The sequence below is a fragment of the Bufo bufo genome, chromosome 6 (genome assembly GCF_905171765.1).
Source record: "Bufo bufo chromosome 6, aBufBuf1.1, whole genome shotgun sequence".
In the NCBI taxonomy this organism is placed as follows: Eukaryota; Metazoa; Chordata; class Amphibia; order Anura; family Bufonidae; genus Bufo; species Bufo bufo.
Genome location: NC_053394.1, coordinates 233,616,907 through 233,761,085, shown reverse-complemented (window position 1 = coordinate 233,761,085; position 144,179 = coordinate 233,616,907). Strand labels below are relative to the sequence as shown.

Sequence of the window (144,179 nt, the reverse complement as noted above, 5' to 3'; positions counted from 1 at the left end):
TAGGCAGGACTCTCAGATTAAGGGCTTTAAATACGCAGAGTCTGAGGAAAAGCTGGCATTATATGCCGACGACATGCTATTATTTTTGGATGATGTGAGAACCTCTGTGGGTCGGGTTATGGAGATTATAGATCTGTTTGGCAGCTACTCAGGGTTATCTATTAACTAGACCAAATTGGCGATTATGTTGATGTCTCCGCAAGAAGATAAGAGGTGGGTAGAGAAGATCCCAATCCCGAGTGTAGATACCTTTAAATATTTTTAGGCATTTAGGTAACCCGTAATGCACAAGATTACTGTGTTTCTAATATTCTTCAGATACTGGGGAAAATGAAACAAAAGATACAGTCTTGGCTCAAACTGCCTCTTTCAATGATTGGACAGGCTAATCTGGCCAAAATGATTTTAATGCCACAATTATTATATGTATTACATAATGCACCAGTATGGGTTCCGGGGTACCTATTCCGCAGAATAGAGTGTATATTTAGAGATTTAATATGGAAAAAGAAGACCGCCATAATAGCACTAACCAAACTACAACTACCTAAGACAGAGGGAGGTATAGCCTTGCCCAACCCATGGGTGTACTATATATCTGCACAATTGCAGCATATGCAAGGATGGGAGATAGAGGATGGCAGTATTGTATTGGACTCTAGGGGGTTAATTATACAGTCCCTATTGTCTTACAAATCTTTGATGGAGGCACTAGAGGCACATAAATTTCGACTGAGATCACTGGGCCTACCTACCATGCTCCTGATACATAAAATTTAGGAGAAAGCAAAGGAGTTAATAGGAGTTACTGGCTGTACAAAATATACCCCTATTTGGAGGAATGAAAGGTTGGGGGAACTATTCCAGCTGGAAGGTTTTGACAGTTGGGAAAAAGCTGGGGTAACAAGAATAGCACATCTGTATTTAGAGAATAATCTTAAATGCTTTCAACAACTACAGACAGAATTTCAATTGTCGAACCGTGTATTTTACCAATACTTACAATTGAGACATGCCATGCAGACTCAGGAACGGAAGACTCCTCCTTTGACTGTGCACTCCATGCCGGTGATTGATTCAGTGGTGCAGGCCAGATTATCGCGCACGATTATCTCCATGGCTTATGCCAGTCTACTAGATAAAGTAGTATGTGATCCATTAACCAGTCTTAAGACTAAATGGGAGAGGGATGTGGGAGAATTGTCGGAGGAAAAATGGAGGGATGTTTTGGGGGCAGTACCCACAATATCTATGATTGTGGCACATAGGCGATCGCAATTATTCCTAATTCATAGGGTATACAAGACGCCAAGACTCCTGTTTAAGATGGGTCTACGTGCGAACTCTAACTGTCCTAGGTGTGCTGCCCCGGATGCAGACTTGGCTCATATGTTTTGGTCCTGCACAGAGCTGGAGCGTTTCTGGTGTGGAGTGTATAGACAAATAGAAAACAGCTATGGAGTTATTTTACCAAAGACTCCACTGGTGGGTTATCTTGGGTATGTAGAGGACCTAACAACCACTAATGATTATAAATTAGCAATTGCTAAATTATTGTACATTGCACGTAAATCCATTGCAAAACACTGGATACAGCCGATCTCTCCAACTAAATTAGAGTGGATAAATATGGTCAATCATATGATATCCATGGAGAGTGGCATCTATATTAAAAGAGGCACTGTACAGAAATGTAAGAAGCAATGGCAGGTGTGGCTGGCTGGACCTGGGGGGAAGTCTCAGAGATTGATGCATATTTGGAATGGAATGGTCCTAAGGGGATTTGGAAGTTAAGATGTAAGAGAATTGGAGCATTTTTTGTCCATGTCGAGGGAGATGACCACACAGAGAGGGGGAGGGAGTTGGGGGGGAAGGGGACTGGGAGATTTAATAAAGGTTTATTTGATGCAGTGTTATTGATGTGCTGATTTGGATAAAGTATGATTGATTTAACTGTATTGATATCCTATTGTCATATAATGTACGGATAATCTGAATAATTGGCTGTATGTAAAACCTTTAATAAAAATGTACAGTACTTTTAGACAGTCTGTCAACTCTGACCTGTCCCAAGCACCGAAAAACACCTCCACAGCATGATGCTGCCACCACCTGCTTCGCTGTAGGGATGGTATTAGGCAGTTACTAGTTTTCCTTCCTTAGAGTTGAGGCCAAAAAGTTCTTGGCTTAATCAGACCTACAAATCTTTGTTCCCACAGTCTGAGAGTCCTTAAGGTGTTTTTTTGCAAACTTTTATGTGTCTTTTACTTAGAAGTGGCTTTCTGGACCCTTGGGTTCTTGGCATATCTCTTACCAAGGCCCTTCTCCCCCAATTACTTAGTTTGATAGGATGCTGGCTCTAGTAAGTGTCCTGCTTGTTTCAAACTTCTTCCGTTGGGCTCATGCACACAAACGTATTTTCTTCCGTGTCCGTTCAATTTTTTTTTTTTTGTGGACCATATGTGGAGACTGTCATTTCAATGGGTCCACAAAAAAAAGTTACTTCATGTGCGTTCGATTTCCGTATGTCCGTTCCTCGAAAAAACATGTCCTATTATTGTCCGCATTACAGACAAGAATAGGACTGTTCTATTAGAGGCCAGCTATTCCGTTCCGCAAAAATATGAAATGCACATGGACGTCATCCATATTTTTGGGGGATCCATGTTTTGTGGACTACAAAATACATACGGTTGTGTGCATGAGCCCTAAGAATTATGGAGGCCATTGTGCTCCTGGGAACTTTCAGTTAAGAAGAAATGTTTTATATACTTCTCCAGATCTGTGCCTGCACAAAATTGTATCTCTTAGCTCTACAGGCAGTTCTTTCCTCCCCATGACTTGGTTTTTGCTCTGATATGCATTGTCAGCTGTGAGACCTTATATAGACGAGGTGTGTTTTTACAAATCATGTCCAATCGAATTTACCTCAGGTGGACTCCAATCAAGGTGTAGAAATATCTCAAAGATGATCAAGAGAAATGGGAGGTCCCCAGGGCTCAATTTCAAGTGTCATAGCAAAGGGTTTAATACTTATGTCTAGGCAAAATTTTTGTTTTTCCTTTTTTATAACTTTGCAAAAATGGCTTAATTTTTGTTTCACTTTCTCATTATGGGGTATTAAGTGCAGAATGATGCGAGAAACTAGTTGTTTTTTTTTTTCTTCATTTCAGCACAAGGCCACAGCATAAGAAAAAAAGTGAAAGGGTATAAAGACTTCCTAAATACATGGTAAAACTGCAAAAATACAGCAGGGTTAGGAATGTGCTATACATTTATCACTGGTTTTATATATTTCATTTATTTTTAGCACTAAGACATTTTTACATACTGTATTTTGAGGTAACCAATGTATTCAGCTTCTTTCCGTTCACAGGTGTCATTTTGTCTATCATTTTATTAACACTGTAAAATTGGATTGTAAAGGAAATAACAAAATGTAAACTTTTTTTTGAGTTTAGAAAAAAGGGTTGCTTTCTGAACAAACAGTGCCACTCTTGTCTACGGGTTGTGTCTAGTATTGTAGCTCAGCCCAATCAAGTGATTGTGTCTGAATTAGAAACTAGAATGCCACAGACCCTTTTTTTCTTAGGCTACTTTCACACTAGCGTTCGGGTGTCCGCTCGTGCGCACCGTTTGAAGGGGCTCACGAGCGGCCCCGAACGCATCCGTCTGGCCCCAATGCATTCTCAGTGGAGGTGGATCCACTGAGAATGCATCCGCCTGCCAGCGATTAGCCTCCGCTCCGCTCAGTGAGCGGACACCTGAACGCTGCTTGCAGCGTTCGGGTGTCCGCCTGGCCGTGCGGAGGCGAGCGGATCCGTCCACACTTACAATGTAAGTCAATGGGGACGGATCCGCTTGAAGATGACACTATATGGCTCAATCTTCAAGCGGATCCGTTCCCCATTGACTTTCAATGTAAAGTCTGAACGGATCCGCTCAGGCTACTTTCAGACTTAGAAAATTTGCTAAGTAATAATGCAGACGGATCCGTTCTGAACGGATGCAAACGTCTGCATTATCGGAGCGGATCCGTCTGATGAAACATCAGACGGATCCGCTCCGAACGCTAGTGTGAAAGTAGCCTTAAAGGGGTTGTGCAGCCAGTACATATTTATTACCCATCTTCAGGATCGGTCATCAGTATCTGATTGGTGGAGGTTTGACTCTAGGCACTCTCACCAGTCAGCTGTTTTGAAGAAGAGGCAGCACTTGTACCAGAGCTACTTCCTCTTCTAGATTACACTGCGTATCTTCTTGGAATTCTTGGCTGCGCAGTGTAATTGCAAGTGCTAGTTGCACTTACTTGAATGATTACACTGCCCCGCTGCTGCAGGCAAGGCAAAGCTCAGTGTAATTTTGAAGAGAAAGTAACTCTGTACGAGCGCCGCCTCCTCTTCAAACAGTTGATAGGAGGATGACCTCCACCGATCAGATACTGAAGACCTATCCTGAGGTTAGGTCATCAATGTGTACTGACTGCACAATTCCTTTAACCCCTTAAGGACCCTCACCGTACATGTACTGCACTGGTGGAGGTAACTTAACAACTTCAGCTCCCCTACCTTAAACACCCTTAATGACCAGGCCACTTTTTACACTTCTGACCTACACTACTTTCACCGTTTATTGCTCTGTCATGCAACTTACCACCCAAATGAATTTTACCTCCTTTTCTTCTCACTAATAGAGCTTTCATTTGGTGGTATTTCATTGCTGCTGACATTTTTACTTTTTTTGTTATTAATCGAAATTTAACGATTTTTTTGCAGAAAAAATGTCATTTTTCACTTTCAGTTGTAAAATTTTGCAAAAAAAACAACATCCATATATAAGTTAGCGGAAAATGATGATTTATATATTTTTTTCTTACAAAGTCTCATATTCCACTAACTTGTGACAAAAAATAAAAACTTCCATGAACTCACTATGCCCATAACGAAATACCTTGGGGTGTCTTCTTTCCAAAATGGGGTCACTTGTGGGGTAGTTTTACTGCCCTGGCATTTTAGGGACTCAAATGCGTGCGAAGTAGTTTGAAATCAAAATCTGTAAAAAATGGGCGGTGAAATCCGAAAGGTGCTCTTTGGAATGTGGGCCCCTTTGCCCACCTAGGCTGCAAAAAAGTGTCACATATGTGGTATTGCCGTACTCAGGAGAAGTTGGGCAATGTTTTTTGGGGTGTCATTTTACATATACCCATGCTGGGTGAGAGAAATATCTTGGCAAAAGACAACTTTTCCCATTTTTTTACACAAAGTTGGCATTTGACCAAGATATTTATCTCACCCAGCATGGGTATATGTAAAATGACACACCAAAACACATTGCCCAACTTCTCCTGAGTACGGCAATACCAGATGTGTGACACTTTTTTGCAGCCTAGATGCGCAAAGGGGCCCACATTCCTTTTATGAGGGCATTTTTAGACATTTGGATCCCAGACTTCTTCTCACGCTTAGGGCCCCTAAAATGCCAGGGCAGTATAAATACCCCACATGTGACCCCATTTTGGAAAGAAGACACCCCAAGGTATTCAATGAGGCGCATGGCGAGTTCATAGAATTTTTATTTTTTGGCACAAGTTAGCGGAAATTTCTCCCTTTCCGCTAACTTGGGACAAAAATTTCAATCTTTCATGGACTCAATATGCCCCTCAGTGAATACCTTGGGGTGTTTTCTTTCCGAAATGGGGTCACATGTGGGGTATTTATACTGCCCTGGCATTCTAGGGGCCCTAAAGCGTGAGAAGAAGTCTGGAATATAAATGTCTAAAAATTTTTACGCATTTGGATTCCGTGAGGGGTATGGGGAGTTCATGTGAGATTTTATTTTTTGACACAAGTTAGTGGAATATGAGACTTTGTAAGAAAAATAATAATAATTTCCGCTAACTTGGGCCAAAAAAATGTCTGAATGGGGCCTTACAGGGGGGTGATCAATGACAGGGGGGTGATCAATGACAGGGGGGTGATCAGGGAGTCTATATGGGGTGATCACCCCCCTGTCATTGATCACCCCCCTATAAGGCTCCATTTAGATGTCCGTATGTGTTTTGCGGATCCGATCCATGTATCCGTGGATCCGTAAAAAACATACGGACATCTGAATGCAGCCTTACAGGGGGGTGATCAATGACAGGGGGGTGATCAATGACAGGGGGGTGATCAGGGAGTCTATATGGGGTGATCACCCCCTTGTCATTGATCACCCCCCTATAAGGCTCCATTCAGATGTCCGTATGTGTTTTGCGGATCCGATCCATGTATCCGTGGATCCGTAAAAAAACATACGGACATCTGAATGCAGCCTTACAGGGGGGTGATCAATGACAGGGGGTTATCAGGGAGTTTATATGGGGTGATCACCCCCCTGTAAGGCTCCATTCAGACGTCTGTATGTGTTTTGCGGATCCGATCCATGTATCCGTAAAACCATACGGACATCTGAATGCAGCCTTACAGGGGGGGTGATCAATGACAGGGGGGTGATCAGGGACTCTATATGGGGTGATCACCCCCCTGTCATTGATCACCCCCCATTAAGGCTCCATTCAGATGTCCGTATGTGTTTTGCGGATCCGATCCATGTATCCGTGGATCCGTAAAAAAACATACGGACATCTGAATGCAGCCTGACAGGGGGGTGATCAATGACAGGGGGGTGATCAGGGAGTCTATATGGGGTGATCACCCCCCTGTAAGGCTCCATTCAGACGTCTGTATGTGTTTTGCGGATCCGATCCATGTATCCGAAAAAAACATACGGACATCTGAATGCAGCCTTACAGGGGGGGTGATCAATGACAGGGGGGTGATCAGGGAGTCTATATGGGGTGATCACCCCCGTCATTGATCACCCCCCTGTAAGGCTCCATTCAGACGTCCGTATGTGTTTTGCGGATCCGATCCATGTATCAGTGGATCCGTAAAAATCATACGGACGTCTGAATGGAGCCTTACAGGGGGGTGATCAATGACAGGGGGGTGATCAGGGAGTCTATATGGGGTGATCAGGGGTTAATAAGTGACGGGGGGGGGTGTAGTGTAGTGGTGCTTGGTGCTACTTATTACTGAGCTACCTGTGTCCTCTGGTGGTCGATCCAAACAAAAGGGACCACCAGAGGACCAGGTAGCAGGTATATTAGACGCTGTTATCAAAACAGCGTCTAATATACCTGTTAGGGGTTAAAAAAATCGCATCTCCAGCCTGCCAGCGAACGATCGCCGCTGGCAGGCTGGAGATCCACTCGCTTACCTTCCGATCCTGTGTGCGCGCGTTCACAGGAAATCTCGCGTCTCGCGAGATGACGCATATATGCGTGACTCTGCGCAGGGCTGCCGCCTCCGGAACGCGATCCTGCGTTAGGCGGTCCGGAGGCGGTTAAGGACCAGCGCCGCGGTCAAAGCTGAGGGTACGGGTGCTCTCCGCTTCCCCATCGGGTCCCCGAGCTGCAGTGGCAGGGACCCGATGGCAGAGAAGGCAAGCCCGATGCCTTCCATAGGCATTGGAGCTTGCATTCCACAGAAGCCTGTGAAATCCAGCCCTTAGGCTAGGTCTTACAGGCAGGCTGTCAGCATAAAAGCTGACAGCCAATGCATTACAATACCGGTTGTATTGTAATGCATTGCAGAGGGGATCAGACCCCAGAAGTTGAAGTCCCAGAGTGGGACAAAAATAAAAAGTAAAAAAAAGTGTTTTTCATAATAAAAAAATAATAAAGTTTCAAGTAAGAAATAAAATAAAAATACATTTCCCAAAATAAAACACATAAAATTGTAAAAAAAAAAAAAAGAAAACCAGACATACTGGGTGTTGCAACATTTGTAACGACCGTCTCTACAAAAATATCACATGATCTGCCCCCTCACCTGAACGCCATAGAAAAAATAAAATAAAAACTGTGCTAAAACAATCATTTTTTTTGTCACCTTACATTTCAAAAAGTACAACACCAAGCGATCGAAAAGGCGTATGCCCCCCAAAATAGTACCAATCAAAGCGTCACCTCATCCCGCAAAAAATTATCCCCTACATAAAACAATCAGGAAAAAAAAAATAACTATAGTACCTATTAAACTGTCATCTCATCCCGCAAAAAATGAGACCCTACCTAAGACAGTCGCCTCAAAAATAAAAAAAACTATGGCTTTTAAAATATGGAGACACTAAAAAATTATAGAAAAAAAATGCTTTATTAGGTAAAACTGAAAAAATAAAATAAAAAAGTAGTCATATTTGGTATTATCGTGTCTGAAACAACCTGCTCTATAAAAATAACACATGTCAGTTGAACATTGTAAAAATAAAAACAGTGCCAAAACAGCTCTTTTTTGTTAACTTGCCTCACAAAAAGTGTAATATAGAGCAACCAAAAATCATTACCCTAAAATAGTACCAACAAAACTGACACCTTAACCCGTAGTTTCCAAAATGGGGTCACTTTTTTGGAGTTTCTACTCTAGAGGTCCATCAGGGGGTCCTCAAATGTGACAAGTGGCAACTTAAAATTATCCCAGTGAAATCTGCCTTCCAAAAACCATATGGCGTTCCTTTCCTTCTGCGCCCTGCCGTGTGCCCATACAGCAGTTTACAATCACATTTGGGGTGTTTCTGTAAACTAGAGAATCAGGGTAATAAATATTGAGTTTTGTTTGGCTGTTAACCCTTGCTTTATTAGCGGAAAAAATTGATAAAAATGGAAAATCTGCCAAAAAAGTGAAATTCTGACATTTCATCTACATTTTCTTTTAATTCTTGTGAAACGCCTAAAGGGTTAACAAAGTTTGTAAAATCAGTTTTGAAGGGGTGTAGTTTGAGGGGTGTAGTTTCTAAAATGGGGCCATTTTTGGGTGGTTTCTATTATGTAAGCCCCACTTCAGACCTGAACTGGTCCTTAAAAATTGGGTTTTGGAAATTTTCATAAAAATTTTAAGATTTCTAACGTCCCAAAAAAAGAAATATGTCATTCCCAAAATTATCCAAACATGAAGTAGACATATGGGGAATGTAAAGTAATAACTATTTTAGGAGGTATTTGTCACGGGGTTCCGAAGGTGCACTCGGTCCCCCATCGCCCGCAGACCTGTTGCTTAGCTTTGGGAATGAGGATCTGTGTTTGACCTCATTCCCAGGGCGGCTTTACTAGCTGGGTGGCTCCCTGCTCCTAAGTCTGCCTTGAGCGCCGAGCTGATCACTCGGTGCTCGACTGGTTGGTCTGTCGGTCATGTGACGCTGGCCACGTCACATGACCCTCACTCCCCACTATAAATACAGGCAGCCTGCTGGCTACAGGTTGCCTGTTAATTTCTAGGTTCCTGGCTATTTGTTGGACTGCTGAATACTTACCTGATCCTGTTCCTTGACCATCCTTTTGCCTGATCCTCCTGTACTGCGCATCTGTCCTGGTATTGTGACCTCTGCTCCCACCTGACTACTCTCTTAGGACTCCTCTTGTACTTCTCTGCTCTCCTGGTATTTGACCCCGGCTTCTCCTGACCATTCTTTGCTTAATCCTTTGTACTTTGTAGCTTTCCTGGTATTGACTCGGTCCGTTCACGTCCTGTTGTTTGTCATCCCTGCACTTATTCCAAGTTAGGGATTGCCGTCCAGTTGTCCCCTGTCATTAGGACTCGCGAGGCAAGTAGGCAGGGCCAGGGGTAAGGGTGGAGCGACCGTTACAGATTAACAGGCCCAATAACCACTGTATTATGAATCCTCTGGTGACCCTGACTGACTATGTCTCTAATCTGACGCAGATGGTGCAGGAGTTAGGGGAAAAACTCATCTCTGTTGAGTTAGGGCAAGGCTCTTCCACTCCTCAGGCCTCCAGTCCGCATTTTGAGCCCCAGATTAAGCTCCCAGAAACCTTTTCTGGAGACCGGAAGAAGTTTCTCTCTTTTAAGGAGAGTTGCAAACTTTACTTCCGTTTGCGCCCCGTGTCCTCTGGGCCCGAGAGTCAACGCGTGGGCATTATCATTTCCCGATTACAGGGTGATCCCCAGGACTGGGCGTTCTCTTTACCTGCTGGCGCCAGTTGTTTATATTCTGTGGAGGGGTTCTTTCAGGCCCTAGGTACCCTCTATGATGAACCAGACAGGGCTCTAGTAGCCGAGACGGCTCTAAAGGCACTGGTTCAGGGCAATTTACCAGCGGAGGATTATTGCACCCAATTCAGAAGGTGGTGTGTCCCCTCAGGATGGAACGAACCAGCCCTGAAGAGTCAGTTCAGGTCAGGTCTGTCTGATAAATTAAAGGATCTTCTGGTCAGTTATCAACTTCCAGAGACCTTAGAGGAGATGATGACCCTTGTTGTCCGACTTGACCGACGGGTTAGAGAGAGACGACAGGAACAACAGTCTCTTCCCAGATGGTGGTCCAGCCAGAGGCCTATCCCAGAGACAATGCTGAGGTCTCCACCGAGGAACCCATGCAGGTTGGCATGACCCGAGGGAATCTTCGCCGCAGATGTGGAGAATGCTTTTACTGTGGAGATTCTGACCATTGGATCAACCAGTGTCCTAAGAAGGTCCTCTCTGTCAAGTCTCCTAAGGCAAGGCAACCTAAAGACCAGGTACACCCTGAATTTTCTAAATGTAAGCTTTCGGTACCCATTACGATTTCTCTGGGAGTAGATAAATGGCCGGGTAAGGCCTTTATTGATTCTGGCTCAGCGGCTAGCTTTATTGACTCTGAGTATGCTGTAAGATTGGGTATTCCTATGTTTGCCTTACCAACCCCTATCCATGTCATGGCTATTGATGCTACTCCTCTTATTGGTGGTACGGTGAGCTTATGTACCTCAGAGATTTCTCTAACCGTGGGTGTGTGCCACTCAGAGAGATGTTCGCTTCTAGTCCTGGAGAACCTACCTGCTGAGGTGGTACTAGGGTTGCCTTGGCTCCGACTACATAACCCCACTATAGATTGGTCCAATGGGGAGTTGGTGAGATGGGGGCCTAAGTGTGACTCGTGCCTGGGGTCTCAGTAAAGTCTGATACTTTACCCTCTGTTGTTAGAGAATATTCTGATTTATTCTCATCACCAACCCCGGAGGTTCTACCCCCCCATAGACCTTATGATTGTACCATAGAGCTAGTAGAGGGGGCCAAGTTTCCTAAAGGACGAATTTATAATCTTTCTATGCCCGAACGCAAGGCCATGGAAGATTATATTAAGGAGAGCCTTGGTAAAGGGCATATTAGACCTTCTGTCTCTCCTATGGGGGCAGGGTTTTTCTTCGTTAAGAAAAAAGATGGTGGTCTTAGGCCATGTATCGATTACCGGAGATTAAATAAAATCACTGTCCAGAATAGATACTCCCTCCCATTGATTCCGGATTTATTTAACCAGGTCCTGGGGGCAACCTGGTTTTCCAAAATTGACCTGAAAGGGGCATACAATCCTAATCCGAATCAAGGAGGGAGATGAATGGAAGACGGCGTTCAATACTCCGGTAGGACACTTTGAATATCAGGTGATGCCTTTTGGACTCAGCAATGCCCCAGCTGTGTTCCAAAACTTCATGAATGACATTCTTAGGGAGTTCTTAGGTAAATTTGTTATTGTCTATCTTGACGACATTTTGATATTCTCTCCTGACTTCGAATCCCATGTGTCTCATGTTAGACAAGTATTAGAGGTGTTGAGGGAGAATCAGCTATCCGCTAAACAAGAGAAATGTGTCTTTGGTGTGCAGGAGATTCTGTTTCTAGGGCATGTTCTGACTCCTCACGCCTTCAAGATGGATCCTGGTAAGGTACTAGCAATTAAGGAATGGGTAGGACCTTCATCCTTAACCTCTTAACCCCTTAAGGACCGGGCTCATTTTCACCTTAAGGACCAGGCCATTTTTTGGAAATCTGACCAGTGTCACTTTAAGTGCTCATAACTTTAAAACGCTTTGACTTACCCAGGCCGTTCTGAGATTGTTTTTTCGTCACATATTGTACTTCATGTCACTGCTAAAATTGGGTCAAAAAATTTAATTTTTTTGCATAAAAAAATACAATTTTTACCAAAAATTTTGAAAAATTAGCAAATTTCAAACTTTCAGTTTCTCTACTTCTGTAATACATAGTAATACCCCCAAAAATTATGATGATTTTACATTCCCCATATGTCTACTTCATGTTTGAATTGTTTTGGGAATGATATTTTATTTTTTGGGGATGTTACAAGGCTTAGAAGTTTAGAAGCAAATTTTGAAATTTTCAGAAATCTTCAAAATCCCACTTTTTATGGACCAGTTCAGGTTTGAAGTCACTTTGTGAGGCTTAGATAATAGAAACCTCCCAAAAATGACCCCATTCTAGAAACTACACCCCTCAAGGTATTCAAAACTGTTTTTTCAAACTTTATTAACCCTTTAGGTCTTCCACAAGAGTTAATGGCAGATGGAGAAACAATTTTGAAATTTCTATTTTTTGGAAAATTTTCCAATATAATCAATTTTTTCCAGGAGTAAAACAAGGGTTAACTGCCAAACAACACTCAAAATGGGTTGCCCTGATTCTGTAGTTTGCAAAAACACCCCATATGTGGTCGTAAACTACTGTTTGGCCGAACGGTAGCACATAGAAGGAGGGGAACACCATATGGGTTTTGGAAGGCAGATTTGGCAGGACTGGTTTTGTTTATACCATGTCCCATTTGAAGCCCCCTGTTGCACCCCTAGAATAGAAATTTCAAAAAAGTGACTCCATCTAAGAAAGTACACCCCTCAAGGTATTCAAAACTGGGTTTACAAACTTTGTTAACCCTTTAGGTGTTCCACAAGAGTTAATGGCAGATGGAGAAACAATTTTGAAATTTCTATTTTTTTGGAAAAGTTTCCAATATAATACATTTTTTCCAAGAGTAAAACAAGGGTTAACTGCCAAACAACACTCAAAATGGGTTGCCCTGAATCTGTAGTTTGCAAAAACACCCCATATGTGGTCGTAAACTACTGTTTGGCCGAACGGTAGCACATAGAAGGAGGGGAACGCCATATGGGTTTTGGAAGGCAGATTTGGCAGGACTGGTTTTGTTTATACCATGTCCCATTTGAAGCCCCCTGTTGCACCCCTAGAATAGAAATTTCAAAAAAGTGACTCCATCTAAGAAAGTACACCCCTCAAGGTATTCAAAACTGGGTTTACAAACTTTGTTAACCCTTTAGGTGTTCCACAAGAGTTAATGGCAGATGGAGAAACAATTTTGAAATTTCTATTTTTTGGAAAAGTTTCCAATATAATCAATTTTTTCCAGGAGTAAAACAAGGGTTAACTGCCAAACAACACTCAAAATGGGTTGCCCTGAATCTGTAGTTTGCAAAAACACCCCATATGTGGTCGTAAACTACTGTTTGGCCGAACGGTAGCACATAGAAGGAGGGGAACGCCATATGGGTTTTGGAAGGCAGATTTGGCAGGACTGGTTTTGTTTATACCATGTCCCATTTGAAGCCCCCTGTTGCACCCCTAGAATAGAAATTTCAAAAAAGTGACTCCATCTAAGAAAGTACACCCCTCAAGGTATTCAAAACCGGGTTTACAAACTTTGTTAACCCTTTAGGTGTTCCACAAGAGTTAATGGCAGATGGAGAAACAATTTTGAAATTTCTATTTTTTGGAAAAGTTTCCAATATAATCAATTTTTTCCAGGAGTAAAACAAGGGTTAACTGCCAAACAACACTCAAAATGGGTTGCCCTGATTCTGTAGTTTGCAAAAACACCCCATATGTGGTCGTAAACTACTGTTTGGCCGAACGGTAGCACATAGAAGGAGGGGAACGCCATATGGGTTTTGGAAGGCAGATTTGGCAGGACTGGTTTTGTTTATACCATGTCCCATTTGAAGCCCCCTGTTGCACCCCTAGAATAGAAATTTCAAAAAAGTGACTCCATCTAAGAAAGTACACCCCTCAAGGTATTCAAAACTGGGTTTACAAACTTTGTTAACCCTTTAGGTGTTCCACAAGAGTTAATGGCAGATGGAGAAACAATTTTGAAATTTCTATTTTTTGGAAAAGTTTCCAATATAATACATTTTTTCCAGGAGTAAAACAAGGGTTAACTGCCAAACAACACTCAAAATGGGTTGCCCTGATTCTGTAGTTTGCAAAAACACCCCATATGTGGTCGTAAACTACTGTTTGGCTAAACGGCAGGACATAGAAGAAGGGGAATGTCATATGGTTTTTGGAAGGCAGATTTTGCTGGACTGGTTTATTGACACCATGTACCCTTTCAAGCCCCATGATGCACCCCTAGAGTAGAAACTCCATAAAAGTGACCCCATCTAGGAAACTATGGGATAAGGTGGTTGTTGTTTTGGGACTATTTTAGGGGTAAATTAGATTTTTGGTTGCTCTATATTACTCTTTTTGAGGCAATGTAACAAAAAAATTAAATTCTAAAATTGTTTCTACATTCGCTATTTAGTTTTGTGGAACACCTAAAGGGTTAACGTAGTTTGTAAAGTAACTTTTGAATACCTTGAGGGGTGTAGTTTCTTAGATGGGGTCACTTTTTTGGAGTTTCTAGTCTAGGCTACATCAGGGGGGCTTCTAATGGGACATGGTGTCAAAAAAAAAACTGTCCATCAAAATCTGCCTTCCAGAAACCATATGGAGTTCCCTTCGTTCTATGCCCTGCCGTGCGGCTATATAGCCATTTACGACCACATATGGGGTGTTTCTGCAAACTACAGAATCAGGGCCATAAATATTGAGTTTTGTTTGGCTGTTAACCCTAGCTTTATTACCGGCAAAAAGGATTCAAATGGAAATTTTGCCCAAAAATGGGTGTTTTGGCACCGTTTTTATTTTATATTTTTAACACCGTTCATCCGAGGCGTTTGGGCAAAAGTTATTTTTATAGCGACGACTTTTACGCACGCGACGATGCCCAATATGTATGGCTCTCAGACTTTGGAGACACTAAGCAGGCATCCTAAAAACTGCGGCCCTCCAGATGTTGTAAAACTACAATTCCCACCATGCCCTGCTGATGGCTGTAGGTTGTCTGGGCATGCTGGGAGTTATAGTTTTACAACATCTGGAGGGCCGCAGTTTGAGGATGCCTGCACTAAAACTAATATTTTTTTGGGAAAAAAAAAATGTTTCCGTGTCTCCAAAGTCTGAGAGCCATAGTTTTTTATGTTCTCTAGTGGACTGTTGGGGATTATAAAAATTTAGTACTCCATGGAAGTGTGATACTCCCTGAAGCAATCGATAATGCAGAGGCCCGGATGATCGGGGCACGTGTCACACTGAGTGGTGGTGTCCTTCCGTATCCCCCTCTTGTGACACACTCTGCACTTTTTTTGGGTTCGTCCCTTCTTTCCAGTATGGGGGACCACACCTGGAAAGTGTTGGCCAGGGACGATCCGGGCGCCTCCAATTCCCGAGGTACTCCGGCCTGCTCTTTCCCGGTCCGAAAAGATCAGGGCCTTGAGGACTGCCTCATAGAATTGGAGGAATGTCCCTGTGCTGCCAGCGCTTCGGGATAGTACAAAAGAGTTGTACATGGCAACCTGTACCAAGTAGACCGCAACTTTTTTGTACCATGCCCGGGTTTTGCGCATGGCGTTATATGGCTTGAGGACTTGATCAGAGAGATCAACTCCTCCCATATACCGATTGTAGTCGACGATACAATCGGGCTTGAGGACCGTTGCCGCGGTACCTCGCACAGGGACTGGGGTGGTGCTGTTACTGTGGATTGTGGACAGCATAAGGACATCCCTCTTGTCCTTATACCTGACCAGCAACAGGTTTCCACTGGTAAGGGCACAGGTCTCACCCCTGGGGATAGGTACCTGGAGGGGGTAGGCAGGGAGGCCGCGTTGATTTTTCCGCACGGTCCCACAAGCGAACGTGGATCTGGCGGCAAGGGACCTGAACAAGGGGATACTGGTATAAAAGTTGTCCACGTACAAGTGGTAACCGTTATCCAGCAGTGGGTACATAAGGTCCCACACGAGTTTCCCGGTAACACCCAGAGTGGGGGGACATTCTGGGGGTTGAATACGGGAATCTCGCCCCTCGTACACACGAAATTTGTAAGTGTACCCTGAGGTACTCTCACAAATTTTGTATAGCTTCACGCCATACCTCGCCCGCTTTGTGGGAATGTATTGGCGGAAACTGAGTCTCCCCTTGAACGCAACGAGAGACTCATCAACCGCGACCTCCCTTCCAGGTACGTAGGCCTCCATGAATTTGGCCCCAAAGTGATCGATGACCGGCCGTATCTTATACAGCCGGTCATAGGCAGGATCACCTCGGGGTGGACATGCTGCATTATCGGAATAATGCAGACATTTCCGGACGGCCTCAAACCGGGAGCGTGTCATGACCATACTGTACAGTGGGGTCTGGTATAGGACGTCCCCACTCCAGTATTGCCTGACACTGGGTTTTTGGACTAGACCCATATGCAGCACGAGGCCCCAAAATGTCCTCATCTCGGCTGCACTGACCGGCGTCCAGCCACCGGGTCTAGCCAAAAATGAGCCTGGGTTTTGAGCGACGAACTGTTGGGCGTACAGATTCGTCTGCTCCACCATCAGATTCACCAGTGGGTTACTGAAAAAAAAACTAAAATAGTCAATTTCAGTAAACCCCACTGTGGGAATCTGGATTCCAGGATTGCCAGCAAAATCCGGAATCTCAGGCTCAAAGTCCACTGGGGGACACCAACTAAGTTCATCGGCAGGGGGCTCCGGTGGACTTATTTGGTGGGCCGGGAAACCAGTACGAACCCCAGGGCGGCTCGTACTAGGGTGGGCCACAGGATCCCTAGCATGTGGGGCCCCTGGCTCCGCCTGGCGGCGTCTCCGCCGCCTCGGTGGCTCATCATCATCCGATGATGATGAGGAGGATGCGGATGACAAAAGGAACGTGGGGTCATCCTCATCCTCACTGGGGCTCTCAGAGTCGGAGGCAATCTGGGCGTATGCCTCCTCGGCCGAGAACATCCGGCGGGCCATGGGTGTGTGTGCGTGTAAGTGTGCGTGTGTGGAAACCTTTATTATATGTGCGTGTGTGTGGGGGCAACGGGTGTTCACGTACTAAAAAAGGCAAAAAAAGAAAGGGCAAGTGTTAGGAAAAAAAAGTTCAAATTTGCTGATCAGCGGTACAACGCTGATCAGCGGTCGGTGGGGTGGTGCGGTGGTGGGGTGGGCGATGCGCTAACAGTGGACGGACGCTAAAAAGTGCCGGCCAGTCAGCGCACGCAGAAAAAAAAAAAAAAAGTGGTGGTGAGGGGAAGGGGGGCTGGTGGGGGGTGGGGGGGCTGGTGGGGGAAGGGGGGCTGGTGGGGGGTGGGGGGGCTGGTGGGGGAAGGGGGGCTGGTGGGGGGTGGGGGGGGGTGCGGGGCTGGTGGGGGGGTCTGGGGTCTGATGGATCAAAAAAAGTTTTGAAATAAAAGAACTTTTTTTTTTCTTCTAACTTTTCCCTTCTTTCCCTGCCTAACGGTGCCTCTCCCTCACTGACCCTAACCTACCTGGGTGGCGATGGGTGCAGGAGGGTGATGGATGGCGATTAGGGGGACGCAGGAGCTGGTGCCGAACGGTGCTGCACGGTCAGGGTGCTGGACAGGAAGAGGAGGGGAGAGAGGAGCGCAGGAAGTTTGAATCTCGCGCCTCTCTCCCCTGCTCCAATCAGCACCCTGGACAGCGGCGTTCAGCACCAGGGCCAGCAACGCCTCTCCAAATCCTCGGACTGCGATAGGTGGTGTATAATTACGCCACCGATCGCAGTCTTTTTCCGGTTCATCGGGTCACAGGACACCCGAATGGACCGGAAACGCAGAAAACCGCAGGTCTGAATTGACCTGCGGTTTTCTGCGATCGTCGATACGGGGGGGTCAAATGACCCCCCCCTGCATTGTTACGGGATGCCGGCTGAATGATTTCAGCCGGCATCCCGTTCCGATTAACCCCCGCGGCGCCGGAATGCCGATTTTAAGTCAGGACGTACCGGTACGTCCTGTGTCCTTAAGGACTCGGGAAATAGGGCGTACCGGTACGTCCTATGTCCTTAAGGGGTTAAGGACACATGACGTACCGGTACGTCATGATGTCCTGGTACTTAAGGACACATGACGTACCGGTACGTCATGTGTTGTTCCGATCACTGCCGCCCGGCCGGCAGTGATCGGAACCCGGTGCCTGCTCAAATCATCGAGCAGGCACCTAGGCTAAATGCGCGGGGGGGTCCCGTGACCCCCCCATGTCGGCGATCGCGGCAAACCGCAGGTCAATTCAGACCTGCGGTTTGCTGCGATTTCTGCAGTTTCTGATCCCTGCGGTCCCTGACCGCGGGGATCAGAAACTTTAGTATTCCTAAAATAGATCTGTATCCCTCCCCCTGCACCCCCCGAGTGATTTTAGCCCGGTGGGAGGTGCAGGGGGAGGGTTGCGGGCAGTGTGGGCGGTGCGGGAGGCGGGCGGTGCGGCAGGCGGGATCGCGATCCCCCGCCCGCCTCCCCTTGTATAATCGTTCTGCGATGCGATGTCAGCCGTTAACCCTTTCCATACAGCGGTCCGTACGGACCGCTGTATGGAAAAGGTTAACAGCGCAGGGAGCTCCCTCCCTCTCCCATCGGGGGGCTGCTGTGCCTTTGCAGCCCCCCGATGGGAGAGGGAGAGAGCCCCCAGAGAGCCCCCCTCAGCCCTGTGCTTACCCTTCCCCGTCTGCGCAGTTCTGAGCAGACGGGGAAGGTTCCCATGGCAACAGGACGCCTCTCAGGCGTCCTGCTGTCCATGGTGCTGAACAGATCGTGCTAAAAGCATAGATCTGTTCAGTGTAAGTAAAATACAGTACAGAACAATATATATTGTACTGTACTGTATTACACAGACATCAGACCCACTGGATCTTCAAGAACCAAGTGGGTCTGGGTGAAAAAAAAAGTTAAAAAAAGTGAAAAAAAAGTAAAAATCAAAAAACACATTTATCACTGATTAAAAATGAAAAAAATAAAATTCCCTACACATGTTTGGTATCGCCGCGTCCGTAACGACCTGATCTATAAAACGGTTATGTTACTTTACCCGAACGGTGAACGCCATAAAAATAAAAAATAAAAAACTAGGATGAAATTGAAATTTTGCCCACCTTACTTCCCAAAAAAGGTAATAAAAGTGATCAAAAAAGTCGCATGTACGCCAAAATAGTACCAATCAAACCGTCATCTCATCCCGCAAAAATCATACCCTACCCAAGATAATCGCCCAAAAACTGAAAAAACTATGGCTCTTAGACTATGGAAACACTAAAACATGATTTTTTTTGTTTCAAAAATGAAATCATTGTGTAAAACTTACATAAATAAAAAGTATACATATTAGGTATCGCCGCGTCCGTATCGACCGGCTCTATAAAAATATCACATGATCTAACCCCTCAGATGACCACCGTAAAAAAATTAAAATAAAAACGGTGTAAAAAAAGCCATTTTTTGTCATCTTACGTCACAAAAAGTGTAATAGCAAGCAATCAAAAAGTCATATGCACCCCAAAATAGATGCCAATCAAACCGTCATTTCATCCCGCAAAAAATGAGACCCTACTTAAGATAATCGCCCAAAAACTGAAAAAACTATGGCTCTTAGACTATGGAGACACTAAAACATTTTTTTTGTTTTAAAAATGAAATCATTGTGTAAAACTTACATAAATAAAAAAAATTGTATACATATTAGGTATCGCCGCGTCCGTGACAACCTGCTCTATAAAATTACCACATGATCTAACCTGTCAGATGAATGTTGTCAATAACAAAAAATAAAAACGTGCCAAAAAATCTATTTCTTGTTACCTTGCCGCACAAAAAGTGTAATATAGAGCAACCAAAAATCATATGTACCCTAAACTAGTACCAACAAAACTGCCACACTATCCCGTAGTTTCTAAAATGGGGTCACTTTTTTGGAGTTTCTACTCTAGGGGTGCATCAGGGGGGCTTCAAATGGGACATGGTGTAAAAAAAAACTGTCCAGCAAAATCTGCCTTCCAAAAACCGTATGGCGTTCCTTTCCTTCTGCACCCTGCCGTGTGCCCGTACAGCAGTTTACGACCACATATGGGGTGTTTCTGTAAACTACAGAATCAGGGCCATAAATAATGAGTTTTGTTTGGCTGTTAACCCTTGCTTTGTAATTGGAAAAAAAATATTAAAATGGAAAATCTGCCAAAAAAGTGAAATTTTGAAATTGTATCTCTATTTTCCATTAAATCTTGTGCAACACCTAAAGGGTTAACAAAGTTTGTAAAATCAGTTTTGAATACCTTGAGGGGTGTAGTTTCTTAGATGGGGTCACTTTTATGGAGTTTCTACTCCAGGGGTGCATCAGGGGGGCTTCAAATGGGACATGGTGCCAAAAAAACAGTCCAGCAAAATCAGCCCTCCAAAAACCAAACGGCGCACCTTTCACTCTACGCCCCGCTGTGTGCCCGTACAGTAGTTTACGGCCACATATGGGGTGTTTCTGTAAACAGCAGAGTCAGGGCAATAAAGATACAGTCTTGTTTGGCTGTTAACCCTTGCTTTGTTAGTGGAAAAAATGGGTTAAAATGGAAAATTAGGCAAAAAAATGAAATTCTCAAATTTCATCGCCATTTGCCAATAACTCCTGTGCAACACCTAAAGGGTTAACGATGTATGTAAAATCAGTTTTGAATAGCTTGAGGGGTGTAGTTTCTTAGATGGGGTCACTTTTAGGGAGTTTCTCCTCTAGGGGTGCATCAGGGGGCTTCAAATGGGACATGGTGTAAATAAACCAGTCCATAAAAATCAGCCCTCCAAAAACCATACGGCGCACCTTTCACTCTACGCCCCGCTGTGTGGCCGTACAGTAGTTTACGGCCACATATTGGGTGTTTCTGTAAACGGCAGAGTCAGGGCAATAAAGATACAGTCTTGTTTGGCTGTTAACCCTTGATTTGTTAGTGGAAAAAATGGGTTAAAATGAAAAATTAGACAAAAAAATGAAATTCTCAAATTTCCTCCCCATTTGCCAATAACTCTTGTGCAACACCTAAAGGGTTAACAACGTATGCAAAATCAGTTTTGAATACCTTGAGGGGTGTAGTTTCTTAGATGGGGTCATTTTTGGGTGGTTTCTATAATGTAAGCCTCGCAAAGTGACTTGAGACCTGAACTGGTCCCTAAAAATTGAGTTTTTGTAAATTTCTGAAAAATTTCAAGATTTGCTACTAAACTTCTAAGCCTTATAACATCCCCAAAAAATAAAATATCATTCCCAAATCAATTCTAACAAGAAGTAGACATATGGGGAATGTAAAGTCATCACAATTTTTTGGGGTATTACTATGTATTACAGAAGTAGAGAAACTGAAACTTTGAAATTTGCAAATTTTTCCAAATTTTTTGTTAAATTAGGTATTTTTTGGTGCAAAAAAAATAATTTTTTTGACTTCATTTTACCAGTGTCATGAAGTACAATATGTGACGAAAAAACAATCTCAGAACGGCCTGGATAAGTCAAAGCGTTTTAAAGTTATCAGCACTTAAAGGGACTCTGGTCAGATTTTCAAAAAATGGCCTGGTCCTAAGGTGTAAAAAGGCTGTGTCCTTAAGGGGTTAAAGGCCTTACAACGGTTCTTAGGTTTCGCCAATTACTATCGTAAATTTATTATGAATTTTTCCGTAATTGCTAAACCGTTGACCGACCTTACTAAGAAAGGGGCAGATTTGGAGAATTGGTCTACTGAGGCCATTTCTTCATTTGAAAAATTAAAAAAGGCATTCAGTAGCGCTCCCATTCTGATTCAGCCTGATCAGGAGAAACCTTTTATTGTGGAGGTGGATGCGTCCGAGGACGGCGCAGGAGCAGTCCTTTCACAAGGTCCTGCTAGCCTCACTAATCTGAGACCATGTGCCTTCTTCTCCAGGAAATTCTCTCCCACGGAGAGAAACTATGACATAGGGAATAGGGAGCTGCTGGCCATTAAATGGGCATTTGAGGAGTGGAGGCATTTTCTGGAGGGGGCAAGGCATTGTGTAACTGTTGTCACTGACCATAAAAACCTTATGTTTCTCGAGTCTGCTAAGAGGTTGAATCCCCGTCAAGCCAGATGGGCTCTGTTTTTTACTCGTTTTGATTTTTCCATCACGTTCAGGCCGGGAAGTAAAAATGTGAAGGCGGACGCATTATCTCGGAGCTTCCAGGCTTTTCAACCTACTGAGGTACCACCTGAATCCATCCTACCAGCAAAAATCTTCTTAGCAGCTCTTACCCAGGATATCTCGGCTCGCATTAGGTCGGAACAACATCTGGCACCGGTATCCACCCCAACAGATAAGTTGTTTGTTCCCGTACAATTTCGTCTCCAGCTGTTGGGTGAGTGTCACGATTCTGCCTTTTGTGGACATCCGGGTGTTGAGGGCACTAAGGATCTGGTTTCTAGATCTTATTGGTGGCCCACTCTAACTAGGGATGTCAAGTCCTATGTGTCAGCCTGTGAGGTTTGTGCCAGGTCCAAGACACCTAGGACTCGCCCTGCTGGTAACCTACGACCCCTACCCATTCCCAGTAGACCCTGGTCCCATATCTCGATGGACTTTATAACTGACCTACCGCCGGCGGAGGGTAAGACTGTAGTGTGGGTAGTGGTGGATAGGTTTAGCAAGATGGTCCATTTCATTCCCCTGTCTAAACTCCCGAATGCCAAAACCCTGGCGTCTATTTTTGTGAAAGAAATTGTTCGATTGCATGGTATCCCGGAAAATATTGTTTCTGACAGGGGTGTGCAGTTTGTGTCCAAATTCTGGAGGGCCTTCTGTCAAAAATGTAAAATTTCATTGTCTTTTTCCTCTGCCTACCACCCTGAGAGTAATGGGCAGACTGAACGCCTTAATCAGTCTGTCGAACAATTCTTGAGGTCGTATGTTGCTGATGACCAGCAATTATGGGTGAAATTTCTTCCATTGGCTGAATTTGCTTTGAATAACCGTGTCAATTCTTCCGCTGGGGTCTCCCCTTTCTTTTGTAACCATGGTTTTAATCCCCGTTTTCATTCTGGGTCGTCCGTCTCCTCCTCTAACCCTGAAGCGGATAAACTCTCCTCCGAACTGTGCACAGTTTGGGCCCGGGTTCAATCGAACCTAGAAAAGGCTCAATGTTCTCAGAAACTCAAGGCCGATAGGAGACGTTCAAGGGGGGTAAACTTTCAGGTTGGGGATAAAGTATAGTTGTCCTCCAAGAATCTATCTCTCAAGGTAACTTCTAAAAAATTTGCTCCTCGTTTTATTGGACCATATAAGATCACGGAAGTGATTAACCCGGTATCTTTTAGGTTGGAGCTGCCCGAGTCATTCCACATTCATAATGTGTTCCATAAATCTCTGCTTAAAAAATATTTTGAACCGGTAGTACCATCAAAAGCCTCGCCTCCGCCGGTTCTTGTTAATGATGCTGTCGAGTATGTGGTGTCTAAAATAGTGGATGTCCGGAAGGTGCGTAATTCCTTGCAGTACCTGATTCACTGGAAGGGGTATGGACCTGAAGAGAGATCTTGGGTACCTGCCAGGGAGGTTTATGCTCCTAGACTTGTTCGTAAATTTCATTTAGAACACCCTGAAAAGCCATCGCCTGAAGTCTTGGGTCCGGTGGCCCCTCGTAAAAGGGGGGGTACTGTCACGGGGTTCCAAAAGTGCACTCGGTCCCCCATCGCCCGCAGACCTGTTGCTTAGCTTTGGGAATGAGGATCTGTGTTTGACCTCATTCCCAGGGCGGCTTTACTAGCTGGGTGGCTCCCTGCTCCTAAGTCTGCCTTGAGCGCCGAGCTGATCACTCGGTGCTCGACTGGTTGGTCTGTCGGTCATGTGACGCTGGCCACGTCACATGACCCTCACTCCCCACTATAAATACAGGCAGCCTGCTGGCTACAGGTTGCCTGTTAATTTCTAGGTTCCTGGCTATTTGTTGGACTGCTGAATACTTACCTGATCCTGTTCCTTGACCATCCTTTTGCCTGATCCTCCTGTACTGCGCATCCATCCTGGTATTGTGACCTCGTCTCCCACCTGACTACTCTCTTAGGACTCCTCTTGTACTTCTCTGCTCTCCTGGTATTTGACCCCGGCTTCTCCTGACCATTCTTTGCTTAATCCTTTGTACTTTGTAGCTTTCCTGGTATTGACTCGGTCCGTTCACGTCCTGTTGTTTGTCATCCCTGCACTTATTCCAAGTTAGGGATTGCCGTCCAGTTGTCCCCTGTCATTAGGACTCGCGAGGCAAGTAGGCAGGGCCAGGGGTAAGGGTGGAGCGCAGTGGTCACTTCCCTTCTCCCCTGTGTGTGTGTGTACGCGACCGTTACAGTATTACTATCTGTTTTAAAAGAAGAGAAATTGAAATTTTGAAAATGTTTGGTAAATTTGGTATTTTTTTTTATAAATAAAAATGAAATATTTTGACTCAAATATACCACTGTCATAAAGTACAATATGTGACGAGAAAACAATCTCATAATGGCTTGGATAAGTAAAAGCGTTTTATCACCACATAACATGACACATGTCAGATTTGCAAAAAATGGCCTGGTCCTTAAGGTGAAAAATGGCAGGGTCCTGAAGGGGTTAACTCATGTAGTTAGACTGTAGTTATTGAGAAGATGGAGTATTGACATTAGTGAGCCATCATTGAAATGATCTGTAGTATTGAATACTTAATACGGGGTATTCCACTGCAATCCAAATCGTTTTCCCCTGAGCAGGTGCAAATTGGGAACTTAAAGTGACCATGGAAAAAAAAACGAAAGTGGCCTCATGTTGTCAGTGGGTCCAAATTAACAAAAGGAGGGAAAACAGAAGTAGTGCAGGACAAAATAGCACAGTGCAGCACAAAATACTGCCACCCGCCCCACAGTATGAAGCTGTATCATGGTCCTGAGGAAGGCAATGTAATTGAATTCAGGAAGGCACCCGTGAATTCACAGGCTCCTACATTAATTGATGCTGATATCATCAGATCTTTATGTACCTTGCTGATGGCCAAGAGGAGGCATTAAGTGGCCCCCTGGGCATCGCCCCACCAGGAAATTTCCCTGTAGGGTCTATAGCCAATCCCATGCCCCTGGGCTGCACATGGTGAAACAAAATAACAGAGGTTATAATTACCTTCCCCATCTCCTGGCGCTGCCATTCTGATGGTGCCAGGCTCCCCACTGCTCTACACTTCCTGCTGACATCTATGCACAGCAGAAAGTGGCCGGAACAGTGATGACCCGCCTCAGCCAGTGGTTCGTGGAGCGGCAGTCCCAGCCATTTCCTGCTGCATCGAGACAGGAAAAGAAAGTGAGTAGCAGATGGATCCCACTACTGTTGGAACAACAGCAACAGTCTATTGACAAGGTAAGTACAAGTTCTGTAAAAAAAAATTCACCATGTGCAGTCTGGGAAAAAAAATTTTTTTGCCCTGGAATACCCCTTTAAGGTTTATAGAACTGCTTAATTAGGTGCCAATGCATACAATTGTAACAACATAAACATACCTCTAATAAGCTGTATATATGACAGCTTCATCTGGAAGTCAGTCTACAGTAAGACTAGTGTCATCTACACATGAGAGCGGTGTAAGGCTTTGTCCAGGTCTGTGTCCTCCATCAGAGATTGCAGCACTTATCATCTTGAATCTGTTTATTAAGTTTTTCAACATTTTATTTAAAGATGACCTATCAGCTCATCTGACAAGTCAGTTTTGTTAATACTTGCACTCCCATGAGATATCAGTTCTGGAACACCTTTTTTTACTCTGTGTTATGTCTATCACTCTATTAGTCTTCCTAGAAATGTATGTATAAGTTAGGTAATATTTGTATAGTATGCCTACAAGAATATAGTATAATGGTAACCTGTGATACCTTTAAACGATCGTTGTACTTTTAAGAAATGTTGCACTCTATAACACAGGAACCTTTGAAAGACTGCAGTATATCTCATCAAATAAAAATGCCTTTTTCTCCCTGTAGCAGTTCACTTTTCCTCAATTCTCCCCTCTCCATAGACTTCTAAGGGCAGCATGTAATCTGATCCTTCAGTGAGCGGGCAGTCTGTCTTTTCTCTCAAGATGAATTCAACATAGGCCAGTTTCACACTGGCATTTATCTTTACCGGCAGGCTGTTCCCCTGCGGTATTTATCCGGCGGCCTCTCGGCATATTTGCCGTGCTGCGGCTGGATCTCTGCCACTCCTCGTTATAGGGAATAGGGCCAGAGCGGACTGCTGGCAGCACACGTGTGCACACGGTAGTACGGATCCAGCAGGCTGTTCCCCTGCCAGAAAAGATAAACGCCAGTGTGAAACTGGCCCTAAAAATTTCGTTTAGGAATGGAGTGGGGTGGCACTATTTATGTTAAGATACAGTATATTGCAAAGTTTCTGATATTCACCTATACTATTGAATTATTTTCTAAAACTATGATGACTATTTAATCCCGAATTGGCTCTTGGATGTCTTCTACTTTATATAATGTTTTCTGAATCTGTTTTGCAAGTAGTTGGCTGGCATAGGAGTAGTTTGGCACTGATATATACAGTCGGTGAACTGGATTCATTTGTAGCCCAGTGTTTAGGCCTCTAGGTCATGGTCCAACAGAATCTCTAGTTATGATATACTGGTGCTGGGTTAACAAATTGTATTTCAGCACCATTTATATGATGAGCTTGAATGAGAGGCTAATGGGGTTTTTCTGATCATACGTCAGTATGTCAGACCCACACAATTTATTTACAGTATATAACCTAAATGATACAATCAAAAACTCATAAATAACATCTCTTTATTATTTTATATTCTTTTTTCTCTAGTTTTCAAACGATCTCACACTAATATATCTCATTCTGAAACAATATATTATGCTATCGTGAAAAAATAAAATGTTACACTCTTCATTTATCAGCTGTTCACTTCTAAGAAGATCTAAATATATTACTATAATTTCAGGCGTACTTATTAAGCAGATTATATTAGTTCACAGCAACAGTATTATGGTTTAAAAGGATACAGTAATACATTGAACACGCTTTAACACACAAGCACCTGATGTGAAATAAAACTACAGCTGCTTTATATGCATAAGGCTTTATTCACAAGGGCGCATTATGGATACCCCCATGTTTCTAAAGCCGATTAATGAGGATCTCACCTTATGCATGTAACCAGCACAATCTAAAAATGTCCATTCAAATAAATCATGACAATGTTCTAAAGTAACGGCCCATGGTAGTAGATAAGTACATTTAGATGAAGAAACAAAAGCAGTAAGTTTGTCTCCTTTGGTACAAGGCTTCTGAAGTTTAGTTCTATGTAACATCATGCACAATAGACATTTTGTAGACTTCAGTGCTTCACTTCAGGCCTAGAATAATTACACACTTTACTAGCTAATATACTGTACATATATACGGTTATCTACACTGTATTGCAGTGTGCTTAGTTATGCGTTCATGATAGTTAAAGAGGTCTTCCAGGATCCAGATATTGATGACCTATACTGAGGATAGGTCAATAATTTCCAATAAGAGGGTCCAACACCTCACATCTGCACCGATTAGCTGTTCCCTGCAGTCTCCTATGCTGAAGATATCACTTTAAGTTGAACAGGAAGCACAGCTCTGTTCAATGTGTAGGGGCCTTGCCAGGTTACTGCACCTAACCTCCACTCACTTCAATGGGAGCTGAGCTGCAGTAACCAGAGTTGTGCTTCCTCTTCCACTCAAGAACATGTTTAGCGCCTGAGGCAATGAACAGTTGATCAAGGAAGGGTGGGGTGTTGGACCTTCACTAATTAGTTATTATTGACCTATCATCAGTATAGGTCATAAATATCGGGAAAACCCCTTTAAGTCAAAATTACATTGCTTCCTGTTTGGCACAAACATCAAATAAAATAGTGACTACAGTGGTCCCTCAAGATACAATGGCCTCAGGATACAATATTTACAGCATACAGTGGTCTTTTCTGGGCCATTAGAAGTTGAAATTAGACTCAACATACAATGCCTCAGACCCAGATCCAACCACTTCTCTAGTAAAATAGCTGGATTAGTTTCTATTAAGCAGCTATTCCTGACTGTTATATGTAAGGACTTGTTTTATCTGTCTTAGTTCTCTGCTTATTTTTCTTGAATCTTCATTTTCTTTTAGCTCGGATGACATTTTGGGGCTTTAGAACCAATTACTCAAGTTACAATGGTTTCAACTTACAATGGTTGAACCAATTAATATTGTAACTTATAGTTAATATTGTAACTTGAGGGACCACAGTATTTTCATTTTCTGAACAGCTTCTTGTTATTGAGAAACATGATTCAGCGAGTGATTACCTACAAGTTTTGTGGGGACAACTGCATTAACTTGGGTAGTATTTATAGAATTTAAAGAGAAGCTGCTTGCAAGCTTTAACTTTATGGCTACTCCAGACAGGCCTTCTAGTCCTTAAAGAGCTTCTCCAGGTTCTTTATTTTGATGGCCTATCCTTGGGGTAGGTCATCAAAATGAGATTTACAGGGGTCTGAACCTGGTACCCCACCGATCAGTTGTTCTGCAGTAGCTCCAGCACTGGAAGTACATGGCTGCATCCACTGTATAGTGGATGGACCTTATTACTGCGGTGCTGCTCCCCCTCAAGTTTTTTTCATGGATATCACTCTGACCCATTAATTTCTATGGGGCCAGGCACACATCTGTTTTGTTTTTACAGGTACTTGTGCCCAATCTGCAAATCTCAGTGCAGGTCCTATTCTTGTCCGTATTTGCAGATTAGAATAGCCCTTTCTACTGATGGCACCGCCACTGGGCATCTGGACCAGTGACCCCTATTAACCCCTTCAACAATACAATGTAAATGAACTGACTAATGACATGATCCCTGTGCTGGCTGCCATCAGTTTACATGCAGTGTGTGCCAGACAGCCCTATCCTCTGCTGTGACAGAGAACAGAAAGAATCCATTCCCTGACATAGAAAACCCCTGCAAACAACAGTCATATTGAGTGCTGAGTTCCCAATGCAGAAGTGCTGCTTTCCCATTCAGGTGGCCGCTAGGGAACCTCTAGTCAAGCATGCGTGTGTTGTAAGTGGGGAGAGGGGTATAAGCCACTGCCAGACACCTCTGGTGACAACTTTTCTTCGGAAGAGCAAAAGGGTCAAACATGTTGAAATTCAAGTGGCTGATTGATATCTCTCCTGACATCTGTTGGGAGGCCCCCATACACTTTAGCTAGTAAGCTGATTTTGTTGAAATATGCAAGTTTGGATGCCATTTATCAAATTTGTATATCCAGCTGCTGTTTAGCCTTATATCCCCTATAAAACTGGATAAATGTACAGACATGGACTGAGTTATTATTTGGTATTTTTGCACAATGGGATGTGATGTTTAATGCAGCACTGCAGTAACCAGCTATATTCACCGCACAACAAAGCTACTGCCACTGCAGAACAGCTGATCTGTGGGATTCCAGGGTGTCGTACCACCGCGGATCAGATAGTGATGGCCTATTCTGATGACATGTTATCACTTGTAAAGGGGTTGTCCCATGAAAAATATTCTACAGTTTTCAAACCAGCACCTGAATCTGAATACTTTTGTAATTGCATGTAAGTAAAAATTTTGTATAGTCACTGAGTTATTCAATAAAATGTGCCTGTATAGTGCCACTTATATTCTTATTTCTTTGACCTGCTCACTGAGAAGGCCGCACGTGCTTAGTTTCATCCTTGAACTGCCTCCTGAGCTGTGATAGGGACAGCATGGACACGCCTCCTGAGCTGTGATAGGGAGAGCTGAGACACGCCTCCTGAGCTGTGATAGGGAGAGCTGAGACACGCCTCCTGAGCTGCAGCAGAAAAGACACTCCCCTCAGCTGTCAGCTTGATATAAATCTAGCAGAGCAATGAATGAGAAGATCTCTGGATCCATGTGAGGTACAGGGCTGGTTCTAGCATTATTAGAAAGAGATTATCATGTACTATATTATGGTCAGATTTTTTACATTAATCATGGGATAACCCCTTTAAGTGGATCACACTGCATTTAAAGGTTAAATACCTGTGTGGCTGTACTGCTATGTATCCTCAATTCATGTTAACATGGCATGACTTATTGATATATTTATATGGAAATATATTTTGGCTTCATACAGTGAAATAAAATAGAAAACAGGTCATGGTGTACATGATGGAATATTTTTTTTCTCTACAAAAACCTTGACTCATTAGATGTTTTCTAATGTAATTTAGTGTCGGAAATGTATTTGAGGTATTGCTTATTACAGCGTAATTGCTGTGTGCTTCCACTAATGAGAGACCTCGGCAACGTTAATTAAATATTGCGTTATTTACATAATTATACAACATTATCATTTTATATGATATTATTTTGTTCAGTAAAATTAATTTTACATACAATCTAATGAAAAAATAACCTATAATTTCTGATTTAATCATGAATAGACGCGCATTCTTATTGCACTCTTAACTCTAGAAGTCAAAGGGCACATTTTAGAGGGAACTCCAGCACCAGGCTGCTTCAGAATAAGAGAACCCAGTCTTTTACAATATGACTGCTCATATCATTATCCACAAATGAGTGGCTAACATTTTATTATGTTTTTATATTTTTTTTCCCACTCAATCTGACAAGTGAATTACCGTTAAGATAGTTTGCCATATATTTTTGTGAGCATTTCTGCCATTTTATTTGTTGTGTTTTTCAGCATATTTAATGTAATTTTTTAGCATTTTTAATGTTACCAGTTACTTTAAAGTCTATAGTGCATTATATTTTTAGCATTTTATCACTTTCTTTTTTTAATTTTATTTACATCATATTATGTTCTAGGTAAACTGTCCTTCCTTGCATTTCTGTCATAGTCTCCTATATAGTAATGGAAAAATGCTAGAAAAACAACCATTTAAAGTGTTACAGACAAAAAAAAACTCAAAGTGCCACAAACAGATGCAACAATCTATAAGAAATGCTTGATGTTTTTTTGCAAGCAAAAAAAAGCCCAATAAAATCTACGTGTGAAGGAAGTCTTCATTTTTTTTGTTTAAGCAGTGCAATGTGTAAACTCTACATTTATTTATACTCTAGTAAATATTTTCCCCAAAATATACATTCAAAAATATGATATATGTATGGAAAATAAATAATATTCTACCTATACTGTATGTTAAATAGTTAGCTAGGTTCTGTGTCCATTCTTTGGTTCAGACTTTCTTTCCTTCACTGGTGTTTGGGCCTTAGTGTTATATTGTACACATAGGTCCCCCATGGCAGTTAAACTTTCTTCCACTGCTTTGGCAAACATGTCAGATGACGTTTCTTTGCAGTCACGAAAACTTGAAATGCAGAAGAGGATGTTTTCAGGCTGTGGGTTGTAACAGGCACCATATCCATTTGGCACGACTGGACCATAGCAGCAGAACATTTCCATTGTGGTAGGGACCTGAAAAGCAATTATAAAACCTTCACTGGAAATTATAGATAGCAATGTTTTGTCTGTTTAAGAAACAAATAACCCAGTTTGTAATAGTAAGTAGGATGAAACCATAAGATTACGATATCTTTAGGGTGTCTAATCCCTTAATCTCGTAAACAATTTTCATTTTTTTTGTTTTGTTTCTTTCCTGCCTTCCAAAAGCTATAACCCTTTTTATTTTTCCGTTCACAGAACCATATGAGGGCTTTTTTTCAATTTGTGTTTTCTAATGGCAACATTTAGATTTCTATAAGCTGTATTCGGAAGCTGTAAAAAATTGTTCATGGGTGGAATTGGAAAGAAAATGCAACTGTGCAATTGTTATATGAGTTTCGTATTTACGGTGATCACTAGGTGGTGAAAATTCAATTTCTTTTGTGGGTCAGTATGATTACAGCAATACCAAATTTATATAGGTTTGGTTATGTATTAATACTTGAAAAAAAAACTTTTAAAAGTTTAAAAAATGTCTTTGTATTGAAATATACTGACACCCATAACTTTTTTATGTTTACTTCGGTGGGGCTGTGTAAGGGCTCTGAGGTCCAAAATCTACCAATTCGTCCATTTGGATATTTTTTCCATTGCATTGTGTATATTTTAATAGTTTGGTTATTTTTTATATAGATAATGACATGCAAAATTTAAAATATCACCAAAAATTGAACCATCACATAGAAAAATAGAACCATTGCAGATCTCAATATACACTCACCTAAAGAATTATTAGGAACACCTGTTCTATTTCTCATTAATGCAATTATCTAGTCAACCAATCACATGGCAGTTTCTTCAATGCATTTAGGGGTGTGGTCCTGGTCAAGACAATCTCCTGAACTCCAAACTGAATGTCAGAATGGGAAAGAAAGGGGATTTAAGCAATTTTGAGCGTGGCATGGTTGTTGGTGCCAGACGGGCTGGTCTGAGTATTTCACAATCTGCTCAGTTACTGGGATTTTCACGCACAACCATTTCTAGGGTTTACAAAGAATGGTGTGAAAAGGGAAAAACATCCAGTATGCGGCAGTCCTGTGGGCGAAAATGCCTTGTGGATGCTAGAGATCAGAGGAGAATGGGCCGACTGATTCAAGCTGATAGAAGAGCAACGTTGACTGAAATAACCACTCGTTACAATCGAGGTATGCAGCAAAGCATTTGTGAAGCCACAACACGCACAACCTTGAGGCGGATGGGCTACAACAGCAGAAGACCCCACCGGGTACCACTCATCTCCACTACAACTACAAATAGGAAAAAGAGGCTACAATTTGCACGAGCTCACCAAAATTGGACTGTTGAAGACTGGAAAAATGTTACCTGGTCTGATGAGTCTCGATTTCTGTTGAGACATTCAAATGGTAGAGTCCGAATTTGGCGTAAACAGAATGAGAACATGTATCCATCCTCTGATGGCTACATCCAGCAGGATAATGCACCATGTCACAAAGCTCGAATCATTTCAAATTGGTTTCTTGAACATGACAATGAGTTCACTGTACTAAAATGGCCCCCACAGTCACCAGATCTCAACCCAATAGAGCATCTTTGGGATGTGGTGGAACGGGAGCTTCGTGCCCTGGATGTGCATCCCTCAAATCTCCATCAACTGCAAGATGCTATCCTATCAATATTGGCCAACATTTCTAAAGAATGCTATCAGCACCTTGTTGAATCAATGCCACGTAGAATTAAGGCAGTTCTGAAGGCAAAAGGGGGTCCAACACCGTATTAGTATGGTGTTCCTAATAATTCTTTAGGTGAGTGTATGTCCAAATTACATTTCTTTTTTGTCCTGAACAATATTTCAGTGCACTGAATTTGTATGCACAGTTTACCTAGTGGTCTTTTTTATTTTAATCACCTATATGCACACTGATCAATCTACAATTGTGTATATTTAGATATTATTGTTTACCTTTTATATCCAGCTTTACTCAATTGCATGTATTCAGCATACACTGAACACCTTATACATCTTATTTGCCTACAGCACTGATTATATTCAGCTTATTTATAGCAATGTACCCAGCCTGCATTTAGCACTTATTACATTTAACTTACTTGAAGCACCTAAGTGTATCTAGCTTGCATCTAGCACTTTAATACATCCAGTTTGCATACAGCACTTTAGTGTATCCAGCCTTCAATCAGCACTTTAGTGTATCCAGCTTGCACTAGCACCTTAGTGTATTCAGCTTGCACTAGCATTTTAGTGTATCCAGCTTGCACTAGCACTTTAGTGTATCCAGCTTGCACTAGCACCTTAGTGTATTCAGCTTGCACTAGCATTTTAGTGTATCCAGCTTGCACTAGCACTTCAGTGTATCCAGCTTGCACACAGCACTTTCATATTTTAGCTGACACATAGCATTTATTGTACCCAGCCTATATCTAGCACTTCTGTGCATTCAGTTCATATAGCACTTTAGTGTATTATATATAGCCTGCATACAGCACCTTAGTTCTTGGAACCTACACCAAGACAATACTTCAAACCGGATATACACGACAGTTCTCTTTCTATCCTTGTGTACTCAGCCATTGTATTTAACATTGTATGTATCCAGCTATAGTAATATATGCATCCAGCCTGCTCATAACACCTGGATATCAACTATAAAACTATTCAACCAGTCTATCAAATTGCTTTTATACCAGAAGTATAAATAAATAAATAAATACGTTTTTAAACATAATAACCTACTTCAGTTTCTACCAGATGAGAGTGTGCCATCACAACTACATTTTTCCCCAAAAAATGTTTATGCCTAGTTTTTCACATTTTTTGTATTTGTTTTTATTAGCAGAAAGTGAAACTTAAATAGTAACATAGTACATAAGGCCGAAAAAAGACATTTGTCCATCCAGTTCGGCCTGTCATCCTACAAGTTGATCCAGAGGAAGGCAAAAAAAAACCCTGTGAGGTAGAAGCCAATTTTCCTCACTTTAGGGGAATAAAAAATTCCTTCCCGACTCCAATCAGGCAATCAGAATAACTCCCTGGATCAACGACCCCTCTCTAGTAGCTATAGCCTGTAATATTATTACACTCCAGAAATACATCCAGGCCCCTCTTGAATTCCTTTATTGTACTCACCATCACCACCTCCTCAGGCAGAGAGTTCCATAGTCTCACTGCTCTTACCGTAAAGAACCCTTTTCTATGTTTGTGTACAAACCTTCTTTCCTCCAAACGCAGAGGATGTCCCCTCGTCACAGTTACAGTCCTGGGGATAAATAGATGATGGGATAGATCTCTGTACTGCCCCCTGATATATTTATACATAGTAATTAGATCTCCCCTCAGTCGTCTTTTTTCTAACGTGAATAACCCTAATTTTGATAATCTTTCAGGATACTGTAGTTGCCCCATTCCAGTTATTACTTTAGTTGCCCTCCTCTGGACCCTCTCCAGCTCTGCTATGTCTGCCTTGTTTACAGGAGCCCAGAACTGTACACAGTACTCCATGTGTGGTCTGACCAGTGATTTGTAAAGTAGTAGGAATATGTTCTCATCACGGGCATCTATGCCCCTTTTGATGCAACCCATTATCTTATTGGCCTTGGCAGCCGCTGCCTGACACTGTTTTTTGCAGCTTAGTTTGCTGTTTATTAAAATTCCTAGATCCTTTTCCATGTCAGTGTTACCGAGTGTTTTACCATTTAGTATGTACGGGTGACTTGCATTATTCCTTCCCATGTGCATAACTTTACATTTCTCAGTGTTAAACCTCATCTGCCACTTATCTGCCCAAGCCTCCAATCTATCCAGATCCCTCTGTAGTAGTATACTGTCCTCTTCAGTGTTAATTACTTTACACAGTTTAGTGTCATCTGCGAAAATTGATATTTTACTATGCAAGCCTTCTACAAGATCATTAATAAATATATTGAAGAGAATAGGGCCCAATACTGACCCCTGAGGTACTCCACTAGTGACAGTGACCCAATCTGAGTATGTACCGTTAATAACCACCCTCTGTTTTCTATCATTGAGCCAGTTACTTACCCACTTACAGACGTTTTCTCCGAGTCCGAGCATTCTCATTTTATATACTAACCTTTTATGAGGTACAGTGTCAAATGCTTTGGAGAAGTCCAGATATACGACATCCATTGATTCGCCGCTGTCAAGTCTAGAACTTACCTCCTCATAGAAACTGATTAAATTAGTTTGACATGACCGATCCCTCACGAAGCCATGCTGATATGGCGTTATTTGCTTATTTCCCATAAGATGCTCTAACATAGCATCTCTCAAAAATACTTTTTTAAATTGTGTCAGTTTTATAATACATAGTTTACAGTTGCCATGGCTGTGACATAATTGTGTTGTTCTATTTTATTTCTATCTTTACCTATTTATTTTATTTTTCACATTGTGCCCCCAGACAAGACCTTTAATGGGCATTTTTTCATTACACATTTTTTTTTATTGCTGATTTCCACTGAAACTGGGGCTGACATATTAGCCCCAGTCCCAGGGTAAATACACCCCCTGGAGACTCACTGAAGAGACAACCTAGGTCTGATAAGACCCAGTAGCTTCTGCAGTTCCCCAGCACACAGTGATTACATGATCGCTGCAATGTGAGCAGGGAACTGCATACATAGTGCTCATTGAGCACCATATGTGCAGAGATTGGGAAGGTAGAGACATTAATAAACCATCTCTTCCATCTCTTTTTTTTTTTTACATCGGACATTCTTTATTAAAGGTTTTTCAAAAATAGCCCCCACCCACTTTACTTCCCACCCCACCCCCTCTGCTTAGGTTCACAGCCCTAAAAGAGTGTCCATTCAAGCAATGCTTTCCTTCCACAGGCAGTCAGAAAACACATTTTAAAGACCAGTCCAACATTAACACATCTCACACGTCAATCCACATAAATGTCTACAAAAAACTGTAACCTAGCTCAAACTGTTTTACTGTCCTAAAAATTACTGTCAAATCAGATATTATTAATTTAACACATATAGGAAAAGTAGAGCCGCTATCCAATTGAACTCTGTATCGCATGATCAATTAATTAGCTTGGAGAAGTCTATCTACAATGAGTCTATGTCTTCCAATGGTAGGCAATCAGTTTGCCAGCCTGATACAAAAGTAGTATCAGAATGGAAAGCTAGAGACACTCCATACAGGCAATTCAGACCTATAACCAAGCAAGCAAACAAGAGGATCAAGTTCCACTGTGCAATCATACTGTGAACTAAAAAGGTTCACAACCTTCCTCCAGAGCCTTAGTCTATAGCTTCTCAACATGACATACATTCAATCTGTCTCTGGTGCTCAACATCTCTCACATAGTGTTTCCACTTTATATTTTATTTTGTAGAGTAGCAGTGAGGTTTTATATATCTATAAAGAAAGTATGACTCACTATGCAACACTTTGGGTAACAACTGAATTATCTCATCCAATTTATGGTCTACAAAGTCTAAAAATGAAGAATATATGTACGGCTGCATTGGCGTCTTTCTATTCTATACTTCGTAGGCATACCTCAGCTGCAGGTATTGGAAGAACTTGTTATATGGGATATTAAATTCCTGCTGAAGACCGTGGAATGTTCTAAAATGTCCATCCTGAAATAGTTGCGATATTTTTTGAATGCCTGTACTAAGCCATATCTCACATCTCATTCGTTTTGTGAATTCCGGGTACATTTTATTATTCCATATAGGAAAATACAGCGCATGAAGAAAATCTTCAGTTTTACTTTTTTTCACATTTTGTTATGTTGCAGCCTTGTGCTAAAATAAAAATAAAAAATATAATTTTCCCCCATCAATCTGTACTCAATGCCCTATAATGAGAAAGTGAAAACAGAATGTTTGAAATCTTTGCTAATTTATTGAAAAGGAAAAACTAAAATTGACATAAGTATTCAAAGTCTCAGACCCTTTACTCAGTACTTAGTAGAAGCACCTTTGTCAGTGATTAAAGCCTCCAGTCTTCTTGGGTATGATGCCACAAGGTTTGCACACCTGGATTTGGGGATTTTCTGACATTCTTTTCTGCAGATCCTCTGAAGCTCTGTCAGGTTGGATGGGTCCATTGTTGGACAGCAGTTTTCAGGTCTTTCCAGAGATGTTCAATTGGGTTCTAATCAGGACTCTGGCTGGGCCACAATTCACAGAGTTGTCCCTAAGCTACTCCTGTGTTGTCTTGGCTGTGTGCTTAGGGTTATTCTCCAGTTGGAAGGTGAACCTTCTGCCCATTCAGAGGTCCATTCATTAAGAATATCTCTGTACTTTGCTCCATTCAGCTTCCCCTCAACTCTGACCAGTCTTCCTGTCCCAGCCATTGAAAAAAATCCCCACCACCATGCCTGATTTCCTTCAAAGATGACACTTAGAATTGAGGCCAAAACCTTCAATCTTGGTTTCATATGACCAGAGAATCTTGTTTATTACAGTCAGAGTCCTTTAGGTGTTTTTTTGTTTGTTTGTTTTTTACAAAGTTCATGTGTCTTTTATTGTTTACTGAGGAGAGGGTTCTTTCTGGCCACTCTGCCATAAAGCACAGATCGGTGGATTACTGCAGTGATGGTTGTCCTTCTGGAAGTTTCCCCCATCTGCTTACAGGATCTTTGGAGCTCATCTTTGGGTTCTTGGTCATTTGTCTTACCAAGACCCTTCTTCCCTGATTACTGCACTTATTATAGGTTATTGAGTGCAGATTGAAGGGGAAAATTTTGAACTTTTTTTTATTTTAGAATAAGGCCATAACGTAACTAAATGTAAAAAAAAAGTGAAAGGGTCTGAAGACTTGAATGAATGCACCGTATATGGTAGATGGCTTCACCCCCATAGAATGTTTATCTCCAATCCATTTCTTATGAATACCCTTTTCCCTAAAAAAGGAGATATACTTCCTAACCTAACCACTTTAAAAGGTATTCAACAACTGGCTAGTGCTTAGTAAATGGCTAATCACCTTCCCAGCTGAGGTAGGTCAAGCAACCCCCCACCCCTCTAGGTGCTTTAGCTGAGCTGATACATAGTATAGCCATGATCCCTCCCCTCTCTGAATCTTCTCCAACCTAATTCTTGGAGTGTTCTTCTTTCGCACAAAATCTCTACAGATGCCATTAATTTTGCAAAATTTGTGGCATGCATACGGGGGCAGTATGCAATTGATAGAGGAACTGTTACATAAATATCAGGGCTGAGCAATCTCTTTTTAACCACTTCTGCAATGCTCCAGGTGGTCCGTGATTATCTCTGCAAGGACATTCCTGAACCTACTTGCAGAGTTAGAAGCTGCATGCTAATTGTGTAACTGCGGGAGAGGGGAGCCCATTGCCAGTGACAACTGGGATCTCCATAGAGAAGGCAACAATGTTTTTTTATTTTGCCGTCTCTATCACTGTATACACAGTGCTCAATCAACGCTGTGTATACAGAATAGAAAGTTGCAATGCTAGCAGCAATCGTGTTTGCTTGGGTCTGGGTATCTGCATGAGCTGCTGGGTTTTAGCAGGCCCAGATAAGCTCTGCAGTGAGGCTTTACAACATAGTAAATCCTTTGGGGGCTGTATTCCCCCTGTAACTGGGGCTAATATATCAGCCCCAGTTACATAAGAAATTAGCAATTTTAATAAAATATGCTGTTTAAATGCCCCCCAAAGGTCTTGTATGACCTTGTGGGGGACAGAAAGTGTAAAAAAAAAAAAAGAATAGCAAAATAAAAGAACATAGAAACATAGAATGTGTCGGCAGATAAGAACCATTTGGCCCATCTAGTCTGCCCAATATATCTGAATCCTATGAATAGTCCCTGGCCCTATCTTATATGAAGGATAGCCTTATGCCTATCCCATGCATGCTTAAACTCCTTCACTGTATTTGCAGCTACCACTTCTGCAGGAAGGCTATTCCATGCATCCACTACTCTCTCAGTAAAGTAATACTTCCTTATATTACTTTTAAACCTTTGCCCCTCTAATTTAAAACTGTGTCCTCTTGTGGTAGTTTTTCTTCTTTTAAATATGCTCTCCTCCTTTACCGAGTTGATTCCCTTTATGTATTTAAAAGTTTCTATCATATCCCCTCTGTCTCTTCTTTCTTCCAAGCTATACATGTTAAGGTCCTTTAACCTTTCCTGGTAAGTTTTATCCTGCAATCCATGTACTAGTTTAGTAGCTCTTCTCTGAACTCTCTCTAGAGTATCTATATCCTTCTGGAGATATGGCCTCCAGTACTGCGCACAATACTCCAAGTGAGGTCTCACCAGTGTTCTGTACAGAAGAAATCATTGTTATCACGTGCCACACTACAGCTTCTGGCCTGGCCCCTGGCAACCATACACCATACAGCCATTATTGAAAGGTGACAAAAAAGTATTTTTTGTTGCATTGTGCATGGTTTCAGGGGTCTTGTGGGAACACAATGTCCTTGCTCAACTGTGAACAACGGACTGTGTAAGTGAGTGCATCTTTTCAAAAGATATTTAGTAGACAAGGTTTAGAACATTCTGTTGGGTTGAATCATTTTCAAGAACTATTTATATGTTATTTGTGGAAGGCAATTTTCTAAATCCTCTTGTTTAGCCTTAACAGCCTCTAACAGTCTGCCAATCCTCCTTCATACTTCCAGCCTGGAGATTCAGTAAAGTGAGTTATTATACTGGTCAGTTGCTTGAATAATATTAGCAAGAGTAGAGTTGGCCGCTGTTTCCTCACTTGTTGTTTTTTGCATAAGATTCAGTTTGATTAGTGACCGGCCATTCCCTGCTGCTGGTCCTGGGAGCTTCACACAAAGCTCCATCTTGAAGCACATTAACATCTGCTTCCCGATCCCTCTCTTCAGACTAGGTCCTTGTGAAGCTGCTGAATTTGGCAGCCACATTTTCTTGCTATTCAGCAGCATGTCTGGAGCGGACAGAAGTAACAAGTGTGGCCCCATCTTGGGCTTTCTTCTCTGGCCATTCCCTAGCTTTGCCGTCCATCATGATAGCGGTAACTGAAGCAATTTTGGGAAGCCTCACACCTTGTTACACACTCGCAGGGGCCTCGAAATTAATGAGTTTTTGGCTAAGTTGCCAGATAAATTGCAGATACTAACTGGGGCTTTAACTTTTCACATAGTGCTCTGACCATGCCCCCTCCCAACTCTGCCTTTTGTGTTGAAAGTCCAGCTGTTCCTTTACTGTAAATTGCTAATATTGTAAGGAAGTGGTGAGATTTATGAGCACGTAAAGCAACTGGCACATATTAAAGTCACTCAAAATCATACTCCAAGGTGGATTTTAACTTGCACAATTTTTTTTCTTGGAGAGCTGTCATTAAACTTACTAAATGGATAGTCTACAAAGACAAGCTTCATTTCAAAGCCCCATTAACAATTGACCACTGAGCATTTTGTTGGGCTGAGCCACTTCTATTGCTATACTGGAAGATTTATTGCTTAAAGTGTAAATACACTCCTCAACATTGAAATTGCAACACCAAGAAGGACAAGCCGTAAGGTTATGCAATTCTAGGAAGTAGCAAATGTCGCTATGGTCATCAAATTATCAAATTTCAACCACCTAGCTCCAATCTGTGGCATGTGGAAGGGGTATAAAAGCCAGATCAAAAGCAAAGTTTTTAGCCACACATGAAACCTCAAAAATTGGATCAAGTCATTTGTAATGATTGTGGGATGCCTCTTGTTTGTCTATGTGCCAGTTATTGCCACACTTGAGAAGTTTTGAATATTTTGTTTCCATAAGAGCAAATGCTGAATCTGTGAATGATCTGCATATAATTGTTTTTGTCCAGGTTTAGTCCAGATAGCCGTTGACAGAGAGCGTATGTTTATATCAGAAGAAACAAGTGACTCTCTGACAGCTCTGGAGCAGATTTTCCCTGGAGAAACAAAGACGTGTTTGAACATTTCAGCCTTCTTCCCACTGATGGACTATTGGGTAGGCATCATAGAGCGTGTTTATGAATCTGCTGCCTATACACTGGCCTGAAATATCCTACCCAGCTGTAGACTTTGTTTGGATATTTCTCATGAATGCTGTTAAAACCACAAGTCTGATTCACCAGAGCACTCACATGGCCCCATAAGGGATTAGGATGAGTGACTCATTCTTTCAGGAAAAATAAAATAAAACATCATTGTTCTGCAGAGACCTTCGACATTCAATACCGTAGAAACATTCACACAATAATCCAGCAATGCTTGTCTTATCTGATTTTTCCAATAGGAACGTCTAAAGGGCCCTATACACAGGCAAAGAATCCACACTTGCGTTCATCACTTACTTGCGTTAATAAGCGGAATACCCCATTAAATTGATAGGCACTGATTTAAAGTGCCTTTCACACAACGCTTAATGAAAGGGGGATGAATGATCACTGTTAGGATTATTTGTCCCCTATTTACTTTACATATTGTTGGCTGCACATCTTGTTCAGGGTGTTGAGCTTCTGACAAAGAATAATTTTAAATGCTGCATGAAACGTGCAATCACCTGAAAAACAAGCATTTTGCTTGTTTGTTGGGTGAACGGCAGCACCTTTACAAAGGCCAATTATTAGGAACCATTTTAACATTTGTTCCTAAACATTGACCCAATCCTCAGCTATTGTAAAAGGACCCTTAAAGGACTTGTCCAGGTAAAACGGCTATGACAGCGCTAAAGCCTGCCTATTAGTGCTGGTGGCATCACCGGGAACACTGCTAGGCGGAAGCCTCCACCTAGCAGTGTACATTTGTAAACAAAAAAGCCCTTGCCCTTCGTGATACAGCGCAGGACAAGGGAGAGCATCGAGCATGAAATGCTCTGAAGCTCATCTCAGAGGGGCTGACTGGGTGAAGAAAAGGATATGTCCGGGTTCTGCTTTGAACCCAGACAACCCCTTTAATCTAAATAATCTTACAAAAATGAGAATGTTCTTATGACATCTCATCTGACTGATTGAGCAGTACATACTAATCAGCAGGCTGCACTGGTTTACTGTTTGGAAATGCTGTATGTGCAGGTATGTTGTTATATCAGCACAAGGACCTCATTTCACTCCAAGTACCCCTGCAATATCAGACGGCTATATTTAGTTTTTTTTTTAACTAGGAGGATATTGCATTTCTTTTGTTTCCAAGTGCAACCATACGCGTATATATTGTATGTGATTTTTTTCCCTTACTTAGTACCAATTAAATGACTATATTTTAGATAATTATTCTCCTACATTGTCATCACCAAACATTTCTAATACTACATGAAAAGACATAGCCACACATGCTGTTAAAAATATGTGATACTTTTTGAAAAGCTTACCTGGCTAGTAGAAAGTATAAATCGATTGCCCAACATGTACATTTCGTCTGCAAAAAGCTCTGGCAATTCCGTGCAGTGTTCTCGTGCCAGCTCTCTCAGCGCTAGTAAGTGGTTATCAATTGCCATCCCTGTAATGGCCTGAGAAAAGAGAGAAGATAATCTATACTGATATGTGTGGTTCTTCCAATTAGGCTGCTTTCACATGGCCACATGGTGTTCCGTGAAATGTGGTCCTGGACTGACCGCGGCTTATGTGAGCCGAACTCACTGCATCACAGTGATCTGTGATACTGTAAGTTTTAGCCCAACCACGGGTCTCCTGTCCTACACTCAAATGATGGTGTGAGTAAGGGACAGCAAAACCCAAAGTCAAGCTAGAACTTACAGCATCATTGATCACTAAGATGCAGCTAGTTCATCTTACATGAGACGAGGTCAGTCCTGGAAATTTGGCAGTCACACAGACTGCATTTCACGGACCAAACTCGGCCATGTGAAAGCAACCAAAATCATTTTTTTATGCAGATATTTATGACTCTTAAAAATATTTATAAGGGTTTTCTAGGAGTCCAGTATTAACGACCTATCCTCAGTATCTGATCTGATCAATATCTGATCAGTGAGATTCCGACTCCCAGCACCCCCGCCGATCAGCCTTTTGACGAGGCTGCAGTGCTCCAATGAGAACTGCAACTTCCTCACAGAATACCAAGTACAGTGCTGTACATTGTAGAGTGGCTGTGTTTGGTATTGCAGCCCAGGCCCACTTGAGTGGGACTGAGCTGCACATAGACCCTGCCACTTCAAACAGCTGACCAGTGGGAGTGCCAGAGTTGGATCCCCACCAATCAGATATTGATGTCCTATCGGGAGGATAGGTCACCAATATTGTACTCCGGGAAAACCCCTTTAAAGGGGTTCTCAGGGAATTAAGAAAATGAAAATACTTAAATATTACTTTATTAGAAATATGATCCCAAATACATTTCATTAGTTATAATGGCTTGTTTTGTCCAGGGGGCAGTCGTTAAGAGAAATAAAATGGCTGCCGTCCTATTAGTATGCACAAATCCTGTCCTAATCACACAGCAGGACAAGTTACTTCACAGCACTAAAGTAAACAGCTGCCTCATCCTCCTCTCTGCTCTACTTGTCAGGGATTATGATTAGAGATGAGCGAATCGAAGCTGATGAAGTGGAATTCGATCCGAATTTCAGGAAAAATTTGATTCGCAACGAATGCGAATTTCCTCACGCTTCGTGGTAACGAATCACAATTTTTCCTAAAATGGCGGCTAAAATGGCAGCTACAGGTGTGAAGACATGGGGCAAGGAACTGTGGGAAGGCTGGATGACCCATAATGCCATGCATGCAGCCAATCAGCAGCCAGACAGAACTGTGATGTCACAGCCCTATAAATACGACGGCCATCTTAGATTCAGACATTTTCCAGCGGTTTGAGTGCAGGGACAGACGTGAGAAGGCGCTAGGGAAAGCATACTGAAGGATAGGGAGGAATCATTTCACAGCATCTTAGTGCAGGGAGAGCCGTCAGAAGGCGCTAGGGACAGTGCTAGAAGAGCAATTTACAAGTGCAGGGAAAGATTATTTGGGGATCCAAATAGCCATATTACAGCTTTGTGTTTCCAGAAATTTGTTCTTATTATTAGGGTCCAAGTGCTATGTTGAAAAGCCTTTAGTGGCCTATTTTAGTACAAAAAAATATATATACGCACTTCACTGTTGCAGTTATTTGTGGTGAAAGGTTTTAGTGGCCTATTTCAGTACAGAAAGAAAAATATATATGCATTTCACTTCTGCAGTTATATGTGGTGAAAGTGTTTAGTGGCCTATTTAAGTACAGAAAGAAAAATATATACGCACTTCACTGTTGCAGTTATTTGTGGCAAAAGCGTTTAGTGGCCTATTTCAGCACAAAAAGGAAAATATATACGCACTTCACTGTTGCAGTTATTTGTGGTGAAAGCGTTTAGTGGCCTAGTTTAGTGGATCAGCCATGATTTCCACCCACCAATTCCTGATGCATCAAGACTAGAGCATCCATGGTGCCACACCAATACTTTGACAAAAGAGACTGGTTTCTTCTGGCTACCTGCCTCAGCTACTACTCTGATGCTGCCACCCGCCTGATGCCACACATCTGATGCCAAGTGCTCCTTCTTTCACCCACCTTTATTAGTGGGTACTGGTTTTGCCACCCACCGCCCCACTCTGTCACCGCGTAACTTTGTGGTCTCCTGATGCAGCTGCTGCTGCCATCTCCACACTATGTCACCTTGCCACTCTGTGGTATTCGGATGCTGCTGCTGCCTTATCCACACTATGTCACCTTGCCACTCTGTGGTATCCTGATGCTGCTGCCATCTCCACACTATGTCATCTTACCACTCTGTGGTATCCTGATGCTACTGCCTTATTCACACTATGTCACCTTGCCACTGTGTGGTATCCTGATGCTGCTGCTGTCTTATCCACATTATGTCACCTTGCCACTGTTTGGTATCCTGATGCTGCTACTGCCATCTCCACACTATGTCATCTTACCACTCTGTGGTATCCTGATGCTGCTGCCATCTCCACACTATGTCACCTTGCCACTCTATGGTATCCTGATGCTGCTTCTGCCATCTCCACACTATGTCACCTTGCCACTCTGTGGTATCCTGATGCTGCTGCTGCCATCTCCACACTATGTCACCTTGCCACTGTTTGATATCCTGATGCTGCTACTGCCATCTCCACACTATGTCACCTTGCCACTCTGTGGTATCCTGATGCTGCTGCCATCTCCACACTATGTCACCTTGCCACTGTGTGGTATCCTGATGCTGTTGCTTCCACTGCCATCTCCACACTATGTCACCTTGCCACTCTGTGGTATCCTGATGCTGCTGCTGCCATCTCCACACTATGTCACCTTGCCACTGTTTGGTATCCTGATGCTGCTGCTACTGCCATCTCCACACTATGTCACCTTGCCACTCTGTGGTATCCTGCTGCTGCTGCCATCTCCACACTATGTCACCTTGCCACTCTGTGGCCTCCTCCTGATGCTGCTGCTGCCGCCACCACCACACTCTGTCATTGGGCTACTCTCTTGTCTCCTCATGCTGCCGCCACCTCCAGACTCGGTCATTGTACCGCATAATGGCCTTCTCATACTGCTACCAACTCCAGACTCTGTCATTGTGCCACTCTGTGGCCTCCTCATGCTGCTGCCAACTCCAGACTCTGTCATTGTGCCACTCGCTGGCCTCCTCATACTGCTTCCACCTCCAGACTCTGTCATTGTGCCACTTGGTGGCCTTCTCCTAATGTTGCTACTGCCGCCACCTCCACACTCTGTCATTGGGCCACTCTGTGGATTCCTCATGCTGCTGCCAACTCCAGACTCTGTCATTGGGCCACTCTGTGACTTCCTCATACTGCTGCCAACTCCAGACTCTATCATTGTGCCACTCGGTGGCCTGATCATACTGCTGCCTCCTCCAGACTTTGTCATTGTGCCAATCGGTGGCCTCATCATACTGCCACCTCCAGACTCTGTCATTGTACCACTCTGTGGCCTCCTCCTGATGCTACTGCGGCCACCACCTCCATACTCTGTCATTGTGCCACTTAGTGGCCTCCTCATACTGCTTCCTCCTCCAGACTCTGTCATTGTGCTACTCTGGCCTCCTCATACTGCTGCCACCTCCAGACCCTGTCATTGGGCCACTCTGTGGCCTCCTAATACTGCTGCCAACTCCAGACTTTGTCATTGTGCCACTTGGTGGCCTCCTCCTGATGCTGCTGCCACCTCCAGAATCTGTCATTGTGCAACTCGGTGGCCTCCTCATACTGCTTCCACCTCCAGAATCTGTCATTGTGCCACTCGGTGGCCTCCTCATACTGCTTCCACCTCCAGACCCTGTCATTGGGCCACTCAGTGGCCTCCTAATACTGCTGCCAACTCCAGACTTTGTCATTGTGCCACTTGGTGGCCTCCTCATACTGCTGCCACCTCCAGACTCTGTCATTGTACCACTCTGTGGCCTCCTTCTGATGCTGCTGCTGCCACCACCTCCAGACTCTGTCATTGTGCCTCTTGGTGGCCTCCTCATACTGCTGCCACCTACATACTCTGTCATAGTGCCACTCAGTGGCCTCCTCATACTGCTTCCACCTTCAGACCCTGTCATTGGGCCACTCTGTGGCCTCATCATACTGCTGCCACCTCCAGACTGTCATTGTGCCACTCGGTGGCCTTCTCCTGATGCTGCCACTACCTCCAGACTCTGTCATTGTGCCACTTGGTGGCCTCCTCATACTTCTGCCTCCTCCAGACTCTGTCATTGTGTCACTCGGTGGCTTTCTCCTGATGCTGCTGCTGCCACTGCTGCCACCTCCAGACTCTGTCATTGTGCCACTCTGTGGCCTCCTCATACTGCTGCCACCTCCAGACTCTGTCATTGCGCCACTCGTTGGCCTGATCATACTGCTGCCTCCTCCAGACTCTGTCATTGTACCACTCAGTGGCCTCCTCCTGATGCTGCTGCTGCCGCCACCTCCAGACTCTGTCATTGTACGGCTGCCACCTCCATACTTCGTCATTGTGCCACTCAGTGGCCTCCTCATGCTGCTTCCACCTCACCACTATGTCATAGGTCCACTCTGTGGACTTCTCATGCTGTTCCCACCCTCCCCACTTGATGACTGGGCCACTATTTTGCCTTTCGGCCTGGCTGACATCATGATTTATTTGACCTTTCTTCTGATCTGTCAGAAGGAATGAAAAATGAGACGCACAACGGATCCTGTCTGTGTAGCAGCATAAAGGACTGTATGGTCCCATCAGAATTGTATTATGATTTGGTAGTCAAAAGCAGGAGTGTGTACAAAACACAGAAGGCATGCAAATATTCCATTCACGTGTCATCTCTGTTTTAGATCCACTCTTGTTTATTTTTTTGGCATTAGCAATACTGATGGATTATTGAGCAAATGCTGACCGAGTGAAGGCGTATGCTCCACAGACAGGATCAGTTTTTTGTGGGTTATTGTTCTGACTGATCAGAGGAAGGGCAAATTAATCAGTGATGTCAACACAAACTTATTGCTGACACCCTCTCCACTCTGTCCGGAGGGCTCTACTTGTATACGCGTTTAATAAAACGGGTTCTGTAGACATCTATGTGGAATCAGCTGGCGATGGTGTAAAAGGAGTGTGCTTATTCTTGGCGCTAACATTGACCTGAAAGGCTGAGTTCACACTTGAGTTATTTGGTCAGTTTTGGCCCCGTGACTGCCCAAATAAGTGAAGTGTGCAGTGATTCTAAGAGCAACACCTGTCATCTGCATGTCATACGAACTCAAAGTAATTCGCAGTAAAGATATTCGGATCGAACCAAATTTGTCATTACAAGCCTCTTTACATTATGGAACTGTACCACAATTACAAGCTGCTATCTGACTATCTTGGAATTATATTGTCTACCCCAAAGAAAGATCTAGGGAAAGTGGCACATACAATGAAAAAAAAAAATACAATTGTAATTCCTCCAGGCCCCCAATGCGAAAGGGTCTAATATCTCCTGAAAAGGCATCTGCAAAGGAGAGAGGAGAAAATGGAGTCAAGCCTGACATATTTTTTTTAAAAACATTGAAATATTTACCTCTGTGCCACTATATAAAAAACAGAATCCTGTAAAAAACACATGCATGAAAGATTCACCACTAAAGGAAACCAAATTATGTTTCCTTCCAAGTCTGAAACATAGAAAATAATATACCATGTCAGCTGACCCCAAAAAAAATTGTAGGTGAGGGCCTGCAGGTGAGCTGACCCTCCCTGAAGAGAGGGACATGAGGATATCTTATGCACTGATCCCTAAACTATTAAGCCTCCAAAGTCAGAAGAAGATGACCGGGGGGAGGGGGGGGGGATGGCAATTAGCTTTTCACTTGGTGGATGATGGGGATGAGACACAGTTGTCAATAATTAGGGTCTTGTTAGGTCAACACAAGTCAGGAGGATGACCAGAGTGAGGAAGTGGATTTGGAGATGGGGGACGATGACATCACTGACCCAACCTGGGAAGGTGGAAAGCCAAGTGAGGACAGCAGGACAGAGGGCGAGGGATCCACAGCACCGCAACAGGCTGGAAGAGGCTGTGTGGTGGCAAAAGGGAGAAGATTGAACTGTTCCCCCTTGTGCAAATCTCCCTTGACAAGGGGTAGGTGTTCCGCAGTCTGTGGCTTTATTGAGGAAGGTAGGGACGATAAAAGAATTGGAATTTGCTAACTGTAACTGTGCTATACCTAAATAAGAACTCAACATTTCATAAATAACAATAACCATAACATATTTTACATCCTATTAATAAACTAACTAAAAACATAATAAACACTTAAACACGGGAACATAATGGGGGAAAACTGTACACTGGAGGCTAAATGAGTAGGGGTGGGAACAGTAGCAACCTCAACCTCACCAACATGATCCGCTACATGGCATCACAGCACCCTAATCGGTGGGCCGAACCTCTGGGTCCACAATCAGTGTCCGTGGGTCACACCACTGCCTCCTCTTCCTCCCCTGTGTTACGTGCTGGCCAATCCTCTGTCCTAGACGCAGGACTGGATGACTCCCGCCCTGCAGCTGGTCCTTCACAAGCACCATCTGCTAGCACACCCCTTTCTGTGTCCAAGCATAGCGTACAGATGTCCCCAGGCCTTTGATCGTAAGCGCCAATACCCCGCCACCCACCCACAGGCTATAGCACTAAATGCGCACCTTTCAAAATTTGTAGGCATGGAAATGTTACCATCTAGGCCTGTGGACACTGAGGCTTTCCTCAGCCTCATGGCGGCACGCTGTCCTTCATTACTTAGTCCCCCACCGCCGCTATTTTTCACGGTGTGCCGTCCCCGCATTACACCAGCAATTGTGTGTAATGTCCCGTAACATCACCCGTGCCCTGACCAACGCAGTTATTGGGAAGGTCCACTTAACGACATACACATGGACAAGTGCTTTTGGCCAGGGACGCTACATTTCCGTTACGGCATACTGGGTGAACCTTGTGTAGGCTGTTAGCGAGTCGGACCCTGGGATGGCACAGGTGCCACCGACGCCAAGGATTGAAAGGGCACTACTTCCATCAGGATTTCTGCCACCACCTACATTAGTGGCAGCAACCCCCCCCTTCTTCTCCTCCGCCTCCACCTCCTCTACTGCAAACTATGAATTCTCATGGGGAAGAGGCAACAGGCCTTTCTGAAATTAATTTACTTGGGTGACAAAATGCACACCGCCACAGAGCTGGGGCAGGGTATAAGGGATTGGCTGTGTCTGATAATGGCCATAAGTTGATGGCAGCTTTGTAGCTCGGCAAGCTCACACACATGGTAATCATACAGCATATATGTACCATGCACAACAAACATCCCAAACTTATACACTGATATAACTAAAAACCTAACAAACAAGAGTAGAGTTAAACCAATGGCATGAACTTTTTAAGAACTCATAAATAACCAGAACATATTTTATTTTACAGCCTAGTCTGAAAATCATACGCAAACAATAACAATAAAAACATGAAACCCTGGAACATAACAGGCCCAGCCCTCAGCAAATCAGGGCCATCACAGGGGCAGAAAACAACCTCTGCCCAGTGAAGAAGGTAAAATTGTACATGCGGCAAATGCTGATATGGTCATGTGGATCCCACCTTAATGTCCGGGATCTGGCCATGCCTAGGCCATGTGTTCTCAATTTTCTCCCAACCTCCCCCATTTTGCCTGAGCTACTGGTGAAGGTGCTGTGTGTGTGCCCATTTCCAAAAGTCATCTACAGCTGCCGTCGGTTTGGCAATGCTGCTGCAGCGCTTGCATTTGCCAGCTAACAGACTGTTGTGCGACGTGAGCACGCGCTGGAACTCTACGTTCTACATGTGGTCCAGGCTTTGTGAGCAGCAGAGGGCAGTAGTGGAATACCAGCTGCAACATGCTCTTGTATGTCTGACCTCTGTGAGGTTTTAAGGGATAAACACTGATGGTGAGTGGCGATGCTGCCATTATCAGCCGAACCATACCACTTCTGTGTCTAGTGAAACGCTGGCTGCTAACGATGAAGGCGGACGCCTCACATGTGGAAGAGGTGGAAATAGGGGGAAGACATTACACAGGGTGATAGCCAGAACACCATCAGTTCGGCTTCTCAGTGTGAATTGGATGATGAGGAGGAGGAGCAAGAGACAGTTGCCTACGCTACAGAGGGTAGTAGCAATAGCAGGTTTATTCCATCTGTTCTGCATAGATAGGCAAGAGAGGAGGAATAGGATAAGGAGACTGAGAGTCATCCTCCTGATGACTACAGCGAAGTCTTGCCTGTTGGGAATCTGGCACACATGGCTGACTTCATGTTAGGCTGCCTTTCCCGCGACCCGTGCGTTACACGCATGTTAGACAACACGGATTACTGGTTGTTCACCCTTATCGACCCCGCTCCCCTACAAAGGGAACTTCTCATCTCTCATTCCTGTGGTGGAGAGGACAAGCAAAACTATGCAATAACAGAATGTCCTTGTTTAAAAATTGCTTAGAAAATTTCCACATGACAACAGTGGAGGCAGAGAGTGGAGGTAAACCAATGGCAGGGCGTGTTAATTAACACATAAATAACCAAATAACCATAACATATTTTACAACCATAAACCATAATAACAATTATAATACCAACTATAATACAAACAAAAAACTATAATAATAACAGAACAGAATAGTAGTGAAGCTTCTATATTATTCGTCAAAAAGTGACAGGTAACACGCCCCTTTCATTGTTTACCAAAACCCCTCTCGTCAACACGCCCCTTTCGTCCTCTTGACAGGTCCCCCGCCCCCACCCCTTCGCCTCCTCCATGTCCAGGCATGCATTATTCAGATTTGGGAGGGAGGAGGCGAATGGGCGGGAGGAGGCGAAGGGGTGGGGGCGGGGGACCTGTCAAGAGGACGAAAGGGGCGTGTTGACGAGAGGGGTTTTGGTAAACAATGAAAGGGACGTGCTACCTGTCACTTTTTGACGAATAATATAGAAGCTTTACTACTCAGAATGTCATTGCAGAAATATTTACAGCTGACAACGCTGGTGGCAGAGTACGTAGTTCCTTGGCCAACCCAGGAGGGGAGATGAGGGGGACACACCCCAGTTCCAACAGTGGCAGGACAACACTCTACAAGGCCTGGGACAGTTTCATGACACCCCTCCAGCATCCTCACCCTGATGCGCGGCCTAGTGTCACAAGGAGGGAAACATTGTGGAAGATTGTGAAGGAGTACGTAGCAGACCGTGTCAGCGTCCTCGGTGATCCTTCTGTGCCTTACAACTATTGGGTGTCCAAGCTGGACACGTGGCACAAACTTGCACTCTATGCCTCAGAGGTGCTGGGATGCCCTCCCGCCAGCGTTTTGTCAGAGCGGGTATATAGTGTTGCTGGGGGCATAATAACTGATAAGCGCATCCGTCTCTCAACTGAAAATACTGACAGGTCGACTGAATGAACAAGGCCTGGATTGTCCCTGACTTCTCTACTCCACCAGAGGAAAGCGGGTGAACAACAAGGCACTTTAAATGTGTTTGTAAAGTACTGAATACACTGTATTCACATGCACCTCTGCCACCACCTAAAAGATTATGTGGTTCAATCTTTCTTTTCTCATCCTTCTCCTCCTCCTCCATCATATCAACATGCTTTTTAGGCTGCCCTCGCTCATAATGTTTTATAGGGTCAGCGAAACCCTTGCACAGGTGCCAGGGGCGACAGTCAGAGCCATCTCTGTGGGCACCCTTACTCTTGAAAAAGTCTATGGTGCACTAATATGCCTTACAGCTATAGCTAAATAATAAGGAACACGGAAGATTTACTATATTGGACTGTAGTATTCAGGGTAAATGATCGTGTGGGCACTTTGCGATAAATAAGTGTGTTTGTGGTTGCAGTTTGGGCAATCAGTCTCTAAAAGGTTCGCCATCGCCTTCACTGTTTTAGAGGGTTAGCGCACCTGGAGGCCCTCATCTACATTATTTTACTCTGTTTCATTGAGCCCAGGGCCACAGCCTCTGCGTGAACCATCAGCATCCACGTCCCATACTGGCCGCGTTCTTAATATGAAATGTTATATATGCTTAAAAGTATCTAACACCTACAGTATTGTAGGCTATGTACGTGTACGCGCCAATCAATTAAAACAGGTATTTTGGATGCACACACTTTACACAGGGGATGTAGCTCTGATAATGTCACAGACTACCATACACCGTCTGTGGATGAAGTACAGCATATGTTAGTAATATGTATGAAATGCACACACAGTAGATGTGGCACAAATATTTTACTTCTCATAAAAATACACTGTTTTCACATGTGGTACTGTATTTGAAACAGAGAGCCACGCGTTATGGACACTAGATTTTGAACAGATTATTTATTTTGTCGGTAGACACACAAATTAAAAATTTGACTCAGTATATTCCCCAGTAATGAACAGAATATGGACACTAGATTATGCACAGATTATTTAGATTGGCGCAACAGACACTCATTTCAAATGTGATAGAGTATTTGTCACATGAATCCACAGTACATGGACAGTTAAATTTGTCCCAAATATAAATAATTCTCTGTGGAATTACTGTATATATGGTTGCGGCCTAAACGCAGACACAGATATGCCCAAAAGTATTGAAATTTGTCCCAAATAGAAATAATTCTCTGCTGAGCTACTGTATATATGGTTGCGGCCTAAACGCAGACACAGATGTGCCCAAAAGTATTGAAATTTGTCCCAAATAGAAATAATTCTCTGCTGAATTACTGTATATATGGTTGCGGCCTAAATTCACGCACAGATGTGACCAAAACCAGTGAAATTTGTCACAAATAGAAATAATTCTCTGGTGACTAACTGTATATATGGTTGCAGTCTAAATTCACACAAAGATGAAACCCAAACAAGGGATTTTTTTCCCAAATAGAAATTATTCTCTGCTGAATTACTGTATATATGGTTGCGGACTAAATTCACGCACAGATGTGACCCAAACTATGGAAAGTTGTCCCAAATAGAAAGAATTCTCTGCTGAATTACTGTATAAATTGTTTGCGGCCTAAATTCACACACAGATAAAACCCACACTAGGGATTTTTGTCCCAAATAGAAATAATTCTCTGCTGAATTACTGTATATATGGCTGCGGCCTAAATTCAGACACAGATGTGACCCAAACTAGTGAAATTTGTCCCAAATAGAAATGATTCTAGGCTGGAATACTGTATTTAACGTTTGTGGATTGAGCGCGCACACAGAAGTGGCACAAATTAGGTTAATTTCCTCAGAAAAATTTATTTCGATGATGGAGCGCTATATATCTCACTAGTAGGCACACTCTAGTGCAGGGATCAGCAACCTTCGGCACTCCAGCTGTGATGAAACTACAACTCCCAGCATGCAAACATGCTCAGCTGTTCTAACAATTCCCATAGAAGTGAATAGAGCATTCTGGGAGTTGTAGTTTCAGAACATCTGGAGTGCCGGAGGTTGCTGATCCCTGCTCTAGTGAATAAGCCACTATTTAGAATTTCTGCTAAACACACTGCTTTCTGATGGTGTACTGTAGATCTCACTGATATGTAATATTTCTTTCTTTTGAAAGCTTTTTGGTACTGAACACAGCGATTTCCCAGCCCTGCACTGTCTGTCCCTTCATGCAGACGCCAGTCCCTAATACTGCTGAATTTAACCCTTGTTAAAAAAAATAATAATTGCTGCACTGCTGTCAAACACACACTTTAGTCCGGAAGAGGACTGTTTTGTCTTTCAAGAGCTTTTTGGGAGTTCAATCGTTGTAATTTCAGCAAACCGCTATATGTCCCTGCCTACTGTCGGCTCTCCCTGACGCTGAATGATCCGAGCGCGGGATGTCGGCTCCTATATAAACTAGTACCACGTGTTTCGGCCAGCCAACCAGTGTAAGGCTTATAGCTAACATGGCTATGGCATTACACTGGAGGGAATTACCTGAATGCTAATTGGATGCTTCAGGAGGTGCCAAACGTGCGGGGTGGAGACTCGAGCAATGCGACGAGCACACGTGGTATTCGGCCGAGTACCGCCACGTGCCGAGCATAGCGATGCTCAAACCAAACTGATACTCGGCCGAGCATGCTCGCTCATCACTAATGAAGTACAAAGAGGATGGACAGGACAGACTGTGGTAATGGAGACTCCATATAAGTGCTACTGCTCATTAGCCACATCCCCACCTCCTCTATGTATGTCATGTCTCCTCATGATCTCTATTCCTACAGAGATTCAACTGAAGATCCTATTAAACAGTATTATTATAATCTGACAAGCAGATCAGAGAAGAGGATGAGGCAGCTCTTTAGCTCAGTTTTGTAAAGGAACTTGCCCTCTTGTGTGATTAGGACAGGTTTTGTGTGTACTAATAGGATGGAAGCCATTTTATTTCCCCTGATCATTGTGCCCCAGACAAAACAAGCCATTATAACTAGTGAAAAATATTTGGAAGTATATTTATAATAAAATATTAATTAAGTATTTTCAGTAATTTTATTTTCTTAATTCCCGGAGAACCCCTTTAAGTCACAGTGTATATGTGAGAAACAAGGAACAAGGGGGTCAGTATCACCGGAGACAAAAAGTACTGTATTTTTCCCACTATAAAATGCACTTTTTCCCTCAAAAGTGAGTCTTATAAAGTGAATACTAAGAGAGCTTATTAGTACACAGGAAGTGTGGGCAGCTGTGAGTGTAGCACTGTTCTGCCCACGCGGTGTCCTGACAACACAGGACGTATTGCATGTAAATGTGCACTAGGACCAGACTGGGGTCTGATTTGCGGGTCTGATGAAGATTGTGGGTCTGATCTGGCGTCTGATGAAAATTGGGGGTCTTATCTGGATCTGATAAAACATATTTTTTCTTATTTTTCTCCTATAAAACCTAGGTGCGTCTTTTGGTCAGATGGATCTTATAGAGCAGAAAATATGGTACCTATAACTCTAAAAGGACTTTCTGTGTACGTCTATAACTCCAAATGCCATCACTTGTGTTGCTGATGCACATTTAATTTGTCTCTTTACATCTCGTATCTAAAGGCCAATCACAAATTTTCAAACTCAAAAAACACAAACCTCTACTAGCAGCTGCTGACAAACATCAGTAACAATACTAGTTTTAGTGTATGTGTGAATAAATGTCAGTGGTCCTCCTAGGTAATATGGGATATATATATACACTGCTCAAAAAAATAAAGGGAACACAAAAATAACACATCCTAGATCTGAGTTAATTAAATATTCTTCTGAAATACTTTGTTCTTTACATAGTTGAATGTGCTGACAACAAAATCACACAAAAAAAAAAAAATGGAAATCAAATTTTTCAACCCATGGAGGTCTGGATTTGGAGTCACCCTCAAAATCAAAGTGGAAAAACACACTACAGGCTGATCCAACTTTGATGTAATGTCCTTAAAACAAGTCAAAATGAGGCTCAGTAGTGTGTGTGGCCTCCACGTGCCTGTATGACCTCCCTACAACGCCTGTGCAGCTCCTGATGAGGTGGCGGACGGTCTCCTGAGGGATCTCCTCCCAGACCTGGACTAAAGCATCTGCCAACTCCTGGACAGTCTGTGGTGCAACGTGACGTTGGTGGATAGAGCGAGACGTGATGTCCCAGATGTGCTCAATTGGATTCAGGTCTGGGGAACGGGCGGGCCAGTCCATAGCATCAATGCCTTCGTCTTGCAGGAACTGCTGACACACTCCAGCCACATGAGGTCTAGCATTGTCTTGCATTAGGAGGAACCCAGGGCCAACCGCACCAGCATATGGTCTCACAAGGGGTCTGAGGATCTCATCTTGGTACCTAATGGCAGTCAGGCTACCTCTGGCGAGCACATGGAGGGCTGTGCGGCCCTCCAAAGAAAGGCCACCCCACACCATTACTGACCCAATGCCAAACCGGTCATGCTGGAGGATGTTGCAGGCAGCAGAACGTTCTCCACGGCGTCTCCAGACTCTGTCACGTCTGTCACATGTGCTCAGTGTGAACCTGCTTTCATTTGTGAAGAGCACAGGGCGCCAGTGGCGAATTTGCCAATCTTGGTGTTCTCTGGCAAATGCCAAACGTCCTGCACGGTGTTGGGCTGTAAGCACAACCCCCACCTGTGGACGTCGGGCCCTCATATCACCCTCATGGAGTCTGTTTCTGACCGTTTGAGCAGACACATGCACATTTGTGGCCTGCTGGAGGTCATTTTGCAGGGCTTTGGCAGTGCTCCTCCTGTTCCTCCTTGCACAAAGGCAGAGGTAGCGGTCCTGCTGCTGGGTTTTTGCCCTAATACGGCCTCCTCCACGTCTCCTGATGTACTGGCCTGTCTCCTGGTAGCGCCTCCATGCTCTGGACACTACGCTGACAGACACAGCAAACCTTCTTGCCACAGCTCGCATTGATGTGCCATCCTGGATAAGCTGCACTACCTGAGCCACTTGTGTGGGTTGTAGACTCCGTCTCATGCTACCACTAGAGTGAAAGCACCGCCAGCATTCAAAAGTGACCAAAACATCAGCCAGGAAGCATAGGAACTGAGAAGTGGTCTGTGATCACCAACTGCAGAACCACTCCTTTATTGGGGGTGTCTTGCTAATTGCCTATAATTTCCACCTGTTGTCTATCCATTTGCACAACAGCATGTGAAATTGATTGTCACTCAGTGTTGCTTCCTAAGTGGACAGTTTGATTTCACAGAAGTGTGATTGACTTGGAGTTACATTGTGTTGTTTAAGTGTTCCCTTTATTTTTTTAAGCAGTGTGTGTATATATATATATATATATATATATATATATATATATATATTCTACAAAATGTTACAGTACCTTTTAAATTGCACTACAGTCGTGGCCAAAAGTTTTGAGAATTACATAAATATTGGAAATTGGAAAAGTTGCTGCTTAAGTTTTTATAATAGCAATTTTCATATACTCCAGAATGTTATGAAGAGTGATCAGATGAATTGCATAGTCCTTCTTTGCCATGAAAATTAACTTAATCCCAAAAAAAACTTTCCACTGCATTTCATTCCTGTCATTAAAGGACCTGCTGAGATCATTTCAGTAATCGTCTTGGTAACTCAGGTGAGAAGGTTGACGAGCACAAGGCTGGAGATCATTATGTCAGGCTGATTGGGTTAAAATGGCAGACTTGACATGTTAAAAGGAGGGTGATTCTTGAAATCATTGTTCTTCCATTGTTAACCATGGTGACCTGCAAAGAAACGCGTGCAGCCATCATTGCGTTGCATAAAAATGGCTTCACAGGCAAGGATATTGTGGCTACTAAGATTGCACCTCAATCAACAATTTATAGGATCATCAAGAACTTCAAGGAAAGAGGTTCAATTCTTGTTAAGAAGGCTTCAGGGCGTCCAAGAAAGTCCAGCAAGCGCCAGGATCGTCTCCTAAAGAGGATTCAGCTGCGGGATCGGAGTGTCACTAGTGCAGAGCTTGCTCAGGAATAGTAGCAGGCAGGTGTGAGCGCATCTGCACGCACAGTGAGGCAAAGACTTTTGGAAGATGGCCTGGTGTTAAGAAGGGCAGCAAAGAAGCCACTTCTCTCCAAAAAAAACATCAGGGACAGATTGATCTTCTGCAGAAAGTATGGTGAATGGACTGCTGAGGACTGGGGCAAAGTCATATTCTCCGATGAAGCCTCTTTCCGATTGTTTGGGGCATCTGGAAAAAGGCTTGTCCGGAGAAGAAAAGGTGAGCGCTACCATCAGTCCTGTGTCATGCCAACAGTAAAGCATCCTGAGACCATTCATGTGTGGGGTTGCTTCTCATCCAAGGGAGTGGGCTCACTCACTATTTTGCCCCAAAACACAGCCATGAATAAAGAATGGTACCAAAACACCCTCCAACAGCAACTTCTTCCAACAATCCAACAACAGTATGGTGAAGAACAATGCATTTTCCAGCCCGATGGAGCACCGTGCCATAAGGAAAAAGTGATAACTAAGTGGCTCGGGGACCAAAACGTTGACATTTTGGGTCCATGGCCTGGAAACTCCCCAGATCATAATCCCATTGAGAACTTGTGGTCAATGCTCAAGAGGCGGGTGGACAAACAAAAACACACTAATTCTGAAAAACTCCAAGAAGTGATTATGAAAGAATGGGTTGCTATCAGTCAGGAATTGGCCCAGAAGTTGACTGAGAGCATGCCCAGTCGAATTGCAGAGGTCCTGAAAAAGAAGGGCCAACACTGCAAATACTGACTCTTTGCATAAATGTCATGTAACTGTCGATAAAAGCCTTTGAAACGTATGAAGTGCGTGTAATTATATTTCACTACATCACAGAAACAACTGAAACAAAGATCTAAAAGCAGTTTAGCAGCAAACTTTGTGAAAACTAATATTTTTGTCATTCTCAAAACGTTTGGCCACGACTGTACATTATGTTCCTTGCATAACTTAGTTATGGCTGTCCTGTTTTACTCTATTTCATGTAACATGATGGCCCTCTCAGTGGGGAACTAGATTGTGTCCGGTCCATGAAGCTGAGGTGGGAGAGAAACCTCTCAGCATGTAAGAGCCACTGTAAAGAGGGATAGCTTCACCTCAGCAAATTATATTATTGCTTGTGTGAACCACGCTAGCAGGACTATTAGTGCTGTTGCCAGAGGAATAGCACCAAGAGACTCTAATTCAGAGGCCAGAGAGCTACATTACACTTTTGACTAGATGACCTGTTTGTTTTTGATTCTCAGCATTGAATGTCCCTGTAATATCCATAAAGCTTTGTGCCTCATAATAGTAAAGACTGCTTCTGAAATTGATCCTGAGTCTGCAACCTCTTCCTGTTTGTGAACTATGCCGAGTGACAGTCCTGCTACTGGCCCTACCCTTGCATGTGCTCAGATGCCGTGGTCATGATTGTATTATCTCTGGTCGCGGACATGAGCTGCAGGCGTCTACTGTATGAAACAGCAGGCACCCCATGACTATGGCGCCCGCTCCACTCAGGAGTGGGCGCCATCTTTAAAGTACATCGCTGGTCAGGAAGGGGGTTAATACATTGTATCCTTTTATACACACTAATCGATGTAGTTTGGATTTGGGTAATTAACAAGAAATGTTAATCTTCTGCCAGTGGTCATCCAAATAACTGTATACAGATGAAGACGAGCTAAAACTGACTCTGATAACAAGTGGCACAGTGTTATCTCACTTATCTCGTGCCAAAAGCTATTGAAATCCATTGAAAAGTCAGTTAACATTTTCTTCCCATTTTTTACTTAATGCGTTAACCATCAAGTTTTTCTCGGCTGCATTTGTACTTGAGAGCCATAGCGCTTGTATTTAAGAAGGATGGACTGCAACAAACTGAATAGACAATAAATTATTGGCAGATTAGGTCGGGTTCACATCACCGTTTATTTATCCGTTCTTCGGATTTGTGAGAAGAACAGAAAAATAAAGAAAAAACTCCTCCTATATTTTAAGCATCTGTTGTGCTCATTTATGCATATTTGGCATCCTTTTTACCCATTTGTGTCTGAGATCTAATGGGATGCCTAAAATACAGGATTGTTTTTCTCTTTATGTTTCTGTTCTTCTGACAAATCAGAAGAACAGAAAAATAAATGGTGACGTGAACTCGGTCTAACATTGAAATCAGTAAGATCTAGCAAAAAATCTGCCATCTATAGTAAGATTGAATTTTTTTATTCAACGATTTAATTTCATTTGATACACAAAGTGCAATAAAATCTGAGAACTCTAAGCCCCCAAAACAGAATTGTGGTCTGTCACTTTCAGTTCCATTCAACCTCATTAATGGAAATTGGTTAATAGGCTAAATTAAATGTCATGTTGCCTCAGTATAAACATTCTTGAGAACACTGACATTTTGTAGCATTTATCAATGCCATGTCATATGGGAATCTTAAAACAAGTAATATTTTACTGTACGATGCCCTGCATTTACCCAAACTATTTGGAATAGAATATCAAGGGTCCATATTGGATTTATTCTCTCATAAATCTGAACAAATAGCACTACATGGGGGGATTTGGCTGGAGACAATATCATATCACATATTTTGTTACTTACATGGACAGATGGCCTTTGCGGTAATATAACATGTCATAGTAATGATATAATATTGCACGTTTCTATATTGTGCTGCATCCAGAAGCATTTCTTATATTTAAATGTACTTTGTGATTATTACGTACCAAAATAGTGTAATTTGTCTGGGCCGCAATAGCATTTCTAAGATATTCCATTTTCTCAGAATCCTGTTAATAGAAAAATACAATGTGATTAATGTCACCATGCTGTACAGTACAATTTACTAAAACCATCTTTATTGTTTAAGGCCCTTTTCATGGCCGTCCCAACATGAGAGCGTGCAGCACTATTGTTTGTCTATTGTTAAGCTTCCAGTTTTGCTCCTGATGACTAAAAGCTGCATGACAATAGCAGCTGAAGAAACGCGTCGAGCAGATAGGCCTATGTGCCTTTAGTGTATAATGTATAATGTCTATGTTAAAGGATTTTCCAGGATTTTTGAACTGATGATCTATACTCTGGATAGGTCATCGTTTTCTGATCGGTGGTGGTCTGACACCCAGGACCCCCGCGGATCAGCTGTTTTGAGAAGGCATCGGCACTCCTGTGAGCGGCGCTGCCTTCTTGCAGCTTACCAAGAACAGCGCTGTATATTGTATAGCGGCTGTGCTTGGTATTGTGCTCAACCCCTTTTACTTGAAAGGGGCTGAGATGCTCCTAGGCCACGTGATACATGAACATGGCCTAGGGAAAGCAGTGAGAAGGCCGCAGTGCTCACGAGAGGATAGGTCATCAGTATAAAAATCTTGGAAAACCCCATTAAAGTTTTTTTTTTTTCAACTCGACAAGATGCCTTCATGTGGCCTATTAGAGCACAGGTAAGTCATATAAGGGGCCCCACTATTAATATTAAGCATTTAGCCATTTCACATTTTTCTGCATTTGAGCACTTTTTTAGTGTGTGGAGTGTACATGGTTTTGAATTCAGAAGTGAACTTACTGGTATTGTAGCTTTACCATCCACCACTGCCTTTACAAATGCCAAAGCTTCCGCAGTGGATGATCTTATGTTGTCTACTCTCCCCATTCGAAAGCGGCGAATAGAGGCACTCTCATATGTTGGGACAAGCTTTCTGTGGCATCTACATCGAGGGGAATAAGAAAAAACAATACAAGGTGAACACGTTATCCGTTTCCAGCATTGCTGTTTACTCAACATAATCACTTCTATTATATTTACGTGGTACAATATAACATTGTACAAAAATGTAGCCTGTATATTTGCATGCTTTTATACCACAAGCATCATATCTTCATTTAGTTAAAGAGGATGTCTCATCAGAGACACCCCCTTTCAATATGCAAGCCCCATAGCAATCATCTAATTGCTGTGTGTAAAATATAAGAGTGAAACTGGATCGCACATCCTCAATACTATGCTTTTATCTAATAACTGCTTTTCAGCATAAATAATATCGCTTCTCATCGCAATTTATCGTATACCTACCCCTATGCTGCATGCTGTACATGAGGCATTAGTATACAATTTGATCAAAAAGCATAGGCCCACTCACCACAACAAGGTTGCCTCTTTGAATGGTAACCTACTCTAAATTCGGCGCAGCGCTGCGCGGCGACCACCGGCACCGCAACACCGCACCGGAAGGCAGCGGGACCCAGCAGTCAAACAGTGCCCCCGCTGTCTGGCAAAACCATCCTGGCACTGGGCCCCACCAACCCAACAGCACAGCATCAAAGCAGCAATGGCCGCCACGCAGCACTGCACCATATAAATTCCTACCTCCTGCCGGTGGTCACTGCGCAGCACTGCGCCAAATTTAGAGTAGGTTCCCATTCAAAGAGGCAACATTGTTGTGGTGAGTGGGCCTATGCTTTTTGATCAAATTGTATACTAATGCCTCATGTACAGCATGCAGCATAGGGGTAGGTATACGATAAATTGCACTGAAAATTGATGAGAAACAGTTATTAGATAAAAGCATAGTATTGAGGATGTGCGATCCAGTTTCACTCTTATATTTTACATGTTTTGTAGAATCTTTGCTTTATCCCCCTCTGGCATCAGCACTCCTCCCCATTTGGCCCAGGTGTTTTTAATTAGCAGGAGTCTGTAAAAGGCCTCTTGCACACGAATGTATTTTCATTCTGCTTCCATTCTGTTTTTTTTTGAAAGGTACTCCATGTGCATTCCGTTTCCGTATTTCCGTTCTGCAAAAAAATAGAACATGTCCTATTATTGTCCGCATTACGGACAAGGATAATACTGTTCTATTAGGGGCCAGCATTTCCGTTCCGCAAAATACGTAATGCACACGGATGTCATCTGTATTTTTTGCGGACCGCAATTTTGCGGAACAGGTGCGGACCCATTAATTTTCAATGGGGCCGGCCAAAATGAGCTATCCCCATTTGCGGATCCGCACTTCCGTATCGGCACTTCCGTATCGGCACTTCCGTTCCGCTAAAAAATAGAACATGTCCTATTCTTGTCCGCAATTGCGGACAAGAAAAGGAATTTTTATGAAAGTGTCGGTGATGTGCGCTCCGCAAAATACGGAATGCACATTGCCGGTATCCTTGTTTTGCAAAACACATACGGATGTGTGAATGCACCCTAAGGGTGTATAAATTCCTACCTCCGCTCAGTTGGAGTTCCTGAGAGTATGTGATAAGGTGAGTTTCACACCTGTTCACATGGTGCAGTGCTGCGTGGAAGGTGCCTTAGCAATAGGTTGTCTAGCTTGCTAGTTCCCTGCAAAGGTGTGCTATATTCTGCTGTCTGCCTGTGTACTGATTCTCTATCCGTTTACTGGATTCTGGCCCTCTGCTGCCTAACCTGACCTTTACCTAACCTCTGTGTTGACTCTTTCATGCCTGCCTTGACCTAGTACCATTTATCATATAGCAAATACTCTGCCTGTCCTGTCCTCTGACAACAGTGGGTCAGCTGTCAATCATACATAGACTATTCTAGGAAGTAGCAGCCTGGTCGTTCCTTTGCATAAAAAACCCGATCCCTCTACAGGTGTTTTAAGGGTGAATACCAGCAGACATGTCCTCCAAGCAGGATATGTTGGCTAATTTCTCAATTTTACACCAGTATGAGGATTAGGGTACTTTCACATTTGCGGCAGGACAGATCCGACATGCTGTTCACCATGTCGGATCCGTCCTGCGGCTATTTTGCCGTGCCGCCGGACCGCTGCTCCGTCCCCATTGATAGTCAGTAATTTTAGTCCAGTGGCCTTTCGCCGTGCACTGCCGTGCTGCGCCGGAACTCCGCCCCCGTCCCCATTATAGTCAATGGGGACGGAGCGGCGGTCCGGCGGCACGGCGAAATAGCCGCAGGATGGATCCGACATGGTGAACAGCCTGTCGGATCTGTCCTGCCACAAGTGTGAAAGTAGCCTTAGTAAGACCGCAGAGTGCACCTGTCTTTGTTTTTGTTATATTATGAATACCAGCAGATTGCCAGGATAACACACTTAGGTTTAGCCCAAGCTCAAATCTATTGGTTGATACAGTGGTTCTACACCCATTGCAGCAACACCTTTCATTTTTAAAAACAGAAAAAGGGCTCTGCCCCAGTCTACCTAATCCATGTTTGGTTGAGCTGGTTATGCCCACATTTCTGCAGGATCATATTCCTTGGATGCCCTCGTCAGGTCCATTTCATCCAAGTTCAAGTCTGTTAGAAAGGCCTCATGCACATGACCATTTTGGTCCGCATCCGAGCTGCAGTTTTGGCTGCTCGGATGCGGACCCATTCACTTCAATGGGGCCACAAAAGATGCGGACAGCACTCCGTGTGCTGTCCGGATCCGTTACTCCTTTCCGTGGTCCGCAAAAACAATATAACCTGTCCAATTCTTGTCCGCGCTTTGCGCACAAGAATAAGCAGTTATATTACAGGCTGTCTGTGCTGTTCCGCAAATTGCGGAATGCAAATGGACGCCATCCGTGTTTTTTGGATCCGCGATTTGTGGACCACAAAACGCACAACGGTCGTGTGCATGTAGCCAAAGGCTGCTATTACTAATTGCAAACCCTCTGACCACTTATAGTCTACAAATGTCAGCAAATTTATTTCCCTTATGCATGATATATAGGTCCAAATCATGTATTTTTGCAATAATGTGGCTGCTTGATATAAGCTAATTCTAGTAAACCCAGAATACTTTACATAAGACTTCTTGTATTGTGAGCTGATATTTCTCAAGGGAATCTTTCACCGGTGACCTCCCTATCCAGCTATTTGCATGGACATGGGCATGTGAACCACAGCTATGTGTCTATGCAGACAGTCCCATAGGGAGGACGCTGGTAACAGATTCCATTTAAAGATACTTTTTACTTACCTATAAAATGCTAACTGTAGAGAAAGCTGAATAAAAGCATCCGGGCTCATCTTCTGCATTTTTATAAACTCTTTTCCATAACCTTTGAATCTATAGACTGTGAAATCAAGATTATTCACTATCCTGTAAAAAGACAAATAAAATATGGCTTATGTACACAAACTTAGAACTACCGTACATCACCTATTCCACTTGCATAGCTTGTTGGCACATGTTACCCTCAAAATTCAACCTAATTTATGAACCCTTTAAAAAAATTCTGCCCAAATTCAGAAGAAAAACAAATGTTGACCTCAATAAATGAGTTTGTTTTCACAGCACCAGTTAAGGGCTTGTTTACGGCACTGCAGAACTGCATAGAGAATATTATACAGTCCTGATCAAAAGTTTAAGACCACTTGAAAAATTGCAAAAAATCATATTTTGCATTGTTGGATCTTAACAAGGTTCCAAGTAGAGCTTCAACATGCAACAAGAAGAAATGAGAGTGAGACAAAACATTTTTTGAGCATTCAATTAATTGAAAATAACGATTACACTGAAATAGGCTGTTTTTCAGCTGATCCAAATTTTAGGACCACATGCCTTTAAAAGGCCAAATCTGTGCAAAGATGTGGATTCATCGTCATTTTCTGTCAGGTAGTCACACGTTGTGATGGCAAAGGCAAAAAAACTCTCCCTTTTTGAACGTGGTCGGGTTGTTGAACTGAATAAGCAGGGTCTCTCACAGCGCGCCATCACTGCTGAGGTGGGACGCAGTAAGACAGTCATTTGGAATTTCTTAAATGATCCTGAGAGTTATGGAACAAAAAAGTCAAGTGGAAGACCCAAAAAAATTTCATCAGCACTGAGCCGGAGGATCCAATTGGCCATCCGTCAAGACACTGGACGATCCTCGACCCAAATTAAGGCCCTTACTGGTGCTGACTGCAGCCCCATAACCATCAGACGGAATCTGAGACTGAAGGGCTTCAAAAACAAAAAACCTCTTCAAAGACCTCGTCTCCTTGAACGCCACAGAACTGCTCGTTTGGACTTTGCAAGAGAGCACCAAACATGGGACATTCAAAGGTGGAAGAAAGTTTTATTCTCTGATGAGAATTTTTTTTACCTCGATGGTCCTGATGGTTTCCAACGTTACTGGCATGACAAGCAGATCCCACCTGAGATGTTTTCTATGCGCCACAGTGGAGGGGGCGCCATAATGGTCTGGGGTGCTTTTTCCTTCAGTGGAACAATGGAGCTTCAGGAAGTGCAGGGGCGTCAAACGGCCGCTGGCTATATCCAGATGTTGCAGAGAGCATTCCTCATGACTGAGGGCCCTCGTCTGTGTGGTAACGACTGGGTTTTTTAACAGGACAATGCTACAGTACACAATGCACGCAGGACAAGGAACTTCTTCCAGGAGAATAACATCACTCTTTTGGCCCATCGTGCGTGTTCCCCTGATCTAAATCTAATTGAGAACCTTTGGGGATGGATGGCAAGGGAAGTTTACAAAAATGGACAACAGTTCCAGACAGTAGATGGCCTTCGTGCGGCCGTCTTCACCACTTGGAGAAATGTTCCCAATCACCTAATGGAAACGCTTGCATCAAGCATGCCGAAACGGATTTTGGAAGTGATAAACAATAACGGCGGAGCTACTCATTACTAAGTTCATGTTTGGAAGTTGGATTTCTGTTTTTGGGGGGTTTAGTTTTTTTTTTTGGAGGTGTGGTCCTAAACTTTTGATCAGCTGAAAAACAGCCTGTTTCAGTTTATTCGTTGTTTTCATTAAATTGAATGCTCAAAAAATGTTTTGTCTCTCTCCCATTTCTTCTTGTTGCATGTTAAAACTCTACTTGGAACCTTGTTAAGATCCAGCCATGCAAAATAAGATTTTTTGCCATTTTTCAAGTAGTCTTAAACTTTTGATCAGGACTGTATTTAATCATTGCTGACTCTGTGATCTGTGTATACCCAGCAATCAGTCACATGATCACCAGGATTATTAAAAGGCATCTGTCAGTAGACTTGTACCTATGAAACTGGCTGACCTGTTACATGTGTGCTTGGCAGCTGAAGGCATCTGTGTTGGTCCCATGTTCATATGTGTCCACAATGCTGAGAAAAATTGAATTTTTATATATGCAAATGAACCTCTAGGAACAATGGGGGCGTTGCTATTACTCCTAGAGGCTCTGCTTTCTCTGCAACTGCCGCACCCTCTGTGCTGTGATTAACAGGGCCAGGCAGGGAAAACATCATCACGCCTGGCCCTGACTTCTCCTAAAGTCAATCAAAGTTCAGAGGGTGTGGTAGCTGTAGAGAGAGCAGAGCCTCTAGGGAGTAATGGCAACGCCCTCGTTGCTCCTAGAGGGTCATTAAACATAATTTTTCTCAATATATATGAACAGGGGACCATCACAGATGTCTTCAGCTGCCAAGTGCACATGTAACAGATCAACTAGTTTCATAGGTACAAATATGCTGACAGATGCCCTTTAACATTTCTTGTATATTTTGTACATTGTGTTCCTCTGGTTTCACTAAAACATACATGGTGAATGGCAGAGATTAGCAATGGCACTCTAGCTGATGTGAAACTACAATTCCAGCATGCACACTTGGCTGGGAGGATGAAAGAAGGATTCTGGGAGTTGTAGTTTCAGAACAGTTGGAGTGCCGAAGGTTGCTGAATCCTGGCGTATGGGAAGCCTGATGGGAAGGCAGTACTACCACCTCCAAATGTCTTTGACAAGCTTTAATAGCATGGCTGTGTCTGTACATGTGATAACTTATGGACAGGCCAAGTAGTGCAATATATTTAAAATGCAACTCAACGTTGAAGCAGATTAAACATGTCCGCAGAGGTGATCAGTTTTTTATGAACCTTTGTAGTATTAAAAAAATATATATAATAATATCACTTAATTCTCTAGCCCTCTATCTCTCTATTACTGTCAGTTAGAGTTGGTGCTGGTGGCAGATATATGAGGATAATCAATAAATCTTGTCTATCATAGCTATACAGTACATACCTTTGAAGTTTTTCAGCTGATGATGCTAAGTGGCCCTGAATTTCTGGGGAGCATTTCCACCTAAGCCTTCTAGGTGCAGGGAGTTCACTCACAGAGTCTGCCCTTACTAGTTTTTTGGGACTGTTTTTCCTGAAAATTTCAGAAAAGGAGAGATTTATTAGGGTTTTACTAGACTTTTTACCAAAATGACACAAGGAACGGGCAAAAATAACAGACACCCAAACCAGAGCCATAAACAGTAATACAAGATATCTTATCCTAAAAATCTGTATAATTTCACCTTAGAACTGATTCACACTGGCGTTAATAGTTCCAGCAGGGTAATAGCCTGCTGGATCCGTAACTACCGTGCGGGTCCATTCACACGTCCGTTGTTTCTTTCCTGATCTGTTCAGTTTTTTGCGGAACAGATCTGGACCAGATCTGGACCCATTCATTTTCAATGGGTCCTGAAAAAAATTGGACAGCTCAATGTCTGATTTTTTTTCAGGACCCATTGAAAATGAATGGGTCCAGATCTGGTCCAGATCTGTTCCGCAAAAAACGGAACAGATCAGGAAAGAAACAACGGACGTGTGAATGGACCCTAAGTTTAAGTTGTAATTTATTGATCAAACCCTATGTTCATTCTGTGCTTACGGGTCCAGTGAGCAGTCGTTGACCATAACCTTTCTTGTAGGAGTGTGCATACAGTGATAGCTGTCACTCACAGATTACGACTGTCCACTGGTCTCCTAAGCCCAGAATAATTTGAGGTTTAAGGTCTTTTTACAGGGACCGATAATCAGGCAGATTACTGGGGGATGAGCATTTGTATAAATGATCATTCCTGATAATTGGCCTGTGTAAAAGGTGTCGGAGATCACCTGATGAACCAGCAAACTCTCCTTCATTGGGCGATCATATTGTTCTGCCAGCATTTAAAATCATGGTTCCTGTGTAGCTGCTTCATTCCTGATAATCTGCCTGATGATCAGTCCATGTAAAAGGACCTTTAGCTCAATGAATTTCAAATTATGCTGAACCTTTTCTCACAAAACTATATACAGTGGGATGCGAAAGTTTGGGCAACCTTGTTAATCATCATGATTTTTCTGTATAAATCGTTGGTTGTTATGATAAAAAATGTCAGTTAAATATATCATATAGGAGACACACAAAGTGATATTTGAGAAGTGAAATGAAGTTTATTGGATTTACAGAAAGTGTGCTATAATTGTTTAAACAAAATTAGGCAGGTGCATAAATTTGGGCACTGTTGTCATTTTATTGATTCCAAAACCTTTAGAACTAATTATTGGAACTCAAATTGGCTTGGTAAGCTCAGTGACCCCTGACCTACATACACAGGTGAATACAATTATAAGAAAGAGTATTTAAGGGGGTCAATTGTAAGTTTCCCTCCTCTTTTAATTTTCTCTGAAGAGTAGCAACATAGGGGTCTCAAAACAACTCTCAAATGACCTAAAGACAAAGATTGTTCACCATCATGGTTTAGGGGAAGGATACAGAAAGCTGTCTCAGAGATTTCAGCTGTCTGTTTCCACAGTTAGGAACATATTGAGGAAATGGAAGACCACAGGCTCATTTCAAGTTAAGGCTCGAAGTGGCACACCAAGAAAAATCTCGGATAGACAGAAGCGACGAATGGTGAGAACAGTCAGAGTCAACCCACAGACCAGCACCAAAGACCTACAACATCATCTTGCTGCAGATGGAGTCACTGTGCATCGTTCAACCATTCGGCGCACTTTACACAAGGAGATGCTGTATGCGAGAGTGATGCAGAGGAAGCCTTTTCTCTGCCCACAGCACAAAAAGTGCCGCTTGAGGTGGCCTAAAGCACATTTTGACAAGCCAGCTTCATTTTTGAATAAGGTGCTGTGGACTGATGAAACTAAAATTGAGTTATTTGGCCATAACAAGGGGCGTTATGCATGGAGGAAAAAGAACACAGCATTCCAAGAAAAACACCTGCTACCTACAGTAAAATATGGTGGTGGTTCCATCATGCTGTGGGGCTGTGTGGCCAGTGCAGGGACTGGGAATCTTGTCAAAGTTGAGGGACGCATGGATTCCACTCTGTATTAGCAGATTCTGGAGACCAATGTCCACAAATGTCCAATGTCCACAATGTGACAAAGCTGAAGCTGCGCCGGGGCTGGATCTTCCAACAAGACAACGACCCTAAACTCTGCTCAAAATCCACTAAGGCATTTATGCAGAGGAACAAGTACAACGTTCTGGAATGGCCATCTCAGTCCCCAGACCTAAATATAATTGAAAATCTGTGGTGTGACTTAAAGAGAGCTGTCCATGCTCGGAAGCCATCAAAACTGAATGAACTAAAGATGTTTTGTAAAGAGGAATGGTCCAAAATACCTTCAACCAGAATCCAGACTCTCATTGGAACCTACAGGAAGAGTTTAGAGGCTGTAATTTCTGCAAAAGGAGGATCTACTAAATATTGATTTCCTTTCTTTTTTGTGGTACCCAAATTTATGCACCTGCCTAATTTTGTTTAAACAGTTATAGCACACCTTCTGTAAATCCAATAAGCTTCATTTCACTTCTCAAATATCACTGTGTGTGTCTCCTATATGATATATTTAACTGACATTTTTTATCGTAACAACCAACGATTTATACAGGAAAATCATGACGATTAACAAGGTTGCCCAAACTTTCGCATCCCACTGTATCCTCCTTCCCTGACTTGCTGCCTACAGAATGGACTGCTTTTCCAATGGGACAGGTTCCCTTTTATGAAAAGTAATTTCCGACTTGATACCATTTGGTTCTTCATAAACTGCATTAATGACCTCCTAAGTTAATACTGTTTCTCATATGCTATAAGTGATGTGGAACATACAGCTTTTATTTTTTTTTTATTGTACTCCTTCACTTAAGCAGTTGAGTAAATTGTGTCTCTGACATTTAGCGGGTATTGTGGAAATGATGCACCTATGTTGTGAAGACCATGGGATTCAATGCAGCATTATATTTGGTCTTCCACTTACAAAGATTGCAGATTTCCAGATGAGAATATGTGTAATACCACTTATTCTGCCAGACGGTAAATGAACAGCAGAACCTACAAGGCTGTAATTTAAGCCATTCAGTCTGTAATACCATATTAATTTATTATTGTGATTGCTCATTATGTGTCATGAATTTATGAGCGACTTATGGGGGCTTTATCCAGGATAAGTTTGTTAATCCTGTCGGGTAAAATGATGCTGTAGAACTACAAAGGAATATTATTCAGCGGTTCCAATGGAAAATGAAGAACAGTGATTTTACTGCAATAGGTAAAATTCAAGATTATATTGTGAGCAAAACACTTTATTACAAAAAAGGACAGTACAGAATTTTTATAGTATGCCAAAGATAGAAACAACGATAGTATCTTAGACTTGATAAAAGTAATCAGTGGGGGTTCAGCTGCTGGCAGCACTTTCCGTTTCATCAGGCTGTCCCATTATCAGGATTATGGGTGCTTTAAGACATGACCTATGATTAAGAGCTTATTAAAGCGATTCTCTAGGGGTAGAAAAAAATGTCTGCTTTCTTCCAAAAATAGCACCACCCCTGTCCACAGGTTGTGTGTGGTATTACAGCTGAGCCTCATCTACTTCAGTGGAGCTGCAATGCAATGCCAGAATCAAGCAATGGAAAGGTGTAGGGCTGTGTTTGGACTACAGCAGCCATGTTTTTCAAATCCTGGACAACCACTTTAATCTTCTCAATGCTGCCCATATTTTATATGTTGACCGTCCAGGTGCAATGCTTTATTGCATAGTACCAAACAGGATGTACATGTAATTGGTGTCCCGCCTCAGCCGGTGATCGACTGAGTGGGCATTCTGGAGTGTCAAGCCGGGAATAGGAAGTGGCAGCGGCAGAGGATACGTGAGAGTCAGTATGGCTTCTTTTTTTACTTTTAAGCCACTGGGAGATATATTTTTAAAACATAATACTGCTTGACAACAGTTTAGGCTTGTGTACAGTTACTCCACCATGAAAACCCCTTTTCATGAAGCTTGTGGCCCACAGTTCTTGTGCTGATGTCAACTCTAGAGCAGTGATCTACCCGAGGATCTGTGATGCTTACTGTATGTGTCACACATTGCAGAGCTTGATCTCTTTAATATAAAAGTAACGTGGTTGAGTTAATGCCCACATGTTGTGATCAATGTCCACATGATTTTGCTAGTAAAAGTGAGGAATTACTGTTAAAACTTTGTGGCCACTGGCCACCACCTATGGACAGAATATTGGCTCTGTGTGGCAGCTGGATTGTTTGTTCTGATCATGATCATGCCACACTGTGCTTGTCTATGGAGATTGTATGGCTGTGTGATAGGGTGCCCATACACAGTGTGGCTGAGCCATATTATCCGCATCTGGATTACCAATAATTGCTGGTTGCACCTGTACATTTTATTGACTCATATGGCGAGTACAGGTGTTATCCAGCAAATACCTGCATTCTGCATGCATATCCCATGCCCGGGCCGCATGCTGTACTGTAGACTTAATTGGGGTCATTTATCAAACCGGTGTAAAGTAGATCTGGCTTAGTTACCCATAGCAACCTAACAGAATCCACCTTTCATTTTTGACAGCTCCTTTGGAAAATAAAAGGTAGAATCTGATTGGTTGCTGTGGGCAACTAAGCCAGTTCTACTTTACACCAGTCTGATAAATGACCCTAAATACACCTATTTGCAATGGCTGTGACTGAACATATGTGTGCATATTTTTGGACATATAATGTACTGCTAGGTATAAACCTAGCCTGTGATTTCGCTGGTAAATTCAATTAGTCATTAAGGCTGGGTTTCCCCATTAATGTATTTTTATGCATGTAACAGATCTCCTCCGTTGATGGATGCTCCTAGTGCTTCCCAAGGGCTCCAGAAAACACCTCAAAACCCCACATATCCCCATAAATTATACACTCATGGATAGCTCTGATCTGGGCGAACAACATATCCAAAAACCACTCAGATGCGAGCAGGGGTTCCCGAATTCCATGGAAGTCACATTTGACCGACCGCAAGCATGGCTTTCCTGCCCAAAACAGTTCCACAGATTTAGGCTGTGTGGCCGGTCTATCTTTTCCTTCAAAGTTAGTATATGGGCCATAATCCTGAGGCAAGAGGCTGGCAAACAGGCCCCTCCAAAACCCAGTGGCGAGGTTATTTTCGCCACACATCTCCCCCTCCCAGGGAAGACTAACCAGATACCTGACCTCACGCCGGTCGGTACCTGAGTTAGTCTGGCAGCCCACCCACAACCAAGTACTGGACCTGTTGAATTTCATAGCCTGTCTCTGTCCAGTGAGTCCACCAAGGTTGTGTTGGTAACTGGTACTCCCGGTCTCAGTGTTGCTCCCTGGCTAGGATGTGGAGGTTGCTTTGTGGGCAGGGAGCAGTGGTACTCTACCCTGGTGCCAGCGCATCAGCTAGGGTAGCCTGTGGGGAGTCAGGCTCTGGACAAGAGGATAGGGAAGGGCAGAGGCCGACTGCGCTCTGCCCAGATTCCAGCTCTTCCACTGGGATGGGGTCAGGGAATCCTACCCCCAGGATCTGGTTGTGGATCGGCTGTGGAGAGGAGCATCTGGGGGTAGGATCGGTTGTGGATCGACTGCCGTTGGGGATCTGGGCTGACCGCCCAGTATCCCTGTAGGGCCAGTGGAGAGACCTCGGTCCCATCTCCACCTGCCATATGGGGTTCCCACTAGGACCAGTCTATGAGGTCCCCTACCTCCGCAACTGGTACTGAAGCAGGGGATACTTCAGTCAGGTCTTCCCAGCTGTAGGGTTGTAGGTCTGGGACTGCCACCCAGCTCTCCGGCAGTGTATGTTGGGGCCGACTTGAGCTGAGGAAGTATTGGCAATCCTGCTCCATCTCCCACTCCATTGTCACTAGAGATGCCGGGTCTTGTCTCACCTCTCTCGCTGTAGCCCAATCATGCATACCCTCCCTGTAGTCATAGATATCCAAGAACCGGGACTCTCCAGCATTTCCGAACTCTGGTTCTGCGAAGGCCTCAAACAACAGACCAGGGCCATCGTAATCCTCACCCTCGGGTCTGTCATGCTCAGCCATCCAGGAGGAGTGCCAAATGAAGTACCACCAGAGTGCCTGGTAGGCGTCGTCTAGCCAAAGCTCCTTCCATACCAGGTTCTCGAGTTCTGTCACCCACTCATCCAAGGGCTGCTCTCCCAGAAGGGGCATTCACAGGGCCACTCACTGCTCCTTACTGGGGAGACTCTCGCCCCGCCGACGCTGTACATCTTCCAGGGCCTCGTGCCAGACGCCTTTCCGGACTGAATCCCTCCAGTCTGGGTCATCCTCTGAATCCCTCCAGCGTAGTGGAACGCTGTTTGGGAACTAGCTGATTCCATACTGCTGTAGCCAGAGGCTCTGTACGGGGACAAGCGTTGCCCTCAACTTTGAACATCCACGAACAGTGTCTCCAAGGTGCTTCTCGCACTAGGACGCCATTCCACTGCTGCTACCACTCTAATGGATCTCCTGGCACCCCGACTGGGTACCTCCGTTGATGGATGCTCCTAGTGCTTCCCGAGGGCTCCAAACACTCCACTTGACACTGTAAGCACTGCCGACCCCACGAACTTCCGCAGCTTGGTTGGGGTCTCGCCGTCTCCTACCCACCCTGGACCTATGACAAGGCTCCAGGCTCCAGTGGGTGAACCTATTTTACTTCAGCGAGCGGAGCAGGAACAAGCTCTTAAAAGTGCTCAGGGTTTATAGCTAGGGGAGTATACAGCATATAGCAATCCCCAGTGTAAATGCAACCTTTCCGCCCACACATGAGACGAGCCTCTATGTTGAGGGTAAAACAGGAACTTCCTTTAATGGGGCTACATGTCAGCCTTTTATACAGGTCTTCCAGCAAGGGACACTCACCCCAGGGACCTTGTGGAAGACTGAGACAGTTTTTACATTAGCCAATCACATGCATTTACAGTGTAAAAACACTCGCAGCAATTGTACACAACCCCCCCGCCTGTGACACAATTAACAAAATACAATGGGCTCTGCCTGTGATACAATTACCAAACACAATTAACTTAATCACTCACAGGCAGAAAACACAAATTTTTCCCAAAACACAGAAAACATCTCAAAACCCCACATATCCCCATAAATTATACATATTAATGGATAGCTGTGATCTGGGCGAACAATATATACAAAAATCACCCAGATCCTAGCAGGGGTTCCATGGAAGTCACATTTTACCGACCGCATGCATTTGACCCGACCGGTCTATCTTTTCCTTCAATGTTAGTATATGGGCCATAATCCTGAGGCAAGAGGCTGGCAAAAAGGCCCCTCCAAAACCTAGTGGCAAGGTTATTTTCGCCACAATGCAGTTTTTGTGCAGGAATGGATAATAAAGTGAGGACTTCTCTTTTTGAATCCACTTCTGATTTGGGCATCAAAAAGCCTGAATTTAGAAACCCAGTCTAATAGTTAGTTTAAATGTACTTACCTAAAAATGTTAACTTTATATGTCACAGACAACTGCTTCATTGTTAAACTTGACCAGAGGAAGAAAACTTCTGCATACTGCTTCCATCTGAATGAGAGCCAGTGAATGGGTCCGCACCGAGCCGCAAAAACTGCGGCTCGGATGCGGACCAGAACAACTGTCGCATACATGAGGCCTTATACTGACATATTGCTTTCAGAATAATTATGCGGAACCAGGTAATGCAGAGACACAAAGCATTATAAATCATTATAATGCTGTGCGATATGTGAAACGAGCAGTGTCCATAACGGGAAAACATGCTCCCACAGCTCATCAGAAAGAAGCCACATTCTGAGGACCAACAGAATAATATAGAAACCAGTAAATGTCAAGTACATTTCAATAAGAAGAAGACAGTGTAACATACAGTATAGCAATATCTACACTTATAGAAGAAAAAAGCCTGGCATGGTGTGAACTCACATGTATTTTAGCAGGTGTTCTGTACACTGTACAAGGACTATTCCATCAAAGGGTGAATGTTCACATATGGTTCCACAAACTCCATCTCTGCCCACAACAAACTAAAAAATGAGAAAAGAAAATAAATGTGGTAAGCCGTCTAGGTAAAGCATTTGGGCAGTGATGGCTAACCTCCGGCACACCAGCTGTGGTGAAACTACAACTCCAAGCATGCCCCATTCATTTCTGTGCAGCCAAGCAAGTGTGCATCTTGGGAGTTGTAGTTTTACCACAGCTGAAGTGTCGGAGGTTAGCCATCACAGGGTTAGGGTATTGTGCACCCTCAATTACTTTTGCAGATCGCACCAATTAATTATATTAATTATGTGAAGTTGTTACTGAATGCTACTTGTTCACAATAGGTCTGAAAAAACATACGTATAGAAAATATGGAGTATTCAAAATAGTCGATGTTAATTGCAGATCAAGTGAGTCTCAGTTTATCAGGATAAGGGCTCACAGAGCCGTAGCCGTTTTTGCGGTCCACCAATTGTGGATCCGCAAAACACGGATACCAGCTGTGTGCTTTCCGCATTTTACGGATCGGTATGTCCTGTCCTCTTTTAGAACTGCCTATTCTTGTCTGCAGAACTGGCATTCAGTACGGATGGAGAGAGCATACGGTGTGCTGTCTGTATCATTTGTGGCCCTATTGAAATGAATGGTTCCGCATGTGGACCAAATCTACGGTCATGTGCATAAAGCTTAACTGGGTGAATTTCCACCTATTATCAATGCTCCAACACCGTTCCATTCTAGCTGCACTCTTGTGGCTCTGTGGAAGGGGGAATAGGGTTCCCCATTCTAGGTATCAAGGGGGACCCTGTGGTACCACGATCTAAAATTAATCAGCTGTCAAACATAAGGTGAGAAATGCTTTAACCTTTAATAGACAGTCATTTATTTCTCTTTTGTTTGGGTCCAGTTGTATTTAGCTTCATTTCATTTTTTATTCTCACTCAAAATGTATTTAACAAGTATTGCAAGAAATAGAGCCTATCATTTTGTGTGGTGAGCTGCTGAACAAATCGTGTGGGTATGTGCCTCTCCCTGAGAGTGAAGATTGATGCTCTACAGTCTAATATTTTATATTAGACTCATTGTCTGATGATGAAAGAACATAACCTGCATTATTATTACTCTGTTTCACTGTCTCTTTCTTTGGTGGGACCCAATCATTGCTATTTGTACAGAAGGCTTTTCAGAGATTGCAGGACCTTTATTTCCTCTTTTTGTTACAGTTTGGACATCTGTTTGCTGTCAGATTGATTTTCTATTATCTGTATGTTAAGGACAACATTGAAAAGAATAGACTTGCACTTTAATATCACTGAATTTATTTTAAGTTAGGATGGAATAAAATTTATATTTTTTTTTTATTAAATTGGCAGCATTGGGAGAATCTATAAAAACTTGCAACACTATTGTTGTCTGAATAATTTAATGTAGATTTAGGGACCTAACACAGAATGTCTGCCCCGTGTCCTGTAATATTCCCAGTAATACGTAATGGGGGATAGCCCTAGTTCCCCCTCCTTCCATGGTGTTCCTTCTTCTATTTGTTATTGCCCTGTTGGAGTGCCCCCCACTGTTGTCTGTATATATATTCCCCTACTTGTACCGCTTGCTTGTTCTAAAATGTTGCCTATCTAACTTGTGATGGTTATTGGGCTGCTGTATCCAGTAGTGCCGCCAAGTTCTGCCAGAATTGTTGGCCACCAGGTGGTATAGTGTGCTTGCCATCTACCTGCAGGAGAAGGAGTCCAGCATCAATGCAGGCCTACATAAGGCTTGATGGTGATGCCGGACAGTGAGATAGCGCAGACATTGCTCTGTGAAATTTCTTCGTAGGGATAGAAGAAAAGGAGAGCATATTGTGTGGAGGAAAAGCTTCATAATTGGATTAGAGTAATTAGGGGATATAATAGGCCATCCTGTAAAGATGTGTTTTCAGGTAGCCACTAAAACTGTTGGAGTTGGGAGTTGATTGGACTGGTAGAGCAGAAGGGTACAATCGCAACAGTACTTCTCCTGCATTACAGAGTGAATGTTCTAGAGTTAAAGTAAATGGATTGTGCAGTGGATTAATATTTATGACCTATCCTCAGGATAGGTCATCAATATCATTTTAGCGGGGAACTCCCAACACCCTTGCCAATCAGCTGTTTGAAGAGGTAGCGTTGTTTGAGCGCTGCTGACTCTAATTATAGAGAGTCGGACCGCCCCCCACCCCCCCGGCTGATCTGATACTGATGATAGGTCATCAATTTTAAGCCTCTGCACATACCTTTAACAATATATTTTGGAACTATTTGCCACCATGTATTCAAAAGTTAAGCTGATGTTGCACTAGAATTTCAAATAACATTGTCTGGTTCCTTAACAGAGATTGGGCCTCTTTTTAAAAGAACTTGGACTGCCTCTGAAGATTTGGACACATTCCTCCTACTAGTGTCTCAAATACTGAGAGAAGAGAGCACAAAAAGCTAACACAGCCAGGAGCAGTGTGCAGTCAGATGTAGCGGAATAGCCAGCTATGTACCAGAGTTTAATTAAGACTATTTAGGATTTATTTTTTATTTTGCATTTAAATAGCAAAAATTTTCAGTGCAAAGTTGTCTATAGCCGGCAAATCCCATCACGACCCTCTAAAAACAGGTACATGCAAGGTCATACCGTATGTGAGATGTGATTAATTATTCAAAGTTTCATAAAGTAAATGTATCATAGTGTGCAAGTTTGTAAGTTTAAATGTGTTACATCATGTACAATTTAATCTCCACAAGAGAAAATTAATAGATCCAGAGAAAATTAGATGTGTTTTTCATAGGTTAGGAAAAGGAAATCTTTCTCATTTTAATGAGCTTTCATATACTGTACATGAGCCAATACCCTAGCAAACAAAAGGTCTAAGGGGATCTTATCTGATTACTTTTGTAATTTTGGAGCTGAGAACAGATGGAAGTGGTTCTTTTCCCACATAAATTCTCTGTGGTCCATTTTGCTATATGCATATTTGTCTTGAAACATCTGCGTATTTGCTTTTTGTTTATTACATATCTGAACAAAGTCCAGAATGAAATGGTTGACAAAGATGAAACATATATAAAAGCACATTAGTTTTTTTTTTAAAGTAGTACCATTTATTCTGAAATAGCTGCATATGAAATAATGGGAAGATGGCTGAATGTGCTGGAGACCAGATTCTTGGTTATACCCATTATAGTTAATGCAGCACAAGATATTAGTGGACCTCTAAAATATGAAATTACCTGCATAGGTTTGTCATACCATCGATTGCCTCCATTTTTGTCATACCCTCCTCCATGAAGAATCTGCAGCGCCCTGTTGGCTTCATTAAGCTCTAGCCCTGTTGGTGAATCCAGGCAGACTAGACACATACACCGCTCAATCATATCTAGAGAGTCACGGTTTGTGGAATCTGTAAAATAAATGTTAGAAAAAGACGGTGAAGGTGACCATGGAAGTAGAAGCAAAATGTCTCCACACTTGCCTGCACTGTTCACCACGCTTGACTGACAGTTACAGGCACAGTTTAAAAAGTTTCATCCTTTTCTTTCCTTTACATACTGCCTTAGTTCATTTCCAAAGGTCTCCAATTTAGACTCATAAGTCCACAACGTAGTATTAATAGAACATGGTTGCTTTTTCCCATTAACAGCACCACATTTGTCCACATTTTGTGTGTGGTATTTCAGCTTAGACTTAACTGAGCTGCAATACCAGACATAACCCATGGACAGATGTGACACTGTTTTCTGAAGAAAGGAACTATGCTTTTCTAATCCTGGACAACCTGTTAACATAGTTATACACTATAGATTTTGGATGGCTGAAAAAGCCAAAGTAGCCCATTTTCTGACAACCATTAGCACCTTTTTGTGACACAAACGGGTGTGACAGATATGTCATGGCAGATATCTGTCTAATGTTGATCTGTTTTCGCATTTGGGTGCTGTCATTAAAAAGTCATTTAGGCCGAACCACAAATCTGCACCCATCAATAGAAGCCTAGTCTAGGCCACAGATCATCCCAGAGATCGATTGATCACTTTGTCCGAACTGTCATTTGACTTCTCACGTATCAGACGACAATCTTCACAGACAATCCATGAACGACAAGTCTGAAATCTCGAATTATGAACAGGATTAGTCCACATTTCACATGTCCACTTTCAGTGTTCAAGTTGATTTTTGCCTTTTTATCCCTATCCTTTTGTCAGTAATGGGTTATTTACGGCTGCACATACTGTACTTTAAAACAAATAGCGTCTTCTTATATTGGAGGACAAAAAATCGGTGTCACTTTTTCTAATGTAAAGTTAGAAAGCCGTTGATACTGTATTTCTTATGAAAACTGGGAGTTTATCTGGTGGTAGCAGTTTTGGTGGTCTACCAAGTCTTGGATTGTTCTTAGGATTTGCAATCCTTACCAAAATTCCCACAGAAAAAAACATGTAAACACATCCTAACGTTGTTAAATGCAGCATAGCAGAGTATAACTTTTATGTGTATTATCCAGGTAGCATTATTTATACTCCTTCTTTGTACTTATAACTTAGTCTGGCCATACACATGAGATAACTGTTGACTGAACTCTCGTTTGGCCGATACCGATGTCTGTCATGACTCCCGGGCATATGTGATGATTGGGGAAAGGGATGAAAGCCACTGCCAAACAACACTAAAAAGACTTCATTTTGAAATCCAAAATGCCCAGTCCTTATCTCCCTTCCAGTCAGCCTTTGACCTTTAGCCTTAAGGGAGAGTGGAGAGAACACTATAGACTTGAATAGTTGGCTGAACACGCCAAAATTGTTTGGTTCAGCCAACATAGATCAAATGTTTATATCCAGCTTTACTGATTCCCAGGCAATATCAGCACTTTGTACCTAACAGATTGTAATTTTCAATAGGCAGGATCATCTCTGCTTTTATTTCATTCTAATAGAAATGGTCAATAATATTTGTCATTTTTGTATGTGCACTTCTTGCTCTTCCTACTGGAGCTGTGGAATATGTTGGCACTATATAAAAAAGTGTTAGAATTATTGTAATAGGGCTTTCACAGTTTTGTTACTGACCCATTATGAGCTACACATGGATTTCTTATTTTTAAGTTACTATGACTTTTCTTTATGCTTATTAGTAGGTTTTACTCGATCATCTACAATATAAAATAACTTAGTGCTTTTCTGTTCCTCTAGTTGCTGTTAATTGTATTTTACTAGATATTACCAGTTGGTATGTATTAAAATGGATATGTGAGATTCTTAAACCTACATTAAAGGGGAATCAGTAGGTCATTGCATGCCTCGAATACACTATGGATCAGTTGGTAAATGTGGTAAATAAATACCTTGTTCATCATTTATTTAACTCTTTGTCCTTAGTTCACTTACACTCTGCTTTTTCATCATTCACCAAGCTTACCCTTATTTTGTAGGTTGTAGCTTGTCATGTTAACAAATGAGCTGTAGGTACTTTGTAAAAATAAGGGCTTGATTTAACTACTGTAGCTTAAAGAAAATGTGGAATTTCATGCTGCGGTTATATATGGACATATTTACTATTTGGATTCTTCATTACCAGATCCCTAACTATTCCACTTTTTGTGCAAAAATTTAATTTCTATATAGATGACTTTTACTGGTTAACCTGTTTATGCTTGTTTTATGAATTAAATGGTTCCAAAACGTTCTCTTCAGGCTGATATGTAAGAAAACATAATGACAACCTTTCAATCTGAGAACTACAAGTAAGACTAGCCTCTGATGGATTTCAGACTACTACTATGCTTCCATAAGAAATTGTTTGTAAGTTGCAATCAATGATTTCACATATTTTTCACTCTATAAGATGCACTTTTTTCCCCGTCTTATCAAGTGAAGCGCTCATTAGTACAGTAGGACCAGAGAGCAGTGAGTGTATTGTTGCTAGCGCTGGTATTACTCGGCACTCTCTGGTCTTCTTCAGGTGCTGTGTCCTGATAGTGTACAGCATCAGGACATAGTGTACGTAAGCGCTCACTCTGCAGTGCAACAGGAAGGGTGTGCTGGATCTCCTGTTAGGCAGTGCTGTCCGGAGCAGGAGAGGTAAGGAGCAGGAGAGTTATATATTTTTTTTTGTCTGATCTGAGGTCTGATAAACATTGGGGCGTCTGATTTTGGAGTCTAATGAAGATTGGGATTCTGATTTGGGATAGTATTACCAAAAACCCAAAGACACACATGTATTATCATAACATAAACCTGTGCAAAAAAAAAAAAGTCGCCACCAAAAAAAAACCTTTAGCTTTGATTACGGCACGCATTCGCTGTGTCATTGTTTCGATAAGCTTCTGCAATGTCACAAGATTTATTTCTATCCAGTGTTGCATTCATTTTTCACCAAGATCTTGCATTGATGATGGTCTGACTGCTGCGCAAAGCCTTCTCCAGCACATCCCAAAGATTCTCAATGGGGTTAAGGTCTGGACTCTGTGGTGGCCAATACATGTGTGAAAATGATGTCTCATACTCCCTGAACCACTTTTTCACAATTTGAGCCTGATGAATCTTGGCATTGTTATCCTGGAATATGCCTGTGCCATCAGGGTAGAAAAAATCCATTGATGTAATAACCTGGTCATTCAGTATGTTCAGGTAGTCAGCTGACCTCATTCTTGGAGCACATACTGTTACTGAACCTAGACCTGACCAACTGCAGCAACCCCAGATCATAGCACTGCCCCCATAGGCTTGTACAGTAGGCACTAGGCATGATGGGTGCATCACTTCATCTGCCTCTCTTCTTACCCTGATGCGCCCATCACTCTGGAACAGGGTAAATCTGGACTCATCAGACCACATGACCTTCTTCCATTGCTCCAGAGTCCAATCTTTATGCTCCCTAGCAAATCGAAGCCTTTTTTTCTGGTTTGCCTCACTGATTAGTGGTTTTCTGACGGCTACACAGCTGTTCAGTCCCAATCCCTTGAGTTCCCTTCGCATTGTGCATGTGGAAATGGTCTTACTTTCACTATTAAACATAGCTCTGAGTTCTACTGTTGTTTTTCTTCGATTTGATTTCACCAAATGTTTAAGTGATCGCCGATCACGATCATTCAGGATTTTTCCCCCCGTCACATTTCTTCCTCGAATACGATGGGTCCTAACTATCCTTCCAGTTTTTAATAATGCGTTGGACAGTTCTTAACCCAATTTTAGTCGTTTCTGCAATCTTCTTAGATGTTTTCTCTGCTTGATGCATGCCAATTATTTGACCCTTCTCAAACAGACTAACATCATTTCCATGACCACGAGATGTGTCTTTCGACATGGTTGCTTAAGAAATGAGAAGCAACTCATTGCACCAGTTGGGGTCGAATAACTTATGGCCAGCTGAAAGATAATCACCCATGCAGTAATTATCCAATAGGAGGGTCATGACTATTTGCTTAGTTAAATGCAGGTGGCGACTTTTTTTTTTGGACAGGCAGTGTATTTTATTGAATGACATCATTAAGAAGACAACATGTAAATAAATAAATGTATGAATAAGTATATAGTAGCAATGCGGTTAACGCCCCTTTAGGAAGCGGAGCGAAACGCGCGTCGGGGTGCGCTCCCTGCGGGTTCAGGCTTGATCTTCCTACTCAATATTTATCAGGTATTTTCTGCTATTTGGCTGTATTTGGGTTGGAATATATGCATTTGGTTTTCCGTACTGTAACCTCTTTCACCTATTGGGTTCATGTAACCTCTGCAGTCTTACCTGTATTGTTAGTTGGAGTGTACTTCCTCCTTTATTTTTGGAGCAGTCCCTTATGTCTTTTTCATGTATTATGTCAATAGCCATATAGGTTACTCCTAGGGGGGACCTATGTGTACCTGCTGGGGAGCTGCTTTTTCGCAGCGCTAACCGCATTGCTGCTATATACTTCATACATTTATTTATTTACATGTTGTCTTCTTAATAATGTCATTCAATAAAATATGTTTTGATAATGCATGTGTGTCTTAGTTTTTTGGGTAATACTGTGTATATTTCCAAGCATTGTTTTTAATCTGATTGATGATTATATTGGTTATTCTGATTTGGGAGTTTAATGAAGATTCAGGGTCTGATATGAGGTCTGATGAATATGAGGGGTCTGATTTGGAGGTCTGGTGAAGATTTTGGGTCAGATTTGGGGGTCTGATCTGAGGTCTTATGAAGATTGGAGGTCTGATCTGACGTCTGAAGAAGATTAGGGGTCTAATCTGAGGTCTAATGAATTTTTTTTTCCTGATTTTTCTCCTTTGAAACATAAGAACATCTTATGGTTAAGTGCATTTTATATAGTTTAAAAATAAGGTATGTAAAACTAGGGAGGATGTAGAAAAGGTAAGGAGCAAAGGTTCTTTCCCAGCTGAAGGTGGCCTGAGTCTCTGAGAGGTGCACCTCAAGCTACTAAAATGTGGTAGGAAAGATTTTTAAATTACAAAGGGAAGATTTTGGCTGTGGTTTTCTTGAAGTACCAATTACTCATTTGGATGCAGTCATGGATTCTAGTTTTGATATGGTCTGTTACTGTTATAATGATTAGCCTCCATGTGTCAAAGAAGAGATATACTCTGGTTTCTTTTTTGCATTGAAAATGGACATACATTTTAAAGAGCCATTCTATGTGGAAATGCTCTTTAATTAGCAATGAAAGCCTTATACCTCATTCAAACGTCAGCGTTCAGTCAGTGATTTCCATCAGTGATTTTGAGCCAAAACCAGGTGTGGCTCTAAACACAGAACAGGTGCAGATCTTTCCCTCATACCTTATGTCTGTGTTGCCTACACTCCTGGTTTTGGCTCACACTCACTGATGGAAATCACTGACCAAAACACTGACGTGTGAATGAGGCTTTAGGGTGTTGCCACACATTCAGTTTATGAAGCCAAGACCAAGAGTGCAGTCAGGTAGTACAGGTAGCATCTTTCCTTAGTACTTTCTCTCTTTGATGAGATACGCCAGATTTTGGCTTAAAAAACTGCATTAAAAAACCTGTTGTGTGGCAGTACTCTTAGGGCCATTTCTCACTTACATTTTGAAGCTGATTTCGGAGCATTTCCACCTTGAAATCAGCCAGAAAACACCTCTAAACAGCCCCCGTTCATTTCAATGGGAGACAGCACTTACTTTTTTTTCCCATGTAGAACAAAGGGTGGAAAATAAAAAAATAGCATCTATCTTGGGGTGTGATCTTCACTGAATCGCTCATTGAAATGAAAGGGAAGCATTAAAAACAGCTCTATATATGTCCATGTGGTTGTTGTGCGTTTTCTGCATGTTTTTTGGCGCAGATGCGCACCAAAGATCACAGGCTGTAAATTAGGTTTTGTATTGAAGTAAACAACCATTGATTGGAATTTTGCAGGTAGATTTTCAGAATCTGTTGTGTGAACATACCCATGAGCTGCCCCACAGTTTGCCGTGGTTTTTCAGCAAGCACAGATGAAGCAGATAAAAAGTATGGGGTCATTTGCTAATTGATATACGCCAGTTTATATATATGTGTCACAGATTGCGGTGCAAAGGTCATTTGCACCGCAATCTGCAACTTTTCCCTGATCACGCCAGGTCTAAAAAAGAGGGCGTAGTGTGGATGGGGAAGGGGGCGGGTCGGCAGGCCCGTCTTATTTAGCATTTTATATGTATGTTTTAGGCGTAGAAAATGTTCTAGATCTACGCCAGCAAGGAAACTTGCGTGTATTTAGACCAGCGGTGGATGCACAAAGTTATGTAAAGGCTGGCGCCTCTACATAACTTCAGTGGATCCACCACAAGCACAGGGGTTATTAACACTGGCGTCTTAAGCGGAGTAGTTTCTCTAGACAAAAGTGTTAGGTTTAAGTATAAGACAAGTTCATCAAATAACATGAGACATTTGGTAAATGTGGCATACTGTAAAGTACTCCAAATTGACTTCAAATTTTCCCCTCATGATAAATTCCCCTTTAGTGGGTCAGTTTTCACTGAAGGTGCTGTTTGTTTTATAAACTCGCTGGTGTACAAGAATCCTTACCTGTACTCTAGCCTTAAAGAGGACATGTTGCTATCACGTTCCCTGTCTCCTATAAATTATCTGAGAAGGATTACATGGCACTTTCTACGACCCCTCTGTTTATTTAGAGCATAGACAGTACCATATGCTCCTCAAGCCATCATCTGGCAGAGGTCATGGCTTGAGATCACTGCTTTGGCTCTACAGAAACAGGCTTTCATTCTTTTCATCCCCCAATTAGGCACTTTGTTTAGTGCTATATTTGTCTAAGGCCGGGTTCACACGAACGTGTGTGACCCGTGCCTGTGAAGCGGCCCGCAAATAGCGGGCCGCAATGCTTGTTCGCCGGCCGTAGGTCAGCCGCATCGGATCGCGGACCCATTCACTTTAATGGGTCCGCGATCCGGCCGTTCCGCGAAAAGATAGGACTTGTTCTATCTTTTAGCGGAACGGAACAACGGGACGTAACCCCAGGAGGCACTCCGTAGTGCCTCCGAGGGGTCCCGTCCCGTGCGGCCGTTCCGCGATTCCGGATTAGCGGACCCATTGAAGTGAATGGGTCTGCATCCGTGATGCGGAATTCACACGGAACTGTGGCCGTGTATTGCGGCCCGCGATTTGCGGGCCGCAATACGGCCACGGGTCACGCACGTTCGTGTGAACTTAGCCTAAGTCTGTCATAGCGACAGATTTTGACATTTCAGATACAGCTTTGAACAACAGCTTACCTTTTATTAACACCTCCCTAGCTTGTGCCCATTCAGTTCTTCCATCTGATGTCAGTAGTCCAATTGGCGGAAGGCGCTCATCTTCATTTTCTGCCATTCTAACAATTTTCCTAAGCTGGGTGAATAAGTCACCTTCGCTGAGACGGCGGAAGTTAATAACAACATCCAACACAAAAAACTGTGGAAACAAATGGAGGTAAAGTATAAAAAGTGTATACTGTGACAGATTTTTCACCATGCATCCTGTTTGGATGCCTAATAACAGCAGCTTGTGATATGTGCATGTGTTCCCCGAATCTATATGTTTATCTATCTATCATCTATCTACACTATATGGGCAGACATGCCTCTTAGGCTATATTCACATGACAGTGGAAAAAAAACACCATTAAAAACCGTCTTGTCAGTTCTTCACAGTCATTCTGTATCCATGTCTGCATCCATTTCTGTCCGTTTGTACATTTTAATGGGCTCTTTGCATCTGTTATGCATCCATTTTTAATGGCTGTTTAAAACGGCCATGAACAATGGATGAATTTCCTTTTTTTTTTTTAGCATCCAAACCCCTTCTGTATATAAAATGCCCCCACAGTACCCCCTGTGGGGTACTGTGCTTCCAGTAGAAAAAAGGCCTCTGCATAGCAGCACCAATTTTGCTGGGACTATCAGGTCCTTCTAGTTTCCTCCAGTGCAGAGCGAGTGTCAAGTGTGTTCAAGTGGATGAGGTGACTATTTTTTTTTTTATCCCTGAAAGACACTTAAACCCGTTTTTAATGGCCATTAGACGGTGTACTTCTGTCTATTTGCCTATTAAAAACGAGCCCAGTGAGTTCAATGAGATCCATATTTCTGTGAAAATTGGCAAAAATAGCACATTTCCTATTTTTTGATGGCTGCTATTCACTGACCGTTCAAAAAACGGCCATGTGAATAGTCCCAAAGACCTTGGTTCTAAAAACAGCTTTGTGACGGCCGTTACTAAAACGCCACAAGTGCATAATATCAAGCACCTAACCATGCAGTATGCCTTTAAAAACATTTGGGAAAGATTGGGTTATAAGAGCTCAATGAAATGGAGCATGGTACTGTAATAGGATGCCACACGTCAGTTTGTGAACTTTCTTCCCTTCTAGATGTTCCATGATCAACTATGAGTGTTATTATTACAAAGTGCGTGTAAAAGTTAAAGAGTTGGGTTGCCGATTGCTGAGGTACATAGTGCATAAAAGTCGCTAGAGCTCTGCTGACTTGCAAGGTTCCAAACCTCCTTTGCCATTAATATCAGCACAAAAAATTTGAATCTTCATAACATGGCTGAGCAGCTGCATACTGCTATGTCAATGCCCCATGCACACCGCTGTCACTCTCCTCCAGGCGGGCACAAGCACCTCTCCACTCACCCTGCTGCTGGGCCCACTGGTCTTCTTCTGCTCCACAGCAGCAAGTCCAGATGCTGGAATCCCATGTGTTGTTCTCCTTGCAGGCTGCAGCCTGCTCCTTACGGGCAGTGGCCTCTCCCTGTTGTCTATACAGCTCTTAATGGGCCAGCACTCACACAAATCCTAGTTCTCAGTCTGTGTCTGGACACATCAGGGTACTTAAGGCACCTTTTCCTAGGGGAAGGTGCCTTAGCAATAGATTATACTAGCTTTTTAGTTCCTGCAAAGGTGTGCTGTTATGTTTGTCTGTTGGTGTACAGACTTCTGCCCAAACCCTGACTCTGATTCTCTATAGTGTGGAGGTCTCTGTGGGAAGTATAGTGTGGAGGTCTCTGTGGAGGGTATAGAGTGGAGGTCTCTGGGGTTAATAACTACTGTTAAGTGGGGACTGCTGAAAGGGGGAAATAAATACTGTGAATACTGCTGAAGGGGTTAATAACTAGTGTGAATGGGGGATGCACCTTGTGTTTTGTTATGTTCGTGAATCAGTCAGTGCCGACCAGCACCCCTAAGCCCCACCCACCCCATAAGCCCTGCCCAAGAACCCCACCCCCCACCCGGTCCCTGGTAAAATCGTCTTGCTTGAAACTGGTCCTTGGCGCAAAAAAAAGTTGAGGACCACTGTTTTAGAGGGTCAGCTCAGCAGCAGACCCTCACCCCTAATGTTTTAGATGGTCAGATCAGCAGCAGGCCCTTGCCCCTAATGTTTTAGATGGTCATCTCAGCAGCAGACCCTCACCCCCAATATTTTTAGGGTATTTTTACACTAGCGTTGCTTGAATCCGGCGGGCAATTCCATCGCCGGAACTGCCCGCCGGATCCGGAAAAATGTGTGAAAACGGATTACATTTGAATCCTGATCAGGATTCTGATCACAATGAAAAAATGCATTGGAAAAAATGGATCCGCCATTTATTTATGGACATTTTTCGGGTTTAACATGCAAAAGCCGGATCCGGTTTGACGGAACACAAGGCACTGGATCCGGCATTAATGCAAGTCATCGGGAAAAATGCCGGATCCGGCGTTCAGTCAAAGGTAAAAATACAACATGCTACGGTTTTCTGAAAAGCCTGATCAGTAAAAAAGACTGAACTGGATGCATCCTGAATGGATTGCTCTCCATTCAGAATGCATGGGGATAAAACTGATCAGTTATTTTCCAGATTTGAGCCCCTAAGACGGAACTCAGCACCGGAAAAGAAAAATGCTAGTGTGAAACTAGCCTTAGATGGTCAGATCAGCAGCAGGCCCTCGCTCCTAATGTTTTAGAGGGTCAGCTCAGCTGCAGACCCTCACCCCTAATGTTTTAGATGGTCAGATCAGCAGCAGGCTCTCGCCACTAATGTTTTTGAGGGTCACCAGCAGGCCATCAATCATAATTTTTCAAGGGTGTGTATGATGCCCTCCTTTATGTGTAATAAAGGGTGTATTGGAGTGCCGGTTCATTGTAATTTTTGGCAGGGCTTTCACTTAGTGCATAGGCTTTATGAGTGTAGGAATCCCACTACCTGAGCAATTGTACCACAGTGTGAATGAGGCCCTCCTTTATGTGATATACAGGTTGTATCGGAGTGCCTCTTCCTTGTGCTTTTTGGCAGCACTTGCACTTTATATACAAGTAAATATACAGGAAAGAATGTTTCCTATCAATATTTCCTCTAAAATCGATTTTATCTTCGGTTTGGGAGTCCAAGATGCATCCAGACATCCTCCCTATGCTGTTCCCGTACCATTTCAGTGGTGTTTCCATCAATTTCTGACCTTTTCCTATGAACCAGACACTTCCACTCTTCAGAGCAGGGGGTGCCTGGTTTAATGCTCTGGTTCTCCCATTGACTTCCATTGTGGTCGGGTGCTCGGTAGAGCAACTGAGCATCCCAAAGTCTTCTACTCGAGCACCAGAGCACCCGAGCACTTTGGTGCTCAATCAACACTAGCAGTGACCAATCACAGGTCACACAAAAATTTGCATCAAGAATTTATTTTGCAATCGTTTCAGCCCTAAACCAGTCTACAGTTTATGCACCATATCCACTCTGCAATATTGCAATTTTATAATCCAAGACGAAATTTATATTGTACAGTACTTCTCACATACTGACAGAAATAGTAAAAGTTGCATTGACACCAGGGGCGTAGCTATAGGGGGGCTGAGGTAGCAATCGCTACTGGGCTCAGGAGCCTGAGGGGGCCCAAGAATCCTTGTGCCACATAAGAAGTTACACCTCTGGCTTTAGGGAAGGGGTTAGGTCAATATTTTGGCATGGGGGGGGTTTGCCGTTTCAGTTTTTCAGTAAGGCAGCACGAAAGCTATGTGATTCCCTGCCCCTGGCCACAAAGCACTGAGGGAAGGGGGGCTCAAGCTGAACTCTTGCACCAGGGCCTATGAGCCTTTAGCTATGTCCCCAATTGACACAGTTGTTGGGGCATATTTTTTTATTTCGGTTATACATGAACAAAGGAACTTACCTGGTTGTTACAAGCAACAATAATGTGCTCTGGCTCTGGCATGATACTGCTTTCCTGAGCCACAAGTGTATCCTTTGTTGCCCCTGGAAGACGATAAGAAGAGAATAGCCCATAGTACTGCTTCATGCACATAGGCTGTCCAGACAGCTGACCTCGAGCATAATCTACAGGTAGAGCATGCCTAAAACATTGAACAAAAATAGGTAGAGAGCAGGTCAGATAGAGAACAGGTCAGATAGTCCCTCTTTTAGTGAAATGCACATTTTGTTTTAGATATTGTGGGGACTCGCTCTGGTAGTCAGGACCAGTGGACACAGTATAGAGGCAAAGACCAGTTTATAACTCAAAACTTCAGTGTTTATTCACACTTGTACACCAGGGGCATTGCTAGGGTCTCAAAAGATCCGGGGCCCAAGCACCAATGCATATGGCCCAATTCTCTAAGTTGAACAACCGCATCCTCCCCCTGCAAACACTAGCACTGAAGACATTTTACTGTACTTGCTATACAGCAGCACATACCTCTCACATCCAGGGCCTCCCAGGTGACGTCTCCTCTGATGTAGATCTTCTCTGTCATCATCTTCTCCATTCGGTCCGGACACTTTTCTCAGCCGCCTCTTCTCTGCAGAGTGTGACACACGGACATCTTAGCTTCCTCACTTTTCTGTACCCCCAATTATATCCTGAAGAAAAATGAGTGCCCCCCATAGTAATAGTACTCCTCATAGTCCCACCAATAGTTATTCCCTTCTAGAATGCCCTCATTAGTAATACTGCCCCCTACAGTGCCCCCAGCAGTGATAATGCTTCCCAAGAGTGCCTCCATTAGTAGAAGAGCCCTCCAGTATTAATAATACCCTCACAGAGCCCCCAGTAGAAATAAGGCCCCCCTATTGTCCCCCAAGTGGTAATAAAGCTCTCTACAGACCTTCAGTAGTAATAAGGCTGATCTATAAGTCACACCTATAGAGCCCCCAGTAGAAATAAGAACGCCTAATGTCCCCTGGATTTAAAATGCCCCCACAGTGCCCCCAGTATTTATACTGCCCCCTACTGTTATAATGCTCGCCCTGAAGCGCCCCCAATATTTATAATGCCGCCTGCAGTGCCCCCTGTAGTTATAATTCTTCGTTTAGTGTCCTCAGAAATTATAATTCCTCAGCACCTCCGCCATACAGTCCCGTGTAAATAACACTATTTCCCTCCCTCCGTCATAGAGTCCCATATAAATACCATCACACCATCACTCCAGCCCCCTCCAATATACAGTCCCATGTAAATAACATCCCTCTCTATCTACAGCCCCCTCTAAAATACAGTCCCATGTAAATAACATCACAGTATCTCTCCTGCCCTTCCAATATACAGTCCCATGTAAATAACATCAACCCCTCCCCAGCCTTCTTCAACATACAGTCCCATGTAAATAACATCACCTCCTCAATATTCAGTCCCATATAAATAACATCACTCCCTCCCCCAGACACCTTCAACATACAGTCCCATGTAATTAAAATCACCCCCTCCCCAGCCACCTCCAACATGCAGTCCCGTGTAAATAACATTACCCCTTAACATTCAATCCCATGTAAATAGTATCACTCCCTCCCACAGCTGCCTTTAACATACAGTCCCATATAAATAACATTACCCCTCAACATACAGTCCCATGCAAATAACATCACCCTACCTCAGCCACTTCCAAATTTCAGTCCCATGTAACTCCACCTCACTGTCCCATGTAAATAACTTCCCTCCCTTCAGCCCTAACATACAGTCCCAGTTAAATAACTACAACTCCCAATATTGCTCTGCCTCTCACACTGAGTAATCTTCACTTACCTTTCCTTATGTAGCAGACCTTACCTCAGCCTCTTCCCAGGGCTTCTCTTCACTGCTAAGCCATCCTCTCCTGCACTGGTCACATGATGGTGACATCATCCCAGGTCCTTTTCAGCTACTGCATTTAGAACTGATCACATGACCTGTGATGTCATCACAGGTCCTTCAGCTCTTGCAGTGCAAAAGATTCAATTGTATTGCTGTCCTAAGGACGTCAATACAGTTATATCTAACAGGCAGGTAGTACTTTCGGGGCCTGTGTCAAAACATCAGGGCCCCAGGCCCCAAATGTTTTGACCTAGCAACGCCCCTGAAGTACACAGTACGACAGTTCAGTTACAGTATTGGTGTTACAGTTTTATATTCACCCCATTTGGATGCTTGATTAGGACGAGTTGTCCTAATTTTTTCATCTATTATTGTAGGGATTAGTAATCATGCACTAATATTTTTTCACCTTTTATATTTATATTTTCATTAGGTTAAAAAAAAAAAATTATTATAATTTTTTATCATTTATTTATATATATTTTTTATAGGATTTATTTGTCACCAGTGATGCAAAATGATGGAATACTTTTTTTTGATATTTCTTGTATATTTTCTAATCATGCACTATTATTATCATATCTAATTACATTGTCAATAATCATGTGTTTTCACTAATCAATTGTTGTTTTCTCACTTTATTTTTATTTTTTATTTTTATCGTATGGTGCTGTGGTCACTTTCACGTTTTCCTTTTTGCATGATCAGCCCCTCTTTTTCTTTTCTTTTCCTTCTTTTCTTTCCCCCTTTTCTTTTATAATTTTTAATTGATTGCTACGTCCACTTTATATATTGTGCACCGCATAGCAAGCTTTTGGGTTTTCTATGGCGATGTGTCGGGCCTGTGCATGCGCTGATTTGTAGTTGATGCCATCAGCACTTCCACGATCATGGTATCGCGGTATTGGCGTGATCATCACGAGTCTGCATTCGCGGTCATGTGACTTACCGTCACGTGACCTACATAGAAACATAGAATGTGTCGGCAGATAAGAACCATTTGGCCCATCTAGTCTGCCCAATATACTGAATACTATGAATAGCCCCTGGCCCTATCTTATATGAAGGATGGCCTTATGCCTATCCCATGCATGCCTAAACTCCACTGTATTTGCAGATACCACTTCTGCAGGAAGGCTATTCTATGCATCCACTACTCTCTCAGTAAAGTAATACTTCCTGATATTACTTATAATCTTTGCCCCTCTAATTTAAAACTATGTCCTCTTGTAGCAGTTTTTCTTCTTTTAAATATTCTCTCCTCTTTTACCTTGTTGATTCCCTTTATGTATTTAAAAGTTTCTATCATATCCCCTCTGTCTCGTCTTTCTTCCAAGCTATACATGTTGAGGTCCTTTAATCTTTCCTGGTAAGTTTTATCCTGCAATCCATGTACTAGTTTAGTAGCTCTTCTCTGAACTCTCTCTAGAGTATCTATATCCTTCTGGAGATATGGTCTCCAGTTCTGAGCACAATACTCCAAATGAGGTCTCACTAGTGCTCTGTAGAGCGGCATGAGCACCTCCCTCTTTCTACTGTTAATGCCTCTCCCTATACACCCAAGCATTCTGCCATTCGACAGGTTATGTCAATAAGACTGGCTGCGCATGGCGCTTACATACAGGTATCTACAATCTTGTGATTACTTGCCAGGACGTCATGATTGGCCAGCTAGGATATTTAATGTTTGCTCCTCTGTGATGACGTCACCCCCAGGCGAAGGTCCGCCGAAACGCAGGTAGGGGCTTGCGCCATCCCGGAGGAAGCACAGCATGGGTAATGGATTCTGCCATATTGTCACAACCAGACAGCTGAGAAGCTCTGACAGGAGCCGTCCAGAACCTCCTCCTTGAGTTTCTTTGTTTTGATTTCAGTTCCTCATCTCGTTAGCCTATCTCAGCTGTCATGCAGTTGGACTGATTGCTTCCCTTTAAGTTCCTCCCCATGATGCATTAGGTTGCGGCTTATACAACTTCCTGGAGTGTGTGTGCATGCCTTTCCTAGTTCCCAGTCGTCTGCAAGATAAGTACTGTTTATGTATTTGTGATTTTCTGTTTGCTGGATCCAGGTGACCCTGGCTCCCTCCGTGTCTGTGTAGGGGGCCGGTGGTCTTTTCCCCTCACTATTGTAGGGTCTTCAGCTGTAAGATAGTCGAGGTACGTGGATATGCGCCCATCCACCTTTGGGGTGTTCGCATAGGCTGAGCAGTCAGGGAGAGTGGCAGGTCTCATGCAGGGGTCTCCCTTTTGTTCCTTAGTTGTGGATCCAGTGACTCATAGATTATATTGTATTGTCTTGTTTCCCTGTACACCATCCGTGACATTATAAGCCGCCCAAAACCGTCTCAAGCATGGATCCGGTTTCACTTTTGGCTGAACGCTTCCAGGGTCTTTCATTAGAGGTAGCTGATCTCCGTAAGACTTTTTCTCAGTTTCAAGTGACCGGTTCAGCTTGCGTTCATGGAGTTTGTTCTGAGCCTAAGATCTCGCTCCCGGATACGTTCTCCGGGGGTAGTGAGAATTTTGTGCGTTTTAGAGAGGCTTGCAAACTCCATTTTCGCCTTCTTCCCCATTCCTCTGGTGATGAGGAACGGAGGGTGGGGATCATTATATCGCTGCTCAGGGGTAACGCTCAGTCCTGGGCCTTTTCGCTGCCGGAGGGGGCACGGCCTCTCCATTCAGTGGATGAATTCTTTTTAGCCCTGGGCCAGATATATGATGATCCGGATCGTATTGCTCTGGCTGAGTCTAGACTACGTCTGTTATGCCAGGGTAAACAATCCGCAGAGATATACTGCTCAGAATTTCGGAGATGGGCAGCTGATACTGGTTGGAATGATGCTGCACTCCGAAGTCAATTTTGCCATGGTCTTTCAGAAGGATTGAAAGATGCATTTGCCTTTCATGAGAGACCTACCTCCTTGGATTCTGCTATGTCTCAGTCCGTTCGTATTGACAGGCGTCTTAGAGAGAGAGGAGAGATCTCTCCTTCCTGTCATGCTCAGTCCCGGGACAGTGCAGCGGTCCCATTCTGTGCGCAGGGGTCTCAGTCGCTGTCAGCCCCTTCTGAGCAGGAGCCCATGCAGCTGGGGTTGATTGCTTCAGACAATAGAAGATTCAGCCCGCATGGGAGGGTTTGTTTTTGTTGTGGAGGTATAAATCATTTGGCAAATGTGTGTCCCTCTAGGAGATTCAGGCAGTTTTCTGAGAGTAATAAAGAAACAAAAAGGAAAAAATCTTTTAAAAATGTTCTGTCTGTTACTATTGGCAGGGTTGAGGCGGAAATTGAAGGTTTTCCGTTTGCTTGTAGTTCCCGTTTTGTCCTGCCTGCTAGGGTGGCGCTAGAAAGCAAAAACATTTTTTGTGAGATTTTTGTGGATAGTGGAGCAGCTGTCAATCTCATTGATAATCAATTTGCAATAACTCATGGTTTCCAGGTATGCACTTTGGGAAAGGATATTCCTGTTTTTGCTATTGATTCCGCTCCACTTTCTCAGAAATCATTAAAGGGCATAGTTCACAATATCCGTTTAATTGTGAGTGATGCTCATGTTGAGTATGTGTCATGTTTTGTCCTTAGCGGTTTGCCTACTCCTCTAGTGTTGGGGCTACCCTGGCTCACTAAACATAACCCCACCATTGATTGGCAAGCGAGGCAAATAAATGGTTGGAGTGACTTTTGCAGAGAGAATTGCCTCATGACATCTGTTTCTGAGGTTTCTACTAAGACTGTTCCACCTTTCCTCTCTGAATTTTCGGATGCCTTCTCTGAGAGTGGAGTTCAGGATTTGCCTCCGCACAGGGAGTACGATTGCCCTATTAATCTCATCCCAGGCGCCAAGCTGCCTAAATCTCGTTTATACAATCTTTCTCAACCTGAGAGGGTCGCTATGCGTGCTTATATCTCTGAGAGTCTGAGAAAAGGACACATACGACCCTCGAAGTCACCTGTTTCCGCTGGTTTTTTCTTTGTTAAGAAAAAAGATGGTTCTTTAAGACCTTGTCTGGATTTCAGGGAGCTGAACAGTATCACTATTCGTGACCCTTATCCGCTTCCTCTAATTCCGGACCTGTTTAACCAGGTTGTTGGGGCTAAAGTCTTTTCCAAATTAGACCTAAGAGGGGCATACAACCTGGTCAGGGTCAGAGAAGGAGACGAATGGAAGACGGCTTTCAATACCCCTGAGGGCCATTTTGAGAATTTGGTTATGCCTTTTGGTTTGATGAATGCCCCAGCCGTTTTTCAGCATTTCGTGAACAGCATTTTTTATCATTTAATGGGAAAATTTGTATTAGTGTATTTGGATGACATTTTGATTTTTTCTCCTGATTTCAAGACTCATAAGAGACACTTACGTCAGGTCTTGCTCATCCTGCGGGAGAATAAATTATACGCGAAACTGGAAAAATGTGTGTTTGCGGTTCCAGAAATCCAATTTCTGGGGTTTCTTGTCTCCGCTTCTGGTTTTCGCATGGACCCCGAGAAGGTCCGCGCTGTGCTTGAGTGGGAGCTTCCTGAGAATCAGAAGGCGCTGATGCGTTTTTTGGGCTTTGCCAATTATTACAGGAAATTTATTTTGAATTATTCCTCTGTTGTTAAACCACTCACTGATATGACCAGAAAGGGGGTAGATTTTTCTTCCTGGTCGGTAGAGGCGCGTAAGGCCTTTCTAATATCAAGGAGAGTTTCGCTTCCGCTCCCATCCTGGTACAACCTGATATTTCTTTACCCTTCATAGTTGAGGTTGATGCTTCTGAGGTGGGTGTGGGTGCGGTCTTGTCTCAGGGTTCCTCTCCTGCCAAATGGCGACCGTGTGCCTTTTTCTCGAAGAAACTCTCCTCCGCAGAGAGAAATTACTATGTGGGAGATAGGGAGTTGTTGGCCATGAAGTTAGCTTTTAAGGAATGGCGCCATTGGCTAGAGGGAGCCAGACACCCTATTACCGTGTTTACTGACCATAAGAATCTGGCCTACTTGGAGTCAGCCAAGCGTCTAAACCCGAGACAGGCCAGATGGTCTTTGTTCTTTTCAAGGTTTAATTTTGTTGTCACGTTCCGCCCTGGGGTTAAGAATGTGAAGGCAGATGCCCTGTCACGTTGTTTTCCGGGAGGTGGGAATTTTGAAGACCCGGGTCCCATTTTGGCTGAAGGTGTGGTGGTCTCTGCTCTTTTTCCTGAATTTGAGGCAGAGGTGCAGGCAGCCCAGTCGGAGGCTCCTGATCTTTGTCCTCCTGGGAGGTTGTTTGTGCCTCTCACTTTAAGACACAAGATTTTTAAGGAACACCACGATACGGTCCTTGCTGGGCACCCGGGGGCAAGAGCCACATTGGATCTCATCGCTCGGAGATTCTGGTGGCCTGCGCTTCGTAAGTCGGTTGAGGGTTTTGTGGCAGCCTGCGAGACTTGCGCTCGTGCCAAAGTTCCTCATTCACGGCCATCAGGTCTCTCCTTCCCTTACCCATTCCTTCCCGTCCTTGGACACATCTGTCCATGGACTTCATAACGGACCTGCCTCGTTCCTCGGGGAAGACTGTCATTCTGGTGGTGGTGGACCGTTTTAGCAAAATGGTGCATTTCATCCCTTTTCCTGGTTTGCCCAATGCTAAGACGCTGGCGCAGGCATTTATTGACCACATTGTCAAATTGCATGGTATCCCTTCAGACATAGTCTCTGATAGGGGCACGCAGTTTGTTTCCAGATTCTGGAAGGCTTTCTGTTCTCGCTTGGGGGTTCGGTTGTCATTCTCTTCTGCTTTCCACCCGCAGTCGAATGGCCAGACGGAGCGCGTCAATCAGAATCTGGAGACATATCTGCGCTGTTTTGTGGCGGAGAATCAGGAGGATTGGTGTTCGTTTTTGTCCCTTGCTGAGTTTGCTTTAAATAACCGTCGTCAGGAGTCCTCTGATAAGTCACCATTTTTTGGTGCATATGGGTTTCATCCGCAGTTTGGGACTTTCTCGGGAGAGGGGTCTTCTGGTTTACCTGATGAGGACAGATTCTCCTCGTCTTTGTCATCTATTTGGCAAAAGATTCAGGATAATCTAAAGAGCATGAGTGAGAGATATAAGCGTGTGGCGGATAAGAGACGTGTGCCTGGTCCGGACCTGAATGTTGGTGATCTGGTGTGGTTGTCTACCAAAAATATCAAATTGAAGGTTCCCTCCTGGAAGTTGGGTCCTAGGTTTATTGGGCCTTACAAGATCCTGTCTGTCATCAATCCTGTTGCCTACCGTCTTGATCTTCCTCAGACTTGGAAGATCCATAATGTTTTTCATAAGTCCTTATTGAAACCTTATGTTCAACCTATTGTACCCTCGCCTTTGCCTCCTCCTCCGATTATGGTTGATGGAAATCTTGAATTTCAGGTCTCTAGGATTGTGGATTCTCGTCTTGTCCGCGGTTCCCTCCAGTACCTCGTTCATTGGGAGGGTTATGGTCCTGAGGAGAGGATGTGAGTCCCAGTGACGGACATTAAGGCCACTCGTCTCATCAGGGCTTTCCATAGGTCCCATCCTGAGAAGGTGGGCTCTGAGTGTCCGGAGTCCACTCGTAGAGGGAGGGGTACTGTCACAACCAGACAGCTGAGAAGCTCTGACAGGAGCCGTCCAGAACCTCCTCCTTGAGTTTCTTTGTTTTAATTTCAGTTCCTCATCTCTTTAGCCTATCTCAGCTGTCATGCAGTTGGACTGATTGCTTCCCTATAAGTTCCTCCCCATGATGCATTAGGTTGCGGCTTATACAACTTCCTGGAGTGTGTGTGCATGCCTTTCCTAGTTCCCAGTCGTCTGCAAGATAAGTACTGTTTATGTATTTGTGATTTTCTGTTTGCTGGATCCAGGTGACCCTGGCTCCCTCCGTGTCTGTGTAGGGGGCCGGTGGTCTTTTCCCCTCACTATTGTAGGGTCTTCAGCTGTAAGATAGTCGAGGTACGTGGATATGCGCCCATCCACCTTTGGGGTGTTCGCATAGGCTGAGCAGTCAGGGAGAGTGGCAGGTCTCATGCAGGGGTCTCCCTTTTGTTCCTTAGTTGTGGATCCAGTGACTCATAGATTATATTGTATTGTCTTGTTTCCCTGTACACCATCCGTGACACATATTATGTGTTTGTGATGTCTCCCTTACACTTGTATATTAGTATGGTTCTCATGTGGATATTTCATATGCGGCCTGGTGATTTTTATTGGTTTATATTTAATTTTTTACCATAGGCATTTATGTTACTATTGTTTGCATGGTGATAATACATGAGCATAGACTCTTATTGTATGTTTATTGGCTCACAATTTTGGGAGCTATGCAGTATTGGTGTTAGTTCACACCCAGATAGCTCAAAAAACAGTGGCTGGCAGTTTTTTTTTATAGGCCTGACAAAACCCGGCCTGGAACGTGGGGAGCAGTCACCCACCCAGCACTTTGACTACTCCCAGTAAGAGCCGTCCTGGATCAGCTATTTACAGCCATTCTAAATAGCAAAGTGTTAAACAGCAACTGCTGCTGACACATGAAAACTGGCTCTTACTCCACCGAGGCCAGGATCCTCGGTGACACGCACCTATCATCCACGATGATTCCTTGTATCTTCTTTCAATTTTTATAGTAGAACACTGAGGATGGCATTTTCTTACCAGCACTCACTTAGAGTGTTGCTCAAGGAAAACACTTTAGAGGCAGTTTTCTAATATAAGTCAACATAATAAATTAATAATAAAGTATATTAGAAAACTTGTTAAATCACTGTCCCTACACATTAAAAACGAAATGACAATTATATGTTATTGATATTGCAAGAATAATGATCCCTATTATAATTATAAAGAGTCTTCTGCTCTTATCTAGTATGGTATACAGAATCTATAAATGGGTGTAAGGCTCCCACATGAAGGATCTGTTATTGTAACTGTTGGAGCAGATGAAGCCCAATCCACATAATCCTTGTCAGCGAGGATGGTCTTAGTATGGAGGGTTTGATGAGGGGGCTTAAATTGTAACTGTATTTAATTTCTGAGTATGTTTTTTTAATAAACGTTATTTGGGAAGTATGTTCATTTTTATTAGAAAACTGTGTGTAATGTCTGGCTTTTGCAACCCTCTAACTGAAGGGTGCTAAGGAGAATCTGTCTTCAGTGTTTTACTCAACTCTAAGGCCTCATGCACACGACCTTTGTTTTATTCCGTTGTTCCGTTTTTCGTGATTTTCTGCGTACCCATTGACTTTCAATGGGTCAGTTGAAAACTCGGCTAATGCACTGTTTGTCATCCGCATCCGTGATCCGTGGTTCCAGTCCGTCAAAAAGATATAACCTGTCCTATTATTTCCGCGGAAAACGGTTCGCGGACCCATTCAAGTCAATGGGACCGCTAAAAAACACGGAGGCACACAAGATTGTCATCCGTGTCCGCGCGTCCGCGTCTGTTTTTTTCCTATCATTTGCATGGCAAACCTGTCTTAGATTTTTTTTTACTTTCCTTTATGTCTGGTGATCCTCCAAAAATAAATGAAGACACACGGAAACAAAAACGGAAACGGATCACGGAACAACGGAACCCCATTTTGCGGAACGGAACACGTGTGCATGAGGCCTAAAGATGCTAAAAAACTGAATGTGTAGAGGCAGGCTTTTCATCCTGCCTTTGGTCTCCATGCCCCAGTCTTAACCCAGCCCTGCCTCCCTAAATGTGTAATATACCTTCCTTAATTTTACATGCTTCCCTGCAGTTTATTTGACGTCAGTGCTGTTTGCGAACAGGAGCGTTCCTCTCTGCTTTCCAAGCATGTCTCTGGTTAGAGTTGGGAAGATAGGGAGAGGAGCGGGGCTGCAGTTGACAGTAAGGGTCTATTCACATATCCGCAAAATGGTTCCGGATCTGTTCCGCAACGTTGCGGAACGGATCCAGACCCATTCATTTTCAATGCGGCCACAAAAGATGCGGACAGCACACAGTGGGCTGTCCGCATCCTCACTTCTGTTCCGCATCCGCACTTCCATTCCGCAAAAAATAGAACATGTCCTAGTCTTGTCCGTCTACACGAAAAGGCATTTCTATTTAAAGTGCCGGCCATGTGCAGTCTGCAAAATGCGGAACACACATGGCCGGTGTCCGTGTTTTGCGGATCCGCAATTTGCGGACCGAAAAACACTTGCGGACGTGTGAACGGACCCTAAGTGTATTATGTTCCTGTATACTTACTATCAGCGCTGGTTGCTACAGCCCTGCTCATCGGTTCATTATTAACCAGAACCTATGTAGGTGGAAAGGTAGAGGGAGCACTCCTGCCAGTGATCAGCATGTATGCCAGTGATGGATAACCTCCGGCACTCCAGCTGTGGTGAAACTACGACTCCCAGCACGCCCTATTCATTTCTATGGAGTTCTGAGCCAAGCAAGTGTACATCTTGGGAGTTGTAGTTTTACCACATCTAGAGTTCCACAGGCTAGCCATCATAGATGTAGGTTATCACACATTTAAGGAGGAAGGGTTGTGGTAAGGAGACGGAGCCAGTTGAAGGATGAAAGCTGGACAAATAAATAAGAAAAAGAAAAAACAGCAGGTGGCGCTATACTAATCCATTTTATCGAATAGCTCACTGGCTATGCAAAATTTTCAACTACATGCAATTACAAAAGTATTCAGATCTAGGTGCTGCTTTGAAAACTGTAGAATATTTTTCGTGGGACAATCCCTTTAAGGCTCATTATGAGCCGAGTAGCCACGTGGCCAAGCTTATCAGTGATTGGTAGCATTCCCTATTTGTATACAGAGATAGCTGTCAATTAATGATAAGATGGCCGACAAGACTACTGAGTTTAGAAAGTGATTGAATTACATAGTTTGCGAAATCCATTCCCACAAAACCAAATCTCCATCTGCTCAGCAAATTCTGCTCTATAACTTACTGCTAATTACATTGCATGCCCTGGTGACGGGTTCTCTTTAAATTGCAGCGTGATATACATTGCAATCTGCCTTAGGATACGTTCATATGGCCAAAAAGCATTGCGTACTTGATTGAGAAAAATAGGTGTTTTACACTGTGTAATATGTGCAACATGCTACCAAACAGTTTCTCATTGATTTTAATGGGAAATACACACTTTAGTGCACATGGACATGTCTTTCTTTAACATGGCTGTATTAAAAAATGCTTCAGTGGTGATATGTCACTTTGAAGCTTTTTTTAGGCGGCTTTCCCCTTCAAAGTCAATGAGAAAGGGGTAAATACTGTACACTGATGAGTAAAAGGTGTATCTGGAGTCTATGTTATGTATGTTTGCAAATGTGTTGGTCCTACCACAACCTACCCACTTTTTGTAAAAGTGGACAGGGTGTCAGAAAAGTGCAAAAAGGTACATATTTTGGTGCAAAACAGCACTTACGTGACTTTAGATGTGACTCTTGTACACCAGAAAACTGGTATAATAGAATAATACATTCCCCTAATTTCACTAGTAAGAATCCTATAAACATGCTCTGAGATTTTAAAGATCTCTGAATTAAAAGCCTCACATTCACTAGAATTGGTACAGTGCAGAAGCTCCCATCATTTTACTGGTGAGGACACCAGTTCACGCTCAGGGGCAAATTGACATTTTAATTCATTATAAATTAGGGATTTCTAGCAGGATGAAATTAGGCTACTTTCACACTTGCGGCAGAGTGATCCGGCAGGTAGTTCCGACGCCGGAACTGCCTGCTGGACCAGGCAATCTGCATGCAGACGGACAGCATTTGTAGATGGATCCGGATGCGGATCCGTCTCACAAATGTATTGCAAGAACGGATCCGTGTCTCCATTTCTCATACGGACAAACGGATCCGTTTTTTTTATGCGGATCAAGCATTCCGGTATTTTTAATGCCAGATCCGGCACTAATACTTTGGAATGGAAATTAATGCTGCATGCAGAGTTATTTCCTCCGTCCAAAACGCAGTTCAGGGACTGAACCAATGACATCCTGATGCATCCTGAACGGATTGCTCTCCATTCAGAATGCATGGGGATGAAACCGATCAGTTCTTTTCTGGTATTGAGCCCCTATGACGAAACTCAGTGCCAGAAAAGAAAATGTTAGTGTGAAAGTACCCTTAATCTGTATATGGGAAACTTGGACCCATTAGAAAATATGATCCTGATGCTAAGAACCTGCTGTCCAAGAAGGCTCATTAGATTGCATCAGTAGAATTCTCATCTTGTGTTTCCCTCATGCTGTTATCACATAAATTACAATAGCCCTTCATCCATCAGTTGTCTTCCCATGGGGAACTGTTCATCTGTCACATAGGCACATCAGGTGCGCTTCTACACTACATTGCTGTTTCTTTGCACTGTAAAATTAGGGTTACTACTATATATGAATACATTTACATTAATATTAAGAGTACGTAGTTGCCACCTTGTGATAATGTAATTAACTGGTTTTCTGCTCTTAAGCCTTCTTGAAAAAGTCAAATATACCCTAAAGTAATTCTGAAACACATTGGTGCATCAGAGCAGAGAGCGTCTAGAACTTTGCATAACACCTTAAGTACAAGAATTGGCCCTCCAAACAGTTGGTTATATGATGGTGTGTATGGTGTATTTCGGTACATAACTTCTGCCAGGCTCTAGTGGCTCAATGTATGCAAAATCCACTTAGCCTGCTGTAGTTTATCAGAAACTTGGGGTATGTTCACATACATCAAATTTCTTGTCTGAATTGTCCAAATAGGGTTTGAGGAAATTCTTGTTGCCAAAACAATCGCATTCAGATGAATATATCTTATATTCAGTCACAGAAATGTATGCATAAATTGTATCAAATGTGAATTTACCTTTAAAGGTGTTATCCCACAAAAAGTATTATGATACATGTGGAATTGCAGGTGCTCCGACTGCTAGACTCCCCAGTGATCCCAAGGTTGAAGGCTTCCTGAGTTCCCTCTCTGACTGGAGCGATCGTGAGCATATTGGTCCACTAATCCATGGGACTGACATATCACATGCTCTGCCAGTCCTATCAGTATGTCTTTGGAGTTAGGATGAAACCCATGCAAACACTGGGAGAACATACAAACTCCATACAGATGTTGTTCTTGGTCAGATTTGAACCTAGGACCTCAGCACTGCAAGGCAGCAGTGCTAACCACTGAGCCACCAACTACTACGGTACTATTGTTGTATTCAGAGAGGAACTCAGGGACTCATCTACTTCAGGTTTGGACCCCCAGAAAACTAACATTGATCACCTATCCTGCAGATAAGGTTCATGAGATTAACCCTTTTAAAGGCTGTAAAACAATTTGTAGTCTGCTGATGTGCAGTTAGAAAGCCATGGAGAATATTAATATTGTGCATTTCTCATCTGAGCTAAGTCATGGTGCATTGTACAAAGACTTAGTGGTAATGCTCCATGGGAAAATAATTTACAAAGAGGTATCTCCCGAGGAAAGAGAACCATTGGCAATCCTACTCCATATGGGCAGAAGACACACCAAAACGACTGTTTACAGATGGATATTTGGCTTGGCTATTTTCCCTTGTCATGTCCCAAGGCTTGCTAAAAGGTTGGACATAGACCCTCACACAGGGAGCCACTTTGAAAAGGCTGTGCTAGTGAGATGGTTCTCTTTCCCTAGGAGATACTGTACCTCTTTGCATTGTTTTTAAAACCTTATACATTATGAATTTATTAACCTTATTATACATTTTACATACTTAGAAATACTGTATGTCATAATATTGTTTTAATTACTCTCTCAATTTACTGATTATCCAAATATTCCAGGAAAGTTACTGCACTTTATTTTCTTCTAGCATTAGATGCGTCTCACATTATTTTGTCATCTGGCATGGAGCAGGTAAACCAATAAGCTAATAAATGTAACTGAAATCATTGTATGACAAAATGACATTAGCCCGTTGGCTGTTACTGCCGCATTAATATTGGTATAATTTAATTACAAAAAGGAATATTTATTGCCAGGTTTTACATTATCCAAAGAATATGACTTACATGTCCAATAAAGTTTTGTAATCCAGCACTCCTGAGATGAGGTTAGCGGTAAACCTGGAAGTTAACATAGAGCATAATGTTACTTGTCACACCATATGAACCTGAAGATTTTTTTCTCCATTGGCATTGAATGACATTCTAATTCCTAAATATTGAACATAAATGACCAGTTGGAAACTAATGAAACTCTGGTGGTTTTTTGTTTTTGGGTTTTCCTTTTGCGCTCCCTGCCTTTCTAGAGCCATAACTTTTTTATTTTTTCATTCACATAGCTATATGAGGTTTTTTCTTTTGCAGGACAACCACCATTTAATATTGGGAAGCAGGAAAAAAATTGCCAAATGGGGTTCTGCCACAGTTTTACTGCTTTTTAATTTTTATTTACGACGTTCAATGTGCCATAAAACTGACGAGTTATTTTCATTCTACAGGTCAGTACGAATCTGGCGATACCTTATATGTATAGTTTTTCTTTCATTTTGGTATTGATAAAATAATAAAAAATAAAAAAATCTGACCCCTATAACTTTCTTGTGATTATGTGTATGGAGCTGTGTTCCGGCAAATTTTTTGCGGGACGATCTGTACTTTTCATTGTTACCATTCTGTGGTATGTACGACTTTTTGATCATAGACAAGGGCTCCATAGCAAATACTGTGCAGCAGCCTCCTGCCATTCTCAATGAGAGGGGCTGCGAACACACTTTGGCTCCTCCGACCACCACATGGGGGAGCTGGAGCAATACCGGAAGCGCATTGTTCCAGTATTTCACGCTCTCATATACCATCGTCAGGATTGACCGCGGCATCTGAAGTATGAAATGTCCGTGACCGGCATTACCGCTAGTCGTAGACATGAGCCGCGGGTGTCTGCTGTATGAAACAGGAGGCACGTCGTGGCTATGACGTCAACTTTAAAGACCTGGCCAGCACCGTACTAGTACAGTGCTGGTCGGGAAGTGACCAAAAACGGAGAATCGGCCATTGTGAAGTTTTTCCATTTTGTCATATAGGGAAGATATTTTTATATTTTTATAGCATGGGCGTTTTCACACGTGGTGTTAGTTTCCTATGGAGCCCTGCTATAGGAAATAAAAAATCTCAGAGAAAAAAATTAAATATATAGCAGTAATATAGGTGTCCGTGAAGTGAATATTAGCCTAGAGATTTGGACCCTTTAAAATGTAGCTTTTATTGGTTCAATTAAAAAGCAGAATACATCACCCTGTGATAACTGGGTGACCGAAAAATATCAGGACAGAATGTCGCCCAGCTACCACCGTGAATTGGTGAAATTAATAAGATGTAAATAGTGCAAATTCCACAAGGGCACTTGTGACATTAATAATAGGTATAGGTTTTGGGGGAAGGTTAGGGCACTTTTGATGGGTGCTGGGGATGATTCTCTCCCTGTACCCGCCCTAGTTTAACCCTTTGCCCAGGGATGATCCCCGATGGTGGGATCTCCCTGTCCCCGTACCTGCCCTGTCTGGCCCTGTACAACCCTGTACGTTAGGAATTTCACACAAATAATGATGTCAATTTTAATCCCGACGCGTTTCCCCACCACAGTTCATCAGGGGGTCGGTTAGAGGAGGATAATAGTTGTAAATAACATCATAGATCAAAAAATAGATAAAAAAATTGTACTATGTCCTGGGTGATACAGTAAGGCAGGCCATGCTTGGGGCTGGATAAATCACAAAGGCTCTCTTATTGGTGAAGAGGGATGTCACCTGGAAATAAATAACAAAAATTTGTATTTACTTACTGGATCGCCCAAATCTTAGCGTCCCACAGGTGATAAAAAGCTTACTGATGATGTGCCCCAACGATGTCCGGACTGCCACCTGCCGTGTTTGGTAAAGCAGTGGGGCTTCTCTGTGCTGTCTCTGTTTAAATGAGCGCCCAAGCGCGCGCTCGCACTCCCGGGAGGTGAATATCCGGTGAGTGGAACGCACGCCGGACGTCACTTCCGGTGTCCTGGAGCGCAAGCATCGCTTTCCGATTTGCTGAAGCGCAAACGTCACTTCCGGTTTAGCGATGCTGCAGCACTCCAGACTCTCACCGGACAATTACAGTGTAGGGGAAGTGCAAAAAGGTATCTGCACTAATTCCCCCCCAAACTGAAATAATCTTCTTGCGGCACTTGTAAACACAGGGAGGGGGAGGTGGATATGAGGGTCGATTAGTCAGATATGTCGTTTAACAAGCTAGATGATGCAATCCGAATGGCATAATGAGATTGATATTAATACATGCCATATTCGGGATTACCTAATGATTAATATACTCTCTCCCTCAAGACACCAAGATTTTATCATGTCCCAAACGCTTACAAAAATAATAAAAAGGACATCATTTTTCACAGTTGTAGCTCTTCTAATCAGGAGATGCACGGTTAATTAATTATAGTCATCACCTAATGAGATCATAAGAATTTATTAGATATAATTAAATATTTAAACTAGGGTTAATCATCATCTAACAAATACCCTTTTTGATACAATTTTTTGAGTACTTTATGTACTCACGACCAGTTAGGACTGTATTTAATTTCTCAGGGAATGCAGAGGGAAGTGTAGAGATTAGAGATTCCTGGACAAAGCTACCTCCCAATTTTGGATCCGTATTCCATTAATAGGGGGCAACATTATTCTACAAGAAACAGGTAAAGGTAAGTCTTTCATTAAGACCAGAGGGTGCTTGTGAGGGGCATCTATAGATCCATTCCGCTTCCCTCCGCAGTATCTTATTGTTCCAGTCTCCTTTTCTCGGGGGTAACGGGACGAGTTCTAGTGCTGAAAATCTGAGTGCGCGAAAGTCCCCTGCATGATATTCGTGCATGTGACTCGCCACTGGTGTGATTTTATTGTTTTTGACATCATTAACATGTTCCCCCACCCTTTTCCTTAGCTCCCTGAAAGTTTTTCCGATATAATCTTTGGGGCATGGGCACTGGCAGATATAGATTGCCCCTCTGCTTTTACAGTTTATAAAGTTCCGAATGGTGAACACTCTTCGGGTGGCTGAGCATGTTACGGTCTTGCCTATAGACATCAACTCGCATATTTTGCAGGTCCATAGGAAATACTGTGCAGCAGCCTCCTGTCATTCTCAATGACAGGGGCTGCAAACACACTTCGGGTCCTCCGACCACCACACTGGGGAGCTGGAGCAATACCGGAAGCGTGCGCTTCCAGTATTTCGCACATTCAGATGCCGTGGTTAGGATTGACGACAGCATCTGAAGTGTTAAATGTCCACGACCGGCATTACCGCCAGTCGTGGACATGAGCGTCGGGTGTCTGCTGTATGAAACAGCAGGCACACTGCGGCTATAACGCCATCTTTAAAGACCCGGCCTGCACCATACTAGCATGGCGCTGGTCGGGAAGGGGTTAAAGGGGTTGGCCCATCTTGTACACTGGGGGCATAATGCGTGGTGCGCCCTCGCCACAAATCTGCTGACAGATGCCATTTAAGCTGACTTTTCATTTTGTCTGGCTTTTTTGACCGGATCTGTGATAGATGCTCCTACTGACGATATGAACAGAGCCCATTTATTGGACAACCTTTCTGTACATTAGATAAACCTTTGCGCTGCGTTTTACTAGGCCAGATGACGGCTTACATGCTATTGGGAAGGTAAAATATAAAAGGTCGCATTTCTATTTTAGTCTTTTGAGTTAACAGGAACTGAAACACGATTTTACATGTTAAACTTGTGGAAGCATTAGAGACTACAATTCCCCTTTTGTTCTGTTAGACACAGGCATCTATCTTTTCCTTTATGTAAAGTATTTTACTGCTCCGTAAGACGTCTACAGTTATTGTACACCATATTTTGAAGGTCATTTGCATCTTTCACAGTTACAAGCATGATATGTAAACTCCAAACACTAAAGACAGCTTTTAGTATTACATTTACCTCAGATGATCATTGGCATCCTGGAAGTTGTGACGTGCAAATATTACTGCTGGACTGGAGTTGACTGGGAGCGGCACCCGATTATTTAAATACATGTCATCAAGCCAGTACTGGTGAATCTAAAAGAAGAGGGTTATTCACAATCTTGTAGAAAAAAGCACTGAAGATAAAATGGGAATTTTCTTTACTGATATTTCTAGTCGTTTGGCTTGATGTTAAAATAAAACCCTAGTAAAACCAAGGTACTATCTCCTGACACCGAGATTATGGAGACCGATAGTGTAATTACAATGTGGCATGCCTAACCTCGAGAGAGCAATGCAATCAATGAAAGGAAAATAAATGATATGGAGAATATTACATATTATTATGAACAACACCCTTACTACATAAACTCAGGGAAAAATAGGAAAATAATCAATTGCTGAAATGATCTGTATTTAGCTACAAATTACAGATTGACCCCAAATTTGTCTTAATTCGCAAGCTATAATGAATGTGGATTTTCTACGGTGCTCATTTTGTCTTAGAACGGTTAACATGTATATGCATCACAAATCATGGTGTAAAAGCAAGGAACGTGGTTACCTCTAAGAATACAAAAAAAGGTTTACACAAAAAAAAAAATCCAGTTTAACATAAAGTTACAATTCTGTACTGCCCCCGTGGCGTCAGAAGTCTGGATCCTCAACAACTTTGGGCCAGATTTATCATTAGCTCAAATTTTTGCACAATCACTAAAACTGCGCAAAAATTTGCTACTTTTTTTCTGCTTTGCACTATGCTCGCCAGTTTTCTGAAAGTGGGCGTGTTTTATTATGTAAATGAATATCTAGACAGATTTACTATTGCGACTATTTAAAAAGTCGCAAAAAATGCGCAATTTCACTCCAGTGAGGACCATGCTTATCTTATGAGACTTTTTAATAGAACATGCGACTTTTTCTTAAAGACGTGCGACTTTTGTAAAGCTGCTTACTGACGGATAAACTGCTACCGTCAAACCACATTTATTACAGTCTTAAAGGGCCGATCATAAATCTGACTTGGCTAAAACTGACTTTAGCCATATGTGAAAGTGGAGTGAGCTGTCAGAGTAAGGATAAATCTGGCCCTTTGTGTTTTTATCGCAATGCACTGCATTACTAAGGTGGCTCACTGATGGAAACAAGAAGTATCAGCGGATCTTAAAGGTAATTAGATTAGAAAATCTAAAGGGACATTTCAGTTGTGATAAGTTCTGTATCACCTATCCATAGGATAGGGGATAACTATTAGATGGGTGAGGTTCATATCCCTGGGAACCCTGTCGTTCATGAGAATGGGGACCCCATACTCCTTGAGGCCCCCTGCAATTAATGGAGTGGTAGGTCGGACCACTCCTTGACTTTCAGGGGACCAAAGGGATACCGGGTTCCTGTTATCATGAATTAATACTGATATAAGACCAACGTTGATGCCCATACCAAAACTACAATGAGTCAATACAACACATGTTGCGGCAAAATAAAGGGGGTCAACTATTATAGAGTACAAAAAGATACCAGCTCCTTTAACAAAACAACGACCTACAAGAATCGAAGCCAAAGGTACAAATGCAAAAAAGTGTATAAGCTTTATTAGATAACATGGTTACATACATATAATAACATAGAAATAGCAGCAGGAAAGAACCACCATCCCGGTGGTACACTACATAAAAAATATGGTGGTACTGTATATATGCCAAACGCAAATCTATGTGGTATATGGCAGAGTCTCCTGTATGAATATGTTCAATATCCCTGAATAAGTCAAGAAAGTCATTACCAGGGAAGTGACCACAGTCAGAACTGCAAAAAGTAGCTGGACCATATGGAAACTATGTGTAACCATGGCACCTAGCGGAGTGCTGACCAAAAAACAATAATGAACATATATCAGGGAGACTTACCAAACCAAGTAGTGTATCCGACCCAGGATGGCGTTACCCCAACACGCGTTTCGGCGTGCCTTCGAAGGTATGTATGTAATTGACACTTTGGATCTGTGGTCAGTTACCTGGAGGCAGCATACTGTATACAGTATATGTTCATAAAATGTGGTTATTTAAAGATAAAACACTAGGGAAGATGAATTCACCAGAGTTCTGGTCCAAGTGGCACCAGAAAACTGGCACACATGCCTGAGACCACATTCATTATGTGTTTTGGACACTGTTTGCAGCTCTGATTCACATGCATTTTACAGAAACGAACCATTTTTCCCTATAATTGCCTATTGTTGATCAGAAAGGAGAGCTGCATGTATGTAGCAATCACTCTGTATGGGGATGAGTGATTGCTACTACAGTCAGCTTGATTACTACACTACAAACTGATTGTTTCCAGCAGCAGGTGCCTACTACACAGGATGATCTGCTGCCAGCAAACACTAACAATGTGCTGTCACCCAAAACACAAGCATTTGTTCATTCGTTGGGTGATTTTATTTACAATTAGTCAATCCGGCTACTATTTGCCTTATCTTGACATATATCTTTTTTAGGCTACTTTCACACTCGCGTTTTGGGTGGATCCGTCTAGGATCTGCAAAAACGGATCTGTTACAGTAATACAACCGCATGCATCCGTCATGAACGGATCAGTTTGTATCATCTGTAACATTGCCAAGACGGATCCGTCATGAACTCCATTGAAAGTCAATGGGAGACGGATCAGTTTTCTATTGTGGCAGATTTTGGCAGAGAAAACAAATCCGTCCCCATTGACTTACATCGTTTGGCTCAGTTTCGTCAAGCGGACAGCAAAACGGTGCAGGCGGCGTTTTGGTGTCCACCTCCAGAGTGGAATGGAGACGGAACGGAGGCAAACTGATGCATTCTGAGCCAATCCTTTTCCATTCAGAATGCATTAGGGCAAAACAAATCCATTTTGGACCGCTTGTGAGAGCCCTGAAATGGATCTGACAAATGGAAAGCCAAAATACCAGTGTGAAAGTAGCCTTACCTCCATAAAACGTAACTTTTAATGTTACTTATTATGAACCTTCTTATTGACCATTTTAAACTATAATATTAAAACTATCAGTTGTGTCGCCTTTTTGTTCGTGTATTTGTCATCATCTCTAACATTGAAGTGCTGTTATGATGTGGTTTGGGGCTGGCAGCCGCGCGGCACATTTACACAGGGCAATTATTGGGAATGAGCGTTCCTGTGAACACTCATCCCAAATAGTTGTAATTGCCCACTCCTTGACCCATGTAAAAGTATCTTTTGAGGGAAATTGGTCATGGCTTAAATGGAAAAAGGAGTGACTAAAAATGAGACACTGCCAAAATTTTGCCAGAATACTGGTGTAAAGTAAGCCAATCCATCGGTGGTATAACGTTAGGCAAAAGTGTGTAACTTGTAGCCAGATGCTCCAAGTTTATCATTCACTGTTATAAATATTAGATAGAATTATAAAATCTGCCTCCACTTTTTTATGATTAGTCCCAGTATTAAGTGGAACTTCATCTTCTATTTTTCCATATTCACACAAGTGTTATGGCCCTTTAATTCTTATATCTTCATATATCCTTTGGTGTATGCAGAGGGTTACGAGGCTCACCCAGTTTTCTGTTTTCTCTCGTCGCTCCAGCAGTTTTTTTTGCAGCATTTCCCCCACACCACCAGGCATCATAAATCTATCCACAACTGCTTTGCTTTTTTTAAATTGTTCTTCTGGGACCAAGTGCTTCATGCATTTTAGATACGTGTCCATAGTTTGCTGCAGAGGTGGCACAGGCAGCTTGGGTAACTCCTGAAAAAATCAGAAATTTAAATTTGAACCGTTCTTATACAGTAGGTTCACTTCCAGTAACAATACAGCAATAAAATAATAATAATAAATATATATATATATATATATATATATATATACAGTCAGGTCCATAAATATTGGGACATCGACACAATTCTAAAATTTTTGGCTCTATACACCACCACAATGGATTTGAAATGAAACTAACAAGATGTGCTTTAACTGCAGACTGTCAGTTTTAATTTACATCCAAATCAGGTGAACGGTGTAGGAATTACAACAGTTTGCATATGTGCCTCCCACTTGTTAAATGACCAAAAGTAATGGGACAATTGGCTTCTCAACTGGTCCATGGCCAGGTGTGTGTTATTCCCTCATTATCCCAATTACAATGAGCAGATAAAAGGTCCAGAGTTCATTCAAGTGTGCTATTTGCATTTGGAATCTGTTGCTGTCAACTCTCAAGATGAGATCCAAAGAGCTGTCACTATCAGTGAAGCAAGCCATCATTAGGCTAAAAAAACAAAACAAACCCATCAGAGAGATAGCAAATACATTAGGCGTGGCCAAAACAACAGTTTGAATCATTCTTAAAAAGAAGGAACGCACCGGTGCGCTCGGCAACACCAAAAGACCCGGAAGACCATGGAAAACAACTGTGGTGGATGAGCGTAGAATTCTTTCCCTGGTGAAGAAAACACCCTTCACAACAGTTGGCCAGATCAAGAACACTCTCCAGGAGGTAGGTGTATGTGTGTCAAAGTCAATAACCAGAGTGAATACAGACGGTTCACCACAAGATGTAAACCATTGGTGAGCCTCAAAAACAGGAAGGCCAGATTAGAGTTTGCCAAATGACATCTAAAAAAGCCTTCACAGTTCTGGAACAACATCCTATGGACAGATGAGACCAAGATCAACTTATACCAGAGTGATGAGAAGAGAAGAGTATGGAGAAGGAAAGGAACTGCTCATGATGCTAAGCATAGCACCTCATCAGTGAAGCATGGTGGTGGTAGTGTCATGGCGTGGGCATGTATGGCTGCCAATGGAACTGGTTCTCTTGTATTTATTGAGGATGTGACTGCTGACAAAAGCAACAGGATGCATTCTGAAGTGTTTTGGGCAATATTATCTGCTCATATTCAGCCAAATGCTTCAGAACTCATTGGGCGGCGCTTCACAGTGCAGTTGGACAATGACCCAAAGCATACCGCAAAAGCAACCAAATAGTTTTTTAAGGGAAAGAAGTGGAATGTTATGCAATGGCCAAGTCAATCACCTGACCTGAATCCGATTGAGCATGCATTTCACTTGCTGAAGACAAAACTGAAGGGAAAATGCCCCAAGAACAAGCAGGAACTGAAGACAGTTGCAGTAGAGGCCTGGCAGAGCATCACCAGGGATGAAACCCAGGGTCTGGTGAGGTCTATGCGTTCCAGACTTCAGGCTGTAATTGACTGCAAAGGATTTGCAACCAAGTATTAAAAAGTGAAAGTTTGATTTATGATTACTATTATGTCCCATTACTTTTGGACCCTTAACAAGTGGGAGGCACATATGCAAACTGTTGTAATTCCTACACCGTTCACCTGATTTGGATGTAAATACCCTCAAATTAAAGCTGACAATCTGCAGTTAAAGCACATCTTGTTCGTTTCATTTCAAAAGAATTGTGTCGATGTCCCAATATTTATGGACCTGACTGTATATATATATATATTTTACTATGAATCTGACTTAGGGCTCATTCAGACGGCCGTATGCTGGATCTGTTTTTTTGCAGACAGTTCAGCATATCCGCAAAAATGGATGGTATTCCGCATTTTTGCGGACCCATAGACTTTAATTAGGTCGCCTCCTGATTTTCACTGACAAGTATAGGACATGTTTTATTTGTTTTGCGGAGCTGTGGATCAGAAGAAAAGGGCCCCATAGAAGTGAATGGGTCCGCATCTAATCTGCAAAATTGCGGATCAGATGCGAAAAGCAACATACAGCCATCTGAATGAGCCCTTATGGGTCATTCAGATGACCGCGCCATGTTTTTTTTTCGTCTGCAAATTGCAGATCTGCAAAACACAGATGGCGCCTGTGTGCGTTCCGCAATTTGTAGAATGGAACGGGTGGCCCATTATAGAAATGTCTATTCTTTTCCTCAAAATGGACAAGAATAGAAATCAATGGCGACTATGACAGGAATTCAGACACCCAGGCTAACTTCTAGGGCCCACCCACGCTCCTATACTAACGGAAGGATGTCTATACATACTCAACGTACCCAACTAACCATTAGACACTTTGCCTTGTCTCTTATAATGCTTCAAACCGATACTATACTAACACATCATAGGCTGCTTGCACTATAAGTCCGTCGACTTGCCTCTTATATCAAATGTATTGTGATTGAGAACAATGTAATTTGCCTTTTTTTGGAATGTAATACATCCTTGCCTCTACAACGTCATGTTAGACGTATCAGATTTTGTACATGTACTTTGTTACGTTACTATATTTCAATAAAAACTTTTAAATAAAAAAAAATAATGGACAAGAATAGGACATTTCCTATCTTTTTTGTGGGGCCATGGAACGGAGTAACGGATGCGATCGGTGTGCTGTCCACATCTTTTGCTGCCCCATTGAAATGAATGGGTCCGCACCCTGTTCTGCAGAATTACAGAACAGTTGTGGACCCATTCATGCAGTTGTGTGAATGAGCCCTTAGCCTGTACTGTATCTACATTTTCTCTATCCCCTGATCAAAAATTTCTAGTATAGTTCAGTCTATACAGATCTTTTAGGAAATTCTAGATTCAGTTAGTCTCCAGTTGCCCAAATAGTGAGATCTATGTAACACAGTGTCACTGAGCAGATTTGGCTTAGAGCTATTGTTATTTAAGTGGCCTCCAGTAAACAAGCAATGGGTCGAAAGTTCTGTATGCAAAACAGACAGAGGTCAGGCATGGGAGTTTAGACAACAGAATATTTCTTTGCAGGGAATAGACTAGCTAGGAACCATATTGTTTGGCTACATTCCCATAGGGGAAGAAGCCTAAAATATCCCAGGGACAACAGGCATGGGCTGAAGACAGAATAAACTGTATGCAGTGGGCTTTTAAGAGCCAAAGAGAGCATTTGCATCCTACGAGATAAAGCATAGCAGCCAGAAGGTAAAGAGGCCAGAAGAAGCAGGCCTTGTGGAAGGCATCAGTCTTCTGCTACATTATTTGCAGGATGCTCTCCTGAAGGATTCAGGTTTTTAAGTTTCCACTATATGCCGTAAGGCTTCTAGTGAATAAGGACAATTCTGCGCACTAATTATCCATTCGTGTCCCGCCACTCCTAAAGTTGCTTTCAGGCACTTGTGTTTGTGAAGTCCATAGGCTGGATTCAGCTGTAACCCTCACTGGGCTTGCTTCATATTTAGACATAGACTTACTGTCTTGTGCTTTGCTGCTGTAGATAAATGTTTGCTGTACTCCAGAACCAAGGGGTAGAAATAGCAAACTACATGGTGGACGATGCCTGTTTCTCTCCTTCATACATTTGTTTTCCTCCTACAACACTTCAATACACTCTACTCTACATTCTGCTCTCTCTGCTCTAAGCTAGACACACCCCAGCTATATATATATTATGTGGTGCCAGCACCACCTAGGGGCGAATGGGTGTAAAGACAATGCCAGCCTGAAAAATAGGAAATAACATACATTGCAAATACATTAGATAAATAGGCAGATGCTTAAAGTGTCCCTTTTACACGCATATGTGGGACACTGCATGTACATCTTGGGAGTCATAGTTTTACCACAGCTGGACTGCCGGAGGTTAGCCATCACAGGCCTTTTCAGTCAGGTCATATAAAAGTGGAAAGATGACACATGAGGACACATAAAGTTTTTCGCAATTGCAAAATGTCATCCCACATACAGTAATAGTGCCATGCTGTAGCTTCTACATAATAATGCCATTTGGTAATGTCTATGCCCTCAACTTACCTGCTGTTGTAGCATTAGCATCTGTTCCACTTCTGAAGTTTGGTTCTAGTTTTGATTTCCACTTCAGGGGATACTGAGACATAGGCAGTGTAGGTCAATAGACCAGACATGTCTCAAGAAAAAAAAATACAGATGGCATAGTGGTTCACATACTGGTTTACCTTTGCTTCTCATTCTACTTGATCAATGCCAAAATTAAGCTTAATATCATGAGTAAAGATGTAGGAATGGGAATGAATAAACAAGATTAAAACATCACTTGTTTCTGGGCCCATATCAATTGTATCATCTGGCACGACAGCAGTGCTGCTTCTGTATGTAAAGTATATAGAAATTAAATCTCTAAAAAGTAAAACGTGGAACTTGTACTTTGCTTTCAAATAAACTGACTGATGTCAGCAAATTTATGGCTGAGAACACAGAAGAAATGTAGGACCAAAAGGCAATGTTTTAAGTGCTATGTACTACTGCATAGAACCAATAAACACATTTATCATTTTGTATTAGATATTAATCCTGCTGTCATATTTTATGTGTTTATGTGTTTAATGAGCTGACTGTGTACAGCGTCAGGACGTAGGACCTCATCTGCAGACAGCTGTTGAGGGGTGATTGCCCCTCATCAGTGCAGATCAGAGAGTACTAGCTTAACTGGGTGAGAGGCCAGAAGTCAGGATTTGGGGGGTACTATCTCTCCTTGGGGAGATAGCACCTAAAAGGGGTATTCTCATCACATCGGTAGGATATGCCCCCATTGTCTGATAGGTGCGGGTCCCACCTCTGATACCCGCACCTACAAGGAGAATGGACCGGGGAGAGCTGTGGCTGGAGGACCCCGGGTTTCCCGGGGTCCGTCCACCACCAAGCGTCCCCCAAAAATCCATTTTAATTACAGGTTGTAAGTCAGCAAAACAAAGAAAACACCAAGAGTGGCGATTACTCTTGCAAGGCATTGTACTAGAGTGTTCTTGGGGTTTTCACTCATAATTGTATTGCTTAAAAACACCTATAATATGCTTGCTGGTAAATAGTTATATGGATGATGTGTGAGCAAATAAACCTCCTTCTAAGTATATCTTGCATTGCATAGGATACGGTATATGAATTACCCAGAGCCATAGGGTTGGCATTTAGCTTATTAAAAAGTATTTTAGCTGCCAGAAGGCACTACTTTACAATTAGCTGTAGACTGTGGTATATAAGTAGCGGTGTTAGGAGTCATCACAGGACAGATTATGATGCTGATGATGCTGTTACTTTGTTTACTTGCCACTGTGGGTGAAGAGGATATTTATAGGTATAGAAATGTACATTAAATTGCATATTTGTCTTCTAGGTATAACTGAAGTAATAGTATTATTGTTTACAAAGTACAGCTAGAACGGGGGGGGGGGGGGGGGGATGGGATAAAAATAAACACAGCTTTTATGTCTTCTTCAGAACTGTCCCATTACTTCTACTGTCGAAAACCTCCACCGTCACCTGCCATATGAAGGTACCATATAGCACAGTAGGAAACCCAGGGCCGCCAACTGGGCTCCACAGGTGGTAATGTCAGTTGCCTAGGCAAGTAAGGGGATTAGTCAGTGCATGGGAGCAAATATCTTCCTTATATGAAATAAAATGGACCTATTTGACAGACAAACCTAGTTACCAAAGGGTGCAAGTTTATACGAGTATTAATGTGAATGTTCTAATTGGGTTATTATTGCATCTTTTTATAAAATTCAAAACGTATGCCTCACGAGGTGGTATGAACACCAAAAAATTAAAAGTATTTAGGTGGTATTTATATGTCTGCATGCTGTTTTGTACGACAATTAACTGAGTTAGCATAGATACACTACTCACAAAATGTTAGGGATATTTGGCTTGTGAGTGAAATTTCAGGATGAACCTAAAATGCACTCTAACCTTTACAGGTGAACTTAGTGTGAACTTCTCTAAACTGTTGAATGGGCATGTCCAACTGTTCAGTGTTTCAGTACTTTTTGCACAACTTGCTGTTCTCTAACAAGGAGCTTAACGGCAAAATTCACAATAGGTGTTTGATACATTAATCACATAATACATTTCCTGGTTCAATTAGAGCTGGTATTTAAACAGTCCTCATCATGCTGTTCACATTTTGACATCATGAGACCAAGATGACACCTAATGATTGAGCAGAATATTTTCAGATGGAAGTGGCCACTGAGCCTAGAGTGTCACATAGTGTCATTAGCAGGTTGCAACAGAAATACAGAGAAACTGGAAGAGTCACAGAAAAGCATAGAAGTGGAGGTCCTTTTGCCACATCCCACACCGATGACCGCTTCATTGTGAACAATGCCCTGCGGAACCAGATCATGAATGCCACACAACTCCAGGCATACTAAAGGGAGGTGAGAGGCACCCAAGTGCCATTCAAGACCATTTACATTAGCATGGTCTGCATGCTAGACAACCTGCAAGGGTACCTGACCACACCACCAGGCACAGGTGTCATCGTCTTACATTGGTCAGGGAGCATCTACATTGGACGAGGGCCACCCTTCAAGAAGAGTGGGATGCCATGCCTCAGCACTATTCCTTCCCCAGGCAATGGCTAGGGTTCCTTGGGTATTATAGACACCCTCTCCAGGCAGAGGGTACCTGAGCTTTTAGGTTTCCTGGAGACCAGCAAAGGTGTTTAAAGTCTAGCTATTCTACACCATCCAGCATTCTCTGCAAGCTGCTACCTCTGTGCTCCAGTTTCTGTCTCCTTAGAGCACACGTGCTCACCTCTGGACGTGTTTTGCCTGTGTTATTCCTGCCTGTGTACCTGTCTGGGCTCCAGCCAGTACCCATGCTATCTGTGTGCTCCTGTACTTCTGCACAGTTTCTGTTTCAGTGCTGTTCGTGTTTAAGTTAACCCAGCTCGTCTGCCTTGTTCGTGTACCTGTCAAGTACCCAGCCTGTCTGCCCTGACTGTGTATTCACCCCCACTCTGCCTGCCAGTTTATCCTGTGTCTCAATTCATCTACACTATCTGTGTGGAGTTCAGATCTCAAAACCAGCATTTAAGCATTTATGACAGTTCAGACTGCTCTGCTGTTTTCTTGTGGTTCTGGTAGTATCATGACCTCCCAGTAGGTCAGCTGCCGTCCACACCGGCACTATCCCAGGAGGTACTGGTCTGGTTGCTTTAAAAGTGACATTAACATCTTGCTGACTGGTCTTGGGACTGGTAACTTTTGGGTATCTTTTCATTACAGTTAGTGATACCGCTATTTTTCTTTTCAATTGCACCAGCCATGAGAAAGATCTGGTTACAGTTGCTAGCCATAGTAATCCATGGAAAACAGAGGTGGGAAAGGAGGGGGAGTAGTTGCAGACACACATACACACACAAGGCTGTTGCTGCTTCTATTGCCTCAACCCAGTGATGGATTCATAGCTGCAATGCACAGTACTGCTATACTCATGCCGCTTCTGAGGGTGTGCTAAAGAGGTATAGGAGAGCAGGATCCCCTCTCCTTTCTGTATGCTAGAGTTTGTCCGTCTATCTAGCTGCGGTATGTCAGCAGAACCGCACACAACTGCTGCACAATACAAATGCACTATAATATAATATACTTTCTATGTTAGAAGGTATATTATAGGTATATCACACTCCTCAATCAGTTTTTTTTTGGGGGTAACAAGTATAGCACACTAGTTCCAATTAGTTACTTCAAATAGTGTTTGTCGCTCTATCTAGCTGCAGTATCACAGCAGAACCACACACAACTGCTGCACAATACATATGAACTATAATATACTTTCTATGTTAGAAAGTATATTATAAGTATATCACACCCCTCAGTATGTCACACCTTTCGATAGCACACCTATACCAGTCCTTAAAAGGACTTTTGTGGTCCTAATAGCTAGCGTTTGTCCGTGCTCCACACAGCAATCTCTCCCTACACTGGCAAAAAACAGAATGTAAAATGGCTGCCAGATCGGGTTTATTTATAGGGTAGGGGGTGTGTCAATGTACTGAAACGTCTCAATTGGCTGTCCTGTCCCACCTGATGGATGTGTCATAGGCCACAGGCCTGAGCCAATCTGGCTGCAGTGTGCAACATGCAACTAGGTAATGCCATGCACTCTGTAGCAGGCAGTGAACTGTGCGCATCCCGCAATCATTATTCAGTGACTCATTCACTGAATGGGGATAGCAGGATGCATGCAGTGCACTGCCTGTGACACAGCAAGGTCCAGATTTGGATTACAAAACAGCCTCCTGCCCGACTAGCATCAGCATTGGCCCCATTTAAATGTCTCATGTCTCTTAGGTACTTGCAAGAGCAGGGAGGCTGGAGTTGGAGGAAGAGAGCTTCTCCTGAAGTTCTTCTCTAGACATCAAGGGGTAAAGGACCTTTGATGATGTCATCACAGGTCCTGCACTGTCCTAACCTCCGAATTACACCATTGTCAGTGCAGTTCCTTTACTCTTAGACGGTTTAGGACCTGTGATGATGTCATCACAGGTCATTTAGCTTTCTAAGCATCCAAGCATTAATGTTTTATCTTGTCAGGCAGACTCCTGACAGACCGGCTCTGGACACAGTGAATGACATTGCCTATGCCTATATGGCCAAGTGTCCCCTTGTAGTTTGTCACCCCCGGGGCAACCGCCCCTCTGGCATCCTCAAGATACGCCACTCTGTATTGCCTTATCCCATGATGAACTAAAGTATACATATACAAACCGTGAACACTAACCAATCAAAAAAATGCCTCTTTCTCCAGTTATGAGCTATTTCTTATCCTTCTCATGTATCCTGTACTGATCATTCAGCCTCAAGGAGAGATGAGGCATACGATCAACTCACTGAGGAATAAGGTTCCATGCTGTCCATAGAAGTCTGTGGAAAGGGGAGGCAGATATACTGGAGCAGATTCTGATACAGAGACATTGTTGTAGACCTAGGTAAATTTTCTATCTCATTCCAGTGCTGGATTCACAGCTGCACTGCTCAGCCATCCTGCTTCTGAGAGATTGCTACAGAGAGGGTGTGCTACAGGTCTCAGAGACATAGCAGATAAGACTCTCCTCTTTTCTGTGTGTGCAGAATCTCCACCCACTAGCTCGGGGAAGACTGACAATTAGATATGGAGTTTGCAGAGGGGAAAACTGCTCAAAAATGCAAGATAAGTCATATAACTGACAGATATAGTGTTATTTCTCATGCAGACATACCTGACAGCTTATTCTGAAAGTCAGCTGAAATTACAGGTACACTTTAAACATGCATGTGTCATACCTCTGCCTCCTCGCTGCCTTTGCTTGCAGACTTTTCAAGAGTGGGTTTCTTTAACACAGGCATTTTGTGATTAAAAACAGAATTCTGTTCACCAAGATGGTTAAATCTGCTGGAGAGAATACACTTTATTTTACAAATAATTGTGGTAGAACATTTTGCAGCATTTTTTTTTTTTTTCATAATCACTTACCAATGCTCCGCCATGTTTACTGGTCTTTGCCAATGGCTGCAACCATATTGTGCCAGTGCATGCCCAATCCTGTAATTTATTCTATAGCTCCCGTTTCTAGTGTCCCAATGCATGCCCCAGTTGGTAGTTTTTAATGGTATTGCTGAGGACTCAATAACTGCAAGCTTTTTCCTCTGCATGCAAATGTACATTACTTCTGGAGAATATCAGCATACTTTAACCCCACAAACTGGCTTTGAAGAGGCCTCAAATCATATTTATGTTTATTTGTTGATGATAAACCTCTCTGCTGTGACCATGGTGGAATAGCAGGACAAGCCTTGCTGTAGCCACTGAAAAGAGATGGGCTGGGCTCACTGTTGTGACAAAGGGTGAAGAGGGGGAGCTCTTCTGGGACCAAGCAAAGAAAACAAAGTCCTTCTTCGGCCACAGGAAAATAAGGGGTTCCTTCTATGAATAATGAATGGGTGACCTCTGTTTTAACTGAGTTGAAAGGGTGGGGAGCTCTGTTTTGTTTACTGAGGAGAGGGCATAGGAAGCCCGGCTTTGAGCCCTGGGTGAAAACTCTATTCTACTCTACTGTAGTACTAATGTTAAAGGGATTTTCTCAGTTTGGCTAAAAATAGCTAAAGAGGGTAATGACATAACACAAAAGAGGAACCATTGGTTACCTGATAAATTCCCCACCTCTTTAGCGTTGCTGTTCCAGTTCTCCTTACTGATCTTTGATTACTTTAGTGCAGGGATGATATAGGTGTCTATTCATGAGACCTCTACCAGAGCGGTGGCAGTAGAGCAGCTGGGGGTTTACCAGGTAGTGGTTATTTTGTTTGTTTTCATGACATTTCCACCCTTTAGCTATTTTAGCACTTTTCATGATTTAGACATGATTTTGTGACACACACTTTTTTTTTGTGTTTTGTCATGTCTTTTTTCCTGCCATTTTCCAAGTCTTATAGAGAAGTATATGGGAAGAACCCTATTAAAACACTATACTCACAGCATGCTGTGTTTTGAAAAAATAACACAAATCCCAAAAAACTTCACAATCTTACAACAATAATTTGTATTTAGCATAGACTTTTAAAATTTGACTGCAGTATTTTTGGGTAAAAAAAAGAAATGCACATAAATACTATAATGTTTTACATCAATAAATCTGTGTGTGCGAATTCAGCCTTAAAAAGACATTTCTGCATTACTTGCATGGTCCTGAATTGCAATTTAAATTGCTAAATAGTGGGTCAAATATTTGGGGTAATATTATGTGGTCAGTGGTAATGTCAGTCCTCTATTAATGGTAATAGTTGACCTGCCATTTATTTTTTCCTTTCACAAATTTATGGATTAAACAGTGGGAAATAGCTGCAAGATGGCTCATTTGTTTATGTACTATATCTGAGGACACATAGGACAGAAGGATCGAGCATGTTGAAATCCAATATATCCCAATCCTTATGTCTCCCACGATCTGTGGTCAGGGAAGAGTTGGAAGTCCCCCATACACATTAGATGGTCATTGGTCCTGCCAAATTTATCCATTTACATCTAATATATATGGCCAGCTTAAGGCTGCATGCACCAGTTTGTTTTGAGGTTGCCAGTGCCACTATAGTTGGTTTTCAGGGGGGGGGGGGGGGGGGGGGGGATAATAAGGACTCCTTAATGACAGCCATGTAGTAGTGTGGCTCCCCCAAGTCAGTTAATGTGCCACCTTGCTTGAAACAATCTGATTAAAATACTGTTATTCTCTAATACTGTGGTAGACTAGAATATGATTACAGAAAAATAAATTTTTATTGGACCTATTTAAACCTATATTAAATATTTTAAATAGATTTGCATATGTTTTTTTGTTAAAGAAAGGTACGTTTCACAGGTGGATTCAGAATGGATTCTCTCTCGACAATCTTGTGAGGCTTATGGCCTATCATTAGCTTCTTAGGCTACTTTCACACTGGCGTTTTTACTGGATCCGGCAGGGTTCAGCAAAAGTGCTTCTGTTACTGATAATACACCCATCTGCATCCGTTATGAACGGATCCGGTTGTATTATCTTTAACATTGCCAAGACGGATCCGTCATGAACTCCATTGAAAGTCAATGGAGGACGGATCCGTTTTCTATTGTGGCAGATTGTGGCAGAGAAAACGGATCCGTCCCTTGGACAGAAAGCAAACTACATCATGTTGCGGTTTGATCTCCGGTATGGGAACGCAACTAAATGGAATGGAATGCATTTTGGAGCATTCCGTTCTGTTCAGTTCAGTTTTGTCTCTATTGACAATGAATGGGGACAAAACTAGAGCATTTTTATCCGGTATTGAGACCCTATGACGGATCTCAATACCGGAAAACTAAAACGCTAGTGTGAAAGTAGCCTATATTTTAAACAAGTAGTCTCATGAAGCCAACCACTTTTCATATTCCCTAGCAGGCCTGCTTTGACAGACTTAGATTGTCCATGTCTTTAATTAACGCCCATCCACCTAAATAGCTTCAATGAAATACTATATTTTATCTGCAGCAGGGAAAATGCCTGGCTAGTTGCCAGGAGTGGGCTTACATCAATCAGCTGCACCATCTCTTATCTGAAAGGGGAGGTCTCTGATAAGACACCCCCTTTAAGTCTTGAGCCTTCATTACCTACCATGTGCTGTCTTATGTTGCTTTTGGTCATGTACCTAGTCACATATAGATTTTTGAAATATAATTATATTATACTGACATTGACACATAGCCATTTGTCTTTGTGGCTTTTGAATTGTCAAGGTATTGCCACAATTTGATAAAGAAAGCAAACAGGATTCTGGGAAAGAAGTTAAATGGTGTCAATGCATGTAATGCAAACTATGTACAATTATAAACCATGTGCCATGTGAGGTTTTCTACTGTAAAATTAGAGCCTTCAAAGGAATTGTTGCATAGCTTGATATACAATTACACAACAAGCCTTGGTAAAACTAACCATCGCTTTTACTTTTCATCCTAAAGTTTTATCAGATTATGCTGAGAGTTAAGTGTCTGGTGTATCAATATATATAAGAATTAAATTAACTCTCTCCTGTAGGATTGTATCATGTGACTAGCCATAGCTGGTTGTATAACCATAAGCTCCTTTAACCCTTATTACTGGGTATCCCAGTAGCATGTATACATTTTAATATAATTAACTTTTTTCTCTTTGGAAAACTATAAATTGAAACACTAAGCACCATAATTATCTTTCATGTATCACCTTTTTAGTTGAGAACTCACTGCTACAAATGCACAAGTCATTTTCCTTCCAGTTTACTAAGAAGTGATGACTCCAAATGTAAAATTGTTTCTATGACTGTAAACTATGTAGTTGTAAATTACGCCTTGCAAAGTCAACAAAATGATTTTGACTACGTTTTATGATACCACTGTTCATGGTGCAAATAAATGTCAGGTACTCAGTACCCCCAAAAATAATAAACTGGAGCTAGATTGCCAAAAGTGATTTACAGCACATAAAATGTCGCCAGGTACACTCAGCGGTAAGAAATATAACCCGACAATGGCGTGACTAGACAAAAGAAATACGCAATACACAATGTCTTCAGTATGATCATAAGATTGATTTTATTATTTATTAATGCCAGTAGAGAATTTCCACTACTGTAATAAAAATATTGGTACATTTTCCTAATAATTACAGGGCTTTCCACAAGTTAGTCTACAATTGTACAGTATGTATTAGGTTAAAAGATAGGATCTGATGTACTAAATAGTATTCTGTATGATATTCTAATTGACTGAGGCAAATAAAATGTAGACTGTATCTGCTAAGGAGATGGTGTCTCGGAGTAATGAACAATACATTGCAAGAGTTTAATTCACTTTACTTACATAATTTCATTATTACAATTTGCAGCCTGTGTTCCCGATAAATTCAGATCTTCCTGGATATCGCCCTACGTTTGCTTCTGTATGCAAGTGAAAGTACTGCAGTGCAAAGCAATGCTTTGTACCAAATAGCAATGATTACCAGATAAGGTTCCTGATGAGATCTCACTGGCTTCATTAATAATTTAGGTAACCACAGAAAGTATCAATTGGCTATTTCACATTCAAAGCTGAAATTTCTATGTGTAGAGTAATTTCTGTGTCTATTAAACTTAGAGAAATTCTCTTAACTCTTGCAATTTTCCTTCTAAGAGTATTTTTTTATATATTGACTACTATACTTTATATTTGTTTGCTGCATTTCTTTCAGATAATTTGATAGAACTACTGTAAAATGACTTGGAGTGCTAAGCTCTCAAGTAAAGCTCGGCATTAATATTTATTAGTCTGGAGTTTATTGGCAGCTTAATGTATTGGAATTCTTCAGCTACTGAAACTTTGTACAGCTTCTTCCAGGTGCCAATTATTCTTTGCATCCCTTTCATTTCGTTTAAAATAATATGAAGACGGCAGAACTCCAGACATTTAAAACTTTAAAAGCCTTATTGTATAAATGCAAATACAATACAATAAAGTAATGCAAGTTCTTACCTCCTTCACACGAATGATTTGTCTCACAAAGTCACAGAAGCACAAAGTAGCTGTGGACTGACAGTAGGTGCAAGCATTGCTGAGCGCCTGATGGTGACGCCTATGCTGCTGTCCATGGTACTTATCATTTCCCCACATGCTAGAAGACGGTGCTGTCCATGGGACTAGTGCTATTCCCACCACAAGCAGACGGTGCCGCTGTCCATGGTACTGATCTTAAACTAACTGCTAGAAGATCGTGCCACTTGCCTGTACCACTACATGATCTGGACCAAGGCACTAGTGTTGGGGAAGATCTGCCCCCAGCCACCTCTTCCTGCCCACCTTTGGTCTTCTTGCTGTATAACTCCTCCCTTCATTTTCCTATTCGTACACATTTAAATTGTTGCAGACAAAACCTGCTTGAAGAACCTGCCTTTCACCAGAGTGCAACTTGGTCCAACTGAACAAATATCCTTAGTCCATAGATGAGGTTCTGAGGAAGACTAATATGACTCCACTCTACTGTATTAATACCGTAGTTCTTAGACTTATTACTAGTGTTGCTTTGCAGTCAAGTGTAGGAAACATTCAAATCACTTACATAAATCTTTTACTTGATATAAGGAAAGTTATTGAAGCTAGTATGATGATTAATTTTATATATTGTAAAATGATAAGGCATACTTCATTTTGATGTTGTGCAGTCTAATACAAAGTTGTCTATTGGTCATTGTATGAAGATTATTTAAAAATGATTTCCCTTTTTAGAGCTTTCTTACACTCTGATTCAGATTACAGGTTCAATTTTGCAATAAAGTGACATTGATCTATCAAACTAATTATGAAGTTTATCGAGAAAACTGAACTCTACTGACAAGTAGATAGAATATTTAAGTATATAGAATATGAAAAAGTGTCACAGAAAGGATTATAATAGAATTTGTGGTGTGACCTATGTATAAACAAATCATATAGAGGAAGTCTAAAGCCCTAAGCCTTACTGCTATGTGATTTCTGAATGAAATACATTTCAGCTTTCAGACACTCACTAGAAGAAGTGGTCTGTAATCTATTGGATTGTGAGACGTGTATGCGAGTGGGAATTTGATTAATGGCCTTCCTTTATACCTCTTGAGAGCCGTCATTTTTCTCAGACGTTTGATGGACACTGTGTATTATGTATTTATTGATAGAAAAACCCTATTTTCTAAAGTAATCAGGAATTTGGGAAGCAGGACCATCAATCGGAAGACTAATGATTCTCTGAGTTTAGAAATATTGACCATTGAAGAATAGTATAGCTGTTCATGAAGTCCGGACTAGTCTATATGCATTGCTTTATACATCTAGTCTTTCTTTGGAAGTATTTGAAATAATTTATTTTTCTCTTTAATTTGTAAGTGAATGATTTTCCTAGTGCAGTTGTTCAGTAAAATAAAGAACATTTTGTAATGAATTCACAAACTAGAGATAGTTACAATATTTAGCAACTTTATTTCCCTGAATATGCCACAGTATTATTTCATATAGTTTATCTTATTTTGTACAGATATACAGTATTTCACACAGAGTTGGCTTTAAAAATAGACAGACGGTTCCACAATATTGCACCTAGTTTTCTTTTGAAGAGGTATACATTTCTACCTATTATGACATTAAAGTAATGATGGTTTCAAATGTTTTAAGTAAAAAAAAACTGACATTAAAAAAATAGATTTTACAGAAAGCAAAGTGACATTGTGAAAATGAAAAGTACAAGTTGTCAGTTTCATGTTGGTGCATAAACATATGGCTGACTCATAACCTTTTGCATAAAACTTCCATCTAGCTATACTCATAATCAGAGGATTCTTCATCAGATATGTATTTACCTGTTTGCGCTCCGTTGTAATTGTCCATAGCATTGTCCTGTATATGTTCACCTTTATGTAAGCCCTTTTTGGACTTAGCCCTGCGTTCTTCCATTTTAATTGTATCATACAAGCCCTTAGGTCCCTCATCAAGCAATATGTTTCTCTCTGAATGGGATGGCTTCATGTTGCACACGTTTCTAAGAAACAAAAGAGCAGGAGCATATAGTACATTGGCTAGTCCCATGCCAAGATTAAGCTGAGTGAAACCCGTAGTGTGCACGATCTGGCTAGCAACTATAGGCCCAAGAGCATAAGCCACGGAATAAGATATATCTGCTATAGCATAGACACTTCCATAAACAGAGACATGGCGGAGATCTACAAGTAAGGCGAGAGTGGGCAATAGTGCGGTATCTACCAAGGCAATACCAAAGCATAAACCACACAAGGGGATAATAAGCTGCTCAAAATTTTTACAGGCTGGTACTGTGCATGAACTAGCCCCTATTATAACCATTCCTATTGCACCATAGAACCACTGATATTGAGGGTAATTGGCTGCAAGTTTTACAGTGATATAAACCCCTAGAATATGAGGGAAAAAGGCTGGTAGCCAAGTTAGACCCATTTGCCACTCAGAGGCTCCCATAGTTGTTTTCATCCAGTTTGCTATTGTGGGCTCCAAAAACGCCAATGGGATGTTACAGGTGGTTAGTGCTCCAGCTACAACTGCAATATATGGGTCAATCATTAGTCTGTGAATGGGTGTGCCCACTGGCATGTTTTCTCTAGTCCGATTAGAGAAGGGTTTTATAACTGCTAATAAGAGTATACCATCAATGAGGGAAATGCAAGCTAGAATAATGAACGGTACTTTTTTACCTACAAACTGGTATAATATGCCTCCAAAGGGGGGTGCGGCCAAACTACCAAATGAGATAAATGCTAAGGCTATACCCAAGGCTTTGCTCCGCTCTGCTTCCTCTGTGTATTTGTCTGCGATCATAGCGATCCCAGAAGTATCTGCAAAGGCAGATCCCAAACCTTGTAGGCTTCTCGCTACAAAGAGTGTAGCATAATTCTCTGCAAAAGAAAATATAATAGTGGAAAGGAACATAACAATGAGTCCAATGAATAGAGGAATGTCATAGCCAACCCTGTCTATAAAAGTGCCACTCAAAGGGTTTACAAGCAGCTGTAAGATAGCTTTGGAGGCAAACAAGACTCCTATTTTGATGTCTTCATTCTCTGTTGGGTACGGGGGTCTGATGATCGATTTATTTGAGTAAGATGAACTAGAATTTATTTCTCTAAAGTGTTTTTCACTATCCAGTCTCATACTTTGTATATAGTCTGGGATAATTGGTACTATCACCATGTAAAGCATATTATCAAGAAAAAGTGCCACACAGACAATGAACAGGATAAGTCTTCTCTGGTGGTGGGCTTCTTTCATGGCTGTGCCTATTTGTTTAGTTCTTTCACCCATGGCATTGGATAGTTTCTCCACCGCAGATTTGGCTGTCCCTGGTGTATTCCCCGAAGCCATGTTTTCAACTCTCACTGCTAAAGCTCTAGCAACAGAAAATCCAGGCAGTCCTTTCTCACTTAGAATGACAAATCTCAGGAGAGCAGCTTGATTCCTAGAGGGAACATTCAGGAGATCAGATGGTCCATGAACAGGGTGTCACAATAGAGTGCTGTGAAAAAGGACACAAAAACCTTTAGGCATTTGTAGTATATATGAACATGACTTAGGTTGTAGCATATATTGGGATAAGGATAGTTGTAAAACTGTTCCTTGCTAAAACTTCATATCTAGATAGTAAACTGGAAGTCAGCGGAAAGCTGTAAAATCCATGCAGGACCTAGACGATGCTTTCAGATGACTTTTCTTTTCCACTAGAATTAACACTTTTCTAGCTATTGATCATAAGCAATGACTTCTGAAGACACATTTCTAAATTACTGTTTGGAAATAAATTCATCTCTACCCTCTTTCTCTGTTCCTAACATTGTCTCATCTATTTCTACATGTTCACATATGTGCTGAGAAATTGAAAGAAAACACTTACTTTGTGGTTTGCTTGTAAATCAATTGCAGTTCACGAGATGCATCCTCACAGCAGATTCTTAATGCTGAGCAAGTGAGCAGAAGAGCGCAGCCTCATCCTTACAGGAGAAGATCTTAATTAGTCCTGGCTGCTGCTTCTTGATTTGAGCTTCATATCTCGCTGTGATTGAACTAGTGGAGAGGTATCCACTTCACCCAAGCAGAATCCATCCTTCCTTTTGTGATGCCATTGGCACAGATTGAGTTGCATGCTTCTTGATTCCTATACTTTCTTTCTACTGAAGGCTGTGACGCACAGTTAGCTTTGGCCCCCAAGTGGCTACTTTGGGAGCGGCATCTCCTTATGCTAATTTAACACATGGAAGAACCTTAGCCAATTAATGACAGTTGACCCTCCCCTCTTACTGGCTTCAAAAGCATCATACATAGGAGGTAATCCCTTGCTCAAGACACTTGTTTTCTGTGTTGGAGAAGTCTTCGTTTGGCATGTAAAGTTTTAACCTTTTCTCTCCCTCACTGCTCTCCTCTATGCCACCAGATGTAGAAAGTGTTTAGTAACTTCATCTTTTATAAAGTAACCTTACTGTTTTTACGTAATGAACTAAATATATAAATGTATGTATGTGTTTTAGTGGAAACAGAGAAATAAACTACAGTATTTTTCTATTTTATTTTTTTTTTTCATTTCTTTTACGTCGTCTTCCTTTGTGATGGCTGCAGGAAGAAAGAATTGTAACATGTTTCTCTGGCTATATATGGAACTTTGCATCTAAACACATTTCTTCAATTTCTGTAAGTATATATTATAAATTCATTCACTGAGTAGTCAGATTTCTGTGTCCCCAGTTAATAACTGTTATTTCATATGGTGAACTCTATTATTACTTAATGTCGGTGTGCAATAAAAGTTATATTTTAAATGCAGAAGTTGTAGTTCCACTTTAAAGTGTTTTGTATCTGTAAAGGGACACTAAGCAATATGCAAGTTACCCAGCTTTCCCAGGTTCCCAAAAAAGACAAATGTGCCTTGCTATGGCACATTTTAGTAGCAAGAAGGAAGATTAATCTAGGTAGACTTTGTACTCAGCAGATCTCTATTACAACCGCACGTGGTTTGTTAACCAACTTTCCTTGGACCCTTAAAGGCAAATTTGCCGAGCTATGGCACAATTTGGATGCAATTTAGGAGAAGTAATTATCTTGTTTTTACAAAAAAAATGCCACTTTTAAACACCCATACATTGTGCAAGTTACCCAGCTTTTCTAAGTTAATGAAAGGCAAATCTGCCTAGACATAACACAAGTTGGTAGCAAGGAAGGGGATTAATTTAGCTAAATTTATCTAGGTGATATTAGTATTCAGCACATTTGTATTAGATCAACATAATTTGTTACCCAGCTTTCCCAGGTTCCTGAAAAGCAAACCTGCCTCAATATAGTGTAATTTAATGATGGGGAGGGATTTGCCTCGGTAGATTTAGTATAGATTAAGTAGATTTAGTATTCAGATTTCTATTTTGAATATTTCTAATACAGCTTTACATTGTTTGTTACCCAGCTTTCACAGGACACTGAAAGGCAAATCTGCCTAGATATGACATGACTTTGGAGTGTGCTGAGGGATATATTTAGGTATATTTAGTATTCAGATCTCTATTACAGCTCCATGTGGTTTGTTACCCAGCTTTCCTGGGACCTTGAAATGTAAACATACCTAGATATGCTATGATTTAGAAGCAGCCACTGAAAGATACAATGCATTCGGAAAGTCTTGAGACCCTTTTAAGTATTTTCACATTTTAATATCTTGTGGACTTCTGCTAAAATAATAAAAAAAAAAAGCTTTCCCCATTAATCTGCACTCAGTACCCAATAGTGATAAACTAAAAACAGAATTTTAGATTTTTTTCAAGTTTATTTAAAAGAAACAAAAATTTTGGTATCTGATGAAACTTGAAATTTAAATTCAGTTGATTTGGAAAGACACAGCCCTGTCTATATAAGGTATCACAATGGAGACAATGCATATCAGAGGGGGAAAAAACTGTCATGAGGAGGGAAGAACTGCCTGTAGAGATCAGAGACAGGATTGTGGGGAGGCACAGATCTGGAGATCTTCCAGTCAAGTACAAACACGCAACAGTTTTCACTGTACCTTATGACATATGAATATTGGTAACACTGTGGTGAATACTTAAAGGGAACCTGTCATCAACTTTATGCTGACCTGACTGAGGGCAGCATAAATTAGTGACAGAAATGCTGATTTCAGCGGTGTGTCACTCATGAGCTAAAAGTAAGTGGTTGCTGAAAACCAGCATCATAATCATTGCAGCACAGGCCTTGAAAAGAGTCAAATCTACCTGAGAAGTCATGGTTATTCATAATCTCCTGCACTCCCACCCATCTGCTGATGATTGGCAGTTCTCTCCTAGAGAGAAAGGGAGAAAACTAGGTAGAAGACAATCATCAGCAGGTGGGCAGGGAGAGCAGGAATTCATGAATAACCATGACTCTTCTCAGGTGGCCGTGACTCTTTTCCAGGCTCGGTCTGCAATGATTGTGATGTTGGTTCTCAGCAACCACTTACTTTTAACTTATAAATGACAGACCGCTGAAATCAACTCACCTGTCTTTACTTTATTCTGCCGTTAGTATGGACAGCGTAAAGTTGATGACAGGTTCCCTTTAAGGCATGTTTGACATCCATCTGATTTATTTTTATTTCTATCACTGCTTTTGTACATTTAATGTTTATTTTAATTTTCTGTATTAAAGTCTAAAACTTTTACTAGATTTGCCTTGTTGTCCTAATAAACCTAAGCATCTTCACATAGTATAAGTCATGGCTTATATTACTTTAATGCAGTGGGTACGTTGTGCAAGTGAGTGGTTTCAGTCTCTTTTTTGATGGGTGGTGGCAGCATTGGTGTTTCTTGTGTTTGTAGCCAGAGTGACGGTCGAGCATGAGATTGAGCTGTGGAGTGGTGTATGCCTCCTGTAGTGTAGTCTCACCGACACCACAGTGCTGAAGATGGGCCTTTCATGACACTAAGTAAGCCACAATTCTGGGAAACATACTCTGTGTGAAAGCAGCATTTCCCATACTGTACAAAGTTACTTTGATGTGAACTTGCAGTATCCTAATGATACTGCTACCTCTTAGAGTAGTTTCTGTTCAAGTGACTGCTGACCCACTGAGGTCAAGAGACATTGCTGCAGGAGCACCGAGGGATCAGGCGAAACTGTAGTCAGGGACAGGCTGGGCAGGGCTGACAGCTCAAAATCAGAACAAAGATCAGGTTAGGTCAGGGAATGAAGAGTCAGATCCAGGAAGTTGGTACAAGGACAGATGAACATATAAACAGCGTACCTTTTCACTCACCTCGCAAACTAGCACCTACAGTCAGGTCCATAAATATTGGGACATCAACACAATTCTAACATTTTTGGCTCTATACACCACCACAATGGATTTGAAATGAAACTAAGAAGATGTGCTTTAACTGCAGACTGTCAGCTTTAATTTGAGGGTATTTACATCAGATGAGCAGTGTAGGAATTACAACAGTTTGCATATGTGCCTCCCACTTGTTAAGGAACTAAAAGTAATGGGACAATTGGCTTCTCAGATGTTCCATGGCCAGGCGTGTGTTATTCCCTCATTATCCCAATTACAATAAGCAGATAAAAGGTCCAGAGATCATTTCAAGTGTGCTATTTGCATTTGGAATCTGTTGCTGTCAACTCTCAAGATGAGATCCAAAGAGCTGTCACTATCAGTGAAGCAAGCCATCATTAGGCTAAAAAAACAAAACAAACCTATCAGAGAGATAGCAAAAACATTAGGTGTGGCCAAAACAACTGTTTGGAACATTCTTAAAAAGAAGGAACGCACCGGTGAGCTCAGCAACACCAAAAGACCCGGAAGACCACGGAAAACAACTGTGGTGGATGGCCGAAAAATTCTTTCCCTGGTGAAGAAAACACACAACCCTTGACAACAGTTGTCCAGATCAAGAACACTCTCCAGGAGGTAGGTGTATGTGTGTCAAAGTCAACAATCAAGAGAAGACTTCACCAGAGTGAATACAGAGGGCTTACCACAAGATGTACACCATTGGTGAGCCTCAAAAACAGGAAGGCCAGATTAGAGTTTGCCAAACGACATCTAAAAAAGCCTCACAGTTCTGGAACAACATCCTATGGACAGATGAGACCAAGATCAACTTGTACCAGAGTGATGGGAAGAGAAGAGCATGGAGAAGGAAAAGAACTGCTCATGTTCCTAAGCATACCACCTCATCAGTGAAGCGTGGTGGTGGTAGTGTCATGGCGTGGGCATGTATGGCTGCCAATGGAACTCGTTTTCTTGTATTTATTGATGATGTGACTGCTGACAAAAGCAGCAGGATGAATTCTGAAGTGTTTCGCGCAATATTATCTGCTCATATTCAGCCAAATGCTTCAGAACTCATTGGAAGGCGCTTCATAGTGCAGATAGACAATGACCCAAAGCATACTGCAAAAGCAACCAAAGAGTTTTTTAAGGGAAAGAAGTGGAATGTTATGCAATGGCCAAGTCAATCACCTGACCTGAATCAGATTTAACATGCATTTCACTTGCTTAAGACAAAACTGAAAGGGAAAATGTCCCAAGAACAAGCTGGAACTAAAGACAGTTTCAGTAGAGGTCTGGCAGAGCATCACCAGGGATGAAACCCAGCGTCTGGTGATGTCTATGTGTTCCAGACTTCAGGCTATAATTGACTGCAAAGGATTTTCAACCAAGTATTAAAAAGTGAAAGTTTGATTTATAATAACTATTATGTCCCATTACTTTTACTTAACAAGTGGGAGGCACATATGCAAACTGTTGTAATTCCTACACCATTCACCTGATTTGGATGTAAATACACCTCAAATTAAAGCTGACAGTCTGCAGTTAAAGCACATCTTGTTCGTTTAATTTCAAATCCATTGTGGTGGTGTATAGAGCCAAAAATGATAGAATTGTGTCGATGTCCCAATATTTATGGACCTGGCTGTATTTGTCAGGCACCTTCCCATACGGAAAGAGGGAAGTTGCCTTAAGTACCCCATGGTGACCGGCCACTGCCTGGGGAAGATTAGGGCCCTTTAAGAGCCTGGGGAAGGACACTCCCTATGGGCAAAGCAGGAGCAGCCCTCAGCCTGCAAGAGATGAAGAATGCCAGCAAGATGCAGCCTGTAAGGAAGAACTGAAGTACTTTGGTTACTGGGCTCACCAGGAAGGAGGATGGAGGCAACAGCAAGCACGAGCTGCCGGAACCTGTAAGTGAGCAAGAAGGTGAGTGGAGCGGAAGTGCATGTGGAGTGCCACTTTAACAGTCCATAGAAGCCAGTATGTCTCAAATAGCATAGCTCAAAGCTGGATTTGCATTGTAATGACACAAAGAATAGATAATACAACAGTCAGTCATTCTATGTAATTACCCAATTCAACCAGGATCAATAACCTTTGGTTTATCCAGAGAAATAATAGTGTACCCATAGACTTCTTTTGGGTAACCATAGCAAACTTCTTGCATTGTTGATATTTCCTACAAATTGCTTATGTTGCCTTTCTAAATTGATTGACTAAGTGCAGCAAATAAGTAGCAATTATCATGTAGACAAAGTTGATTCATTTTTCTATTGCATTATACACTGCTTGTTTCCAGTGGTTTAAGGGGTTGTCTCATTTCAGCAAATGGCATTTATCATGTAGAGAAAGTTATTACAAACCACTTACTAATTTATTGTTATCCATATTGCTTCCTTTGCTGGCTTTTGATTTCATTTTTCCATCACATCATACAATGGTCATTTCTATGGTTACAACCACCTCTGGTGGTTGGTACGGTGGGAACGCAAGCATATAGTGTGCAAGCATGACCACCACTGCTGGATTGCAGAGTAGTGATAAGTGGAATAGGCAATATTTGAATTTGTGGCCACATATTCACCATAAGTTTTCAAATTCAAGATTGCGAAAATATATGTGCACACAATTTAATTTCCTATAACATATAATAAACATACAATTGCACAATGGCCATATGCCAAAAGCCAGGTATGTGCTAACCAATAACCTATCCATAAGACAGGTACAGTCAGCATACCTTACAATGGCAGCCTTGTCCACTATGAGACATTCAAATTCAGCTCTTATCTGACTGAGAGCCAGTAAGCCTCAAAGTTGCTTGATTTAAGTTGGATGGCTTGAGGGGACCTGTGCACCTAGATCATTATCATTAGGGTGACAAAAATGTAATTTTTTTTGGGATGCCAGCTAACTCTTCTCTCACTGCTTAGGAGGGATGCATAACAATTTTCAGTTTTTTAATTGTCCTAATATTATATTCAATAACTTTTCTATACTGTTTTGTCATGTAAACTCATTTGCATAAACTTTGAGGCATACTGGCTCTCAGTCAGATGAGAGCTGGTCCTGGCAATATCATAGCCCAAGAGGTTTATCTGAGGTGTGATTATGGCTAGATTTCTCATACTGCCCAAGGCTGCCATTGTAAGGTATGCTGACTGTATTATTTGCAATGATTTAATAATATAACATCTATGAAAATAAATTATTAATGATAGGTTAAAAAACTATTGTATTAAAAATGTATTAATGATAGGTAAAAAATAACTATAAAAAAAAGATATGGAAAAAAATCGAGAATTTTCGCAATTAGGAAGATATAGCATTATATTCTAGATCTTTGAAAATTTGCGATTAGAATATTCGTGCTCATCACTATTGCAGAGTAGTCATAACCATGGAAACGAACAGTGTATAATGTGATGGAAAAATGAATCAGACCAGAAAAAAAAGCAATATGGACAATCACAATCTATTAGTAAGTGGCTTGTGTTAACTTTCTCTACATAATAAGTACTATTTGCTGAAGTGGGACAAACTGTCACGGTGGGAAGTCGGGGAAACCCCCCACCGTACGATGACTGGGGGATAAGGAAAGCAACTAGGCCTGAACGCAAGGATAAGGGAGCAGGTCACCTCCTAATGCATCCCTATACCTAGCCCTAACTCCTCACCGTATGAGCGGACCTGGATGGTAGGACGGCTCATACCCTGGATACCCGAGACCCTGAGTTGCCCTGAGAATTCATCACAAAGGAGCTGAGGAGAGGCGCCCTGTTCTTCCAGGACACGGAAGAACAGGAGTCTCAAAAGACCTAGAAGCAGGGAAAGGAAAAGACCATATGCAGCAAGAGAATCGGCAGGTAAGAAAACAAGACAATACACCTACCTGCCGCTGCCACAACGACTGGAACCCGTGAATATGTATCGGAGCCCTAACACCAAACAGGACACCATACCAGCAACTCACACAGGTATCCAGCACACCAGACTCCGCTAGGACCCCCATGCCGCAAGGTGCATGGCAGCCCCAGGCGGCACTGCATACAGGATTGTGGTTAAATAACAACACACCAAATCATAACCCAACACCAAACATACAAAACATGTAAGGGAGGGAAGACATCGCTGGAGACCTTGATGTCCCACTAGGTGGCCCTCACACTGGAAGATGGAACAACCAGACAAGGGGCATACTTCCAGCACACACCAAGGCTAGAGTACAACTGACTCCTGACCTTAAGCCACAGGTATAAGAAGCACCTAGTGACCACACCCAGCAAGGTAGTTAACCCTTACAGCACCAGACAGGGGGAAGGCTACAACTTAAAGGGGAAGTGCACACACCAGCCACAACGTTGCCCCCGGCAACAGCATGCGTGGCAACCATGTCACGGCGCACACAGCCAAAGCCGAGACACTGCCACCACATGCCATAACAGCAAAATGTTGCCACCGGCAGCAGCAAGCATGGCACCAGTGTCACGGCGCACACAGCAAAGGCCGCGACACAACCCCTTTAAGGCTAACAGTCAGTGCAGATATGAGGTGGCAGGGACGGGACCTGCTGCACATGCATACCTATGCATGCTCCCATGATCCTGATCAATTGAAATACTGTCTTTTTTTTCTGTAGTGTGCAAGCATGGCCGCTGCTGCTGGATTGGAGGGTGGTCGTAAGTCCTGGAAACCAGCAGAGTATAATGTGATGGAAAAATGAATCAAGTCAACAAAAGAATCAATATGGACTGTGCTGTCCCAGCATTTATTTCTTTCATTTAAGATAAATTGCTGTATTTGTGTTCTCATAATACTGCCACCCTGTGGTAACTCTTGTTATAGGTTTCCTAATGTATTATGTAAATCCCATTTGCCTTTGCTCTCTGTCTACTCCTCCTCTCTTTCGATGACATCATATCCTGTTTGTTCTGGTCCTGTGTCTTTCTTTTCTGAAGCAGACTCAGAGCTGGTGAGAGCATTTCATTTTGACCTATAATATCCTCTTTATCCTCTAATGTTTTCTATATTTATTTGCTCAAGGTAAACTCAATAAATTACCAAAGCATTTCCATTGTATCCTCCTCACTGGAGCTTTACATGCAAATGGTACCATGACCTAGGGATATTAGTGAGTTCAGTTGTCTACCATTGCTTGTACAGAGATTATCACTCACAACTAGTCAGAGACTTCTTGAACGTACATCTGTGGCAGAATAGTCAAAACGAAGCCTAAATCTACAGTCTTTGCATGTCTACACGCAGTCTGCAAGCAAGCAAGCCTACAGCTGTCCGCCATCTTACATGCACGTGACTTCATAAGCACAATGAGTAAGCTTTTCTGAAAGATACAGCACCACTTAAACAGGAATAACATGTCCACCAGAGGCTTCGTGGATTTCTCGGTCACTGAACATACGGAAACTCACCCTGCTCCTAAAAACTCAGATATATAGGAAGCAGAGTCCATGTTCACGGAAGAACAAATTGTACGATCTAAACGTGTTATCGAAACCAACACAAAAAGATTAGAGAGAACTTTGAAAGAAGAGTTCAGTGACAATTTAAATGATTTATGGCAAAGAACTGAACACTATATAGCAGCTCTTCCACACTATAACAATGATGCACCAAAGTTAACCACAGCGTTGAATCTTTTAACTAACACCTATGTTCGCTATCAGCGACTGTCTGCAAAGTACATCACCTTTCTGAACGATTCCGATTTTGATAATGCTTTAGAAGGGTTGAGAGAGAGAAAGAATCTCCTCCAAGAGAAGGATGCCTTAGTACAAGACACTAAGAGTAAGGCAGAACTCTGCATTGCATACTTGCAGGAGGTGAGATCCCATCAATCAACTTCAACCAAATATATGCTTTCATCTTCCAAAACCTCTCGTTCCAGAAGGTCGGCGTTACATGACAAGATCTGGGCAGAATCAGAGGAAGCTAGTGTAAGAAGTTCCTTTGCTAAGAAGTAGGCTGAGAACTGGAGTAAGTCGGCGATTATGCTGCTCGACGGGCAAGTGCAATCACAGACAGTCCGAGACAGAAATATTCCATGTGTAGCGACCTTTAAGTATTTGGGTATCCATATATCTCCGAGAATCCGAGACTTTGGGCGCCTTAACTTTGACCCGTTGGTTATCAAATTTCGTAATAAGACTAAGGCATGGTGTAAACTATATCTGTCGGTGGCGGGAAGAGCTAATCTCATTAAAATGGTGTTGATGCCCCAGCTACTCTATGTTCTACATAGCTCCCCGGTCTGGCTGTCAAAATCCAAATTTGTTCCTATCAATGCTACTTTCAGGGAGCTCATATGGCGGAAGGGGCAACCGAGAATTAAGCTTGAAACGTTGCAATATCCTAAAACAGAAGGGGGCCTTGCAGTGCAAAACCCCTGGGTGTACTTCCTGGCTGCACAATGCCAACATTTTAAGGGGTGGATGGAACTGGAGTCGAGTGAGATGTCGTGTCAGTTGTTTAAACATTGCTTGTCCTCTAATGACCTAATGCTGATCCTTGAGACTAGGGGGGCTGGAAAGAGTGGTCCGATGGGCGATTTGGGACACTTGATGCAGTCCGTATGGAATAAGGTCAAGCTCCTGAGGGGGGTTTTCGGCAATACGGAATATACTCCACTGTGGGGCAATCCTGTGCTGCCGGAATTCCTCTCCCTGTCTGAGTTTGGGGCATGGAAAAGGAAGGGTATTCTGAGGTTGGGCCATCTTTTGGAGGAAAAGAAGTTCATGTCATTTGCCAGATTTCAAGAGAAGTATGATCTGCCTAGAACTCACTTTTATAAGTACCTTCAGGTGAGACATGCTTACAACTCCACATTTAAAGGTACGAACATGGTGGCTGGGAGAGATGCTGCATTGCACCAGATTCTGTCCAGGGGGGTGAGGAGAGGTATGATTTCCTGTATATACAAGCTGCTGCTTGAGAAGTTTCTAATGTCGCATCCGCTTACGGCTAAAAGTAAATGGGAGAAAGATGTTGGCGAATTAACTGATGACCAATGGTCTGACATACTGGAGGCGATACCTCTCTCTTCCTTGAGTGAAGGACGTAAACTCTCGCAGCTGTTTATTGTCCATAGGGTCTACAAAACACCGTTTTTTTTGTTCCGTATAGGGTTCAGACCCACGGATGAGTGTCCAAGATGCTCTGTGGTGTCTGCAGATTTGTTGCATATGATGTGGACGTGCGAGAGGTTAGGGAGATACTGGGAGTTGGTACGTCAGACAATACAGGATGTTTACAAGGTACGAATACCCTCTGACCCGAAAGTGTGTGTGTTAGGATATGTCTCTGAATTTGCCACTGGGCAGGTGCATAAAATAGCTATAGGGAGAATGTTATATGTCGCTAGGAAGTTAATAGCCCTACATTGGATACAGACAGCGCCGCCAATCCTAGGCGAATTCCTAAGTGCGGTTGACACAATGCTGAGTTATGAACGGATGGTGTACCAGAAGCGTGGATGCCCAGCGAAATTTGAAAAATTGTGGGATCCATGGCTGTCGTTTCGACGTCTGAATAGAAATGTTTAAAAATGTGCCTTTGTATTTTGTAGGTTAGGGTGGGGTGGGATGGGGGGGGGGGGGGTTGAATTGGAACTGGATTAATACACATAGTTTGGTGCGCTTTTTGTTATTAGTCCTATGGATAATATGTCTCTATGTCATCCTTGTATGTATTGTGGAAAAACGTGTATTTACACTGTAAAATGTTTAATAAAAATGATCTGATTTTAAAAAAAAGAAGTAGGCTGAGATCCCAAAGAAGAGAGCAGAACAGGAGGCTGAGATCGCAAAGAAAGGAGCAGAAATGGAGGCTGAAATGGCAAAGAAGAGAGCAGAAATGGAGGCAGAAATGGCAAAGAAGAGAGCAGAAATGGAGGCAGAAATGGCAAAGAAGAGGGCAGAAATGGCGCAGATGGAGGCAGAGGCATAAGCCCAACTAAAGATTCTCAAAACAGAAGGGGAAGAAGCAGCTACAGTACCTTGGCTAAACTGAAGGTCTTTGAGCAAGCATTAGGCAAAGGTACCGACCTAGACTGTTTCATCCCAGGAGAAGTGGAAGACCCAGCTGACCGCACTGCCAGATATGTGCTAAGGCAATCATCACCTGCTCCTCCTGCTAAATCACATGTATACAAACTAAGAAGACAGGTTGGCATTAGCAGGAGGTGCTCAAACCCACATGCAGTTGTGCATATATATAGGGGAGCAAATCCTGCACTTGTGGCCCGTTGCTAATGGCAATCCCCAGCAAAATGCATACAATGGAGGATGCCCGCGGCGAACCACAAGTACCACAATAGACATCCTACACAAGATAACGAGTGCAGATGTCATAATTAATATAACAATATAACAAAACAATAACAAGGACAGGTGCACTCTGCAATCTCACTAGACCCTCAAACTGATTTTAAAATTGAGAGATTAGTCCACATGTCCTACGGTGTAGAACATGTCTAAGCCCGGACACCACGCCAAAGTTTCTCAAGTAGCCCGGGACCTAACACTCTCCTACCTGAGCCGTATGGGCGATACCAGGAGCCAGTGGGCAAATTACAGGAGCATAAAGCCGACTCACAAACAGCTCACCAGTTACCAACAGCATGTAGCCATGCTTGCAATGGGAGGAGGGAGGAGTCTGCGAGTCCCACTCAAGACTGGCTGATATGTCCCAGGCCTCACAGGTGCACCTAAATGTGGCCTGTAGATGGAAAACAGGCACATTTAAATTGGAGTTTATACACCTCCAGAAATCTATATATACAAACTAAGAAGACAGGTTGGCATTAGCAGGAGGTGCTCAAACCCACATGCAGTTGTGCATATATATAGGGGAGCAAATCCTGCACTTGTGGCCCGTTGCTAATGGCAATCCCCAGCAAAATGCATACGGTGGAGGATGCCCGCGGCGAACCACAAGTACCACAATAGACATCCTACACAAGATAACAAGTGCGGATGTCATAATTAATATAACAATATAAAAAAACAATAACAAGGACAGGTGCACTCTGCAGTCTCACTAGACCCTCAAACTGATTTTAAAATTGAGAGATTAGTCAACATGTCCTACGGTGTAGAACATGTCTAAGCCCGGACACCACGCCAAGGTTTCTCAAGTTGCCCGGGACCTAACACTCTCCTACCTGAGCCGTATGGGCGATACCAGGAGCCAGTGGGCAAA

General features: G+C 42.5%; 2 protein-coding genes across 2 annotated transcripts; both read right to left on the bottom strand.

The window, feature by feature from the left end:
* Positions 1-31,209: 31,209 nt before the first annotated feature.
* CHAT (choline O-acetyltransferase) lies at positions 31,210-123,003 on the bottom strand. The gene is made up of 14 exons (XM_040438407.1): positions 122,941-123,003; positions 113,475-113,666; positions 109,884-110,002; positions 105,953-106,006; positions 91,067-91,247; positions 87,156-87,333; positions 79,660-79,829; positions 76,349-76,449; positions 68,353-68,481; positions 65,330-65,452; positions 61,951-62,092; positions 61,115-61,177; positions 42,785-42,922; positions 31,210-31,473 (listed from the first exon to the last, which is right to left on the bottom strand). The coding sequence occupies exons 1-14, from the start codon at positions 123,001-123,003 to the stop codon at positions 31,210-31,212; spliced, it is 1,917 nt and encodes a 638-aa protein (XP_040294341.1).
* Positions 123,004-129,457: 6,454 nt separating this feature from the next.
* On the bottom strand, positions 129,458-131,035 carry SLC18A3 (solute carrier family 18 member A3). The gene has a single exon (XM_040438734.1). It carries the CDS (start codon positions 131,033-131,035, stop codon positions 129,458-129,460), a length of 1,578 nt encoding a protein of 525 aa, XP_040294668.1.
* Positions 131,036-144,179: the final 13,144 nt, after the last annotated feature.

What these genes read in the sequence shown, in the direction of transcription:
- CHAT (XM_040438407.1), bottom strand. Translation starts at nt 123,003, where the DNA reads ATGCCTGTGTTAAAGAAACCCACTCTTGAAAAGTCTGCAAGCAAAGGC. An exon ending in GAGAGAAAACAGAAAACTGG is followed by an intron (nt 110,003 to 113,474) that starts GTGAGCCTCGTA and finishes CTCTTCTTTTAG; the next exon opens with ATTCACCAGTACTGGCTTGA. An exon ending in TTATACTTTCTACTAGCCAG is followed by an intron (nt 31,474 to 42,784) that starts GTAAGCTTTTCA and finishes ATTGCTTTTCAG; the next exon opens with GTCCCTACCACAATGGAAAT.
- SLC18A3 (XM_040438734.1), bottom strand. Translation starts at nt 131,035, where the DNA reads ATGGCTTCGGGGAATACACCAGGGACAGCCAAATCTGCGGTGGAGAAA.